General features: G+C 37.8%; 14 protein-coding genes, 1 non-coding gene and 3 pseudogenes across 24 annotated transcripts; 9 read left to right on the forward strand and 9 right to left on the reverse strand.

Moving 5' to 3' along the window:
* Positions 1-15,970: 15,970 nt before the first annotated feature.
* LOC121751150 (probable indole-3-pyruvate monooxygenase YUCCA4) lies at positions 15,971-17,847 on the reverse strand. The gene is made up of 4 exons (XM_042145865.1): positions 17,232-17,847; positions 16,903-17,151; positions 16,676-16,798; positions 15,971-16,286 (listed from the first exon to the last, which is right to left on the reverse strand). The coding sequence occupies exons 1-4, from the start codon at positions 17,841-17,843 to the stop codon at positions 16,032-16,034; spliced, it is 1,239 nt and encodes a 412-aa protein (XP_042001799.1). The 5' UTR covers positions 17,844-17,847; the 3' UTR covers positions 15,971-16,031.
* Positions 17,848-43,137: 25,290 nt separating this feature from the next.
* Positions 43,138-45,326, forward strand: LOC121750399 (probable protein phosphatase 2C 57). Of its 4 annotated transcripts, none has more exons than XM_042144927.1 (4): positions 43,138-43,557; positions 44,015-44,227; positions 44,329-44,540; positions 44,627-45,326. In XM_042144927.1, exons 1-4 carry the CDS (start codon positions 43,378-43,380, stop codon positions 45,189-45,191), a joined length of 1,170 nt encoding a protein of 389 aa, XP_042000861.1. In that variant the 5' UTR covers positions 43,138-43,377; the 3' UTR covers positions 45,192-45,326. The 4 variants fall into 4 exon arrangements, with proteins under 4 accessions (XP_042000861.1, XP_042000862.1, XP_042000863.1 ...); XM_042144928.1 differs by having other exon boundaries at positions 44,018-44,227; XM_042144929.1 differs by having other exon boundaries at positions 43,138-43,533.
* A 121-nt stretch (positions 45,327-45,447) lies between these two features.
* On the reverse strand, positions 45,448-51,843 carry LOC121750398 (pleiotropic drug resistance protein 1-like). Its single transcript, XM_042144926.1, has 21 exons — positions 51,264-51,843; positions 51,056-51,176; positions 50,886-50,974; positions 50,683-50,767; positions 50,434-50,593; positions 50,275-50,351; positions 50,137-50,190; positions 49,959-50,049; positions 49,581-49,882; positions 49,218-49,499; positions 48,822-49,138; positions 48,579-48,739; positions 48,395-48,498; positions 48,172-48,328; positions 47,539-48,092; positions 47,175-47,465; positions 46,884-47,101; positions 46,564-46,791; positions 46,298-46,469; positions 45,963-46,217; positions 45,448-45,836 (listed from the first exon to the last, which is right to left on the reverse strand). Exons 1-21 carry the CDS (start codon positions 51,584-51,586, stop codon positions 45,579-45,581), a joined length of 4,299 nt encoding a protein of 1,432 aa, XP_042000860.1. The 5' UTR covers positions 51,587-51,843; the 3' UTR covers positions 45,448-45,578.
* A 14,518-nt stretch (positions 51,844-66,361) lies between these two features.
* TRNAG-UCC lies at positions 66,362-66,433 on the forward strand. Its single transcript has one exon. It is a non-coding gene; the product is annotated as a tRNA-Gly (tRNA).
* A 60-nt stretch (positions 66,434-66,493) lies between these two features.
* On the reverse strand, positions 66,494-68,423 carry LOC121750476 (annotated as a pseudogene).
* LOC121750475 lies at positions 68,339-70,671 on the reverse strand (annotated as a pseudogene).
* Positions 70,672-70,972: 301 nt separating this feature from the next.
* On the reverse strand, positions 70,973-72,973 carry LOC121751523. 2 transcript variants are annotated; one of them, XM_042146273.1, is made up of 7 exons: positions 72,729-72,973; positions 72,136-72,178; positions 71,947-72,039; positions 71,793-71,855; positions 71,584-71,679; positions 71,429-71,491; positions 70,973-71,221 (listed from the first exon to the last, which is right to left on the reverse strand). In XM_042146273.1, the coding sequence occupies exons 1-7, from the start codon at positions 72,830-72,832 to the stop codon at positions 71,135-71,137; spliced, it is 549 nt and encodes a 182-aa protein (XP_042002207.1). In that variant the 5' UTR covers positions 72,833-72,973; the 3' UTR covers positions 70,973-71,134. The 2 variants fall into 2 exon arrangements, with proteins under 2 accessions (XP_042002207.1, XP_042002206.1); XM_042146272.1 differs by having other exon boundaries at positions 71,429-71,506.
* A 48-nt stretch (positions 72,974-73,021) lies between these two features.
* On the forward strand, positions 73,022-79,436 carry LOC121751520 (carbon catabolite repressor protein 4 homolog 6-like). The gene is made up of 15 exons (XM_042146269.1): positions 73,022-73,244; positions 73,425-73,815; positions 74,328-74,494; positions 74,639-74,704; positions 75,583-75,635; positions 75,979-76,060; positions 76,161-76,210; positions 76,555-76,636; positions 76,887-76,979; positions 77,141-77,173; positions 77,322-77,410; positions 77,506-78,454; positions 78,565-78,650; positions 78,743-78,827; positions 79,062-79,436. The coding sequence occupies exons 1-15, from the start codon at positions 73,158-73,160 to the stop codon at positions 79,125-79,127; spliced, it is 2,379 nt and encodes a 792-aa protein (XP_042002203.1). The 5' UTR covers positions 73,022-73,157; the 3' UTR covers positions 79,128-79,436.
* Positions 79,437-81,187: 1,751 nt separating this feature from the next.
* On the forward strand, positions 81,188-83,705 carry LOC121751521 (3-ketoacyl-CoA synthase 11-like). Of its 2 annotated transcripts, none has more exons than XM_042146271.1 (2): positions 81,188-81,344; positions 81,809-83,705. In XM_042146271.1, the coding sequence occupies exon 2, from the start codon at positions 81,834-81,836 to the stop codon at positions 83,367-83,369; it is 1,536 nt and encodes a 511-aa protein (XP_042002205.1). In that variant the 5' UTR covers positions 81,188-81,344; positions 81,809-81,833; the 3' UTR covers positions 83,370-83,705. The 2 variants fall into 2 exon arrangements, with proteins under 2 accessions (XP_042002205.1, XP_042002204.1); XM_042146270.1 differs by having other exon boundaries at positions 81,193-81,356.
* Positions 83,706-83,820: 115 nt separating this feature from the next.
* LOC121751524 (probable histone H2A variant 3) lies at positions 83,821-85,815 on the reverse strand. The gene is made up of 2 exons (XM_042146274.1): positions 85,546-85,815; positions 83,821-84,314 (listed from the first exon to the last, which is right to left on the reverse strand). Exons 1-2 carry the CDS (start codon positions 85,654-85,656, stop codon positions 84,018-84,020), a joined length of 408 nt encoding a protein of 135 aa, XP_042002208.1. The 5' UTR covers positions 85,657-85,815; the 3' UTR covers positions 83,821-84,017.
* Positions 85,816-91,353: 5,538 nt separating this feature from the next.
* LOC121751231 (EG45-like domain containing protein) lies at positions 91,354-92,864 on the reverse strand. Its single transcript, XM_042145941.1, has 3 exons — positions 92,727-92,864; positions 92,341-92,641; positions 91,354-91,493 (listed from the first exon to the last, which is right to left on the reverse strand). The coding sequence occupies exons 1-3, from the start codon at positions 92,842-92,844 to the stop codon at positions 91,487-91,489; spliced, it is 426 nt and encodes a 141-aa protein (XP_042001875.1). The 5' UTR covers positions 92,845-92,864; the 3' UTR covers positions 91,354-91,486.
* A 10,137-nt stretch (positions 92,865-103,001) lies between these two features.
* LOC121751939 (probable boron transporter 7) lies at positions 103,002-107,354 on the forward strand. Of its 3 annotated transcripts, none has more exons than XM_042146769.1 (14): positions 103,002-103,139; positions 103,813-103,924; positions 104,040-104,122; positions 104,278-104,464; positions 104,563-104,701; positions 104,809-104,974; positions 105,075-105,241; positions 105,316-105,489; positions 105,568-105,663; positions 105,752-105,871; positions 105,948-106,261; positions 106,340-106,631; positions 106,707-106,841; positions 106,917-107,354. In XM_042146769.1, the coding sequence occupies exons 2-14, from the start codon at positions 103,821-103,823 to the stop codon at positions 106,944-106,946; spliced, it is 2,007 nt and encodes a 668-aa protein (XP_042002703.1). In that variant the 5' UTR covers positions 103,002-103,139; positions 103,813-103,820; the 3' UTR covers positions 106,947-107,354. The 3 variants fall into 3 exon arrangements, with proteins under 3 accessions (XP_042002703.1, XP_042002704.1, XP_042002702.1); XM_042146770.1 differs by lacking the exon at positions 103,002-103,139 and adding an exon at positions 103,166-103,523; XM_042146768.1 differs by lacking the exon at positions 103,002-103,139 and having other exon boundaries at positions 103,544-103,924.
* Positions 107,355-107,711: 357 nt separating this feature from the next.
* On the reverse strand, positions 107,712-112,074 carry LOC121751781 (annotated as a pseudogene).
* Positions 112,075-112,711: 637 nt separating this feature from the next.
* On the forward strand, positions 112,712-115,397 carry LOC121751940 (cytochrome b-c1 complex subunit 7). The gene is made up of 4 exons (XM_042146771.1): positions 112,712-112,872; positions 112,966-113,123; positions 114,759-114,806; positions 115,107-115,397. The coding sequence occupies exons 1-4, from the start codon at positions 112,776-112,778 to the stop codon at positions 115,173-115,175; spliced, it is 372 nt and encodes a 123-aa protein (XP_042002705.1). The 5' UTR covers positions 112,712-112,775; the 3' UTR covers positions 115,176-115,397.
* An 8,196-nt stretch (positions 115,398-123,593) lies between these two features.
* Positions 123,594-126,660, forward strand: LOC121753328. Its single transcript, XM_042148587.1, has 3 exons — positions 123,594-123,801; positions 124,746-125,243; positions 125,764-126,660. The coding sequence occupies exons 1-3, from the start codon at positions 123,726-123,728 to the stop codon at positions 126,300-126,302; spliced, it is 1,113 nt and encodes a 370-aa protein (XP_042004521.1). The 5' UTR covers positions 123,594-123,725; the 3' UTR covers positions 126,303-126,660.
* Positions 126,661-127,966: 1,306 nt separating this feature from the next.
* On the forward strand, positions 127,967-130,181 carry LOC121750383 (GTP-binding nuclear protein Ran1B). The gene is made up of 8 exons (XM_042144909.1): positions 127,967-128,105; positions 128,237-128,306; positions 128,828-128,884; positions 128,987-129,104; positions 129,250-129,339; positions 129,428-129,607; positions 129,683-129,760; positions 129,840-130,181. The coding sequence occupies exons 1-8, from the start codon at positions 128,103-128,105 to the stop codon at positions 129,907-129,909; spliced, it is 666 nt and encodes a 221-aa protein (XP_042000843.1). The 5' UTR covers positions 127,967-128,102; the 3' UTR covers positions 129,910-130,181.
* A 1,349-nt stretch (positions 130,182-131,530) lies between these two features.
* On the reverse strand, positions 131,531-134,873 carry LOC121750212. Of its 3 annotated transcripts, none has more exons than XM_042144703.1 (4): positions 134,710-134,873; positions 133,564-134,037; positions 132,524-133,336; positions 131,531-131,983 (listed from the first exon to the last, which is right to left on the reverse strand). In XM_042144703.1, exons 2-4 carry the CDS (start codon positions 134,011-134,013, stop codon positions 131,633-131,635), a joined length of 1,614 nt encoding a protein of 537 aa, XP_042000637.1. In that variant the 5' UTR covers positions 134,014-134,037; positions 134,710-134,873; the 3' UTR covers positions 131,531-131,632. The 3 variants fall into 3 exon arrangements, with proteins under 3 accessions (XP_042000637.1, XP_042000638.1, XP_042000639.1); XM_042144704.1 differs by lacking the exon at positions 134,710-134,873 and adding an exon at positions 134,152-134,649; XM_042144705.1 differs by lacking the exon at positions 131,531-131,983 and adding an exon at positions 131,992-132,201.
* A 3,053-nt stretch (positions 134,874-137,926) lies between these two features.
* Positions 137,927-139,682, forward strand: LOC121750166 (cytochrome P450 71D95-like). Its single transcript, XM_042144647.1, has 2 exons — positions 137,927-138,871; positions 138,936-139,682. Exons 1-2 carry the CDS (start codon positions 137,981-137,983, stop codon positions 139,545-139,547), a joined length of 1,503 nt encoding a protein of 500 aa, XP_042000581.1. The 5' UTR covers positions 137,927-137,980; the 3' UTR covers positions 139,548-139,682.
* The last annotated feature ends 1,278 nt before the right edge of the window (positions 139,683-140,960 follow it).

Here is a 140,960-nt window from a genome sequence, read left to right on the forward strand (position 1 = left end):
ACATACTAACATAATAAAACGATAACCGTGCTCACAGCCTCACATATAGGTATGTCCAAAAACTACACTTCACTTAAAATCATGAATATTTTTAATTGTCATTATTTATCCAGATAAAGTAGCAATATGCATATATGATTTCCTGATTTCATGGGCAGCTACAATACAATATACGTACATGTCATTTAAATTTGTTTAACAGATGTTACTTATCTATCATAACGGGATAAAGGGAGCACCAATCATTCATTATCTTTTTAAATCTATAATTACTTAACATTGATTAATTCATGCATGTATGTCCAACACTTCCTTATTTTGATATGGAATTCAAGCTATTCTTATTTTTAATTCATGTCCGTTGGAATGTTGTAATCTAAAAAACAATTTATTTAGTATTTTGATTTTCTAAGGTCATTTGTAATACAAAATTTAACTTACAGATTAGGTGTTTTTTTTCCTATTGCTTTAGTTTCTTCTTGTATTTGGGCTTTGCCGCTTTCTTTAGGAGAAAAAATATTCTTAATTTCAATATGTTTTTTCTTTTCTAGATATCTAACACCCAATTTTTATAAAATCAAAATGTTGGTCGAATATAGAAATTTTAAACAAAGTCGTTAGAAATTAAGTTAGAATGAAATTTACCCCAATCATTTCAATATTCAATAATGGGAGTACAATTTTTAGTGCACGTGCGAACCTCATATTTTCACACCACATTTCATTTTAAATCCAAACGCAACTTAGAGGAATACAAGTGGTCAAATAAACTTATAAACCTATTTATAGAATTATTCTCCGCTTAAAGAAAATGTCACTCGAAATAGACTTCACTAAGATATGAATAATCCTACAAAAAAAATGTCAGAACATAAATAGTGATTAGCATGTACTCCCTCCGTCTGCCATTAGGAGTCTCATTTCTTGGCGGCACGAGTTTTAAGAAATGTTAAGAAAAGTGAGTGGAAAAAAGGTAGTGGAATAGAGATCCCACTTGTATATATTAGTTTTAAATGAAATGTGAGTGAAATGAGTTAGTGGAAGGTGGGACCTTATTACCATTTATGGTAAAAGTGAACGGGGACTCCTATTTGCGAACGTACTAAAATGGAAAAACGGGACTCCTATTCGCGGACGGAGGGAGTAGTATACTAAATTATATTTGAGTGTCAAACATACTCTCCCATTCTATCTATTTATTTAATAATCGAGCCAATTTAAGTCAGAGAAAATGACTTGGGTTGTTGTATGTTAGAATTTGGGGGTGACTCGTGAAATGCATTACCAACAAAAAATAGGTGTACAGAGTGCGATGCGACTTGCTGTACTTGATTAAAAACCCAAACATTTTATCACAAAAATTAATACTTTCCATATTAATAGAGTTATTTTATTATTTTGGTACGTTCCATAGTAATAGAGTCATTTTCCTTTTTTAGTAAAAGTCAACACATTTTTCAACACCTACTTTACTCTTTCTTACTTTTTTCTCTCACCATCTCTCTACCTTTTTCATATTTCACTTTATTCTCCATTTACTTAACTCACCCAACACAATTTTTCTTAATTTCCGTGCCTAAAAGAAACGTCTCAATTACTATGGAACGAAGTGAGTAAGAATTATGGTTAAATTAATATACAAACACACTTCTCCGATATACATGGAAGAGATAAATATTTCATTGTGGTTTTTATAAAATATTACTTCTTCCGTCCCCAAAGAGTATGAACTTTGGTTCGACACGAGTTTTAATGTATTATTGGTAAAGTAAGAGAGAGATAGATATATAAAGTTTTTTAAGTATTGTTAGTGGAGAATGAGTCACACCTCATTAGAGAGAAGAGAGTTTACAAAATTGAAAGTTCATACTTTTTAGAGGGAGTATGGTTTATGACAATTAATCTTGTAATAATAATTTATCTAAGGATCTACCCAAGTGCAAGGGAAGAGGTTTGCGTCTCTACCAATATCTTATCTTTTTTTACTATTAGTTTTGTCAAAATTGCAGAATACTATATTAAGTTTTTATTAAAAGTTGACGTTATAAGAGATTAAATTGTTATAGGTTGAAGGATTGTGAGGAATTGGAAATTGCTTGAACAAATGAAGAACTAAGATTTTTTTGCTTAAGAGGTGAATTTGAGAGAAAAAAGAAAATGCTAAAATCAATTTTTACATTAATATAATCAACATATATAATCATACGAAAGTACTTCTACTGACATTTTTTTCCTGCGTCCGTCCATGATTGCTAATTGCCTACAACATATGAGGCTCCATTATTATCTCTATCTATCTATCTATTCTAATTCGTCTTAAATAATGTGATGACAGCGCAATATTCCTACTTATTAATTTTGTTTACATGGAAAGCTAAAACATGATCTAATTTGCTTGTGTAGAAACCAGAGCTTGCTCCACTCTTCACTTGCTTTATTTTCACAGCTTTTGTCACTTATCTTTTACCAAGCTAATTATTCACCAACAATTGTATTATGATTAATGTGCATGTATACTTTTTATGCCAAAAAAATGAAGATAGACAGACTGGTATATATGTCCGATAATGCTTGTATTTATGTTATGATATTACAATTAAATTGAAATGAGGCTTGACAGTTGAAATGAAATTGAATTGTATCTTATTATTTGTTTTTGTCTCCAAATCACTAGAAAAAAACGTCTTGATTATGACAAAAGTCCAAAAAAGTAAAACATCCACTAATTACAAATAACCAAGATGAAGAAATAGAATTTCGATGGTAAAATAAATACTAGTATGTCACAATCCAATCATATCATGAATATAACAAAGTAAATTATCAATGAAGTGACATTTCGATGATGCCTTTTTTCTTTGTGGTTTCCCTACCCACCACAATTAACCTCCTTTTCCTTGGTCTTTACCTAAAATAATGTTTTGTTTGGATCGTAGCTGAAATAAGAGACCTTTTTTCAAAAAATAAATTATTGCCCAATTTTAAAAAATTGAGCTTGTTGTTCAACCCATAATCATAATTAGAGAATAAAATCTCGTGCGGATTATAATTTAACAAACTTTGCGTTTCAACATGTTTGGTGGGTCAAAGTAATAATTTTTTTTATTTAGTTACTATAATAAATGCGACGAACTAATCTAATCATTGCTAGGCGATCTCGGCAGGTATTAATAATATAAGCGTGTAAATGAAAATTACTTATAAAAAAACATTCGTTTTTGTTTTCTTTGGTGGATTAAAAGATATGTTAGGATTCATGATACTTGTAATACATATACTATCACTTAATCTCTTAGACGATATTTGCCAGATTTGAATGTATATCAATGAAAGCCTGTTTCATTCTAATTTCATGATTATTTTAAAATTCCGATAAAGTTCAACATAATTATATATCATGATTCTCGATATGATTTAAATCCTTTTTTTTGTTATGTTTTGTTTTGACTTAATTTTTTAAAAGTACTTTTTTAAAGGAATTTTTTAAACAAATATCCAAAAACATACTCAGTTTCACGTTAAAATATGAGCCTTTATTTTCCTTAGTTTTCGGGTTAGCCCAATTAAGGCCTCGACCCAATTATATAGATAAAAGTTCAAAATTCTTATGATAATGTTGAATTTAGCCCAATAAATGCCTCAGTCCAATAATTGCTATTGGATCTTCGGCCCATCACTAGAAATTATGATGTATACATATATGGAACTTGAATTTAATAAAAAAAATGACTTTAGAATGATAAAAGTATCATACACGTAGTATTGAGTACCAATGTAAGTTTTCACAAGAGTTCAAAATTTATTCAAATTTTACATAAACAGACCTTGCAATGTACCGAATTCGATTAAAAGCTAAAAGATTGAAGAAATTCAAGAAACAATAGCCTTTTACGTGAGTTTTTTTCGGCATACTTCCCTTTACATGCACGGGAGGGACTAGAGATGCCCAAGGTTTTCGGTTCCGGTGGTTAATCACAGAACCGTAACTGCCAGTTCCGGTTCCGAACCGGAACCATGACCTTTTTTTTTAAAACCGGAACTGTCATATTTTGAACCGCGGGCCGGTTTCGGTTCCAAATTTTACGAACCAAAACCGTGCCGGAACCGCCGATTCTGGACGGTTCCAAACTGGAACCGTGAAAAACCGCCGGAATACCGTGAAATCTAGCCGGGACCACGAAAAACCGCCGGAAACCGGCGGTTAGGAACCGTAAAAAACCGCCGAGAAACCGGCGATTCGGAACCGGAACCGCCGGTTTTCGAACCGAAACGGAACCGTGAAATAGCCTCACGGTTCGGTTCCGGTTCCACAATTCTCGAAACCGAAACCGCCGGTTTACTAACCGTGGGCATGTCTAGGAGGGGCACTAGTGACACAATGGCATATCCGAGAATATTTATTTCGGGTGTGTCAAATAATTATATAGGGATCAAGAGGGGTGTCGGCGTTGTGTCGCCGTCGAGTGTATACACTATACACCTCATCGCCCATAGCATCTTGCAGTTGAGATCAAATATTTTAAAATTTGAAATTCTCTCAAAATGTGTATTGTGTAGCATAGTAATAAATTAAATTAAATTAAATTAAATTAAAATAAAATAAAATAAGAAAATGAGATATTGTGTGAAAAGGATGTGACAATCCTAGGAGTTGTCTCTCTAGTAAAAGGCAGCAGATGTACTATTAGGTACACATACTCATATAGAAGCACACATCGATCCCTCCTTTGTGAGGCAGTCAATACATTGCAGTTGGTAAAGCTACATTCCACTGCTCTTCTAAAATGTGGACCCAAACTCCTTACAAACTAAAATGGAATTTCAATTTTCCCTTCCCCCCTTCTGCCTTCTTGTGGGCCCTACCCAAAAACACGCGGCATCGTCTCGTTGGATATTGTTATGAAAAATCAGTTATTAATGATCTGAATCACGTAAAAAAAACATTTTCGAATAAAATTTTCAAAGCATAGCATGATGTAGTGCTAATTTTTTTATGTGATCCGCCCTGGCTAGTCCAGGTTCTTGCCTAGCTATGCCTGGACTCGAGGGCAAAAAAACACCGTCATTTCGTAAATATACAAATTAAGTGAAATTTCTTATGTAAGATAAGTATAATTAAGGTCATGTGTGTACAACATAGATGACAAAATCGTATCGACATAAAAAGAAGAAAGAAGAAGAAAAGAAGGTGAGGAACCCTAATCGAAGAATCAAATTTGGGGGCTGAAATGAAAGACAGAAGAAATTGACAGGAAATAGATACAATGAGGATTTGTCGTGTGAGAAATGCATGCATGGCAAAATGGCATGCATGCCACTACCCCACTACTGTTTTCTTGATTAGCATGACTCATTCCACACACACACATGTAGGAAAAACATGTAACTTGTGGGAAATTAGAAAGGTCTCAAAACCTTTCACTTCGAACACACTTAATTCGACAATTAAGTTGATTTTCGGCTTCATTTTTGAAGTCTTTAAACGCTTCAATTGCCTCATCTTTACTTCTTAATAAGTAAAGGTAACAATACCTTGTGCAATCATCTATAAATGTGATGAAGTACTTTTTACCACCTCTAGTTTGCACAAATTTTAAATCACATACGTCTGTATGGATTAACTCTAGAGGTTTTGTGCTTCGCTCTACCGAATGGAACGACAGTTTAGCCATTTTGGCTTCAACACACACTTCACATCTTACTTGTGAGTTAAACTTATCTACTTTTAGTAAATTAAGATTTACTAATCTTTTTATAGCATTTAGATTTACATGTCCCAATCTATTGTGCCATAAGTCAGAGCTTTCAAGCAAATAAGAGGATGTGTCAGTTTCCTTATTGCTTATTCCTTTTCCACGGTGAAGGACCGTAACATTCAGCTCAAAAAGCCCATTCACTAGGTGACCTTCACCTATGAACTTTTCATACTTGGTCAATATAAACATGTAAAGAGATGCAAACTATAGTATTCTTCAAGTCGAGTCGAGGTATCCCTCTCTCCGCAAGACGAAATACGCCCCGGCTAGTGCTCACGGATTGGCGTAATGTCCCCAAAGATGAAACGACTTTCCTCCTATCGAGTTGAAGCACCTCAAACTCGTAGGCTCCGGCGAACTTGAATTGGAGGCGAGAACCGAGCAATGCAATGCTCCTAATGCGAACTAGAATGCTTGAGCTATGAGAGAAGAGAGAATGATTGTAGAATGTGTTGTGGTGTCTTCCATCTCTCAAAACAAGCCTATTTATAGGCTAGGAGTGGCCACACGAGAGGTCTCGGGTTTAAGGCATCTCATAAACACATGGACGTTGAAAAGCCAAAAGACTTAGGAAGTGAAAGGTTTTGAGACCTTTCTAATTTCCCACAAGTTACATGTTTTTCCTACAATCCCCCACATTGGTTAGAGCGCTGCAAGCTCAAACCAACACCAGACACAAATGCATGTATGCAGACTCTTTGCTCAGTTCTCGAGAAACAATACTGTATTTGGAGAGGTAACTTGTGGTTTTGAACCTTCCATAGTCAATACTATCGGACATACCGGCGGGCTAGTGGACGCGATGCCTTGAACTATTCCTCCTTAGTGTATGCCTAGTCAATAGTATCAACACAATATAGTCTCAACTCCATCAGTTCTCACGTTTGTGTCCGTTTCGGCCGTGGAACACCTCTTTGGAATTCATAAGTGACTTACTCTCACGAAGCGGCCTCACTTCTCACTTATATAGGTGATTCTTTCATGAGTATCCTGACATACTGCATCTCCTTGAGATTTCAAGAATCATTAAAAGTCAAAAGACTTAACCTCTTACCACGTGCAGGTTACAACACTCAATGCTTTCTAAAGAATGGGCGAAGATTAAAATCTTCTGAGTGTTACAGCTAGATTTGTATAGCTTCGTTTTCCCATTGAACCAATCCCATGGGATCTCCAATCGTATGGTTGGTTTACCACTATACTCATCTTTTAAGATGTGGTTTTCAGTCCCATTCCTTTTAGCAATTTTTGCATTTGATCACGGTTTAAACCTTTTGTTAACGGATCCGCTAAGTTATCCACTGACCTTACATAGTCAACTGTGATAACACCACTTGTGATCAATTGTCTGACGGTATTATGTCGCCGACGAATATGTCGAGACTTACCATTGTATAAGCCACTGTGTGCTCTACCTATAGCTGCTTGGCTATCACAGTGTATCACTACTGTCGGCACTGGCTTCTTCCAACATGGAATATCTTCTAGGAAGTTTCTAAGCCACTCGGCTTCTTCCGCTGCTTTATCCAAAGCGATAAACTCAGATTCCATGGTGGAACGAGCAATACACGTCTGTTTCGTTGATTTCCACGAGACAGCACCACCCCCCACAGTGAACACATACCCACTTGTAGAAAATGAGTCTTTTGAATCAGAGATCCAATTTGCATCACAGTACCCTTCAAGTACTTGGGGATATCTTGTGTAATGCAATCCAAAGTTAAGAGTATACTTCAAGTATCTCAAAACTCTACACAGAGCTTTCCAATGTTCCTTACTTGGGTTGCTCGTAAATCGGCTCAACTTGTTTACAGGACAAGCAAGATCAGGTCAAGTACAGTTTGTGATAAACATCAAACTTCCTATGACCTTTGCATACTCTTCTTGAGCAACAGAATCACCCATATTCTTGCTCAGATGGACATTGAGCTCCAAAGGAGTCTTTGCTGGCTTACAATCAAACGAGTTGAATTTCTTAAGCATTTTCTCAACATAATGAGATTGCGTTAAGGCAATTCCCTCATTAGTCCTCAATATTTTGATTTCAAGAATCACATCAGCTAGACCCATATCTTTCATATCGAAATTTCTTTTCAACATGTTTTTTGTCTCGTTAATAATGGCACTATTGCTGCCCATTATCAACATATCATCAACATACAGACACACAATAACAAAACCGTTATCTGTGTTCTTAATGTAAACACACTTATCGCACTCATTGATAGTGAATCCATTTGCCAACATCACGTTGTCAAATTTCAAATGCCATTGTAATGGTGCTTGCTTCAACCCATATAATGACTTTACCAGTTTGCATACTTTACGCTCTTGCCCAGGCACAACAAACCCTTCGGGTTGTTCCATATATATTTCTTCTTCCAGATCACCATTCAGAAACGCAGTTTTCACATCCATTTGGTGAATCTCAAGATTGTGCAAAGCAGCAATCGCAAGAAGCAGCCGAATGGAAGTGATTCTCGTAACAGGTGAATAGGTATCAAAAAAGTCATGCCCTTCTTTCTGCTTAAAGCCTTGGACAACTAGGCGAGCTTTGTACTTATCTATAGTACCATCGGGCTTATATTTCCTTTTCAGAATCCACTTGCACCCTAAAGGCTTACAGCCTTCAGGCAAGTCTACTAACACCCAAGTGTTATTTCTCATGATGGATTCAATTTCACTGTTGATAGCTTCTTGCCACCACGCCGCGTCTGGGCCAGACAGAGCTTCCGCCAATGACTTTGGTTCGTCATCCAACATAAAAGTTATGAAGTCAGGACCAAATGTTTTAGCAACTTTAACTCTTTTACCACGTCTTGGTTCAACATCCTCAGGACTTGACCTCGTCCTTTTTGGAGGATTAGAACTAGTGGATTCATCCATCATTCTTTCACTAGAACGATCCTCTTGCCTCTTGCAAGGGTATACATTCTCAAAGAATATAGCATTCCTTGACTCAATCGTTGTTCCTTCAGCCACGCCAGGCACAGCTGACCTATGGACTAGGAAACGATAGGCACTACTATTAAGTGCATGGCCAATAAAGATGCAATCGACTGTTTTAGGGCCTATTGCAACTTGTTTCGGAGGTGACACTTCTACCTTTGCTAAACACCCCCACACTTTGAGGTATGAATATGAAGGTTTCTTCCCTTTCCACAACTCATAAGGAGTTACATCCCTATTTTTTAGTGGAATTTTGTTCAGGATATGATTCGCTGTTAACACAGCCTCCCCCCACATGTTCTGGGGTAATCCTGAATTAATCAACAAAGCATTCATCATCTCTTTTAGTGTTCGATTTTTGCGTTCAGCAACACCATTTGATTGAGGAGAATATGGAGCTGTGAGAGAAGAGAGAATGATTGTAGAATGTGTTGTGGTGTCTTCCATCTCTCAAAACAAGCCTATTTATAGGCTAGGAGTGGCCACACGAGAGGTCTCGGGTTTAAGGCACCTCATAAACACATGGACGTTGAAAAGCCAAAAGACTTAGGAAGTGAAAGGTTTTGAGACCTTTCTAATTTCCCACAAGTTACATGTTTTTCCTACAACACACACACTTTTCCACACAATGTAACGTACATAACCTAGCAAGGTGGGGTTGCGCGGGGTCGGCTGATACTGGAGTTGGCCAATTAATTCGAGAAAACTATGTTAAATTCGGGCTTTCGAGCTATTGTTGATCTGGAGTAATATTCCAATTTAACACAAGTTCGGTTAGTGTGTTTTGTATAAGAGGTATTCAATTTGATTTGAAGTAGTTATGTAAAATAATTGTTTTTCCGGAATATATATAAATAAAATTTGAACTCATTTTTTCTAGTGATTGGCCTAACGACCAAAAAATAAAATTTGAACTCATTTTATGTGAATGAAATATTCAAGTCTCTTTCATGACATCCAGTTTGTGCAATCCTGAATCCTTATATAAATGGTGGGTTTCTCCACAACTTTTTCTGAAGGAAATAGAGAGGCATTAATTCGTTTATTATTGTTGGTTTTATGTTGATATTCATACGTAAGCAGGAATCAACTGACAATTTAGTAAGTGGGGGGGGTTATCAAAAATTCCGAATAATAACTCCTGCAATTAAATTATCCAGTCAACTTCCATATCTTGGAATGATTTTTCTCACAATCAATATTCGAAATCAATACTCTATATAGGCCAAAATTAAGGTCATCCGCATCGCATCTCGATGTTGTCTCTATCTCGTCTCGGCCCGGAGGATGGGCTGGCGAGCGCTAGCGCTAGGCGTGACGCCAACTCGACGGCCCGCGAGTGTGTGTCGTCATGTTGACGCAATAAATATTTTTTTAAAATTCGATTTGAATAAAAAATAAATAATAATTTTAAAAAACGGTAATATTACCGTTCAACGGTAATATTATTTTAATTTTTAATTTTTTTTCTTTTTTTATTCTATAAATACTCCTCTTTATTCTCATTATACACATAAACACACATCTATTCTTCTCAATTCATCTCTCTTTTCTCTCCAATTTTCATCTCACCTCTCCAATTTTCATCTCAAAATGTCCGGCGATGGATACTCTGGCCTCTGCGGCTACTATGACTTGAACACGTTTGGCGACTGGGGGCATGTACAATGTCTTGGGTGCTTCCGGTTCCATCTTGCCCATCTTGCCGGAATTGAGTATATGTCAAGACAAATTGGTATTCCGCCTACAGGTGGCTTGAGTGCACTACCACTGCCTTCGGAGGATGATTCGCCGGCGGAGTAGTTTTTAAGTGTGTAATTTTTAATTTCTAGTATTTTAAATTATGTCTTATTTATTTAATTTTTTAGATTTTAATTATGTATTTTTTTTTAATTTTGTGTTTTTTTAGGATTTTAAATTGTAATTTTATTTTATTTAATGAAGTGTGTTTTTATTAATTGAATTTGTTGGAAATAAAAATAAAAAATGAAATTGAATGAATAGTTAAGGGATGAGATGGTTAAGAGACGGTTAAGAGATGGAGGGGTGTAGGTGATGTCTCTTAGTTAAGAGATGAGGTGAAAATTATAGTGAGACCCATGAATAGTGAAGAGATAAGACGGTTAAGAGACAGATAAAAACAGGGATGCGGATGACCCAAGACACGGTTAAATCAAGAAAACTATCGCTCATGGCACTCATACCCAGATCAATTAATTTCATTCGTCTTGAATTTAATTTAGATTACTCCCATTATAAGGCCGGATTTGACTGACCACATATTTTTAAAATTTTAATAGAAAATATTTTAAAAATTTTAACAGAAAGTGAGTGAGAAAATATTAGTAAAAAGTCAATTCTATTTTCATATATTAATTTTATATTAAAATATAAATATAGTAAAGTTAGTGGAATGTGAAGTCCATTGATAAATATGTTAAAAGGTAAATGAGATGTGTTGGTGGATGGACTAAAATGGCAAAATGTGATACTTATTTATGGACAGAAGGAGTATTTATTTTCATTATGAAATTTAAATAAATAACTAAATGTTTAAAAATTTGTTGAGATTTTGAATAGATGGATGGGATTGTGATAAAAGCCGCTAACAACTAGTTTTATTTAACAACAAAAGTTAAACTAAAACAATCTTGAAAATGATGAAGAAAAATTCGAATTTTGCTATGAGTATCATTAAGACATTACAGTATTGTAAATTCATATTCACCACATGTAAAAAATAATTTGTGAGTAAAATAAAACAGAGTGAAACGTAACTAGCAGTCAACAAATTCTGTGAAGAATTTTATTAATGGACATAGAAATGGAATGAAGGAAAAAGTAGTGTGGAGTAGTAGTAGAGAAAAAAAGATGTCAGTGAAGTGAAAGGCAAAAGGATTTTGACATCAACCTAGATAGACTAGAGGGAAATACAGAACGACGTCAGATCAGGTGCTTTGCTACACATTATGGTCATTCTTTTAGGGACAAAAAGGTGATTCGCTCACCCCAGGCGCCCCCATAACCCGGCCCGACATCGCTATGGAGGGGTTCAAACACGGTACCTCAGTGGCCCATTAGGTGGGAGGAACTTACACTGGTAACCAGCACACAAGGAGCCACCACAGTGGTGAAACTCCCACACTGCGGCTGCCAGCATTCGATCCTGTCTGCTTAGGGACAATCTACCACCCAGGAACCAACTGAGTTAAGCCCGTGCGGGCATTATTTTGATTTATCCCAACGAAGATAACCATTACTAAAAATAAAATATATTTTATTTCTACTTTATTTTCTTCTTATTAGATCATCAGCAGTGGGGCGCACTAAGGCTCATCCTATGGCGTGTCACATCAGCATTTTTATCCTCCTCCTTCTTCACCTGCAGTGGGGCGCCCTATGACGCGCCACATCATCATTTTGTTGTTTTGTTTAATTAATTTAACTGTTTTCAAATAACACGTAACGAGTAAAAAAAAACAACTAAATAACAAGCGGCGAAGTTTTAATAAAAAAAAATTACACCATTCAACTAAAAAAAGAAAAAAACTAAGTCGGGCCAATTCCCAACTTCCTACGCAACTCATCGAGTAATGCACGGAGATACTCGGCTTGTTCGGGGTCGGTGCACTTCTTGAGGGCCTTGTGCGTCTGCAACATCGTCCGCGTGCCATCGTCCGCGGTTTAAGTCGCGCCCGAAGCATAGGCCGCGACTATCGTCCGCGGCCTATGCCACACACCCACAGTGGGGGCGGGCGATGAATGGCGCGGACGATGCGCGCCATCGGGCGTGCCATCGTCCGTCCATTGCGGATGGCCTTACTATTCTCTTTCCACTTAATACACAAAATATAATTGTATAAAATCTCGTGACACTTAAAGAAAGGGTTATCTTCTTTGGGACGGATGGAGTATATAATAAACATTACTCTCTCCATCCCCTAAAAGTGAGTTGAAAAAGTTAGTGATATATGGAACCTACTTTTATATATTTGTTTTAAAATAAAATGTGAGTGAAAAATAAGTTATTGTAATGTGAGGTCCACTGTCAAAAATAGTAAAAGTGAAATATGACAAATTTTTAGGAACGGATGAAAAAAGAAATAAGTGACAAATTTTTAGGACCGGAATGAGTAGTATTTTCCTATTTACAAATTTATATTCGGATTTTTCAATAAATTATTACTAGTAGTATAAAAATAAATAAAAGTATAAATGCGAGAGGTGAAATGAGATGGGTTAAAAAAATAGGAGTAAGGGCAATTAATTGATTAATTAATAACTGGAGTTGAATTTTCTCACTGTTTATTTACAGAAGGGAGAGAGAGAGACAGTAGAAGAAATGGCGGTCAGTAAAAAAAATGTCAGAGAGTGACGCTTGTAATGTATGGCGTGCTGTGGAAGCGTGTCACCTCACTTCACAGTTCACACCATTTCTATTTTCTACTCCCTCCGTCCCATTAAATATGCAACATGTACTTTTCGGCACGGTATTTTATATAGTATTGTTTTGTGAGTTAATGAAGAGAGAGTAAAGTAAGAGAGAAGAAAAAATAGAGAGAGTATTGTTTTCATTTTTAGAAATGTTTCATTTTTAATAAGACAGATCAAAAAGGAAAACGTTCAATTTCTAATGAGACTGAGTGAGTATTTGCTCACATTCAATTCTCCTATCCCCTCTTAATTTGCTCTCACGTCATTCCTTATACACCTTGCATAAATAAAATTAAATGAAAAAACTAGGGTAATTTTGGAGGATGTGAGTTTGACATTTGAGAACTCTTAACAATTATATATGTGCATTAGTCTACCAATTTACCTAAATTCATAGTTATTGTGGCATTTTGTCCTTAATTGAATTCATCAGAGTCAAACGATTATATAATACTCCATCTGTCCCAAAAGAATATGGACTATGAGGTCAACACGGATTATAATGTAAAATTAGTGAAGTAAGAGAGAGGTAGAGAGAAAAAATAAATAATGTATTGTTAGTGAAAAATGAGTCTTACCTCGTTAGAGAGAATAGACTTTTCAAAATTAGAAAGTGTATATTCTAATCATTCGGAGTAAACAAAGAAAGAGTGCGTATTATTGAGGGACGAATGTATTAATGGTTTAGTTGGTGATTAGCTTACTTGGTTTCTGACTATCCCATGTCAGGACCCCATCATTGTCTCTATAATCAGCATGCATCATGCTACACTACTATTTGCATTGCATTACCAAAACAAATTGAGAGAGACCACATTTTTCGTTTTTGTTTTTTTATAATAGATGTACTGACTAAATAAATTAGTAGTACTACTAGTTGTCATGAGACACTTGTTAGGATTTTAAATTCATCTTAACTTGGAACTGAATGTATCAAGATTGGATTAACTAACAATTAGTCAGAACTACAGTACAATTTAATTATAAAACCACAGGATAAACAGGTGTCTGAGGAATTATGTAAATTGATTAGTGTTACTTTATGACTACATACAAAGGGTCAAAGTTAATCAACATGATCCATAACATTCATTTTGCAATTCCCATTATGTAAGTTATTTTTGTAACAGAGTTCAGGTGGTGGAGAAATGATGCAAAAACTGTGAAGTGAAGTAAATTGTGTAACGATAAAAATTTGAGATTTAAACAAAAGGTAAGGTACAATCGGACTTTACTTCAATAAGTAGTTCTACGTGGTTTTGTAATGATATAATTTTGGATACTCCCCCTTTCCAATTAAGTTAAATCAAAAATTTTGGTACAGATATTAAGAAATTGTGTTAAAAAGTAGAAGAGATATAGAAAGAGTAAAACATGTTACAAATAAAATAATAATTAGATATTTTAATTAGTTGAGATATTCTTATTAGTCAACTTTATTAGGATAAAGTGAGTATAATATTGGAGTAATTAATTATATTTGGGAAAAAGGGAAAAATCGAAAAAGTTGAAAAAGTGAAAAAGTTTTTAGGTAGGTGATGTAATCGTGTTGCAATCATTAACTCAGAAAAAGCAAATTTCTTAGATTCTCTTTTTTGCGTGTAAAAGCGTACTTGCTAACTGAAAAAATAAATCAATAAAAAATTTTCTTAATTCCGAAAGTAGCAATCTGTAAATTTTCTCTTATTTTCGATAAGCAATATCTAACTTTGGCAAAGGCTAATGAATTGATCGTCATGATTTTGGTGAATATATATTTTTAACCTTACCCTCTCGTAAGATACAATCGTAGTTTTTAGTAGTATTTTATTTTTATTGTATATTCTATATGTCCCATTAAAAATGAAACGTTTTACTTTTTGGGTTATTCCATTAAAAATGAAACGTTTGTAAAAATGAAAACAAAAACAACACTCTCTCCTACTTTACTCTCTCTTCATTAACTCACAAAAAAACACTAAATAGAATTCCGTGGCGAAAACCAAATATTTCATATTTAATAGGACATATGCAGTATATTTTTAATAATACGCAATTCAACCAGAAAATATGTCTATTTTTGTGATTTTAGTAGGTTACAATAATTAGTCTATTTTCATCTGTAAACACTATCCACAATATATTGTCCTATCTATGTCAATTTATTTATCCTTTCTATCACATAAGGCATAAGCCACTAGTTTCTTCACTTCCATTTATAAGCATATCTTTATACATAATCATGGTAAACGGAGGGAGTATACATGACATATATAAGAATTTAAGCACCAGTGGGTCTGATTCAAATTTTTTTTTGGAAAATGTATTCTTTAAGAAAGTGTAGAATCTAGATTAAAAATTAAATGTCAATAACCCAGCATTTCCTTGTACCACAACTTTTTCTTGAACAATAATGTTGTTATATTTATGGAAAAAATTTGCATGCATATGACTATGGGTCGCACGAATTTCTAATAATCAATATGGTCCCATAATCGTAAAGGCTCGACTTAGTTTTTTATCTTTGTTTTGTCTACATTGGCAATAAATGATGTGCAAAGTTATTTCTTAACCATATGAAGTCGACAATTCATTTTGTCCTTGAAAGTAGTACATATAGTAAGATTGAAATTTTGGATTTCCCCTTGTCCTTTCCCCACCAAGTAATTCTCTTCAATTATTTATTTTCCATTTACATGTTACTAATATAACGAATACATATAATTTTTGCACGAAGAGCTAAAATAAACACATTTTTTCATATCAAACCAAGTACATGAGTAGCTTTTTTTTTTGGAAAAAAGAAGTAAAGAACCATTAAGCATAAACATCGCCATTCTTACAATCCCCCCCAAACAAAACTGAATGATTTACAAGCAAAAAGTTCAAAAAAAACAAAAATAAAAACAAAGCTTAAAAAGTTCCTTCACGATCGAGATTTTCTCTAATTTTACCAAATATATCTAACTTCAATTCTTTTGCTGAATATTTATTGCTATTAATCTTCTTCCATTGATCGGCGATGTCTTTAGCAACTTTAACGGCATCAGATGATGTTCCGGGAAGCCCCCTTCTCGTGAACCCGACCGCATACAATCCGTTCTCCCCCTTCCAACTACAAGGGAAGGGTGTCTTTGGCATTCCATCTTTTGTGAAGAAATCCTCTCCCTACATTATTTCACCAACATAATAAAATTAATAATCACCCATAAATAAATAAAATGGAATCAAGTAGTAGTAGCATTTAATTTTTCTGATATAGTTTCTGGAATACGTGAAAAATTTCGAAATTGAATAGAGATAAAAATAAAAATCAGAATGTGTATATTTAGTGACAGTAACATATCATAAAATGCGAACAAAAAAACTATTTTGTGAACATTGGTAGGAAAGGATGATCCAAACAAATGGAATCAGATTTACTCTTTTCTTAAAGAAAACGTTTTGTAGCCCACTGTATGTGTAAGGCCGAAAGCGATGTGTGATTGCTAATAAATATACCAACAATTATTTGTTTGTTTTTTTTTGTCAAAAAATTTGAAAATTAATCTTAATACCTTTAGCCAAGTCGGCACATTGCTCTTATACCCCGTAGCTAGAATTATAGAGTCAAATTCTCGTTCTTGGCCGTCACAAAATCTTGCTCCAATTTTTGTTATCTCCTTCACTCCTTCCACTACCTAGAGAAATGAGAGACACTCTGATTAAGTAACGAGCAAAAATAGAAATATTATTAAGAGAGAATGAAAAATAGAAGCGGTCTAAAATAGACGAAAATATTTACCTCAATTAGCCCGGATTTGATAAGAGAGAAGGCGCCGACGTCGAGCACAGGCGATTTTCCGGTGGAGTTCTTGAGCTCGAGTGGGCCGGTTTTGGGGCGGCGGAGGCCCAATTTCGCGGTGTTTCCCATGGCGAAATTCGCAACGAGGAGGAGGAACTTGTCCACCACCTTCAACGGCAGCCATTTCAGCAACACCATCGCCATTGAAAACGTCGAAACACCCAACATTTCCCTCGGCAATATATGAACCTAAACAAAAATTAATTAAAAACAACAATTTTTCATAAAAAAATTAATTAAACTAAAAAGTTGGTAGAATAATTACTCACCGAATTTCTGACGACGACGGAGGGAGAAGCGCGGTGGCAGCAGAGATCCAAGCTCACTTCCATCCCGGAATTCCCGCAGCCGACGACGAGCACTTTCTTCTCTGCAAACTCCGAGCCCGACCTGTACTCGCTCGCGTGAATCACGGGCCCTTTAAACCTCCTTAGCCCGTGAATCTCTGGAATCACGGGCTCGGCGTTTTCACCAGTAGCCACAATAAGCCACCGCGACACGTAAATTGAATCCAACGTCTGGACCTTCCAAAGCCCGGTGACCGAATCAAACCGGGCCGAGAGCACTGTCTGCATGAATTTTGGTTGAATAGAGAAATGGCGGGCGTAATCCTCCATGTAGGAGACGAATTGGTGCTTGGAGGGGTATTTGGGGAAATAATTAGGGAAATTGAGGAAGGGGAGCTGGCAGAATTGGCGGGGGAGGTGGAGCTTGAGGCGATCGTAGGTGCGGTGCTGCCATAGAGATGCGATGCAGTCGCAGCGCTCGAGGAGGAGGGAGGGGACGCCGCTTTGGTGGAGGCAGGCGGCGGCGGCGAGGCCAGAGGGCCCGGCCCCTACGATGATCGGGCCGTCTTGGAACACGCACTTGAGTTGCTCCATTTGGTTTAGGAAATGATTTGGTTTTCTGTTGCTCGAGGTTTCTTCTTCTCAGACTTTGCAGAGACAGAGAGCGAGCGTGCTTTGAGGTGTTGTACCTCTCGCTACGGCGATCGGGAATTTATGGATTTTGCTGAGGAATTTGTGTTGTACGGCACGCGCTTTTTCTATTTTGCTGGAGTGGGATACTATTATTTTTTTGCATGCAAATAATATTAATATGATTATTACTATGTGTAATGTGAGGATGAGAATCATGAGATGGATGAAGTAGCTGGAATGGGTACCCTTTATGTAGGAGTATATGTTTCCTTTAAGGGTTTCATCATTTGATCCATATATACAAATATGATGGATAGTGAGATTACGACGTTGGGAAACTAATAAAGACATAATTAAGTACTAATATAGAATATTTATAAATTACTCGTTTATCCAATTTGATACAATGTGTATTTACATTTTAAGGGGATGTTAAGTTTGTAAAGTTACCGTATGATTTTCTAATACAAGTATACTGAGAGTGGAGATATATATATATATATATATGGGCGAAAGTAGTAAATAACTAATCTTAGACATAAAGAGGTTTGGGACTGAAAACATAGTTTAAGCCCAAGTTGGATCGCTACAATCGTAGATGGTTAACTTTTCTTTCATGATTTTTTTATCAAAGTAGAAAAAAAAAAGTGAAATCAAATTAGACTTTTTATGAAGGAAGAAACTAGCTAGAATCAGAAACTTTCAAACTCATACGCAACGGCAGTTTATAGTAAGTCCATGCGAGTGATATATACCATGTTGAGAATATTAATTTGTTGCTTACTTAGTTTTTGCACATGCGAACATCTATTGCTACAAGTCTGAATTTTACTAAAATTATTAAGATCGAAGTAAGCATCGTTAATATGTTCTAATATTGAGAAACGGTGCACGTCACAAGTTTTAATGATATCAGCTCGTCATATTCTTCTTGTGCGGAAAATTAAAATAGAGGAGATGGTAAAATTACATTTTCAGGAGGAGATGGACTAATTCAAATTTCCAACGCCAAATTATCGATTGCAAGCTAAAATTGAAACATTATTTCAATTTTTCATAAAATAAAATATACTAGTACTACCTTGTACTATTATTTTTACTATATATAAAATCACTCTTAGATTGGGAATATAAGCTATACATCAACTCAAACATGGACAAAAATAGGCACGAATAACATTAGTGATCGTTTATATAAAGATTACAATGTCAACAACCTAATCAAGACAATTAATGTTACCTATAGACTTAGATATGATGCAATAGTACTATATATGAATATTTGGTTGACCTGTAATGAAGAGAATATGGAGTAGTATATGTAATAGTGAGTGTGTGGCTAGCTAGGGATAGGTGAATGACGTACAAATGATAAATCGATTTAATAGAATATATTTGAGCTAGGGATCCTACTTCACTACTTGTTACTAGCATTTTTTCCATACCATCTACATCAATCATATCACGATTTTATATTTTTCCCTTCTTTCTATGTGAAAGTCATTAATTAATTGATTTTGCTCTTTTGAATATCTTGTAGCCAATTTTTAATGCCAATTGAATGGTTTGGATTGTTTTCACTCACTTGGAAACCGCAATATTTAAGACCTTCTTTCTTCCAGTATCAAGTGCTTGCTTTTGGATGTGGAACTCTATTGATTTGGAGTACTAATTTCCATGCACATAAACCTAGAAAAAATAAAAATGAATAGGAGTATATTATGGTAGATTATGCAGTATAGAAAATTTAGTACAAAGAGTTTCCACAAATCAAAAGTCGAATATGTTATCCCCCCAAAAGAGCCACAAATATAATTGAATGATGAGAAATCATCATTGGTTTTTGTCGATAATCATGAAATCATTATGTAAAATACTGGTAAAAAGGCAAAATCGAAATATCCTATATTTGAGATGTTTTAACAAAGAGAAATGATGAATTGGAAGAAGTGATAATGGTACGAACGAAAGAGCATAGTCAAGTTTTGCACACCAACCCCCAATTTTGATGTCACGTGACCTCATCCCCTGCCAATCACGTGCAATTTATTATTTTACCTTGACCAATATTAAATGCAATATCTATGTTGTAGATATTGTTACGTTCTTATCCACCAATAGCCTATATTTAAATTTGGTTCTATTTTGAGATTAGCTCGCGACAAACCATTTAATCATAGGGTGGTGTGCATTGCCTCATTTGACAGATAACTAATCAAAAAAATTGATGGGCTAAATTTTTGTGGACGATCTCGAATAAGAAAATAAAGATACGTTTATTGATAAGAATATATATAAAAAGGGGTAAAACTACTATAACAATGTCGAAATTTTAATTCCGTAAATTGATTAATTCTGGAAATTGTTTAATTTGTAAATTTGTGCTTTTTTAATTGTGGGAAGTCCGTCGAGAATTCCGTGGGGAATTTCACCACTGTGCATTGGGAAGTCCGTATGACGTGGTAGTGCAGTGGGAAGTCCAAATGACGTGGCAGAAGGTGTTTTTAAAAATTACGCGGGGAATTTCGGCGGGTGCTCCACGCCACTGCTGATGCTCTTAGTACCTTTGGTATAAAAGAATGGTCTAAAACTGCTCTTAGTACCTTTGGTATAAAAGAAGGGTCTAAAACTGAAAATTGCCATGAACCAAGATGTAACTGAAACTGCAAGTGAAACTAGTGATTGAGTTGACGCACGTTTGCGCACTGTCTCATGCCGACACGTGTCGACCCCCCCCCCCCCCCCCCCCCCTCTTTTGCCTATCATATTACCGTTTTTAGCTATTTCCCCTTTCCTTGCGTGTCTGAAATTGGTGATGAGATTCACCGGCGCCTCTCCGCCGTCGATCTGCTTCATCCAACGGCTGCCCTTTTCTTGGCCATGTTCGATTGCACTTTATATTGTTATGTATTCATCTCTCTGCTACTGTCTTGTAAAGCTGTTCAATTTCAGTTTTTATTTTTTATTTTTGTAACAATTCAGATATTTTAGTTGAAAGCTATTGGGTTGTGAAACAATAATGTTGAATAAAATTTGTTTGGTTGACAACGTCGTCATATTGAAAAGAATAATTAAACTCAAGATAATTATTTTACAATGGAATCTCATTATGCTTATTTTTGGCTGTAGTTTAAGTTTAAAGAGTGGAATGATAAATATGTATATATTCTAGACTTTTGATTACAAACCTACATTCATTGAAGAAGATGTATATAAAATTAAATACATACACGAACTAATATCATAAAAAGGATACTACTAAATTAGTACTAACAAGATGTATATAAAATTAAATTCATACACGAACTAATATCATAAAAAGGATGCTACAAAATTAGTACTAACTTATATAAACAGCGCTTATCTTTTTCAATTTATAGTTTAAAAAAATGATCTGCTCTACAAGAAATGTAATAATCTCATTTTATTTAAAAGTGATGAAACATAGTGAAATCACGTGTTACCAATATATTCAGAGTCATGAATTATGATATACAGTAGTACTATTATTTTATAATGGTTTGAATGAATATTGTATTTTTGTTAAAGAAGGGCACTTAATAGGAGTATATATATTATTTGAAAATATGAAAATTTCAATTATCTCGTGATTCGAATCAAGTGATGCATGAATTCAAAAGGGAGTAGATTTTTGTGTTTGGATAATCGAAAATAAATTTCACGTTAAATTGTTTTCTTGAAAAATCTTCCGTAATTTAGTTAATCATATCATCACATGAATAGTTTCTGTAAAGAATCAATTAATAATTTAATACGGAGTATAACTAATTTATTACTCCATGAGATTAGGGGTATGGAATTTTGTCATCTACTTTTGGTACGGTATGCAGTATGACACTCTCGGTACGATATATCGTACTGATTCACCCTTACCTGAGATGAATCGAGTAAATGTAACTTATATAATCGATAAATCGAATTATTTTGATATAGTTCCAATAAATTCATTATACAGGAATAATAACGGCAATTTAAGTATATTGGCATACTCTATTTTATTTTTAAAATTGCAATATTCAAATAGGTATACTATACAAATTGTGACAGCTCCACGACGGCCTCATCCTCCAATGTAACTGACACGTAAGTCATTAACTCCACGCTAAATATTTATAGAATATTTTTTTTGATCCTGACTGAAATTGACACGTTAGACAAATTTTGAGATTCTTGAAAAATAAATGGAAAATCATATTATTAAAATTCTGAATTCTATCAGTCGAAAACAAGCAAATCTAGAAGAAAACAAATACATGATTGACATAATCAAAGCCACAAATTAAAACTCAGTTTGTAATTAAGGGAATACATCAATTGTTTTTATATTACAATCCAAATCTCACCTTTTGTACTCCATATTTAATGCATTTCAGTAATACTCCTATTATTAGCATTTCAGTAATACTCCTATTTTAACATTAATGCATCCATCCAAATAGTTCAAGATTACACTATGGGCACTTTTGTATTTGGTCAAACAATATTATAATGCATGTTGTAATTGACAGGTCCACCATGGCCCCCCTAATTACTTAAGCTAACACATACGTCTAAGATTATCTAAGTAACTTACATAAAAATGGATATTAGTTAAGATCTATATATGGAAATTAATTTATATCGTTCGTAACTATTTTTATTTAGTTGGAAACATATTTGAATGAAACACCTTTGATATTAAATCACAAATTTGGGCATGTCTCATGTGTTAGATCAAGAAGATAAGACCAACAATTATGGTACTAAAGTTCTGGCCCATTTATATAATGGGCTTCTTGTACACATTAAGACAACGGCCCATTCTAATTCACTAACGTTTCTTGTACTGCATGTACAAAAATGTACTACTACTTCGCTCCGTTGAATTTATTTATTCCAAGATATTTATCTTATTTACAGAGTAACTGAAGCCCAAATCTCTAAATATATTGTTTACACAAAATTTTTATAAGCCACGACTTTTAAAATTAATACTTCCATATCATCGTAATCTAATAAGCAACTTTTATCATGGTAGTGACAAGCCGATCATTGGAATTTAATACGCTCTTGCAACTTTTTTGATATAAGATTTTATTTAGTTTTATTCTTTGAGTTAATGAAAAAAGATCAATAATATAAGAGATTGGAAAAAAGTAGAGATAATGAGATTTTCATTTTAAGAAACATTTTATTTTAAATGAGACAATCAGAAAATGAAAATGTTTCAGTTTTAATAGGAGAGAGAGTACATGATATTGCATGCTATATGATCATTTATATTACAATTAAATAAAAAACGAACTAATTTAATATAAATAATCGGTATATATTCGTTGATATTCATAGTATAAAAATTTACCATTTCCTACGCATGGTTAATCACATACTAAAACAACCCTTGGCGCCTGATTTCACCGCAGCCCTAACCGGCGGAGCCGTCTCAGAGAAGCCAGTGGCCTCCCACCGCCGCCTGGCTGAAGGCCGCGGCAGATTCTCCGGCACGATCGTTTCTAGCGAATTGATCCGCCACGGAAGGCAAGCTCTCCTGTCGCTCCATCTCGGAGCCATCACCGACGATCGCATATCCACCGCCATAGCTCTGTCCTGCTCCCCAACAACCGCGAAATCGCCGCCGTCGAGACCGACTATCGCGCACGTCAAGCCTAGCACGCATCGATTCCTCCACGCAGAGCTGCGTTGATTAGAAATTGGATGAATTGATTTTAATTATATGTGAAGCAGATCGCAATTGTGTAGGGTTACTCACCGTGGAAGCTGCGGCGTCGATGAAATTGGGGAAGACGGTGATGTTGAGGGAGGCGCGGGAAAATTGAGCGAACAGTTTGTTAAACTCATCATTGTTGCTCTGTTTTTTCGCTGATATTTTTGGCTGTAATTTTGTTCTGTTTTATAGAGAGAGTCCGTTTGCGTCAGCGGTAAATGAAGAATTTTGCTTTTTCAGTTTGCTTGCCGTTTAACAATACTGTTCTAAAATAAATTTAATATATTTAATACTAATAATAAAATTAAATAGATACTCCCTTTGTCCCAAAAAAAGTTGAGTCTTATTCCTTTTTAGTCCGTCACAATAAAGTTGAGTCATTTCATTTTTAACAAAAGATAAAACATCTAATCACTCTTACTTTATTCAATCATTTACTTTACTCTCTCTTATCTTTCCTACTTTTTTGCATCTCTCCTATTTATTTAATATAACTTCTTAATCTCCGTACCAAAAGTTTTGTCTCAACTTTCTTTGGACAGGGGAGTATTTCATTTATGATAAATAGATGCATAGAAAGGGCATTGAAATTATTTGGAGTTGTACTTGTGCATGTAAATTGTAAGCTTGTAGTACATGTTTGTCTATTGTGCTTTTACAAATAGAGGCGCAAAAATAGAGTATGATGAAAACAAAAAATGTTATTGTCACGTTGTATTGTTGATCACTTCTAGCTTCCACCATTCAAACTCTTATTGATACAGGCAATGTTAAATATAAATAGGATAATGATAGGCCTTGGATCCTATCGAAACGATTAGAGCACACGAAATTAAGAAAGAAACGATAAAGAAACCTAGTTGCTATCAACTAGGGTTTCGAAACTTGGGTTTCAAGAAAAGATTTTTATTTCTTTGTTCTTGAATGAGTTTTTTGACTCTCTAATGGACTCTTTATATAGAGTCCGGATCCTGCTTGATTCGACTCTATTATTCGGGAAAGAATCAAGAAGAAAACCCGAAAAGATATAATAAAATCTACCTAAAGATATTGTTCAATAAAAATAAAAAATCAAAGACGTAATTAAGGAAAATAACTATTCTAACTAATATAATGAGTAGTCATTATTGCTGGTGGCCATTCTCTGGTGTCGGACTCGTCCAGTTGAGTAGGTTGCGGTTGATCTTTAGGTCCCTATCAACTCCCCCACGGTTGAAATTCACCTTGTCCTCAAGGTGGGAATCAGGGTAACAGGAAGCTTGAACTCTTTCAACCAATTCGAAATGCAAATTTGGAGAATAATTAGCCGTCGTCAACCTGAAGCAGACCAAATGGGAGTTGATCACTCCATTATTTGGCTCATCGAGGGAATAAATTGGAGAGTTAATATGTTGAGTAAGTGAAATAGCCACATATTGTTCCTCCACTGCAGCTGTCTGCCTGGCGACGCCCCAGCCTGCTGTTTCCAGTGAACGAACTCCGACCCATTCCTCTACTCTCCCAAAATCGAGTGATAGATCATTCTCGCCATGGTCTCCTAACTCCCTGGAGGTTGCATGGATTTCTCCACCTAAGTTTGCTACAACATCAATCCAGCTACTCTCTTCTTCTGATCTGAAACCATCTTCCATGATTACATTATTCTCAACCTCCTTCAAATGATCAACAATGGCTGTATGAAGCAAAACTAGAAACACCCTGGCTTTTTTTCTTTTCAAAACATCAGAGGGGTCAAGCCATATGCATAAAAATAGCAATTGCCAAAATGCAAATCGGTGATTTTCGTCAGCAAACAAACCTTCATCTCCATCAGCGACCGAATTATTTCCACTGGTTAAACTTGAACCTTTATCAGCTTCACCAGCTCCATTTTCCCCACCCAAAATCACATCTTGACACCGTTCTGTAAAGTCAGGAACGAAGGAAATAGTAGTCTGTAGGTGCTTGGAATCTCCATTAGTCTCTGATCCGTTTCCTTCTTTGCCATGAGGCAAAATAGTTGCATCACCCTGTCCAAACTCAAAAGTAGGGAGTAGTTGTGATGCCACTAAAGAAGCAAATCCAGTTGATGACTGCAGAGCTAGAATGAAATCGGTAAACCAGAGAGTGTTGTGCGGACCATAGAGCAGAATATATGCCATCTGCTCGAAAACTTCATCACCATCTGCCGCTGAAATCATGGCACACACCTCCTTGATCTTTGTATCGAAAGTAGAAGATATCAAACCAATGTGAATGCCGATTCCCACACCCGAAAACCGTTTTCGAACAGCAATCCAAGCAATCTTAATAAACAGAAGCCTAATAAATTCTTCTCCTTGAGTTCCACTAGTTTCATATAGCCATTTATATCTAGGATCATTCTCTCCTTTGTCAACAAGCTCGAACGCTCTCCCACGAGAGCATATAGTTGAAGCCCGAATATCACAGCCCCAAAATGGTATACAAGTCCCATAAACATCACACTCATTGGAAGTAGCTAACCAAGTAACGTCCCAGCTCATCTGTTCAGCAGTCACCAACTTCACCGCGCAATTCCAAAGTTGGAATTCCACATCCACACCCATTACTAAGACAATGGATGGCTGCTCATATTCAAATGCCATAATTGTAGCAATATTTCTTGCTTTAGATACGTCCTTGCTCCGATCAGCATCTTCACAAGAGGAGTGCACGTGTCGAAGTCTACTTGAGTTCTCACCGACGGAACTATCACCTGGCTCAAAAGCTCCTGGATCAAATACGTGAACTCCATTGTTTGCACCAAATTGAAGGGATGCACGACTCCAATCGGAATCTCCACACAAGGATGCCTCCATCGTCTTGGAATGCATCAAATCCAAGAAGCAACCCTCTACCCCAAGGGCGAGATGCGGATCACTTCCATGGGTGACCACTTCGCTATGAGCATTCACAAAAAGTGAATCTGTTACAACATCATCGGGAGCGCTCGGTGGTATAGTGCGAGCATCACCACATCGATCAAGAAGGCACGCTGCATCTCCGAAATCCGCTCGAATGTGACGTGCCCGAACCTGCAAACTACAATCATTCACTCTGCAGTTTTGGAATTGCAGGTCCTCTTCCACACTCAAACATTCCACTTTCGAATATAAGTGTGAAGTATCAACGCATAGGAAAGAATCAACAACATTTGCTGCATCCATCTCAAAAGTAACATCTGGTTGCTCGACGTCAAATTCAGAATTGACTATGATATCTCCAACTACCTCCTGCATAATTGTTTTCGAATTCTCATAACAACTCATTGTATCAAAACCACTTCCATTAGAAACAATATTGTTGGTCGATTCCATAATTGGAGTCTGATCAACCAAGTGATTATCATCAACAACATGTGAAACATCATCCTCGGTTAATTCCGGAGCAAAGCGGTGGTAGACTGCCAATAGAAAATCGTCCCAACCTTTTTCGACATTATTATCCGTCCAGTATGCCATCCATTCCGACGTCGGGTGATCGAACAAGTATTGAGTAAGGTATAAACGATCATGGAGCGGCATGTACTGATTATTGTAGTAGTGTTGGATTTTATGAATCCAATCCTGAGCATTGTCGCCGTCAAAGCGAGAGGGATCAACGCGAATGCGCGGTAAGGGCTCGTCCTTGAATCCCAGCGGCGGCTGTGTGATCGACGGAGGAGGTGTCCAACACCGCGGAGCCGCTGCGACTGGCTGCTGGTGCGGCGGCCGAGTATGCCACGGCGGATGTGGAGGTGAGCTCTCGTCAAGGCTGTCCGGAGGCTCCTCAGTCCGTGTATGATGTCTGAAATTGGCTAGAAATTCACCGTGAGCAGCTACTAGACGGCGTAAGTCCATAAGTATCTCACAGAGAACGTGTTGTTGTGATTCCATAGTTCGTCAAGAATTTTTCGGGAGATTTTGGGGAAGATTGTGGCGCGAGATTTGAGGGAATTTGAGAGGTGGAATGGGATGGAGGAAGAGTGAACAATGGAAGCACCAATTGATAGGCCTTGGATCCTATTAGAGCACACGAAATTAAGAAAGAAACGATAAAGAAACCTAGTTGCTATCAACTAGGGTTTCGAAACTTGGGTTTCAAGAAAAGATTTTTATTTCTTTGTTCTTGAATGAGTTTTTTGACTCTCTAATGGACTCTTTATATAGAGTCCGGATCCTGCTTGATTCGACTCTATTATTCGGGAAAGAATCAAGAAGAAAACCCGAAAAGATATAATAAAATCTACCTAAAGATATTGTTCAATAAAAATAATAAATCAAAGACGTAATTAAGGAAAATAACTATTCTAACTAATATAATGAGTAGTCATTATTGCTGGTGGCCATTCTCTGGTGTCGGACTCGTCCAGTTGAGTAGGTTGCGGTTGATCTTCGAGGTCCCTATCAGATAACTATACCTGCACCATGTTGTTTTTAAAACTAAAAAAAATTGGTTAATTACAAGTAGTACAAGATTAGGCATGTATCGAGTTTCCAAACAATTGATTAGTTTATGTGTCATTGTATAATCCGAAAGACTTTCCATTGTGTACAAGTAATTCGTAGCGTGCAAAATGCAACAAACTTGATGGACTTTATTTTGACTGCTAATAATCCATTTTGTGCTGATCCTTTATCCCTACGTCCCGTAACAGATTTCCAATTTTTCTTCTTCCCACCCAACAAATTTGGAGGGCAGTTCAACTACCATTCCACTTTTTAATATTCTTGTTTCAGAGATATTCCTTTTCTATTATTCAAACAGACCAAATTCTGTCTTTATAATAATAAATATCTATTATAAGAAGCTTAAATTATTAGTAGTGAATAGTATAATTAATTGTATGGAATTTGACATCCTAGTCAACGAATCCAGTGTAGCTCTATTGCTCTAGTTTAGCAAAAACCAACGATGTTTTACTCCACTATTTATTTTTATAAAAGAGATTCGTATACTAATTTGGTCAAAAATAGGTTGACCGTTAATATTTAATAATTCCATTTAAAAATTGATAAAACATAAACCAAATTGATAAGTTACGAGATGAAGGTACCAAACATTACATTTAGTGCTAGTTTGGGACATTATTCGTAATATAACATGGGAGTTCAAGGGAAACCCTAATCTCTAAATGGTCGGGTGTTTCCTGCTGTGGTTTGGTCGGGTGTTTCCTGCTGTGGTTCGAGTTGGGCCACCTGCTATGTTGGTATATGCACTCGTGACACGGGCCTGCATGGTTAGACAAATTAATAAGAAATTAAAAATTAATACTATAATTATCAAGATCTTGATCAAAGTAATTCAATAAGTTGGCTCAATAGTAACATTATTAAGATTACAAATAAATTTTGTTCAAAACTTAAATCAACGTATACTTTGAAGAAAAGCAGCAATAATAACATTAATAAGATTCCAAATAAATTTTGTCAAAAGCTTAATAACTCAATGGAGTATATACTTTGAAAAAGAAAAGCCAAAATGTAGTATCTATAAAGAGTATTAACTTGATGCAGCAACGAAAGAAACGTCAAAGTAAGACTCGGTTGATCCTTCTGCAATCAACAAACCGTGTTGATATTTAAAGACAATCTGCGTCATCTTGGCGATTCGATACGGATGCAACCACATGCCGTGAAACCGGCCATTGATGAGTACACGGATCGGTAACGTTGGTCTAGGGTCGGTGATGTCGAATACAAGGTGGACTGCCACCCACTGAGATTCGCCCGCGGGCAGAGCTACGAGTGGACAGTACCCGTGTTGAACATCAAAATCGATCAGTTGATCGGTTTTGTTGACCAACCTAGTCTTGAAAAACATTATCAATACAATTATAAAGAAAGGAGAATTGGGTATGAAGAAAGGGAGAATTGAGTTTCTCATATATACTTGTGTTTGGAAAGCAAATATTGTATTGTTGGAGAGAAATTAGGATTTTATGCCGCAAATATAGCTAAACACTAACGAATTTAGTTTACAAAATGATATCTTGCTATACATATCAAATTTCTGGCTTTGTTAGAACATATATATTCAAATTCTGCTTTTAAATTTATTATATTTCAAATTTCTTCTATTTATACAAATTAACATCAAGGGTTGAGTAAATATTTATCATATCCTTCTACAATCTAAATCAGTTAGTGTGTGTATATATATGGGATATCCCTTCCAATGACCAATTATATATCACTACTACCAGATCATGAGCAATGGTGCTCTTGCGAGATTACTCAACACTAATCATAGGTTTCATCCGGCTTTTATCCATATTTTATTTTATTCCTTAATTATGGCAAAACACTCAGCAATGATTCGTTCTATTATCCAATTTAATAAATACAATTAATAAAAATATTCATTAATAAAAAAACTCGAAATGACATAACAAATTCCTAAAAAAATTAGAAATTACATAATTTAAAATTTAAAATTCTAAGAAATTAAAAATAACATAATTCGTGTCCTGACAAATGAAAACTACTCCTGCGGTATGATCATGGAGGGGGTTTCACAACTTATTGTGGTTGATTCATTTGGGTCGTGTCGGTGTTGAGAACCTTGTACAAATACCCGAATAACATGTCATCGATGATGGCTAGCCTTCACCTCATTCGTTCTCCTCTTCAACAACAATTGAGCAACTTGCATTGCGCCTTACAGTTTCAGCCGACCGCTTTTGGTTATAGAATCGGATCTTTAGAAACGGCAATGTAGACCTCGAACAATTTTTCTGTTGAGTTGAAATCTGACAAATCGTCCACGCCCTAGAAGTTGGATTGGGACCAATGTTTTAAAACCCGGACCGGCAAGCGAACCGGCGACGTTACTGGTTCACGGTTCAACCGGTCGAACCACCGGTCTAACCGTTTTACTGTTGCAAATATATATAAAAATATATTAAATTTAGTAAATGATTTACAATTAATAATATATCACAAAACATTAAACCTTATAGATAATTAGTGATGTATAAATATAAATAATATTAAAATTTAGTAAATATATTCAGATATATATATATTTAATATTAGTTAATCTAGATAAAAAATTTAATATTTCATGTATTAAAATAGATAATGTTTATATTAATTTAAGAAAATTTATTTTATAAAATAATATACAATTAAATTCGAATTAAATACTTATTAATTAGTTTAGATAAGATTATTCATTAATGTCAATAGCTAGGGTATATAAATTAAGTATGTAATATAAAAAATTTATTTATTGTAAATAATGAATCTTATATGGTACTAATAATAATATAGGTGGTAAGTAGAGCATCATTAAAATATAAAGATGATAATTATATATATTATAATTAACAATTATATTAAAGAATAATAAAATTAAAATGAATTATTAGTTTTTGTAGATAAAATTAATGGTTAATGCATAAAAATATTTAATGTTCAAATTGTTCAATGAGCACATATGGTGGAGTGGTAGAGGTCTTCTTAATTAGAAGAGAGGTCATGAGTTCAACCTCTACCAACAACAAATTTTAAAAAAATTTAAAAAAAAATAGAAAATCGGTTTCCGGTTTACGGCCCAACCGGTCCGACCGGCCGGTTCCACCGGTTCACGGCGGTTCAATGCAGTGGTGGTTTAAAGGAGTGAACCGGACCGGACTACCTACCGGTTCATGGTCCGACCGGTCGAACCGGCCGGTCCGGTTTTTAAAACATTGGTTGGGACAATGGTTGCATTGAGCCGTGTGTTCGGAAGTCTACTCGAATTTCCCGTTTTGCATGTCCACCGCCAGCCAAGTAAGGTGTATGGCCGGAGTTGCGTGGGGTTCTTGGTCGGACACATTTGCACAATCTCTCGCACATGCTCTTATATTTCAAAATATCATCACAAAAGTTTAGATGGCGGGATGAATATTTAACTATGCTCTCATTTATTTAATACTAGTGCTGTAGTGCATATCGAATAATGTCGATCCCCCTAATTTTAATGTCTTTAAAATATATTGCTTTGAAAATAACAATATTGCTGCTTTGGCCTGACTTGGCTCATTCACCCATCATCGTATTTATTTATTTTGTTTACATAATTGAGTAATTCTGAATTGACTAAAATTCAATAAATTTTTATCGTTAAACGATTTGATTAGATAGTGAATACTACTTCTTTTTAACAATATAGGCATATTAAGATTCGACATTTGTACGCAATCCTCAACCTATTAATTTCTATCAAGATGATCGAATTCTCTACAAATATATAATTAAATTTTTAAAACAAAATTTTCAGAAATATTACTCTCTCCTCAACCCTGTATAAATAAAATCAAAATATACACTCACAAACATGAATCAGACGAAGTTAATAAAATTCCACATAATTTGTTTGTTGCATGCCTTCAAATTCAAATTAAATACTACATTGAATATTATTAAACTTGATTTTGATTTTGTAATGGAAATATCTAGATATTCTAGAATTGTCTAGAAATAAGCTTGAGAAAATATCTAGATAAATAATCTAGATTATAGATATTATGTAAGAAATATCTAGATTTTTATAGATAAAAATCTAGATATTTAGAATATAAAATTATTAGGTAGATTCTAGAATAGGAGTGAGTTGTAACATTTTAAATGAGTTGAGAACTTGAAAGAGAGACAAGAAAGCTCTCCATCTCATCTATCAAGCTCTAGGGGACGACGATTTCGAGAAGATCTCGAGTGCAAGCACCGCCAAAGAAGCGTGGAAGAAACTCCAAATCTCGTGTGTTGGTGCGGAGCGAGTAAAGATACGTCTCCAAACTTTAAGAGGAGAATTTGAGTCTTTACGTATGAAAGAGTCCGAATCAATTTCAGATTAATTTTCAAGAGTCTTGGCGGTATCAAATCAAATAAAAAGAAATTGTGAAAAATTGGAGGATGTTAGAATCATAGAGAAAATATTGCGCTCTCTCATCTCTAATTTTGAGCACATAGTAGTTACAATAGAAGAAACAAAAGATTTGGAGGAAATGAGTATCGATCACTTATTGGGTTCGCTACAAGTATATGAGGAGAAACAAAAGAAGAAACAAGAAATTGTGGAGCAACTTTTAAAGTTGCAAGTAAGCCCAAAGGAGAAAGAAGAAAGTTCGGGCAATGGTGGTGGTCGACAAGGAAGAGGTCGCAGACAAAGACAAGATTGTGGTCGTGGTCGAGGATATGCTCGTGGACGTGGTCGGGGATATTTTGCAAACAATGAAGAAAGAAAGGAGTCCCCAAGTATAGGACGAGGAAGGAGCAACCCACAGTTGAGGTACAATAAATCTTCAATAAAGTGTTATAATTGTCATAGATATGGGTACTATGTTTCCGAGTGCAGAGACACAAAATCAAAAGTTGAGAGAAGGCCAATTACGTGGAGAATACGAATGAAGAAAATGGATGTGTTCTTCTAGCTTATAAAGGAGAAGTTGGAAGAAAATATGATATGTGGTACCTCGACACAGGAGCGAGCAACCATATATGCGGGAACAGGAGCATGTTCGTGGAGCTTGATGAATAAGTAAGTGGCAATGTCTCTTTTGGTGATGAATCTAAAATTCCAGTTAAAGGAAAATGCAAAATTCTAATTCGTCTAAAGAATGGAGCTCATGATTTAATTTCTAACGTATATTACGTGCCCAATATGAGAAATAATATACTGAGTCTTGGACAACTCTTAGAGAAAGGTTATAACATTCATATGAAAGATTATAGTCTTTCATTAAGAGATAGCAAAAATGATTTAATTGCCAAGGTGCCAATGTCCAAGTATAGAATATTTTTATTAAATGTTCAAAATGATGTGGTAAAGTGTCTTCAAGCATGTTATAAATATAAGTCTTGGCTATGGCATCTTCGATTTGGGCACTTGAATTTTGGTAGCTTAAAATTGTTATCAAATAAAGAAATGGTACCAGGCTTACCGCCCATCGAGCACCCCGATCAACTCTGTGAAGGATGCTTAGTTGGGAAGCACTTCAGAAAGCCATTCCCAAAGGAGTCGAGTTCGAGAGCTTACAAGTCATTGGAGTTAATCCATGCAGACGTGTGTGGACCAATCAAGCCAAGCTGCCTCGGTAAAAATAATTATTTCCTACTTTTTATTGATGATTTTCAAGAAAAACGTGGGTATACTTCTTGAAGCAGAAATCTGAAGCATTTGACGCTTTCAAGAAGTTAAAGGCTGTCGTCGAGAAATAAAGTGGTCTAGAAATCAAAGCAATGAGGACCGACCGAGGTGGAGAATTCACATCAAGGGAGTTTCTAGAATTTTGCAAAGAAAGCGGAATTTGACAGCTACTAACAGTCCCGAGATCCCCCCAGCAGAATGGAATGGCTGAACGCAAGAACAGGACCATCGTTGAGATGACTCGAAGCATGTTGAAGACGAAGAATTTACCTAAAAACCTTTGGGCAGAAGCAGTGGCGTGCGCCGTGTACCTGTCTAACAGGTCTCCAACAAAAAGTGTCTGGGGAATGACGCCTCAAGAAGCCTGGAGCGGGAGAAAACCAGTAATCGCCCACTTGAGAGTATTCGAGAGCAAAGCCTATGCACATGTACCAGATCAGAAGATGAGTAAACTCGAAGACAAAAGCAAGCCATTCATCTTCATTGGGTACGACTCTAACACTAAAGGCTATAAGTTATATGATCCAACTTCGCAGAAAACCATGATTAGCATAGACGTAGAGTTCGATGAAGAAGGAGCATGAGATTTCGCCACGGACAATGACTCCACCTTCATACCTCCATTTGGAGATCAAGGAACAATCGAGCAGGTAACAGAGGTGCAACAAGAACAAACAACTCCACCTACATTTTCTACATCAGTTGGAGGCTCGCCACCATCTTTCTTGAATGAAAGAGCCACACAACGCACGCGAAGCTTGGATGAAGTGTATGAGTATACTGAAAGGTTAGAAGATCTCACCTTATTTTGCCTATTTGCTGATTGTGAGCCAGTTAGCTTTAAAGAAGCTACGACAAGTGAAAATTGGCGAGTCGCGATGGATGAAGAGATCAAAGCCATCGAGAAGAATGAAACGTGGGAGCTGGTGACACTACCAAAAGGACACAAGGCCATTGGAGTCAAGTGGGTGTATAAAATCAAGAAGAATTCCAACGGTGAAGTTGAAAGATATAAAGCTAGACTCGTCGCCAAAGGATATAGCCAAAGAGTTGGAATCGACTAAGACGAGGTATTTGCTCCTGTCGCTCAGTTAGAAACTATTAGACTAATACTCTCACTTACAGCCCAAAATAGATGGAAGATATATCAAATGGATGTGAAGTCGGCTTTCTTGAATGGATTTCTTGATAAAGAAGTCTACATCAAGCAGCCTGATGGCTACGTGGTGAATGGCCAAGAAGACAAAGTTTTGAGGTTGAAGAAAGCCCTATACGGGCTAAAGCAAGCACCGAGAGCGTGGAATACCAGGATCGACAAATATCTTAAAGATAACGGCTTCACCAAATTCCCACATGAGTCGCTCTATGTGAAAAGTAAAGGAAATGATATCTTAATAGTGTGCTTGTATGTGGATGATCTCATTTTCACAGGAAACAATCCAAGCATGTTCAAGGAATTCAAGAAGGCCATGACTGAAGAATTCGAGATGACAGACATCGGGCTGATGGCATACTACCTCGGAGTGGAGGTAAAGCAACGAGAAGATGGAATATTCATTATACAAGAACACTATGCAAAGGAGATCCTGAAGAAGTTCAAAATGGAGGATTGCAAACCAATCAATACAACGGTGGAATGCGAGGCCAAGCTATCAAAGAACGATAAAGAGGAAAAGGTGGATCCGACACTATACAAGAGCTTGGTTGGAAGCCTACGGTACTTAACTTGCACAAGGCCGGATATATTGTACGCTACAGGGCTCGTAAGTCGCTACATGGAGAATCCAACCACTACTCACTTCAAGGCAGCTAAGAGAATACTCCGATATCTCAAATGTACGATCGACTATGGCCTATTATATTCAGCTACTAACGATTACAGGCTTGTTGGCTACCGTGATAGTGACTGGGCTGGTGACACTGATGACCGAAAGAGTACAAGTGGATATGTGTTCTATATGGGAGACACTGCCTTCACTTGAATGTCTAAAAAATAGCCCATTGTCACATTATCAACCTGCGAAGCTGAATATGTGGCTGCCAACTTCAGTGTTTGTCATGCAATTTGGCTCATGAGTTTATTATTGGAGCTCAGGTGGCCACAAAAGGAGCCAACAACTATTTGTGTGGATAACAAGTCGGCCATTGCGCTATCCAAAAATCCAGTGTTCCACAACCGAAGCAAACACATCGACACCCGCTACCACTACATCAGAGAATGCGTTGCAAATCAAGAGATTCAAGTCGAGTATGTGAAGTCGCAAGATCAAGTTGCTGATATCTTCACAAAGCCGCTCAAGCATGAAGACTTTATCAAGATAAGGACATTGCTCGGAATGACAAATCAAGTTTAAATGGAGTGTTGGAATATTATTAAACTTGATTTTGTAATGGAAATATCTAAATATTGTAGAATTGTCTAGAAATAAGCTTGAGAAAATATCTAGATATTTTAGGAGAATAATCTAGATTATAGATATTATGTAAGAAATATAGATTTTTATAGATAAAAATCTAGATATTTAGAATATAAAATTATTAGGTAGATTTTAGAATAGGAAGAGGATGCCTATAAATAGAAGTGAGTTGTAAATGAGTTGAGAACTTGAGAGAGTTTGAAAAATAAAGTGTCCTTAGTTTTCCTATATTACCTCTCCTAAACCATTTCCCATATATTCCACCCATTCTCCTCTCAAATATTTCCTCCAAACTAAATTACTCCTCCAACATATATCTTACATATTCCAACACTACAAACTTTCAAAGTGAACCCCAAGTATGAATCAGAAATGACCAAAAACAGTACAAACTTTCAAACAGAACCCACCCCACACATGAATTACAAATGGCCAAAAACTGATGCAGATGAAGTAATAGAATCAACATAATTTGTTTCCCTATCAGTTGAGCAAGTGACAACAGAAGTACAAAACAGCTCACGAGAGTAGCAATGAGAAAAGCGGTGATGGCTATAACACTCCAAACCACATAAATGCTTCTCCAAACAGTTGTAGCTTTTGCATCCACTACATTTATATTTCCTGTGGTTGCTTTATGCTTGATAGCTTGATCCATAATGTTTTTGTATGTAAAAGTCAGTCGCACAATAGCTAGTAGATTCAGTACTCCAGCTAGGGAAGAGAGTGTCATAGGTATCAACTTGTACCTGCACTTGAGGTGCGTTGGGGCATTATAAAATGCGGTGAATATGACTCCATGAAAGACAAAATAGTAATTAACGAGCTGGAAGATCTCCTTCTCGATTTGTCGGGTGTGCTGAATGCGATCCAAATCCAAGAGTTCCTCCGTGGATTGCATCCGACCACTGCGAGGCTCCTCTGTGCGAGTCTCATCTATTTCAGGAGTAGGATGGGTCGACGCCATTGGCAGTATCTTACTAGAAACAGGGAGAGGTTAAAAGCCATCTTGTACAAAAATCCCATATTACTGATCATATATTGTCCAGAAAAATATAATAGCACGAACTAAGATTAAATCACTAATCAAGTTCAATTACCAACCTATCACTGATCACTAGTCAATAACCAACCCAAACAATGATTTCCAAAATGTTTTACAGAGTTAAATCATCAATCAAAAATAACAGTTCAATACAAGCATCCTCTTTTTTCAGCCCAAAAGTTATCGTATATAAATTAAAATTATAATAGCATGATCAATTAACCGATTTCCTAAAATAGCATGAAAATAATAAGAAAACTAATTGACTGATTAACTTGGGGGAAATTTGAATTAACTTTATATGTTGTATCTTTGTCGAAGCTAATTAACTGAAATGCAGAAAAACAAATAAAGGAGGCATTAGATTTGAAGCGATGGATTGCAGAAATTCATTAGATTGAACAATAGACGCATTAGAATGATGAGTCAATCAAAGATCGAAGAAAAGATCAACTTATAAGATACAATCAACTTCCCATCATTGAGCAATATGCGCTCTTTTGTTCACTCTATTTTACCCATTTCCGTATTTAATTAATTATATGAGGATGGAGTAATTATTAAACTTATTATGGAAAACTTTTTTTAGTATTCTGTAAAATATCCAACACAAACACAAGTTGCAGTTTTTGTTATTGATGAGTCAACATTCAACACACAACACAAATGTTAATTTCGTTCAATCACTAATATCAATTAATTGATCTAACAACAAATTAATTCATTAGTTGTAGAATCTAGCTATCTACCAAATATACACATAATAAATCAATTGTATATTTTCTAAATAAAATTATTAGGTTTGAACATGTACAGAATAAAAATTTAAATATAACCCTTGCTCCATCCCTTAAAAATATAGAATACTTTCCTTATAAGTTTGTTCCTTAAAATTATGATTTTTTTTAAAATTTAGAGAATATTTTTGTTGAGTGAGATGGGACTTTCTAATTTATTACTCATGATCTAAATTTGTAAGTGTTTTAATTGATAAATTTAATTGAATTTTACAGTACTATATTTTAATTTGAATAAAAAAATATTGGAAAATAAAAAAATTGCACACTTTTTTATAACTTGTGAAAAATGAGTATGATAATTAATAATTACAGAAATGAGGTTAATGCAATTAACTTAATGGTATTACTTAATAATTAATATGTCTATTATTAATTAGTTTTTTAATAGGTAAGTGGCGTTGGTATCATGATTGTAAAACAAGATACTCCTACATACTAAAAAATTCTTCCATAATATTTTTAATAGTTACTCAATGATAAAAATTACCATGACCGACCGCATATTTAATTTAATAAATACTATGGGTAAAAAAAGTGAACAGAAGAAGTAGAAGTTGTAGGTATTTAAATTCTGCCATCCCATCATTTCTCTCTCTTAACCTCCTCTGCTGCGTTTTATTTGATAATTCCTGCGTTTAAACCACAGCAGGGGCTGCTATGTTTTTTAACACAACAGGTTTTTTTTTGTCAAAATATTTGAAGTGTTTTGCAATTTAATATTGTTATCAGTTAGTTAAAAATTGCTATTTACAAATCAAAATCTTTATTAAAGTTTTTGATGAATCTTCACATTTACTTTTAATACTACCACTGTCACTGCCACTACCACTAGTGCCCATCCCCATATTCCCCTATTAAAATAATTGAGTAAAAATAATCTTAGTATTTTGTAGTAGAGTACAAATTTTGAAATGACTAGAATTTAAAATAAAGGCAAAAATTGGTCCTGAACATATATCTATTTTACGATTTTGGTTCTAAACATTATTTTTTGAATTTTCGCATTCCAAACATTTCAACTCGGATCACAATCAGTCCAAAACTCACTTTTCTATCAAATTTTAACGGTCAACGTTTTTAATTCTGATTTTGGCCATGATTTGGAAATTTATGTTACCCAATAAATTTGTGTTTTATATTTGAGTAATACATGAGTAATCAAGATGACATAATACGTGACACTCCGTGTATGGTACCTTGGGTGTTATAGACTTAGCATATCCACGCTACAGATAATGAATAATTTTGTCTCTAGATTGGTATTCCATTGTTGTTCGCTTCTTAATTACTTCGAAAAAATCCTTAATTACACTCCCATGATGCATATTGCCCATATATGGAAGAAGATTCCTTTGATGCTTTCGATGAACAAAATTGTGCATTATTAGCATAAATAGAACGAAATCCAGTTGAATCTTTACGGGTATTTATTTACTGTAATTACAAAATCTTTATCTTTTGCACTTTGTTTTATATGTAGTCCATGGCGACTTCTTTGAATGAGCACGAGATCCATCACACTGATTCAGTTCATATATTATTGATAACTTCTATTGATAAACCATCGAGAAGAATTGTTTTTGAAAACTTATACTCTTATTGATTAATTACCTATGTATGGACTATGGACAAATTAATAAGGTTTTTCACTTTATCATATATATACACCTACATTACTTATAATGCAAAAAATGCTACTCCAAATGAAGCCAAAGCCTGTTTACTTCATACCAATTAACCCTTTATAATTTTGTTGAAGCAAATCTTATAGAATCGAGTTTCTAGAGGGTCTGTACTATAAATTTTTAAGCATGAGAAGAGACATCTAAATTTAACAATATATAATTACAAATAAAATTTTACCATAAATACTCTTCACAATTTTGAATATAAAAACCATTGTGATTCCCTGAATCTAAATTCGTGGAAAATTTCACAAATGTTACAATAGCGATTTTACTTAATAATACATGCTGGGTGGGTTGGGCTAGTGAGTTAGTGTTTATTGGGCTCATGGGATGTAAGTTGAATTAGTAAATGAAAAATTGGCCCAAAACTCAAGTCTAACAAAATATCAGATGAATTTTATTAATTCCTTTTTTTACCAATGAGAGGAGTTACATCGAGAGGTTTTTCGAAGGTAAACTGTCATTTGTTATTGCATTTTAAAATATAAGTATATGAAAAATGAAGAATAATGTATTATGAAAATAATTATAGTACAGTACTATAGTACCTTAATTTCGAACACACTGGCAGGATGTTAAGAGCACAATTCTCTTAACGAAGAAATCCTGCGATTACACTCGCAACACACCAATCCGGCGCCCCGAACGTTGGGGTTGGCGGCTCAATTCGTGGCTGGCGCGGAGAACTTCCTCCGTCGGCAGTCTTCAAGGTTTGATAAGGAGTATTGCACAAGTAATGTGGGCAAATTATTTCTTCATTCCATGAATAAAAAGATAACAACCTAGCCCTATTTATAATACTAGAATACTAGCTTAGGGAACAAGAAAACAAGATATGAAAATATACTATGAATCAAAAGATGTGGGGAATAAAAAGATAACTAAATATTTGGGGAATCCTAAGATATAGGGGGATCGTAACAACTCCCCCATGGTTAAAATCCACCTTGTCCTCAAGGTGGAAACCACGACACCACGAAGAGTCCCTCCGGGATCAAACGCACAAGACTGCCCTCTCTTTTTCAATATTTTCTTTGTGTTGCTGATTGCGGTCTTCTTCGTAACCAATTTTACAGTCTTGACTCTAATCTCATCCTCAAATAACATTCTCTTCTCTTCCATTTCCTCTTCAAGGTTGTACTTTTGTATCTTAAAAGCAGCCTTGTCCTCCTCAACAAGGCTTAGACTCTCCATCCTCTCGATTTTGCTCTGCTTTTCAGGATGCATACTTATAGTCTTTTCTTTCGACTCCAAACTAGAATCAAGAGCTTCAGGTTTCATCTCTTTCTCGATCACCCTCAGAAAAGTGTTGTTGACCTCATCTTCTCTTTTGGTAATAGAGTCATTCTCTTTCCTTATCTCTTTTTGATTCCACACATTACTAAGTACTATCAACTTCTCTTCCCTCTTCTCTTCATCATCGTGCGAATCAATTTTCCACTCCTTTTTCCTTGAGCTTGAGACACCCGCTTGCGGTTGACGAGGAAAGGCGCATAATGGAGCTTTCACGGACATCGATAGCAAGGGCTGGCAAGGGCTCGGTGCGGCGTAGGGAGGAAGCTCAATAGTCGATGTTGTACTTGGCTGCTGTAGCTGACGATCTGATGGAGTCAGCTGTGGCTGATGTTCTGGCAACGGGGGAGCGCGAATCTTTCCAACACGGCGACCGGACGTTTGGGAGGGCAGATCCCAGCAAGTCTGGTTTTTCACATGCAGAAACGGCTGCTGGTGCGATTCTGACGAAGACCAACCCGAGTTTGGGCTTTGGCGAGCGCAATGCGACTGTCGGAGTGGCTGTTCCTGCTCCGCGAACTGATCCCCAGAGGTGAAGGCGTTGCGCGGAGGCCGGTAGACATTCTGTCGGGCGGAATACCAGCTGGAAATAGAGCGTGCGTGCGGCGGCTCGTAGTAGTCGCTGAGCACTCCAGGTTGTTCCCAGTCTGAACACGAATACGGCTGCGGGCCGTACGTATCTGGGCTGAAATACGATGACGGTCTAGAGGTGTATGGAGGTGTTCTAGGCCGCGACTGACTGTGGGGTGGATAGCGGCGGGTTCGCTGCGAGTACATCGGGTCTGGAGTCTGATGAGGCGGTGGCTCCGGCAGGGGAGACGCACGAAGTTTGCCAAAGCGTCGATTGGCTGTGTCCAACCGGGTCTCCAGTTTGTCAATCGCAGCATGTATGCGATCAAACAACTTGGTTGTATATGAGTCTTCCAAATTTGGCATCTCAAAGTCTCTAATTAGGGTGAATGGATGCGGAGGGTGAGAACCGATGAAAGCACCAGTTGTTAAGAGCACAATTCTCTTAACGAAGAAATCCTGCGATTACACTCGCAACACACCAATCCGGCGCCCCGAACGTTGGGGTCGGCGGCTCAATTCGTGGCTGGCGCGGAGAACTTCCTCCGTCGGCAGTCTTCAAGGTTTGATAAGGAGTATTGCACAAGTAATGTGGGCAAATTATTTCTTCATTCCATGAATAAAAAGATAACAACCTAGCCCTATTTATAATACTAGAATACTAGCTTAGGGAACAAGAAAACAAGATATGAAAATATACTATGAATCAAAAGATGTGGGGAATAAAAAGATAACTAAATATTTGGGGAATCCTAAGATATAGGGGGATCGTAACACAGGATCTAATCCAAAAATAATAGAGCAAACATAAAGAATAAAAACTTGACTTTATTAATTCAGTTATTTATTAGTGGAGATGGGAAATTTAACATTAATGTGAAACTCCCCTTTTCATATCTAAGTCTATTCCATCAACCATGATAGGTGAATTCTGTATCTATATAAATATACATATACTAGAATAAACTTATGTGTGAATTCTGTATCTATATAAATATACATATACTAGAATAAACTTATGTTAACATGTAAGTTACCTAATCAATCTAGTTAATACAAAACAATATTTCTTAAAATTATACGTATTATCTAAGTGTGATATTTATTAAGGGACACGGAGTACTAATTACTAAAAAAATTTATGCCGCCGTATACACCAATTTCCAAATTTTACAACTATTGTTAAATTTGGATATTTGCTCGGAACTTGCTTGAAATGTACTTGGTAAATAACCCTTTTTTTGTAGTGTGACTTTTTACATACATATTTATTTTATTTAAGTTGATATAAGCTAAAAAAATTGTAGTACTATCGAATTCTTTGAAGGATGTGATCAAATATATGTCGCGTCCACGTCATATATATTCTACGCATTTGCATAAATTTACAAATATAGTGTCACTGTCACGCTACACCTAACTACTTATGATAAAAAAAAATCATAAACGTTTATTAAACACGTGAGATATTGTATAAACCAATTACACGGCAAATCGTGGAAATATAAAATCGCCATGCAAAAAAATGGGTACACACGTCGATCTCCTGAATCAACACGACGTCGCACCCGTCATTCCACGCATATCTCTATAAATATAATTTTCGCAGAGGCAGCATTCATCAACGCCAAATTCAACAAATTCAACGTGTTTCTCTCTCCTCTTTCAGATCTCTTCTTTCTACATTCGCTCAAAACCTCTATTTACCCAAACCCTAGCCCCCAAATTGATACCTCTTTTAAGATTCGCCGCGAATTTGCCGCTCCATTGGTTCCGAATTAGATTCTCTTTCACCTCCTAAAAAAGCTTTAAACTTTCAATTGGAGGAGTAATGGTTGAGATTTGTAATGGAAGGCACTAGGGTGATTGTCAACAATGCTGATGATGACAGAGAAAAGTGCAGCTCCGGAGACGGGCGGCCGCCGATTCCGGACTCTCTATGCGGCCGGGGGGCCTACCGACACTGCCTGGACTCAGGCGGCACGCCGCCTTTGAGAACTAAGGTCCTTGTTCGCCACCCCTCTTTGGTAATTGCAGTTGAATTCGTCTGTTCTATTGCTTCTTTTTGTGTTTTAGTTGATGCCAAATGGGGAAATTGTTAGAGGGTTTTTAATTTCTCATCAGTGCGCGTTTCATTAGTTCTGAATCTAATTGATTAGATTGTTTGTGAAGTGTTTTTAGTGCTAGAAAATGCGTTGTGATGTGCAATTATATGTGATGTGTCTGTTTTCTTTACTCAGCTCAATACCCTGCAAACTGTAAAGTTTTAATGGAGTAGGGATTCGTTTTAGTCTTCAATTCGATAGGAAATGCAACTCAGCAATTGTCTTCTTGAACTGGATTTCAAAATCACTTCGATCGGTTTAGTTTTAATCTATCTATCATGTTGGTTTATCCTCTCCTGCAATTCTGTAACAATCGTTTCAGTTTGCATTATCATATTGTTTATTCCACCTGAAAATTGGATCTTGAATGGAACTGTAGCAGGTGAGGAGCAGAGTACCAGATATTTCAGCTGAACCAAGAAGATTTAATGGAGATGATGGTGTTACTGAATATGTCCCCCTTCTCCGATCAGGAGCATGGGCGGATGTTGGCTCTCGCTCGAGCATGGAAGATGCATATGTTTGTGCAGACAACATGATGAATGACTATGGTTTAAATGGTTCTAGTGACATGCCTAGTGCTTTCTATGGGGTAACCATTCTCATCTTCGCCAACTTTGTTTTTATTCCTTGTGGTAAAGAATCTTGTGTAGGGGATATGATTTAATGAGATATTTTTGGTATCTTGGTCAGGTTTTTGATGGACATGGAGGAAAACATGCTGCTGACTTTGTGTGCCATAATTTGCCAAGGTTTATTGTCGAGGATGGGGATTTTCCGCAGGATATTGATAGAGTTCTGTCATCAGCATTTTTACAAACGGATGCTGCTTTTGCAGAAGCTTGCTCCACAGATGAAGATCTTGCTTCAGGCACCACTGCTTTAGCAGCTCTAGTAATTGGGAGGTCGGTATTTTTTTTGAGGATCATTCTTTGTTGCAGCGAAGTGAGAAATGCTATTAATCGAATGTCTACTGCTTGTCTCAATGCAGGTCACTGGTGGTGGCCAATGCCGGAGACTGCAGAGCAGTGCTCTGTCGAAGGGGTAAAGCAATTGAGATGTCAAGAGATCACAAACCTGTTTGCTTGAGGGAAAGGCTTCGTATAGAAGCCTCAGGAGGTCATGTATACGATGGCTATCTCAACGGGCAGCTCAACGTTGCTCGTGCATTGGGTGATTGGCACATGGAAGGACTGAAAGGTGAAGATGGCGGACCACTTACAGCAGTGCCTGAGCTCATGACCACGAAGCTCACTGAAGAAGACGAGTTTCTCATCATAGGGTGTGACGGCCTGTGGGACGTGTTTATGAGCCAAAACGCAGTGGATTTTGCTCGTAGAAGACTCCAGGAGCACAATGACCCATCGATGTGCAGCAAGGATCTTGTGGACGAGGCTTTGAAACGAAAGAGTGGAGATAATTTATCGGTTGTTGTGGTCTGCTTCCATCCTGAGCCACCACCCAATTTGGTAGTCCCTCGCGGAAGAGTGCACCGGAGCATCTCCGCTGAAGGTTTGAAGGAGTTGCAGGGCTTCTTGGATGACTTAGATATTTGAGGTTTAGATAAGATCGTTGTGACATCTTCCTCAATCTTTTTCTTTATTAGTCTTGCTTGTTGTTGAGAGAGGATGTAATTTTCAACTGTAACATATGCGGCTTCTGACATCAGGTTTTTTCCCTTTTCCAGTTTCCTTTTCCTTGTTTTCTATCTCATTATGAACTACTCATTAAGTTACAATTTGTATAGCTAAAATATTGAACTATACTAGGGACCAAAAGTTATGTAGTTTGTCTTTATTTGCAAGAGGAATATGAAAGAAAAGCCAATTGAGGCTTTGGTGAATGTATTGAAGAATTTACCCTGAAAAAAGTAAATGTAGAGAAAGTGGTGCAACATTCATTCTACAATATACAACTATGTTACAACTAACCTCTTCTCTCATTTATCTCTTTTGGAAATTAAAGGCTCTAATTGAGAAGGCAAAAATGAAGCCAAAGAGGACGCTTATTCCGACAATGATAACAGCCACATATCCCACAAAATCATGCTTGAAATCAAAATAAGTCCTGATGAAATCTGCAACCGTTTCATTCGTGTCGAGCATAGTCTCGATGTCTCCGAACTGCGACGCGACCAATCCGTAGAGAGACCACGAGATCGGGCAGACGTAGTAGTACCACCTCCACCATACCGGAATCCTCTGTTGTTTCCGCGTCAGATAAAAAACACATTAGATACTGTGCACATTTCAGTTGTGAGTAAATGCGAAATCATTATTGATTTAGTTTTTTTTTTAAATACTGTAACCGTGTGTTAGTTATCTCACCGTTTTAGGAACAATGAACCCGGAGAAGATGTTCCAAACGGCGTAGAAGGCGGAGGAGACGATGGCAGCGATGTTGTGGTTGGGCGTGACGGCCACCGTCATCATCCCGTAGAGTGTGAAGTAGAGCAAGGTGAAATACATGAAGAAAAGGTACCAGAAGAACTTCATCATCGTCCACTCGAACCCGATCATCGCATACACTATCACGCCATATATCAGTGTCTGCACTAGCAGGTTTGGGAGTTCCACCACAGCCTACACCATAAGGTCGACTGTTGTTAGTTGTTATGAATAAAAGAGAATGAATTGTTTGCACGGACTAGGAAACGAGGTACCTGTCCGAAGGCGTATGGCAAGGCAGAGTACATCCCTGCTGCCCTCTCTCTGTAGAAAACAGTTCTCTCCACAGCAACAACGGGCTGCACGGATGTAGCGTTCTGCACGCCAAGGAATATTACAGCAGCATACATGGATCCCATCGCGTTGAAGATGTCTTGTTGCCTTTTCCTGCACAGATCAAGCACACTCTTTTTGTTATGTTATGCAAGTTTCGAACAAGTAGAAAAGGTGTTTGGTTGTGTTGTGTGGTTTGGTTGCTCGCCTTTTTGAGCCGAGGTCCCAGAATATGGCTCCGAACATGACTGCAATGAAGGTGGTGAAGAGCAGCCTCACGGCTGTGTAGGGAGGATTCCGCCAGTAGGACCAGTGTTGCTTCCATAGGCAGGCCATGCATTGAGTCCAGAATGTCTGAGAGTATTGCTTTGGGAAGTGCAAGTCTCTTGAGCCCGGGGCGAGCTCGCTCAGTTCCTTGATTAGTGATTTGTTTCTCCTGAATCAGACCAGCAGAGGAAGAAGACAAGTGTTTAGCTTTAGACTCTAGCATTTGGTTATATGTAGTAGTGTGTTGTTGATGATTTTTACATGTAGAGCTCAGAATTTCTGTATATTTGAGTGAAATCAACACCAAGAGCTGCTTCTTGTGCTGCTGCAGTGATGTCAAGCATCCACGTAGCTGGATTGTATCCGTCTTTGATGTTGCTGATTCCTTGGATGCCCTCGAAGTATTTGATGAGGTGAGACGAATGTCGGCCTAGAGGGCCTACGTAGATCTCTTCCCCGCCTCGTTTGAGCAACAGCAGCTGTGGAGAGTTATATGCAGTTGAGTTGTTTTTCTGTAGGTGAAGGGGGTGGGTATTATAAGGTACTACATACCTCATCAAAGGCGTCGAAGATGTCTATGCTCGGCTGATGGATGGTGCATACGACTGTCCTGCCCGTGTCCACCGTGTTCCTGACTGTCCTCATCACGATCGCAGCTGCTCTTGCATCGAGCCCTGATGTTGGCTCATCCATGAATATGATGGAGGGGTTGGCCACGAGCTCCACTGCAATTGTGAGCCTTTTCCTCTGCTCGGTTGAGAGGCCGTTGACACCGGGCAGCCCTACAAGAGAGTCCCTCAAGGGTCTGAGCTCCACTAGCTCCATCACCTCATCAATGAACATCTGCGCACACACTCATTGGTTTAAATTGTTTCCCTTTTTGGGTGAGTTAGTTCAAGAAAACGCGGTAGGCCACCTTCCGTGTTGCAGCGTCGACATCGGGAGGCAGACGGAGCCAGGCTGAGAACTGGAGGGACTCATAGACAGTGACATGAGGTGAGTGGATGTCTGTCTGCTCACAGTATCCTGCTATGCGTGCGAAGGTCTCCTGCTTCTTTGGGTATCCGGATATCTTGATGGTCCCTTCAATGTAGCCCCCAGTTTTCCTGCCAGCCAGCACATCCATCAGCGTCGTCTTTCCTGCCCCGCTCACGCCCATCAGCGCTGTCAAAACTCCCGGCCTGAAGGCACCACTCACGCCCTTGAGAAGCTCTAGGCGCTCGTCTTCAATGCCGTGGACTCTCATCTCCGGTGGCATGTCTACCGCGTACCTGATGTCATCAAATGTGATTGAGAGGGGTTGGAAGGGTAGAATCATTCCCCTCTTCCTATTTGGATTGATGTCTCCTAATGAAACAGTCTGGTTTTCTCTTGCTGCATTTTGATTTTGTGTAGGATGTTGGCCACTTTTGATTGCATTCCTCTCTGCTAATGTCTCCTCTGATAATACAGCTTGTGGTTTTCCAAATGCTGCATCAAATTAAACACACAACTTATATATACTTCTCTTCACTTATTAGAGTAAACAAGGCCAAGAACGAGAGCTCACGGTTGAGGTAAGTGAGAGCCGCGATGCAGAGCAAATTGAAGAGGAAGACGTATCCGATGAGAGCGCCTACGCCTATCCAGTACCAACGCGCTTCTGTGAAAATCCCACGTGATCTCAAAACCGACACCCCAACAGATTCTGTCGAGCCAGGGGGAATCTGCAGGCGTTCGATGTTAGATAGTTCGTTCGTTGTAATACTAGTTCAAGAAACATATATACTTACATGGCTCCAACTCTTTCCAAGAAACTCATTCACAGCCATGGCATTCTGTCCATACATCAAAGGTGAAATCCAGTAACCCCAAATCCACCATTTCTTGATATTTTCTGATTAAAAAAAAAGCAACGCCTCTCTAATGTTACCAAACTATGCATAGATAGGTCATAGGATAATTGTCAATGCCTACCTCGCGATAGAATGAATCCACCTAAGACGAGAACTGTGAGCAACGCGCATGATCCAAATGTGTTGGCGACTATGATATTTCTTCCCAGCGCTCCCATCAAACGAAACAGTGCAGAAGCCATCTGATTCACACATATCAGCAGAAGCATTTGCTTGAAGAATCTGCACACAAAAATAAAAATCAAATATTAGCACTCAATGCATACTATTTATGTATACATATGTATGTGTTATTGGTTATTACCTTCCCACATCAGAATCATATCCGCTTGTGTAGTAAGTCAAAACGACCCATATAGCAACCTCAACGAGTGTGATTGGGATCTTGAGCACCCATGATGGCAGAGAATACGCCCACGGAGGGAAGAACAGAAGGTCCCGTTGCTTGTAGAACACGGGGAGCTTCATTATACTCATTGCCAGCTCTGAGAATCCATTGAACATGTTCATCAAAAGAGCATAAAACAGAGCTCCCATGTATATCCCACCATCTGTTACCGTCTTCTTAGGCATCTCCGTCTTATAAAATAGTGTCATCGAAATGCTAGCCATGATAATAATCTACAATGCCACACAATGCACCAAAATGTTAGATAAATCAGAGCTAGCTGTGACTGAGCCATGATAACAGTCTACTTACTTGTATCAGCTTGAATATGTAGACGAAAGAATTACGCTTCATGAGCAACCACTCTCTGCCAACACAGGCTTTGAGAAGCACCTTCTTGCTGACTCCATATCTGTCACTGGTGAGAGCAGTGGGGTGGCTCTCTGCCTTGTTCAAAGGGACAGCAAGGTCATCGCCAAGCTTTCTCCCGACGTGAAAGGACTGAAATGCTTCAGAGAATTCAGTCACAGACATGTAGCTGTGAGGCTCGTCTCTGCGCATCCAGTACTGCACTTGATCCTTCTTCGATGTCACCTAAATTTTTATGCAGAAAAACAAGCCTCAGTTGGCAGATTCTCGAAGAAAAAAAAGGTCGTAGATGAATGTTATGCATACTTCTTGAAGGAAATCTGCAACTCCTTTCCTCTCAGGGCATCTGAATCCCATGTACTCGAAGAATTCTAGCACGTGCTCACGTGGGCCGTGATACACAACCTGACCATCTGATAGAAGGATTATGTCATCAAATAAGTCGAACGTCTCTGGTGCTGGCTGCAGCAGTGAGATCACACCGGTCCCTTGTAGAATGTGGATGGTTTGCCTGATCGAGTTCACAATCTGGAACGTAGTTGAGCTGTCCAAACCAGTCGATATCTCGTCCATGAATAGAGCTCTAGCTGGTCCAACCAGCATTTCCCCTAAGATCCAATTTGCATCAAGATTAAAACTCGGCCTCAAATTGCTCAATTCTCTTCTCTTTTTTTTTAGGTTTACCTGTTGTTAGTCTCTTTCTCTGCCCTCCTGAAATCCCTCGAACCATTTCGTCGCCAACCAAAGTGTCAGCACAGACCTCAAGCCCCAAAATCTGTCATTCAATAAATCAAGTTACTGTCACAGCTGCATCTTTGGTATAACTATGTATGTAGTAAATTTTACAATATATTTTTCTTACCTTGATTATGTAATCTGTCACCACACTTTCTTCCTGCCCTGCAATAGAACTTGCCTGTACAATGAAAATCCAAACTTTTTTTTTTTGTATCATTTGATTCTTGATAGCAACAAAATTTGTAATAAGTTTGTTTCATACCTTCATGAATACATCAAGATCAGGATCTGGCTTGATGTTTGCTTCCTTCTCTCTTCTTGACAGCTCAGCCAGCATATCTGAGGGTTTTCAGACAAACAAAGATTTCAATAAACTAATTCTTGTAGATTTTGTATGTGATGTGAGACGAAAAATGCAGACCGAGACGCGCTCCAACTCCTTGGCATCTCGCGGAGAAAGCCAGTGTTTCTCTAACTGTCATCTCTCCTATATGCAAATCATGCTGGCTGATGTATGCTGATGTCCTTTGTGGCACAAATTCGTTCATCTCGTGCCCGTTGTATGTCACTACTCCAGACACCTTTCAGACAAGAAAAAGGGACAAACACAATCAAACAAAATGTTCCTCATCACTAAAACTTGTAAATTTGACTTGTTTTGTTGGCCTACTTTTAACTCCGGATCAAGCTTTCCGGCCAAAGCCAGCAGCAACGACGTTTTCCCAGAGCTCGGTGGCCCTAACAGTAGCGTCAGTCTGCGAAACAAGAGCGGTAGACTTAATCAAAACACAAGCTGCAGTTTCAAGTCTCAACCAAGAAAAAGGAGGAATCACTGAAAATTGAAACTTGGCCTTAAAATCATCAGTTCTTCACCTTCCAGGTTTGATGATTCCACTAACATCATGAAGAATAGGCAACGGCTTCTTTCTACTCGGAAGAAGACGACAACTACTCAAGAATCCCTACACAAATCAAGCAAAATAATTTAGAAAAATACAAAAAACTTTATTTTAGACCAATATTAGTATGTCTGAATCAATCACCTCCAGGATATTAGCAATGAAGTTGAACACTGTAGGCAGAGCTCTCCCACCTACATAGGCATCTGCATCAATGCTTAAATGCTCGTATCGAACTTCAATAGTTGGAAGATCAAGACCAACCCTGAACCAATCAATCCAAACAAAGTTGAATAAAGAATCCAAAAATGAATCTTGCATCCATTATATATCAACATATACATTTGAATACCTCTGAATTCTTTCTTTTAGTTTAAGCAAGAACCTCTCATTCCCTTCCTCTGCAATCTGCAGCAGCCTCTCCACAAGATTCTTCCTCTCCACTAATCCAAGATTCTTTATATCAACCTCCCTCGATTTCCCTTCATCTTCTGTAAGTATCCCCCTCCTTATACGAAGATTCGTTGGAAGCTTCTCAAGAGCAGCCCATTTTAAGGCCTCTTCATCATCAGCTTCCACAGAAGACTTTGAAAAAACTTCCATCCCTGTGTTCCTCCATATGTTTGAGCTGCTTAAACGCGCGCTGCTAGCTCTAAATATGTCCCCGCCCTCCATCACCGCTGCATGAAGCAAACAGCCACCGCGAAAATTGAAGGAATCAGAGGCTGCAGCTGACAGCTTCCATGCAAAGAGATGAGACTAAGACAGTTTTTTTTCTACTATATTTGTGTTTTTTGGCTCATTTTTATAGTTATGAAACATGAAAGATTGGTTTTTGGAGGGATCTTGATTAATGATTTTTTTAAGAATTAATGCAGAATCATATATGAGTCAACAAGAGATTATAGTATTGAAGTTGGTGATGCAAGGTTTGATGTCATGAAAAAAAATGAAGTGGGAAAATAGATTGAATGTATTTACATGTTAATATATTGGGGGGACAAGTGATACAGATCAACAGGAGAACTCATCCCAAAAGACTAGCCTGTTAGGGGAGAGAGCCATGTTAGGAGAGAGCCCATTTAGTCTATATACCCTACATGATGTGGGAATTGAGTCCGTAACATTCGACCCTTCTTTAAGGGCCAACGTCCTCGTTGGTCACGGCCACGTTGGTCACTGCTGGTTCTTTGTCAGGCCACCACTCCGAGCCGTTTGGGCTTTCAATGAAAGCATCAATTGATACAGACCAAACAGGAGAACTCACCCCAAAAGACTAGCCTGTTAGGAGAGAGAGCTCATTTAGTCTATATACTCCACATCAGTTGTTCTCACAATCGATGTGAGAATTGAGTCCGTAACAACAAGTTTGTTATCTCCTTTTTAATCATGCATATTAATATGTATCACTGTTTTCTTTATGCGTTCCATTTCACCTAACATTTTTTGTTGGTTTCCCTTTTTTCCATGCTAGCTAGGATTAATTTGATAAGATACTCTTCCACTCTATCAACCTTCATCATTGAATTTTGAAAAGTAGATTTTTTTTACCCATGCTTGTGATAATTCAATAGAAATTAAGTTGCTGATAATAAATGTTTTTTTTTGGAGTTCTTTTTTTTACAATGATTTTGTGACAATGCAGCAAATCGAATAAGTAGGGATATGTCCAGAAAACCAATCTCAGTTATGTGCATGATTATCAAGGCCAACTGTGCCTATCTACTATAAATAATATTTTGTCACATGGAAAAGCATATTTTATGCACTATTTTATGACTTCTGGTAGCTTTGTCTGCCAGAAAATTGCATTCTTGATTGAGTCTGCCTTTTTTATTTGGACAGGTTTATTTTATTAGTACTATTAGTTTTAATTTCATGATTATGTTATATTAGTCCTATTGTAAGTTCACTTTTATGTAACTTCAATAATAATTCAACCATTTAATAAAAATAAATAAAATTAGAAACTGTCTCTTTTCACCAACTCAATCAAAATCCCTCTTGTCATTCTTAGTGGAGGGAGAATCTTTTCTCCGAGAGATGAAGTTTGTGCTCTACAACTAGAAAACAACATCTAACATAAAAATAAAAATAAATAAACACTAATGTTCCATATCAATAATTTACTTTCGACGTGCTACCCCTTTCTTTTACTCTTCTCCATTTAAATAAAATATTTAGGTCAAACTATAATTTGATAAATCGTGAATGAGGGGTCTTGTCAGAGACTCAATGGCCAAGGCTCCCTCAGTTAAAAACATTTAATGGTGGAATTGTATCTATATGTTTGTAAATTGATTATGTGTTATATTCTACAAAAATAGCCTTTAATATATTTTATTTTCTTATTATTTGATGGATCTAATTTTATTTTTTTATTAAAAAATAATGAAACCTCATCACCGAGTATAAAAATTCTGAGAACATTTCTTGGTAACGTAATAGGAGAATAAGAGCATCTCCAATGACGGACGTTCGGTCGGACATCCGTGATGGGGTGCGTACTAAACAAGCCCAACAGCAATGACGGCCCATCAGCCTAAAGCCCAAGAAAGAGTATCAGTTCGGCATGACTAAAGAGTACCAGTCCGGCATGACTAAAGAGTTCAGTTCGGCACAACCAAAGAGTTCGGCCCCAGCCTACAGCTCGGTAAAAGCCAACCAATCAAGCTCTGCTCTCAGGTCAGCATCAAGCTCTACTCTCAGATCGGCAACCAAAGCAGTTCGGTCTCAGTAAGAGTTCGGCCTCAGCCTACAGCTCGGTAAAAGCCAACCAATCAAGCTCTGCTCTCAGGTCGGCATCAAGCTCTACTCTCAGATCGGCAACCAAAGCAGTTCGGTCTCAGTATTCGACCGAACAAGGAGTTAGTGGACCCATACAGGATTTCCACAACTTCCAACACACCCACTACCATGTGGTGTCAGCTCAGGCCACGATCGTAGGCCATGACCTACGCTACATGCAGGACCTCCATGACCTCCACGACATCCACAACCATCATTAGTGGTGATGCAAGCCACGATCTTAGTTCAATGTATAAATAGAACTTAGATCAGATAGAAAAAGGTTAAGCTCTCTAGAGATAAACCATCAAATAGCAAGTCTGTATTGTAAGCTGTAGAAAACAGATCAAGCAATACAACTCTGCCCTCTTTTCTTCCCGTGGACGTAGATTTACCTCAGTAAATCGAACCACGTAAATCTCTGTGTCGTGATCTGTATTCTCTACCAGCATTTACTAACATCAGAAATTCGCGGATCCATCACTGGCGCCGTCTGTGGGAAACAGAGAACCAAATTTGTGATAAAGCGAATTTTTGACCCTTTTTCCACCCCAAAAAAATGCATACCAGATCACACACTACCCGTAATACCGTTCGTGAAAACCATGAGGAAGCTAGTCCAGCCCGCAGGTCCGGAAAACAGCCTCGGGAGACATCTACTTCCAGTTTTCACGATGAAGGAACAAGCCGCTCAAAAGGTCCACACACCGAGTCTTCCCAGCAGCCTGATTTGAGTGAGGCTGTCAAGCTGTTCTTGGCTGAGAAGCAGGATGAGTTCTTAGCCTTCCTGCAAAAGAGCCAACAGCCGAAGACGAAAACGGTGGGTTCTCCTTCCTCATCCAGACATGAAAGTCACTACCGCAGTAGTGCCGTGTCTTCCAGGAAGAAGAATCCTCAACCCCGACATGTTCCTGTTCCTCCTCGGTACCGGAATCACAGGAGATCTCCATCTCCTCCATACCGAAGAGATGTCGGGTTCGCCATGTACGGAGCATTGAAGACTCCGTTCTCGGACGACATCACCCGAACTCCCCTACCACAGAACTACCGAACTCCGTCGATGACTTACGACGGGCTCGTGGACCCTCACGATTTCTTGGGGCGCTATCAATATAACATGGCGAACCAGGGTCTCAACGAGGTCCACATGTGCAAGCTGTTTCCCGAACTGCTCATCGGGAACGCGAGAAGGTGGTTCGATAGCCTCCCCCAGGGCAGCATCAGATCTTACCGAGATCTAATGGATGCCTTCCACAGGAGGTTCTTTCAGAAAGCGGAAGCCCGAATCACTTCGGCTCAGCTGCTTTCTATACGTCAAGGTCGCGACGAAAAGATCAGCGACTTTATGACGAGGTTCCACAAGGAATGTCTACAAGTAGATTATCTCAACGATCTACTCGTCATTTCGGCGTTCCAAAATGGAATCCTGCCCGGAGCTCTCTACAGAAAGCTCGTGGAATGCAGTCCGCAAACAGCTCAAGAGATGTGGGACATTGCGGACAAGTTTTCTCGTGCCGATGAGGCAGACCGTCGAAAACGGTCTTTAGACAGCTCATCTAGAGAAGACAAAAAGAAGCCCGATCATAGCGATCAGAGGCTTCCTCGCCGAACACCTTCCCCACCAAAGGAGGGATAGCGGTCATCCGAGGTGATCGAAAAAGAGCAAGTGTGTTCACAGATTGCGCTTAAAAGTGCCGAGCAATCAGTTCGGCACCATCAAGTATAGCAATCACAGCAGCCGGAGTCAGAGGCAGGCGAAATGACCGAAGTCACACCGGACTCGATGGTGTACGGCACTGAAGCCGTGATTCCGGTTGAGATCGGCGTACCCAGTCCCCGAACTCAATTTCTCAGCAGAACTGAATGAGGACGGACTGAGAGCCGAGCTAGATCTTGCCGAAGAAAGAAGAGAATTGGCATGCATAAAAGCAGCCAAGTACAAGGAGCAAGTAGCCCGGTATTACAACCAAAGGGTGAAGAAGCTGCAATTTCAAGTGGGAGATCTCGTCTTGAGAAACAACGAAGTAAGCCGAGCAGAAAAGCTGGGCGAACTCGAACCCACATGGGAAGGTCCATATCGGGTGTCAGAAGTCCTCGGCAAAGGGTCTTACAAATTGACTCACGTGTCAGGAGCACAAGTACCCCGAACATGGTACGTTTCCAACCTCAAAAAGTTCCATTTGTAAGAGACAGTCCGGTCAGTCAGTCTTGAGTCCTGTTCGGTCAATGTGCTTTCTTTGGTTTGCTTGGTCTTTGTTTGTCTCTGTGCGTTTTGTCTGTGTGTTTTGTCTGTCTCTGTGCGTGTCGTCTCTTACAAATGTTACTGAGGTATCTTGTTCTTCGAAGGCTGATCCCCTTCTTAGAACATATACGAGCCAACGATTGTGAGTCAAAGCTTCTAAAGAGGATACAAGACCACAATTCAGCTTAACAAGCAGTCCGTCTGAAACGAACTGCAATAAGCCAACGATTGTGAGTCCAAGCTTCTCAGGAAGATACAAGACCACAATTCGGCTTAAGAAATAAGCACTTCGTCTGAAACGAACTGCAATAAGGGAAAGTCCGATCCACGCGATAAACCTCGCCGAATTAGGACGACCAAGTTCGGTCAAAGAAGTTTACCTCATAAGACCGAGGACGACCATGTCTAGTCAAAGAGGTTTACTGCATAAGACCACTTCGGTTAACTGGGAAAGTCCGATCCACGCGATAAAACTCGCCGAATTAGGACAAGGGAAAGTTCGATCCCGGCGACAAAAATCGCCAAATTAGAACACAAACCAAGTCCGGTCAAAGATGTTTATTTCATCAGACCAAAGACGAGTCCGGTCAAAGATGTTTATTTCATCAGACCAAAGACGAGTCCGGTCAAAGATGTTTATTTCATCAGACCAAAGACGAGTCCGGTCAAAGATGTTTATTTCATCAGACCAAAGACGAGTCCGGTCAAAGATGTTTGTTTCATCAGACCAAAGACGAGTCCGGTCAAAGATGTTTATTTCATCAGACCAAAGACGAGTCCGGTCAAAGATGTTTATTTCATCAGACCAAGGACCAAGTCCGGTCAAAGAAGTTTACTTCATAAGACCAAGGACCAAGTCCGGTCAAAGAAGTTTACTTCATAAGACCGAGGACGAGTACGATGAAATTTTTTCGCTAAGCTGTAAATACAGTGTTAGAAGCGAAAACAAAATTTCATTTTTCAAATCTTGTTCGGCATACAACTCCGCTACCCTACAAAATGGCGTTACGCTATTACAAAGGACTATTCTACTGTCCAGGGTTGCTGAAGTTAAGCCACCTATCTGCAAAATCCTCTGGAAGCCGAGTTCGGTTGTTCCGAGCAGATGAAGAATAAGCAGGTCGACGAGATGCTATCCTCGACCCAACACCTCTTCCGCGAGCCCCAGAAGCTCTGACCCCTCGGCGATGAAGAGTCTCTGCAATAAGCATCTGCTGATCTTGCTCGCTCATAGTCACAACTCCTCGGCGAATTTCAGTCCGTCCCTGTCTTGACGATTCCGGTTGCTCCTGAGCCCGTTCTCGTCTTGACGTTTCCGGCTGTTCCGGAGTTCGTTGTTGACTTGGAGTAGGATTTTGAACAAGGGAACCAGAGGCTTGATCTGGAGTGCGAGCATCTGTTGGCGGGAAATGCCTAAGGAATCTCTCGATTGCGGGACGCCGGGAAAGAATGATGTCGTACCGAGAAGCCCAGCGCCGTAATGATTTCACAACTTGTTGGCAAGCCGAGCTCTCCAGCGCATTGTTCCTCCGGAGTACATGATATTCCTCCCACAGTTCGTCAACTCGACTCTGAACATCTGATATGGTCATTCCCCCGCGCACACGGATGTAATCCTCGTACGCAGTCCTCTCAGCAATGGTCGTATTCAGCTCGGCCTCCAGATCATTCTTATCGGACTCTAAGTCCTTATTATCGGCCTCCAGCTTCACTAAACGAGCCAGAAGCTCGTCATTCTTCGTCTGATCGGCTATAGCTCTTTTCTCAGCTTCGTCTAAAGCCGAAGAGTACAGCCGTTTCCAGTGAAGTATCTCCATCTCCTTGAGTACAAAGCAGCTATGTCAGTTCGGCAGCTGTACCGAGCAGATAGTAAAATACAACAGGAATAAAGGCGAGTACGAAAAGCTATACGAAGACAAGTGTAGAGAATTTTTCATTCACAAGGAAATTTTTTTTTACACGAGGGCTTCAAGGCCATTTTACAAGGAAGAAACTAGACTAAGAGAAGGGAGACGAAATCATACTCCGCCAGCTTCGTCTCCGGCTCCTCGGCCTGGTTCAGCTTCTTTCTCCTGAGCTACCTCAGCCTCGGCCTCGCATCCTGCCGGCCTCGCCTCCGCCTCCTGATCGGCTTCCTTCTTCGGATGCCCGGCCCGCTCGACTTCGGCCTCCCGCTCCAGCGGCTCGGCCTCACCCTCTCCGTTGTAAGTCGAAGCGGGTGAAACGGGTCCCACGGAGGCAAAGATAGCCTCCAGGTTCTCGTCCCGATCAGCTCGACAACTCCGGACTCGGTCTGCAGAAAGCAGGACCGAGGATGAAGCGAGCTCCTCAAGGAGCGGCAGATTCTGAAGCCGAGCTGCTATCTCTCGGCTGTACAGAGGCAGCACGACGTCGGCCCCCTGCTCGCCCTTATCGGTAATTAGCCTTACCAGGCTACCGACAAAGGCCGAGAACTGGCTGCTCAAAAAGAGTTTCTCCGTGTAAACACGGAGAGCCTCCCCCTGGGAAGCCACGGCGGCAGCCTCCTTCTGGGCTTCCCGGTGCTTCGTCTGCTCTTGCAGGATGATGAGCTGGTTTTTGGCTGACCGGGCTTCATCCTGAGCCGAGATCCTAGCAGCTCGGGCCCTCTCAAATTTGGCCTCAGCCTGTTCGGCCACACTACGAGCAAGATGCAACTTCTTCTGCATCTCCTCGTAGTCGTGGGATGCTTTGGAGAGCTCCACGGAGACGAGCTTGGCTCTCTGAAGATGAACAAGGAAAAAACTCAACAGAATGGCCATAAAAAAATGTGGAAAAGAAGCCAAGTCAGAAAGCTTACCTCCACAAAATTCGTCGGCCATTGAAAAGGCTCAGGGACGTGTTCCGGGATGTCTGCAACCACCTCGGAGATGACCAGGTCTTTCCCCGGCACTCTTGGGGACTCATGAAACTTCCCCTTCCCTTTAGCCGAACACGGCTCCGGCTCTTTCGGATCCGAAGAAGAGGTTTTTTGCCTCTTCGGATTCTTCTCGGCTTCAGACGCCGAGCGAGGGGCTCTCTGCCTCTCCGGCTCCACAAGCTCGGAGGACTTTCGGATAGCCTTATTCAGCATGAACACTGCCAAAAAGCAAGAAAGCAAAGTCAGATTTTCTTCGTTAAAGCAGTAGAGCATAAAGATAAAGAGAAATCCTCACCCTCGGCCTCTTCGTCCGAAGACGAGATGTCGAACACGACGTCGCCCTTGACGAGCTCAGACTCCGTGTATTGTTTCCTAACTATGGGAATCTTGTTGAGCTCGCCATCGAGCTCGTCCAACGGTTCAGGCCGAGGATGACGGATAACGGACTTCGGCCCTCTCCAGGGAAAACTAGGAGCCGCGGTCCTATCATAGTAGAAGAAGCGGTTTTGCCACTTCGGCCACTTCGTTTTACAAAAGGCCCTAAAGGGCTGTACAGGGATCAAGTAAAACCAAGACCCCTTCCTCTTAAATTGAAAGAATTTAAGGATCGCCTTCAAAGACAAATCCCTTCCTAACCTACGGAGTTCGGCAGCGAAGGCCGACAAGTGCCTCCAAGAGTTCGGAGTCACCTGGCCTAAAGGAAGCTGAAAAAAATCTAGTAAATCTATAAAGGCAGAAGGGAGGGGGAAACGAAGCCCGCATTCTAAGCAGGCCTCGTACACGGTGGCGTAACCCTCCGGCGGGGAGTCAGCCCTATGATCACCGTCAGGTACCACCGCCTTCCCCCCAGGAAAAAAGTATTTTTCGGGTAGGGATATCACAGTATCCTTACTCAAAATACTATGGAAATACTCTACGGTCTTCTCCCCGGACTCTTTCCGGCCAGAAGACCCCTTACCGCCTCTCCTAACGCTACCCGACTCCGAAGAAGAAGAAGAAGAAGACATTTTTCTTACTTTTTGAAGGTGAAGAAAGTCTGAAGAAATTCTTGAAAGCGGAGAGAGAATTTTCGCAAAAAAGAGAGAGTGCAGAAGAAGCAGTCGCAAAAGTGCTTCAATGATGAAGAAAGGAGGTATTTATCAGATTCGGCGAAGATTTCAAAATCGTCGCACCGTTTCGAATCCCACCTTTTCAGGATTCAACGGCCAGATTTTACTGTCGCATTTAATGCAAGGCACGTCCCCTGACATCAGCCTCCCCCTTGCCTTTATCCAGAATGCCGAAGTGACTCACTTCGCCGAAGTGATTCACTTCGCCCTTCGGGGGGGTAGTGATGGGGTGCGTACTAAACAAGCCCAACAGCAATGACGGCCCATCAGCCTAAAGCCCAAGAAAGAGTATCAGTTCGGCATGACTAAAGAGTACCAGTCCGGCATGACTAAAGAGTTCAGTTCGGCACAACCAAAGAGTTCGGCCCCAGCCTACAGCTCGGTAAAAGCCAACCAATCAAGCTCTGCTCTCAGGTCAGCATCAAGCTCTACTCTCAGATCGGCAACCAAAGCAGTTCGGTCTCAGTAAGAGTTCGGCCTCAGCCTACAGCTCGGTAAAAGCCAACCAATCAAGCTCTGCTCTCAGGTCGGCATCAAGCTCTACTCTCAGATCGGCAACCAAAGCAGTTCGGTCTCAGTATTCGACCGAACAAGGAGTTAGTGGACCCATACAGGATTTCCACAACTTCCAACACACCCACTACCACGTGGTGTCAGCTCAGGCCACGATCGTAGGCCATGACCTACGCTACATGCAGGACCTCCATGACCTCCACGACATCCACAACCATCATTAGTGGTGATGCAAGCCACGATCTTAGTTCAATGTATAAATAGAACTTAGATCAGATAGAAAAAGGTTAAGCTCTCTAGAGATAAACCATCAAATAGCAAGTCTGTATTGTAAGCTGTAGAAAACAGATCAAGCAATACAACTCTGCCCTCTTTTCTTCCCGTGGACGTAGATTTACCTCAGTAAATCGAACCACGTAAATCTCTGTGTCGTGATCTGTATTCTCTACCAGCATTTACTAACATCAGAAATTCGCGGATCCATCAATCCGCGACGGGCGATCGGGACGTCCGCCATTGTAACGAAGCAACTCGGATACGGACGTCCCGTAAGGACGTCGGATGTCCTCGGACGTCCGGGCGACGGGCGGGCGGACGTCCGCCATTGTGGCTTGGGTCGGACGTCCGGTATTAATTTTTTTTAAAACTCTATATATACGGCTCGTTGAACTTCATTTCACTCGCACCACTTGTGTTAACAAGTTTCTCTCTCTACATCTCTATTTTCAAGTAAACGTGTTGAAATTTTATTTCCGTAAACGTAAATTGCTTTATTTATGAATTTGTGATTTTTTTATTGCGGGAATTCCTAGTGGGAAGGGCGATGAGAAGGGCGGATTGTGCAGGGGAAGTCCTAGTGATGTGGCAGGAGGTGTTTTTGGGAAGTCCTAGTGGATGTCCGAGTGGGACATCCGTGCATTGGAGATGCTCTAATATATGGTGATCTAATTTCCCTTCTAGAAGGAATGATGGTGCACAGTCCTTGTCTAGTATCGCGTCATTTATTAGAAAAATCTTGAAATTAAAGTATCCCTGCAACTTGAGGAAAAGAAAAATATGGGTTTAAGACTTTAATCAATAATTTCCCTAATTGGAATCGAATACAATGAAAATTCATTTTCGAGACAATTGCGTAGTAATTGGGTTACTTGGAATTGTCTCCATTGATATTATGCAACTCTTAGACTTCTGAAATTATATATGTATGTTTAAAAAAAATTTGCGTGAAATCATTAGTTATGAAATTAATCAACTTTTAAATTTAAATGATAATTTGAAAATACTTTGTGTATACGGTTATTATCAAATCATTGATATGTTTGTGAAATAATGTTCAAAATAAATAAAATGTGGTCTTCCAACAATTTCAAAAATGTCAAGATCATAACATTTTTTAAATTGAAGTTATAACTCGATAATAATTCTAAAAAATGAATTAGAATCACGCGGAGAAAAATCATGCACAAGTGTTGTCAGAAAAATCATGCACAAGTGTTGTCATAAAATTATTATGACTAATAATTAAATCCGAAACACGATTAACCATAATTAATGATACCCAACACCCAATATGGTACTAAATCCCATTGAATCCTAAGAAGATTTGTCGGTTCAAAGTCAACTAAATTATCATTAAATATTAAGCTCTGTAATTACACGCCTCCTTATTAATGTGTGTCCATGTGCGTTTATACACAGCCTGTTCTGAAATTTTACCCAAATAGTATTAATTTTTATACAATTTTAATAAAATAAAATATAGAAGAGTGTTATTTGGTTATAATATGGCAAAAATATTAAGAGCAATCAGTAGTTCATTATTAGCACTGGGATTCGCATAATTTTCTGGAAATACAGACGGTCTAAATTCTTGATTCGAAGGTATTGGTTTCAATAAATTTATAATTCTCTTTTTCTTTAGTTTATTTTATTTTGATGTTGTAGTATTGTAGATGACAATAATGTAGGAATTTTATTTATTACTACTAGTTTTTTGTTCAAGGACAATTGATAATTCACCGTCGCCTTTTTTTGGATTAGATATAGCATAGAGAAGAATATAAATTTGTGCATAATGAATTAATTAAGCTAGTATCATCATATAATAGTAATATTATAAGTGTCATTGACGTGTATTAGTTAGCTCTATGCCATGTGTGTAAAAAATCATGGATTAAATATGCCCGGTCAATGGATTTTGACCAAATAATAAATGTGACGAGACATTTAATTTTGTGAAATTAAATGACATAGCGTCGATCTACATTTTACGTAGGTAAATGTAGTATATTCACTTTCTCAAATCCGATTTCCGGTGAGTGAGAAATAGTGGATTAAAGTTGGGCATAATTAGCTTTTAATTAAAGCTTGGAGATGGAGCTTAGGGAATAATTAACTAGTGTTAATTATCCCACATTGGAGGATTAACACATCTTTAATGTGTATAAATTAAGTGACTTTATGTTACTTAATAATTATAGTGGACCAAGATGGGTGAAAGAGCCCACACGCGCGCACACGCGCGCGCCGCCGCCGCCGCCCGAGCCCGAGCCCGTGCACGTGCTCGCGGGCCGCGGGCCTCGGGCCCGAGCCCGATCTTGATCTTGGACTTGGACTTGGACTTGGACTTGGATCTTGGCAATTGGTCTTTGGGCTTGGTGCTTGGCCCAAACTATTCTTTTTGGACCACCGCCGAGTCAGCAATCCAAGTGGCTTGACACGTCGTCAAGCGAGGCACAGTCACGGTTGCCACGTGAGAAATCCACACGCTCCACACACGGGTGGCACATTACAGCCACACGCCTGTAACCGACGTCGGTTACGTTTTTGCCATGATGAGCCTTCAATGGCTGGTTGACCCTGCATGGTGGTTGGCCTATAAATAGGCTAGCCATACCACTGCATTAGGACACACACCTACAAGCATTCTCTGCATAAGCTCTCTCCCTCTCCCTGCATTGTCTTTCTGTCGGAGCTCTGCCCTCTCCTCCATCCCGTTCGCCGGAGCTCTGCTGATTGCGGTGCTGCATCAGAAGAGACGTAGCCGTTTTACCTTTGGGGACGACACGCCAAACCGAGAGCACTACCGGGGCGTATCTCGTCTTGCGGGAAGAGGCCTCCTCGACTCGGCTGTCATAGCATACTGGTTTAGTTGTTTCATTTTCGTTGTAACTTCAGTTCTTTTTGTATTCCTTCTTTTGGGTTGTATTACGCCCGGTTTTGTTATCTTGTAATCCCAGAAACCAACAATGTGTATATTCCTCAATTTGCTATTAAAAATAAAAATAAAATTAAAATAAAGAAAACACGTAGTACTACTTACTACATTGGATCAAATTCAAATTAATTTAATTCAGCTTGGCATAAACTAGTATTCCTTCATTCTATGATATATGTTGTTTCATCCAATTTTACGGCAACTTGCATTGAAACATGGTTATCCAAGTAATGTACGAATAATATTAAAGATAAAAATAAGAGCTATCATTGATTAGTCATTGCATAACTCTTATATACTACTACTAATTATCTCATATTCGTCATGTGTTGTTAAAATAATTAATTAAATGTTTGTTGATATTAAACTAATTTTAATAGTAGTAATTAAGGCATCTAATATTACCACTTGAACAAGAACTTACCTGCCCCCAACACCACTATAAGTGAATAACATATGTGATATAACGGATTAACAATCCTTTGTTTTAGTTTTGTCAATCGAGGTTTTGGTGTGTAACCATAGGATTCTATAATCATGTGTTTTAATCTCAGCCGTGGGTTGTTTCCCACGAACTAATTTAATTAGGGTACACTCCAAATAGGGTGAATTTGTCCTCATTTATTTGCTAATCTATTTTATTTTAACTTTGGGGTGGGAATAGTTGGATAAGTTATACTCTCTTTGTCTAATAAAACTTGAAAATGACACTAGTTTTAATTTGAAAGTGACACAAGTTTATAATCATTAATCAACAACATATTTATATTTGGGCTATTATTTCTTTATTGGGCTAATCTATTTTATTTTAGTTTTGGTTGGGAGTTGTAGGATAAACTTTGAAAATAACACAAGTTTAATAAACTTGAAAATAGCCCGAGTTTTAATTTTAAATTAAGTGGCACGGATGTATAATCATTAACAAACAACATATTTATATTTGGGCTATTATTTCTTTATTGAGCTAATCTATTTTATTTTAGTTTTGGTTGGGTTTAATAAACTTTGGAGGAACCAGGCCCATTGGGCCGGAACACTGTGCAACGCGTGTGGCATCAGGTACAAGTTGGAAAGATGTTTATTTTCGGGAATCATAAGATAAGTCATATCTACTTTTTTTATTCAATTGTCATATTTATAAGCTTGTTGGTTTTATATTATGTATAAATCTGAATATGAACCCACCTAACAAATTGTCGAATTATTATAGCTCAAATATACTTGATATGACGAATACTTTGTCAACATGTTATTGGAGCACATATTCGACTTAAAATTAATACCAAAATGGATCATAATAAGTGCCAAAATAGGAGTATTGTTGTAAGTCAGAGGGATGTAATATTTATAGTTTTGTTTGGGGTGATTAAGTTGCACAAGATTCGCACTATGTATTAAATATACTAATTATTTTCTACTATAAAAAATAATTTAGCCGTTTTAACATGTTAATAACATAAAAGATTGTCTTTTTTATATGCGCTTTTTTCCATCTATCGCAACATCACAATTGACACGTGCAAGGTTCTTCACAAATTGAACTCACGTTCCATGACTAAAAAAGTTACTTATTGATATTTGAACTCACACTTTATCACAAAAACTCACACTTTATCACAAAAAAAAAGTTGGTTGTTAACAATTTGAACTCACACTCCATCACCAAAAAGTCGGTTGTTGACCATTTGAACCCACACCCCATCACCAGAACAGTTGGTTGTTGATAATTTGAACATACACTCCATCACCAAAAAAGTCGGTTGTAGACAATTTGAACCCACAATCCATCACCAAAAAAGTCGGTTGTTGATACTTTGAATCTAAACCCCATCACAAAAAGGTCAGTTGTTGACAATTTGAATCCACACTCCATCACCAAAAAAGTCGTTCACAATTTGAACTCACACTCTATCACCAAAAAAGTCGGTTGTTCACTCCATCACCAAAAAACATGAATCCAAATTCATGTTTATCGAAATACTTATTTCTTGATCTATCTGATGTCATTGAAGGATAATGAGGTCTAGAATAGAATAAAAGCAATCAGATTTATCAAGCAGGGTTATCAGCAATCAAATCTATCCCAATGAAGATAATTTATACTCTCTTCGTCTAATAAAACAAATCTATCCCAATGAAGATAATTTATACTCTCTTCGTCTAATAAAACTTGAAAATTGCACGAGTTTTAATTTGAAAATGGCACGTGTTTTAATTTGGCTATTAAGTATTTCTTTATTGGGCGAATCTATTTTATTTTAGTTTTGGGCTCCCTCCATCTAATAAAACTTGAAAATGGCACGTGTTTTAATTTGAAAATGGCACGGATTTTTAATCATTGATCGGCAATATATTTATACTTGACATGCACAAGTGTTGTCGTAAAACCTGACATGTAAACCAATAGTCAATGGTATTAGTCGGTTCAAATAGGCTAAATTGTCATTAGATGTTAAGCAAATGAAAATTGATTATGGCTGGCTAAGTAGTTTAGCGTGTGAACACAAAACAAACGATCTTAATTAGCGTATGAACACAAAAAAAAAGTATATCTAATTTTTTAAAAATGATTCAATATTCAATTTAAGCATAAAAATGACTGGGAACATATGTTACAATTTTATCAATTGCACGATAAAATTCAAACACAAAGTCCTAAAATTCCACCTAGCAATATTATATATAAATTCCCTTATAACATCAAGCGTTTGTAGTCCAACGGTTAGGATAATTGCCTTCCAAGCAATAGACCCGGGTTCGACTCCCGGCAAACGCATTCATTACATTTTTTTTATGAGTTGCCCTAATTAAAATCAGGGCACCATTAACCAAACACAAATCTATTAGTGATTATTACTAATTGCAAGTATGATTGTAATGGCTTCACATGTAGAAACAAAGAAAATGAAGTAAAATCATTCATATTTAACAAATATACTTGAAATCCAACTCCTATATTGTAATCATCACTCTTTTTGGCATTCCCATAACAACAATAGGAACAACCCCTTGAAGCTCAACCCACGCATCTTCCAGAAGCTTCCTGGCCTCATCATCCGGCAGCGTCACCGCCGCCACCCTCCCCCCCGGCTCCACCGCCGGCATGATAATCACCTGCCCCGCCCCACATGATCATCTCCACCGTCCAATCTCACCTCACTCTCTCTATCCAGCCACTCGATCACCTCCATCACCCCATCTCCGTCCATTAATCCCGCTTCCCGAATCGCCGCCGCAGCTCCCGCCACGCCCTCGCTCAAGCCCGCCCCCGCCACCTTGTTGAACACCATGCAGCTGCCGAAGAACCGCTCTCCAATCCCAAAACGCTCCTCGCGTCGAAACATATCGAGAGCGAGAGCTCCGGCCCGGCACCTCTGACCTTGCGGATGCGGGTCCACAGCAGCGCTGTGAGGGCGTCGAAGGGGGAGGCGTGGGGCCCGGCTGCGGCGACGCAGCGCGCTACGGATTCTTGGGTGAAGTGGAGTGTGATGGTGGCGGTACTGGGGGGTTGTGTGGAGGTTGGTGGTGGAGTGCCTGATTTGTAGTGATCGATGGAGGTGGGAGTGTTGGCTGCTGCTTGTTGTGGTCGCGTGGGAAGAGGGCGGAACACGGGGGCGGGGGCAGTTTGGCTGCCTAGCGTCATGGCCTTGATCAGCGTTGTGGCGGAGGTCGGGTCGGAGAGCATGTGGCTGCAGCTCAGCCCGATTGCGACACCGCCACATTCAAATTCGGTTATCTACATACGGCCACGGAGCTAGGATTTTATTCATGAAGGAGAAAATGATAAATCGGAAAAAAGTACTACTACAAAATATTGCCTAAATAAAGGGTTAGTTGCTCGTGGAGTCACAAATTTTGGTTTGTCTCGCAATTTTCAAGATTTGATTAACAAATCACAAGACTTTCAAATATTTGTAATTGTCCCATGACGATTTTTTTTCAAGCAATGCGATGGTGTCATTTGAGTGACGGACAAATGTAAATTTCAATGATATGGATAAATAGTGGAACATATGTATTGATGTTACCAAGTGGACCACGTCATTTTGACCCTTAGAATCCACAAAAATATAAAATGAAATAATATTTCCCAAATTTAGTCATACGAGTAACTCAATAAAAAATTTTAAAAAAAAAATTCAAAAAATGCTAACTAAATATTCCTTCCGTTAAGTTGTGTTTTAAATAGTATAATCCCAACTAATTTTAAGTGGTCCAATTAATTTTTTTTTTTATGGGAATTTATGTGGAGTTGCAGTTGAGAACCTGGACATAAAAGGTAGACCAGAAATATGGTTTGTGGTAGATTTCCTCCCAGTGGACTAGCATGATCCCCTTCTCTCTATCAACATTCTGCAGCCATTCTTGGACAGTTCCATTCACCTTGGCCTCCACCATTCTAACACCGGCATCGTTGCATTTGACTGTCCAGTGGCCCTCCGGTGTCCTCACCAGCCGGCCAATGACTGGTGGGTACGCAGAGAGCGCCTCTTGGTGAGTTCTCCTGGCCTTCGCCTCGTGGGGAGGTTGTAGTACAGGACTATGCGGACATGGTTTCCTTCCATGACTCGATCAAGAACCGATAGAGGGCTGAATTTTCCTGCCTCCACTGCCTTGGTGCTGATCACAGTTCTTTTGCAGACGAAGGTAACTTCACCCATTTTTGTTGTTTGTGTGTGTGTGGTGAATGGTGGTTTGTTTATATCATGTGTGGAGGGAAAGAAAACTCCCCATGATTTCTGGGAAATGGATTTCTCATGACTCATGTCAGTTCCAACTGATTTCAGTTCTTTTTGTTACAAAGAATGGAGGGAATGTGATTGAAATAAGGCATGTTGCTCAGGTGAAGCACTTTGCTTTCTTCTTCACTGGCTGTGAGATGATCAAAGAGGTCGCAGAACAGAACTTGCTCGGAAGCCACCAGCAGCCTAATAGACTGATATTCTTCTAGGGCCGGCCGAGGTGAGATTCTCCACGCCCCATTTCTCGAGGCTCCTCCCAGCATGAGGACTGATTGGGTGAGCTGCATCTCAGCGTCGTATATGGCTTGGTTTCTCTCATCACTTTCACCAGCTCTGGAATCCAGACATTCTCTGCTGCTTCATACATATCCTCACCGAGTTTCCCTGCAGTTGATCATCGGATTTTACAGCCAACTGCAGCATTATAGTACTCCACTCCATTCATCAGATTTATGGATTTAGAGAGTGTTTACCTTAAATTGTGGCTCTGCTTGATTGTTGGTTGGTTTGCTCGTAGAGAATAGCATGACCCTCTGAACCTATGTCGAAATAGTTGCAATTGCCAAGATCAGGATATGCCTTCTTGAGTTGGATTATGGTCTCATTGTTTGAAAAATCAAGGAGACCTCTCCAGTGGCGAAGCTAGAAAATTTACGATGGGTGGCCCAAATTAATGTTAATACCTTTAGGATTTTTTCGATGTTCATGGCGTCGGAAGCTCGAATATTTGATATTTTCAATATTTACGTAAGTAGAATGGATGGAAAATAATTTTTTATAATGTTTAAATGAACGAAAATATAAATTATAATAAATAAAATATAATAATTATATTTTTAAATTTCTTTTTATTATGAGTATAATGATGGAAGAAAGCAATTACGAAATGACAAAGAATTAAAATGAACATAATTAGTGGTGTAAAAGAGAATTATGTTCCAAAAAAAGAAAGCAAAGAAAATAAAATATAGTACACATTATACTGCAAAAATAGAAAGAAGAAAAAAAATGTATAAATACAGACTTAGAGGTAAAAAAAGAAGAAACACATTATACTGCAAAAATAGAAAGAAGAAAAAAAAAGTGTATAAATACAGAGTAGAGGAAAAAAAGAAGAAACCGGACCAGAGGGATTCAATCCCTGGACGTTTACAAGCGAGACACAGATTTCTACCAACTGCGCCACCATCCTCTCATGTAATGTAAAATTTATATATACAATATATGCATAATAGAAAAATTGAAAATTGATGGGGGTGGCTTCACCACTGCACCTCTCCATGCACAGTAGCCAGAATATCTGTCATATGAAGTGTATCATTTTGCATATTTTATAGGGAGAATCATGACAGACAGAAACAGTCAAGTTTGTTGACAAACCTCAGTTTAAGGTCTGGAAGAAAAGCTTCACGTATTGACGAGAGGCAGCCATCGGCTGCAACAAGTAAATCGCCCACTATCTCCACTGTTTCATTAGTTTGGAGTACTTTAGCTTGAACTTTGACATTAGTTTTATCATCAGAAATGCAGAAGGACAAGAACAAATGTCCCCAAAGAACGATCTCACTTTGCAAGGAGCTGTAGAGAAGGCTATGCAGATCAGCCCAATGCACTGCTCTAAAATTGAAATGCTCATCTTTTGATAGTGTCCATGTAATTTTCTTGTTACCATCTGTTGTTTGTTCCTGTAAAAAATTATCCCTAGGTTTCAACGTTTATTTTTATTCAAACGAAGCATATCACAGACAGCAAACACTTTAGGAATTCATAAATCTTGAACAGAAAAAGACAGACACAGGTTTTTAGAGTTTATATTCCTCTACTTCTAGAAAATATAGCATTATCAAAGATCTTATATCAATTTTAACACAGTTTGTGCATGCTTGAGGAGAAATATGTCACCTACATGCTCAATAGTCATAGGCAAACTGAGTTGCTGGAGATGTTGGGGCTGTTGGATCCATTTCTCTATGAGCTTCAGGGACACTGTGTCGAGTCCTACTCCAGCACCAGTAGCAGAACGATTTGGAGGAGAGCTTGTTTTCTCCAGCACCACCACATCCCACCCCGCTGCAGTCAAGGTGGGGGCACAAGATATCTCAGCTATACTGCCTCCCACAATCACTGCCTTTGCCTTCCTCCTCGCTTCCTTCATCTCCATCGACCTCTGTGTGTGTGTGTGTGTGTTGATCCTTCTAGGAACCTTGAAAGCTATCAGGTACCAGATAAAATGCTGTCCAATTCAATAATTGTATTCCTTGTCATATTTGAATTATTTATTTATCCTCTATGATTATTTCATTGGACTTTCTGTTATATCTTCTAGTTTAGGTGATGGTGACATTCTATATCTAAATTTGCTTCATATCAATTGGCACAAAAAAACATTTCTAAAAAAATAGAAATTTAAGCAATTTAAACATATTATATCAAGTCATAATCCTCAATATTAATCTAAGGGAAGAAACTCTGCCTCATTAAAGAGAAACCATCAAGCTACCATAAGATCACCTGCAACCTCAATTATCTCTACAGATTTAAAGCTTTATTTTTCAAATTCAAACTAGATAGGATTGGCGGCAAAATTATATGTCAATAACCACAAACATCTTTACAAACAGATCAGCTTTCGAATTATGAATCTTATTGCTATGTATATAAGTACACATATACATGTTTCGATAGAAACTGTGAATAATATACATGTGGTCAGCTCATCCATCTTCAGAGGTGTCTTAATATGCTACACCACCGGAAAAGCTATCTCCATCGTGAAGTACAGACTCCGTCAGCCAATAACCGTCCCAGGAACCACCGACTTTCTGAAAACAGGAGAATTTATCAATGATGCTTAACACAAATGTTCCTTGATTTGTTCACCTATCTATTCTAAAAGTTGAAGATGTCAAATTTGAAAACGAAATGTAGAATTACTTGATTACAGTACCTTGATATATTATTTCTTCGCTAAAAAGGAATTTGTGAATTATACTATGATTGATGATCACACAGAAAGAATGGTAGCAAACCTGAATCATAGTAAATTGGAATACTTCTTCTTCTTCAGGCCGAGCTCCTCGTATCCATACTCTCTGCTTAAAGCAATACTGTTCCACGTGTACCGGTCACTAGAGGAAAACAAGTGCATACTAGGATTCAAAGTGGATACCTGGAACTGACTAACCTCATCGACGTTTAAACTGCTCAAGATCTTTCTTTCCCGGTGGCCTAGTAGAGCTCTGTAGCTTGAATGGTGAAATATTCGCCTAAATCTTTCAAACTGTGACACAAAGAGCTAATAGTCAGAGACAACAATAGCTGAACTTCTAACAAATAGTCAGTCTTGCTTTCGGTTGTACGAGAAACAATACAAAAGCATCAGATTTTACTGACCTGACCCAAGTCAAAGAAGGGCCCGAAATAGGTAGATCTTTCGAAGGGATCAAATCCTGCAAACTGTTATCTCATGTCATCCGATGATATCGCTGAGCTGAAAGCATCGAAATAAAATTAACAAATGAACACACAATGGCAGATTTCAAATTACCCTATACATGACTTCAATGCCATAATCGGGGCGAGGTTGGTCATTGAACATCAACGCATCGAGTTGGTGTCTAACAGCCTCATCTGCACTAAACTACAGCAATTAAAAGGACAAGAAGTTCATCAGCACACTGCAAGATAAATACTTTTGTGTACATTAATCAATTAAGTTTGCAAATTTGAAATCTACACTCAATCTCGGACCGAAAGGTCTTTTCCTACGAGACTCAAGCCTGAAAAACAGACATCAGAACACTTATTAGCAGCTGTGAATCAGAGAAAAACTACTGGAATGATCACAATAAAGTTGTAGGACAAATGAAAATACAATAATACTCTTGTTGTAGAGCTTGCTAAGATCACAATAAAACTCGATTTTGAATCAGTAAAACATAGATGAAGCAATTACAGAAGGTACGAATTTGATATGCTTCAATTTTCTGAATGATCACGAAGCCTGTAATTGAATGTTTGTTGGAGTTATCATGTCTAAATTCTAAAGTAGATGTAGCTGGACACTTTTCCTCAATTCAGCTATGAAACAGTCGATCTTCATGCATATACAGAAAATTAATCGCTAAGAAACAACAACTGAAATTATTGATGATACAGATTATGCAATTTGGCTTCTCAACAGCAATCGGCTACTACAACGTGTAATAAATCAACAATTTCAGTAAAAGAAATTGAGAAAAAGGAGAAATTATACATTCAAAATCAGTAGTTAACAAACAGCAACTTGCTTCTAATACCATAAATCAGTAGATAAATATATAGAAATACCAATCGGCGGAAAAGAAATCCGGTACGTCAGCGGCGCAGGCTCGAAAGCGTAAACTAAGAGGTTTGGAGGCGTTAAAAGACGGCAGAGATGAGCAGAACGACATCGTTTTCTCCGACCCCCAAAATGAACGATCTCGATCAGACGAAATATGGCGGGGAAGAACCAGAAAAAGTAGTGGTCTTGTTTGTAGTTGGTTGCCAATTTTGTAAAGATTGTGAATTTATAGTTCGTTATTGATCTTTTCTATGAGCACAAAAATATCCGCTTTTATATATTCTCTTGTATTTCTATTTTCAAGCTTAGGTTTTAATAGTGTAAAAAATTAATTGTTTTATAGTTACCGTCGTCACGACTCAAAATTGTTGAGAGAATTTTCGCGTTTGTCAGTTATGAAGCTGTATGATTTTAAGCAATAGTTGACCCACTCAATGAACCGCCGCCCTTTTCCCTTCCGTTCCCTCGCCGCCGCCACCACTGCAGATTCCGCCGCCGCCGCTATGTCCTATCGCCCTCACGTAAGCAATCGCATAGCTCAATTCTTTCCGAGCAATTTATTTTTCGCCTATTTGATTGAATCATTCATTAAGCAATTGGAATTTTTTCGGTTCAAAATACCGACAACGTATCCTGATATCCAATTTCAGTAATGTAATGATAATTCTTCAAGTAGAGTTAAACCTACTGCTGTTTTACAGTTCAGAGGTGGCCGTTCTCAATTCGGGAGAGGCTACTGCGATAGGCCGGCGGGTCCCGGAGACCGACCGGAATTTGTGTCCGGCGATTCCCACTTCAGTGCGGTTCGAAATGCCAACCACGGCTACCGGCCTAGCTATAATGCTGTCCCTCCGCCTCAGCTGCTGTATAGGCCTGGACCGTGGTTTCAGCAGCCCGGCCCACCAATCGCGCAGGCGCATCAGAACCTGGGGCCTCGCCCTTTTAAACACCCATCGCAGGGACGGCCAGCTTATGGTAACTATCAGCAGTTTAGGCCACAGCAAATGCGGCAGCAGTTCAGGCCTAGGGCCACGAAGCCTCCGGATTATAGAGCGTGGGAGTACAGCAAACTGAAGCTACCTCCTCATTGCGGTAATTCTTCGTGTTAGGTTTCTTTTTAATGAAATAGTAATGTTTAGTTGAACAAGTTGAATTAGTACTAGCTTTTTTGTACCTATCAACCTTCTTGTATGTGCACTAATTTCTAGTCATATATCAAAAGGTAAGGGTTTTTATGCAGTTTTTATGCTTGTATATAAAAAAGTAAAGAGTTTTTCAATGTGGAAAAGTATGAGGATGCGCAGTCTTACATCTTCATTCCCTTTATCTTCTTAAAAGAATGAATTTTGTTCTAACTGATAGTTCGGGATAGATTTAAGAAGTCCTGCCATGGTTTTGATAAACAGTTCATTTTTTAGAAAGATGGGAATTGGCTTGTACTCATGTGGTTGAGAACTTGAGATATTTTATTTTGATATGATGCTCTGCATCCTTCTTGTGTTTCTATAGACTATAACTAGTCGTATATCATGCTGCTATTTATTTTCCACCTTATGCTGCAACATGTTTCAGTTTACCCCGAGTCTCTTGCTATCTTGGTGCAGAGCGATTCACTGTTCTCTCTTACAATATACTGGCTGACTACTTGGCCGCCGATCACCGGCACAAACTTTACTTTCATGTTCCTGGCTATATCATGGACTGGAATTGGCGCATGAAAAATATCATTTTTGAGCTTGGATTATGGTCAGCTGACATTTTGTGTTTTCAGGTTATCATCCTAATGCTTTTTTGTAGATCATGTCTTGCAAATTTTTGATGGCTGAGTCTGGCTGACATTTTCCTCTTTAGTAGCTTTGGAAAATACTTGCTAATCATCTCTTAACTTGATTCACATATTCATTTGAAAATCCAGGAGGTTGATAGATTCCAAGACATAGAAGTAGAACTGAATCAACGTGGATACAATGGCATTTGGAAGGTCACTTGAATTTTTATTTTATTTTTTTGCATCAATATTTACTTGGAAAATTGTTATTTGCATTAATATTATTGTATAACTATGGGTCGTCCCTGATGCGTTGTGTGTTAATTATTGGATACTTGAAGTTGATTGATAGAATCGTGTTGTTGTCCTTCTAGGTAAGCTATTAGAATTAGATTAGTCCCTAGATTTCTGGTTGACTAAAACCTAGATTTCTGGTAGGCTAAAACTAAGAAAATTACAATCGACAAATTTAGTGAATAATGATTTGTTGGTTTTTGGTGACTACGTTGAAAGTTTGAAACTCATTTTTACTTCAAATGGATCTAAGGAGAGTACTAGCTTTTTATTATGGTGGTACCTTATGGCCAACAACAACATAGATAAGGAGGTGCATTTCTGAATTGCTAAACCCATGCTTCTATACAAAAGTTCTTATTTTCTACAAGTGTGTGCATGTATTTCATTGTCTACTTTCTTATTTGGAGTAAGCGCTTATGTCGGAGATAGCAGTGAACAAGAAATCTTATCAAGATGACTTGCTGGAATTTATCTTTGTTATGGTACATTTTTACTTGTATATAACTGGTTGTTTAATAACCACAAGGAACTTGATATCTACAATGACCAAAAATAGTTTCTATTACTGGAGGATATTGTGTTTACATTCGTTGAATCATAGATATTACTCAATTAGGTTGTTTATCATATTAATTTCCAATTTTGTATTTAAATCTTGTTCAGAATTTCTTTTGGAGGCTATGATAGTTTGTACCTTTGACTCCAGAGTTCTAAACTAACACTTCTCGTAGAGAATGTTAATAGAGTGATATATCCGAACCATACTAGATAATCACTTTTTTATTTACTTGTAGATGCGAACTGGTAATCCTGTTGATGGTTGTGCTATATTTTGGCGTGCTTCAAGGTATGAACTCCCAGTTTATTGTTCATTTGAAATTGAAGTATCAGGAAGCACTTAATTTGGTCCTTAATATATAATTTTGTTAGCTTCTCAATTATATCCAGGTTTTAGCATATGCTGACATCTTTTCTCGGTTCAGTTTACATTGTTGAAACTATTACTTAATGAGCTGTGCAACTTTTCTTTCCAAAAACTGCTAATTTTAGTAGTACTTTGTATCTTATGTTAATTTACTACCTTGGCACTTATATGTATGTCATTGTCACTTATTCCTGAAAGACCTAAGCATGTTCAAGATGAAATATACCTTGCAATGGAATTAATCAAGTGTATTACTTTGTTTTAGATTCAAGATGATTTTTGAAGAATCTTTTGAATACAGAAGGTTTGGCCTTCGGGACAATGTTGCTCAAATATGTGTGTTTGAGGTACACAGTTTCAGTTTACTTCTGAGCACACGTCAACTGAGAGTGAGACTATAGTTATGTATTCCTTTCATTTAGCATCATCTTTTTTCTTGTTGAACAGTCTCTGAGTGGGTCGGGTATCAGTAGTGGGGCGTCTACCCTGCCAACAAGGCAAGTTGTATTAATCACTATGTTTTTTTGTTCTTTTTTCTTTCTTTTTTTGCAACATTGGTACCTCATGACATGTTCTGTATCCGAAGTAGTATTTATTATTTGTGAATCAAGTCAGGTGTTGCTTCCAGTATCACGAAAACTGATATGTTACCTGTTGTGTGAACTGGATGCAACACCCATTGGCTTGAACCAACAACAAGTGAGATATAAGAAGACAGAGAAGAATTGAGTGGATTTCATGGAAGATGAACAGTATATTAGGTGTTCTGATTGTTGGTGCTTTTGTTATTCTTACAACAATATTTCTTATGCTAAAGCTGGCCAAGATCTTTCTATTGCAGTTCAGCAAGCTCTAACAGAGTTGTTGTTTGCAACATTCATGTGCTTTTCAATCCTAACAGGGGAGATATTAAGCTTGGACAGGTACAATTGCTTCTTTATGTGGTTCTGATTTGACTTTGGCATCTGATATGAACTAACTGCGCAGCTCTCTGGTCCACCCGTTGGTTAACTTACCTTTGTCACTTCACTTGATAATGAATTAATGATGCATGCTTAACTTGTATTTCTTCTATAATTATCAACCTTATTCTAACCCATCATATGTCACAAACTGTTTGAGCCATCTTGAAAGGCCTGCTACATATATCATGGATTTGATTTTTGTTGTCAGATCAGGGTCCTCCTTGAAAGGGCAAATGCTGTTTCTAAGCTTTGGAATGATGCTCCCATAGTTATTTGTGGAGACTTTAACTGCACTCCCAAGGTTTTTGCTTGTTCATACATTGGAATATCATGTTATCTTAATATTTCTTTTACTTAATGCATCTTATTTAATTTTGGATCTAAACTAACCAAACCCTCTATTGGTCTATCACTCAATTTGAATGACCTTTACAACACCTTATTGGCTTATTGTTCCTCCAGAGTCCCATGTACAACTTTATCAAAGATAAAGAGGTATTGACTTTAAATTTCGTTGTACTTTTTGCTCCTAATCTTGTTTGTTTACTTTCTTTAGATCAATACTAGGTAGGACAGCTTTACTCCCAACCCAAGGATCATATTGCAGCCCTAATTTTGATGCCTTTTCAATATCTTACTGCAGCTAGATCTGTCAAAAGTGGCTCGTGACAAGGTCTCTGGACAAGTCTCTGCTGAAATAAATCGACCAGCACCTGCTTATCCTGATTTTCGGTAGATGTTTGTGTGCTGGTTAGGTGATTTTCCTTATGTGGCCGTGAAATCTCATTGGCGATCATTTAAATTGGTCTGTCTGTTTTGTGATCCAGGGCAGAACGTGCTGCTACTTTTATCCAAGCTCCAGCAGTCGACTCTAAAAGAGTAGAACAACAAGATTTGCCTTTAAATGCTCAGGAGTTTCCACGTACTAACCTTTCCAGTAGTCCCCCTTCTGCAAGAAGCCACTTTCAGCCTGGATCTCCGATTGTGGCTGAGACTGATTCATGCTCTACTGTAGAAGACAGAAGACAACAAATTAATGACTTGCCTAACCATGATGCTGTAGAAATTTGTGCCATCGAGGGCATGTCAAGTCCATCTATCCCTCATAATATTTTGAATCAAAGTGTTAGTAAAGTTGAAGGTGGCATCGAGTCTCCTATTTTGTGCGATAAGGGAACAGATGAAATTTCTATGTTGGAGTCTTCTAGTAAAGATATCCACTCTCAGGCAACTAAAGGAGGAGAATACGTAGCAGATTTGTTATCTGAGACCCCAGATAACCATATTCAACATCAGGGCTTGTCTGGAAATCATTCAGATGATCTTTCTATCACTTTGAACATTAACTCAGATTCATCTGACAATGAGGGCCCTTCGAACAACTCTGGTGGGCACAATTCGTCCGAGCATGAAGCTGTTGCAATATCTGCTTCAGCTTCAACGGGGGAGGACAAGACATGCAGAGTATCTTTTGCCCTCAAATCTACAAGTTCTGATAACATACTGGATCAGAAATTTGAGACCTTGTCACTTGATGAAGTAGTTAATGATTCTACACAGAAAGTCTTTGAAGATTCTGAGTCATTCTTATGCGAATTGCATTCTAAAGATGGTAGTTCCCCCAGCCAAAAGCAGGAGAATGTCTTTGGTACCGAAAACTTCCGATTCAGTCCATCTGATTGGACTCCAGCAGAAATAGAACTGGCAACTGGCAGTGCAGACTGTAAGGTCATGGAGCACCCTTTGAAGTTGACAAGTGCATATACAGAAGTTGAGGTATCTTTATTATAGCTATTGTTTGATTTTTTGTGTTTAGGATGCGTAATGTGTGCGAAAGTTGTTGATCTTCAATCATGTATGTTGGGTACAACGTTTTGCTCCTGCAGAGTTGTTCGGAATTAAGAGATTCCAGTGGTGAGCCATATGTCACCAGCTATCACAAACTTTTCTCAGGCACAGTTGATTATATATGGTGAGTCATGAGCCGCTGCGCATCTTTTGATATTCATCTGTTGGAAACTGTTTCGTGTGCTGATATAGTTTATTATCATCCGATGATGCCAGGCATTCTCAAGGTCTAGAAACTGTAAAGGTGCTTGCTCCAATTCCCAAGCATGTTATGCATCAATCTCGGGGATTTCCCACAAAGGTATAATTTCTAAAACAATCCGTGCAGGCTGTTATATGAGCAATCGTCTGCATAACTAATGAAACATTGCTATATGTGAACATGAATGAATTCTACTATTCTCACAGAAATTTTCTAGCCTGATAGAAGTTCGATAATTTTATGGTCGAAAAGCATCCTTACATCTTAAGACATGGCATGTGCATACACTGATCTTTCCATTAATGTTCAACTTGTAATGGTTTGTGTTTCCAGAAATGGGGAAGTGATCACATTGCATTGGTTTCGGAATTCGTCTTCACTAAAGATATCTCCTCATAGTCTCCCGCGTCAAATATAACATATGCACATTAGTTTCAACTCCCTAGCAAGGTAAGGCGTCCTCCCAGCATTAGCTTTTGCATCATCGGTTCGCCTCTTCTCTCGATTTTATTTGATCTTTACTAATAACTGGAGAGTTGGTTCTTGGATGACTTCTTCCAAGATTTGAGCTTGAACCTATTTTGCATGTTGAATATTTATATTTTGCAAAATTTAGTTGAAGTCAAGATAGGAATGAGTAGGAAGCGAGGCACCACATGTGATCACGTTGTAAGAATAATTTCAAAATATTGATATGGATTTTGTATATGTGAGTGACCACCAATGTTTGAGAACACAAAACGTTGTCGTTTTGCGGAGCTTTGTTGCGTCACGCTTTTAGCTCAGAAAGAAATCACACAGCTGTGCTTTGTCCGTCTGTCTGTCTGTCTGTACTGTTCCACCTTTCAACTATTGCCAAAAATGTGGGGTCTATTATTGCTATTAATTAAATTTGAATTTTTTGAGTTTTATATTTGAATGATTGAATTCTTTAATTTATTTATTATGCAGTAATAATCTTGGTCAAACTGTGGAAATTAAAATTAGCTCAACAATCAACATGATTTTGACATTCTCCATTTTGTCCTAGAAAATAGAAAGGAAATGGCGTGTATAATTTTAGTTGTAGAATATTGCCAAAATGCACTTTCCATTTCTAATACTAGTCGTAATCTATTTTCTAACAACTCAATCCAGCCATAGATGCCAAAATGAAGTTTTTTTTTTTCTATTTATCCTAGTTTCTTCTGACAGTTCAAATTACTATTGAGTTCTGTGTTTAGGATTTTCTTTTTCATATTTTTTACTTATCAAAGTTTCTTCTGACATTTATTTTTCTATCAAATTAAACAAATCCGTCATGAATCAGCAACTACTTATTTGTTTGTAAAATTAACAATCTTGAATTTAATCATCACGGTTATCCCTCCCAAGTCCCAATAACTGCCAATAGTGAAATAATTTCATAATTCATATAGAGGAGTACAAATAATTTTTAAAATTAATTTTAAGTAACTATTTGGTCAATTCCCGCACGCATTTCATCATTTGTCATGACATATTACAATTGAAATTTGAAATTTGAAATTTTGAATAGACAGCAGAAGGTTGACCAAGTCGACTCTTTAGCCGCCCTTGACATTTCCATTAATATTAACGGATATTTTTATTAATTTTATTACTTTCTTAATTGTGAATTGTTCCATTTCTTGTCCCCTTTTAATTGATTTCCTCGTTGAACAGCTATATGATTAAATTGATTCACAGTGTAATAATTATTGCATACATATTACAGCTGAATAAATAAAGGAAATTCCTATAAAATCGTAGTACTAATTACAAATCGATGTATAAATCACTACTAACCAGTAACCACCCACTACCTCATATTCCTCATCCAATCCACTCATTTATTCTCTATTCTTTATTATTTTATTCTAGAATCACATTCCAGTATTCTTCCTCTGATTAAACATGCATAGAAAAATTAATGTGTATCAAGAATTATTGTTAGTAGTAATTTGTTTGTATGCCCTCTAAATCAACACTATTAAAAAGATAAATAATTAGGAAATAACCGAAAATTTTCAGATAGGGACGAAATTGAAAAACAATACTTTCTATATCCATAATAATTGTTATTTTTTTTCATTTTGATATATTATAAAAATCTCTCTAATATGATTGACCTCATTTTCAACTAATAATATTCTAAATATACTCTATACTACTATATTTCTACTTTACCAATTTTGCTTTAAATTTGTGATATCATTTTAAGAAGTATAGTAGAACTACAATTTATGAATGTATTTGGCTGAGATAGTTTTATTTAACTTATCAATTAAAATTTTGACTAAACTACAAAAAAAACAGTAACCTAATAATAGTGTATAATCAAACCAATTGAAATTAAATACTAACAATAAAAAGAAGAATATTTAACACTAAATATTTGATTGTAACGAGATGGTTTCCAGAAGAAATTAAAAATGTTAAATGTATCTACACAATACAACTCATATATTCACAACACAACAACATGCATTCAAATCAACGGCATTTGGTAATATAATTGACTCAAGCTTCTTCTTCCTCTCTCTCAAAAACTCCATCCCTCTCTCTCTCTCTACGCTCATACGATCGGTTTCTTCCGGAGATTTGCAAGAGAAAAGGGTGAGCTTTTTGGTATGATGCCCTATCTTTCAGCCTTCTCTTGCTATAACCTGAATCCTGTTTTCAGTTTTTTACCATTTTTTCTGAATTTATTCTGCACGAGCGTTGATGGTAAAGTCAAATTCTGATGTCGATATGTGAATCTTCTGCATCACTACCTCCGTTTCTTATTTCGTGACGACGTGCTCTTGATTTTGTATTTATTTTCTCAGTTTTTAGCTGCATTACTATTTTGTTTGTAGAGACGGAGCAGAAAGGTAATAACTGTCTAGGGATTTTGGTTTTTTATGAACAAGTGTTTGAGTAAATCTGGAATTATCAGAGAAATATGCTGTTTAGATCCAATTTTTTAGGATTAGGACTTTTCATACGCTGAAATCTTACGATGCGTGGTTTTGGAATTAAATTCTTAAATTTTAAGTGTTTCAATTTCCTGACCCCAAATTAACCTTGTATGTTTCCAGAGAGTTGGAGATTAGATAGTGAAAAATGAGTGAAATGAAGGCTAGCACGCCTTTGATTCCGGCCTCGTCTTCGAATAAGCTCCCTGATTTCAAAAAATCTGTGAAATTGAAGTATGTGAAGCTTGGATATCATTACCTCATCACTCATGGAATGTACCTATGTTTGTCTCCTCTGTTGGTGATCGTTGCGGCTCAGCTGTCGACATTTTCTCTCCAGGACCTTTATGTGCTTTGGGACCACCTCCGGTTCAATCTCATATCAGTTATTGTTTGCTCCACCCTCTTGGTCTTCTTGACGACTGTGTATTTTGTCACGCGTCCTCGCCCTGTATATCTTGTGAATTTCTCGTGTTATAAGCCGGATGAGGATAGAAAGTGCACCAGGCAGATTTTCATGGAGAGGTCCAAGTTGACTGGCAATTTCACTGATCAGAATCTTGAGTTCCAGAGGAAGATTCTTGAGAGGTCGGGCCTTGGTGAGGATACTTACCTCCCCGAGGCTGTCTTGAGGGTTCCACCGAATCCTTGTATGGCAGAAGCGAGGAAAGAAGCCGAGATGGTGATGTTTGGTGCAATTGATGAGTTGCTTGCGAAGACCTCTCTGAAGCCAAAGGATATTGGGATTTTGATTGTGAATTGCAGCCTTTTCAATCCCACTCCCTCCCTGTCTGCAATGGTCATCAACCATTATAAGCTGAGGGGGAACATTATTAGTTATAATCTAGGCGGGATGGGTTGTAGTGCTGGTTTGATATCAATAGATCTTGCGAAAGACCTGCTGCAGGTGCACCCCAACACTTATGCTCTGGTTATCAGCATGGAGAACATCACGCTCAACTGGTATTTCGGAAATGAGAGATCCATGCTCGTTTCCAACTGCCTCTTCCGTATGGGAGGAGCTGCCATTTTGCTTTCAAACAAAAGATCTGACTACAGGAGATCCAAGTACCGGTTAGTGCATACAGTCAGAACTCACAAAGGTTCTGATGACAAATGTTTCTCCTGCGTCACGCAGATGGAGGATCCTAATGGGAAGGTAGGAGTTTCTCTGTCGAAGGATTTGATGGCTGTGGCTGGTGATGCCTTAAAGACCAATATCACAACGTTGGGCCCTCTTGTGCTACCCATGTCCGAACAGTTGCTTTTCTTCGCCACATTGGTGGGGAGAAAGTTGCTGAAGATGAAGCTGAAGCCCTACATCCCGGATTTCAAACTGGCCTTTGAACACTTCTGCATCCATGCTGGTGGAAGGGCTGTGCTCGATGAACTGGAAAAGAATCTTCAGCTGTCTGAATGGCACATGGAGCCTTCAAGAATGACTCTATACAGGTTTGGAAACACTTCCAGCAGCTCCCTCTGGTATGAACTGGCGTATTCGGAAGCCAAGGGAAGGATCAAGAGGGGAGACAGGACGTGGCAGATCGCCTTTGGATCTGGTTTCAAATGTAACAGTGCTGTGTGGAAAGCTCTCAGGACTATAAATCCAGCAAAGGAGAAGAGCCCGTGGATAGATGAAATCGACAAATTCCCCGTAGAGGTTCCGAGGGTCGCAGCTATATGATTCTTATTCCTTGTTCTTCAACTTGCAGCGAGCTACTACCCGAATTGCAGATTTGCAGTTACCTTGTTTTCTTCTCTCAATTTCTTATGCAAATGCAAGTTTGGCATGAATTTATTGTTGGTAGGTGCTAAGAATTGGAAGGCTTGTTTGTATTTTATCTCCCATTAGAATTGATCTGAGCTAGCATTTTTTGGCATTCTTGGAGACAGGAGGGGTGATGTATTTAGACGATTGGAGCCACCTTAACAGGATACTAGGCTTCTCATTTTGAGGAAACTGCTGTCGGAATATGTATTAATTTTATCTCTTGATAATGAGTTTCTAATTTTTATTCAACTTGTTTAAGATCTGAAAAATGCTTCTTGCCATCATTCTACAAACTTTGCAAGTTCTTCATTGAATGTATTCATTCTGCAAGTAACACAATTACAAAGATTCAGAGACAAGTAACTGCAATCAATGTAACACACTTAACATAAATTTAAGGCTTGTCATGTTGCATGCTCTTTTATGGAAAACACATTTGCAACAGAAGTCTGTGCCAAAACATCTCTTGAATTCTTGAACAGAACCAACCAACTACTAGAAGTTCTAAACATGTAGACAGCCTAATCCTAGAACCTTAAACAGCCCCTGCTAATTGTTGTCTCATTCCTTGGAAGATTTGTTGATGAGCGACTTGTGTATATGGGGGATCACACCACCACCAGCAATGGTTCCTTTTATGAGGGTATCGAGCTCCTCATCACCACGAATAGCCAGCTGGAGATGTCGGGGTGTGATACGCTTCACTTTCAGATCCTTACTAGCATTCCCAGCCAACTCCAACACTTCAGCAGTTAGGTACTCTAATATGGCTGCAGAGTAGACAGCAGCAGTGGCACCTACTCTTCCATGAGCAGTGGCTCGCTCCTTTAGGAGCCTATGGATACGACCAACAGGGAACTGCAAAGAAAAAAGGTTGGGGACATTAGTTATAATAAGTACTACAAGAAGATGATATAATTCTTTTTGAAGAAATCTGAGAGATAAAGTTGCATGAATTACTGCAAAGAATCTAGACCTATCAACAGATTTTAATACAAGGTGACCAAAAAAGAAGCTTGATCTTTTACCACTTAGATGAAATCAAAAGTTATGATTTTGAAATATATGGTTAGCTTGCAAGACAAAAATTACAAAACTGCACCTTGATTTTGAGGGATGTGAGATCTACAAACAAAGTTCAAATAACATAAAAAGCACGAATACAATGCCATGGGTTATATCTATGCCATGTCAGCTACTTCATACTTGCCATAAGAAAGCATCCATTCCATATTTGTCCATTCATTCAGATTGTCTCATGTACAAGGCTAGTAACTTGAAGTATTGATATTTTGATCTATACTAAAAAGAGATTTTGCAATTACATTGAGCAAATTAACTTGAATTAGTTGAGCAAAAAGGTCATAGTGAAGCGCAATGCAGGTGAAACATGTTTAAGAAACATCTACCCAAGCAATCAAGATTCAAGACAGCTGAAACAGCTCATTGACATAAGTCATCACTAAACTGATGACTCAACTGGTACTATATATCAGCACAATTCTAGATTAAACATTTTGAGAAACAATCAAATGTGCAATCTCACTCCGATTTACTACTCCCAATATCCATACTTTCAACTATGAGAAGCACAATACTGCACATCTATCTAAGCAGAAAATCTGTGTGTACTCTCCAAGCTGCATCTCATCACTTAATTTAAATCACATGAAAAAGCTTTTTGCAAATCTATCACAACTATTCCACACCCCACTTCTATTTGAAAATTATGAAAGGCCCAACCGATTTACACGGGTTTCATCTCTTCAACTTCAGCTTTCTTCATAGTATATAGTATGACCCAGTAGACCAAACCACTCTTATCTACAATTCCAAGCCCATTCCGCCCAGAAAATTAATCAATATGTAAGCTCACGCCAGAAATCACTAGTAATCACTCGACAACTTGCACATCTAACAAGACCAAGACCAAGACCAAGACCGTGGACCGCACTCCGCACAGCTCACAATTAAATAACATGGATAAAAGGATTAAAATAATATATTCACAAAGTCAAACAATTGACACAAAATTCACGCGAATTGAACTAAAACGATGCGAGAATTCGGCAAATAGAAAGGAAAAAACCTGAAGGCCGGCGCGAGAAGAGCGAGAGATAGGTTTCTTCTTGTCCTTATCTTTGTCTTTGGAAGCAGGAGTTTTCCCCGTCAACAACCCCTTAGCTCCTTTCCCCGACATTCTCTAATTCACGTAGATCTGTGAATCGCACAGAAAATTCAGTTGAGAATCGGAGCTGTCGCTCTCTACAGAAGATTATCGCGACTCGACTCGTCACGACGACGATTTCTCTCTCTACGAAAGAACTGTTTGGGTTGGGTGTCGGCGATTTTCGATATATTTTAAGTGGGTTGGGGCCCGGATTCGTATTTATGTCCATATTCGCCAATCGGGTCGGTCAAGTCGGATTCGTGAATACGGCCCAATTTTAATGTACTCATATTTTGAAATTTTATTTAAATATTTCAAAATGTGAACCCCAATTATGTGACTGATTTGAACCTACTAGCCCAATATTAATAATTATTGATTTATTTGAGGCTTTGAGTCGAGTTCGATTGATTTCAGTATCTCTCTTACTTGGATATTTTATACTAGCTCAGTTGACAACCAATAATCGTATAATATTATTTTGGGTTATTTTTATAAAAATTTGTCATCCTTATTTTGGATAAATTTCTTTTTGTAATGAGATACAAATCATATTTTCCACTAATAATATCTTAATTTTTTTTTTCTCACAATCACTCTTCTAATTTATCAATTTTGCATTAAACTGTGTGTCTTTCACTACTAAGATCATCGATAGAGGAATGGAGTATTTATTCTGTGACTAGAAAAAAAGCAGACCCTTAATTATGTTTAGTTAGGTGCGAAGGGTTTGTGATTAGATTCCTTAGTGTACTTAATTAACAATAAATATCAAGTCCTAATTAATTTTCAAAATGAAAACTGGTCATTGTTAATAAGAAAACCCAAATAGAAAAACAGTCCATTACTAATCAAATAATGGGAGTAGATAATTGTTTTTTAAATAATTTTGTTCTACTAAATGTGTTACGTACGTCGAGTCTAGAAGGCATAGACATCCACGACTAAAAAATATCGTAATTTGAAATTATGTTCATGAAAGCAACATTTTATGTACTTCAACAAATTGGAATTTGGATTGAGTTTATATTATTATATACTACTAGTACATACCCCTTTATACATAGTTTTATCACATAATCAATTTGATTTTATGTTGATATATAGATTACTTTAAATAGTTATACAAACTATAGCTTGCATGGGTGATGCTGCATGCAGCGTCAAATTTGTTCCATTCATATGCTTTTTCTTTGTTTGAACTTTTATTGTTACATATCTTAATATATGTATAAAAAGTCAATCTAAATAGAATGTGTAATCGTGAATCCATGAAGTATTATTTTGCATATCAAGCAAGGGTAGTTGTGTAAATGTTTAAAATGTCAAAATATCAAATACTTATCAATCTTGTAGAGAATAAACTCATTAATGTCTGGAGCAAGTAGTTGACATCCGACTATTAAGTACCAGATTTGAAATAATAGATATTCAAATTTAAATTAAATATATATTCATATAATAGAGCAATTTGTCGCCGCTCCTTGTTATAAAATAAATTCGCTATTAAATGAGCATTCTAGAGATCTTTTGACTTCTGAAAATGATATACTCCCTTTCTTTTTTAATGAATAAATACCTTACTTTCATTAGTTCGATAAAAAAAATATAAAAAATATAAAAAGTACTTAAATACAAAAATCAGTGAGATATAAATTATACTCTATAGAAATTCTATAATAAAATGTAAAACTATTTAATAGTGAGCATCCCAAAATAGCAATATAAATATTTTATGGTAGATGGAAGTAGTACTTTGCATTTTAATTTCCTTGGAGTTGGTTGCATTAACCATCAATATATGTTTTTCAAATATTGAAATTTTATTGCAATAGATATTCCCTTTTTATTTATATATGTCACTTGTATGAATGCAAAATATACTACCTCCGTTCCACATTAAGAATTCACATTTAACTTGGCACAAATTTTAAGAAAATATAAAGAAAAGTGTGTTGAAAAAGTTAGTGGAGTAAGAGGTCTCATTTTATATTATTAGTTTTATACTTCTTCCGTCCCCAAAGAGTATACACTTTGGGTTCGGCACAGGTTTTAATGCATTAGTGGTAAAGTAAGAAAGAGATAGATAGAGAAAATTTTTTAAGTATTGTTAGTAGAGAATAAGTCTCACCTCATTAGAGAGAAAAGAGTTTCCAAAATTGAAAGTGCATACTCTTTGGGGACGGATGAAAAAAGAAATAGTGCATACTCTTTGGAGACCGAGGGGAGTAATAAAATGTGTGTGGAATGAGTTAGTGGAATGCAGGATCTACTTACCAGTTACAGTAAAAGTGAAAATGGACTCTTATTGCGGGACAGACTAAAATAGCAAAAATGGACTCTTATCGTGGGACGGAGGTAGGACTATAATTTATTTGTTCCAGCGAATAGTTCGGCCCTTGGATTCAAAAGAAATAGTTGACAAAGTAATATGAAAACACATATTCCACATTTCGGCGTGACTTTTCATTTTAATCTTATGATTTTTAATTTAATGACTTTGAGTAGTTCTGTCTATAACTTTAAATTTATACTTTCCCGATTTTAATCAATCTGCATGCACGTCTTCTTTTTTTAATGTCTCTAATAAAGTGATATAAAACAATAAATAATATTATCTCTACTATATTTTCGTCACTAAAAATAATTAACATTGCATAAAACCGCATGAATAAGAAATTTATATAATATAGCATGTTTTACAAATTAAAATTGGTAAAAATACAAATCAAGATTCAAATATATGGAGTACTACATATGAGTAGTGATCTAGGGAAATCACTACTTAAATGCATAACTAGAGAACACGAATTTAGTTCACTATATGGGTGATTTAGTTCACTATAAGAGTGATTTAGTTCACTACAGGAAGGAATGAACCAAAACGTCTTTACAGTGAACTAAATCATTCACGAAGTAAATACTTCACTATAATGGTATTTTGGTCACTCCTTTCTATAGTGAAACTAAATCACTCCTATAGTGAACTAAATCACTCATATAATAAACTAGATCATTTTGATCTAATTATTAAGATTTGTTTTTTTAATTATACACTTAATATTAGTGATATTTTGATATTTCCCTTCTACATATAGTTACTAGGAGGAAATAATGAGTTAACCAAAGAAAAGTTATGGTGATTGTTGTAATCATTGGAGAGAGTGGGCTCGAAATTTTACCTTATCTGATATATCTCATTGACTTAGGCATTCCAATCAACGTGCTATGTTTTCATACTCTCAACTTGAGTTGGTTGGAAATTTAATTGAGTTGTTTGTAGTTGTTAATTATTGGGGAGATTTTAATGTCATTAAGTATGACTATAATTATTTAACCATTTGTGTTTTTTTTACTTATAGCGAGTATTATTATAGAGGAAGTCTCAGCACTTATTGTGACACTTTGAAATATCATAATAGGTACTATAACAGAAATAAAAAGTTCCCCGTTTGCACCAAATAAAATAATTTAGCACATTAGAACTGACTTAGAGAGATTATATTTACCAAGATATCAAATTTGCTACGCAACTTTAATTTGACACCTAATTTGGTGTGATATATGGGTTGTTAATTAGTTATATCAAAATCAAACATAATCTATATGTTAATTAAATCATAACAATAGGTAAGCTCGTGGACGGTGAAAGAACACATAAATAGCCAGTCAATGATCGATGTTTGATTAAAGAAAATTCAAAGTTACATGTGCTTGTCGCGTGCGGTGGTGGTTATATAAGTATTTAGGAGAAGTGTAATCCAAAACAATACTACTAATTACTTCATTAATCATTATTATGCCACTTTATTGAGTATGGTGTCTAGATATTTATACGACCGTACAAATTTGTTGAATTTATTAAAAGTAGATTGTATACTAATTAATTAACACACTGAAATGACAGTGACAACGCTCTCATCATTCCACGGGAATAATCTACACACTATATATGGCCAAGATATTACACTGTTACATAAGATTTTACTATTAATGGGAATAATTGTTCTAATAACTTTTGTCAAAATCTTATTTTGCATACTAAATTTAAAATATGTTTATAAATTATAGAACTATTGTTTGGTTTGGATTTTTGCAATCAATTTAGATTTTGACAGCTTGTTGGCTGTTAGTATTATTGAACATCAACCAAACGATATTATCTTTGATGGCAAAACGACATTATATTGTACTCAAATTAACTAATTTCATTTGTTGTACTTTCTTCCATTCCATTTCTTGTATCTCATATGTATCTAATCTCTCATCTAATTTTTCTCATACAAACAATAATTCAATAGATGAAATTATTTAATTTAATATAATACTGTAGAAATCATGGTATTAAATATGCCCGGTCAATGGATTTTGACCAAATAATAAATGTGACGAGACATTTAATTTTGTGAAATTAAATGACATAGCGTCGATCTACATTTTACGTAGATAAATGTAGTATATTCACTTTCTCAAATCCAATTTCCGGTGAGTGAGAAATAGTGGATTAAAGTTGGGCATAATTAGCTTTTAATTAAAGCTTAGAGTTGGAGCTTAGGGAATAATTAACTAATGTTAATTATCCCACATAGGAGAAGTAACACATCTTTAATGTGTATAAATTAAGTGACTTTATGTTACTTAATAATTATAGTGGACCAAGATGGGTGAAAGAGCCCACACGCGCGCGCCGCCGCCGCCGCCGCCCCCCCGAGCTCGTGCCCATGCTCGCGGTCGCAATCCAAGTGGCTTAGTGGCTTGACACGTTGTCAAGCGTGGCACAGTCAGAGCTGCCACGTGAAAAAAGCACACGCTCCGCACGCGAAAGGCACACTCCTGCCACACGCTCGTAACCGTCCGCTGACGGTTACGAATCTGCCAATGGCTGTTGACCCACAGCAGTGGACTGAGCCTATAAATAGGCTAGCCACTCCATGCATCTGCACTACAACATTCACAAGCATCTGCATCATAAGCTCTCTCCCTCTCTGCATTGTCTTTCTGTCGAAGCTCTGCCCTCTCCTCCATCCCGTTCGCCAGAGCTCTGCTGATAGCGGTGCTGCTTCACCAGAGACGTAGCCGTTTTACCTTTGGGGACGACACGCCAAACCGAGAGCACTACCGGGGCGTATCTCGTTGCGGGAAGAGGCCTCCTCGACTCGGCTAACAACTGTTTCACTGTTAATCTGTTTCGAATTTCAGTTGTAATTTCATTTAGTTCAGTTTCCATTCTGTATTCCTTCTTTTGGGTTTTATTACGCCCGCTTTTTATCTCTTGTAATCCCCAGAAACTAACAAATACGACGTCGTTTTGCATTGCTACCTCTAATTCGGCAATATTTTAGTTGGCATTCTATAATGACATGTAGGTAATGACATGAAGTCAAATCAATGTTAAAATCTTGATTGATTACAAAACTAGAAAAATTGACAGTTCGTTAATTTACGAACATAGATTTTAAATAGTAATTAAAAACTACATAATTATAACGAAAGTGTGGGAACCATTATTAATATTCTTGCATCATTTTCCGATTAAAAATTAAAAGTCAGGCAATAGTTATTTCTTTCTCATTAGCATTATTTAAAGAATTTATCTCGGAACTGGTCTGCTTTTTAGCTAAGACTACTATACTTGCAAGATAAGAACATTTACGCATGTCCACACTAAGAAAATTCATAGCCATTTGAAAATTATATTCAACAAAACTGTAAAGAAAGATAAAGACAGCTAAAAGTACTCATACTATTTCAAATTAATTTTCAACGTAAATGATTTTTTAAAATTGCATCTAATTACACAAAGTTTCCTACAATATTACTGTCACCTTCCTCGGCAACGGTCGTATCCAAATCGAGCTCTTCAAAGCCTGCGCATTTAAAATTAAAGTTCTATTTAATATACTACTCCTAGTAGTATAAAGTAACAAGTAAATCAATAAAAATAAGTAAATATGGGATTTATATACTACAATTCACTCTATATAGGTGATGTTCGGGTTCCAAGATAAAATAATATCAAGATACAATCTAGGATTGAGTTGTGAGATTATTTTAGTCATAGGGGGTTAGCTATGACTAATTATCTCATGACTATCCATCTAGGATTGAGTTGAGGGTTGAATCTTATGAACCAAACACACTACAAATTTAATCCCGGATACAATCTTGCAAACCGAACACCCCATATTAGATAAGATTGTAATTGGTGGGAGACATACATGATAATGATTCGACACCAAGTGTTATAAAGAAGAGCTAGGTTGTTATTTTCTCCAATAATCGTTTGTTACACGTTTTCTATAAGACCAGTTCAACCATAGTAAACAAGAAAAGTCCATTTCAAGAATCTCACTATCTGTGTGCTTCTATGTCTGTGAGCATTAATATGGAGTAGTACATATTTTTAGATATTTAAACCAAAGTTGTTAAAGTATTTGGATAATGCAATTTAGAGAGAAGAAATCGTAAAGATATGAGCTTATTTTGTCAAACACACACCTTATGCTTATAAGCTACTACTACTAGTACGTAGTACTAAACATCTTTTAAGCCAAAAACCCTGTAAAATTAAACACAATATAAAATTACTATAGATGAATTTTACCTCCAAAATGTATTTAGTTTTTGGTCATGTAAAATGAATTAGGACGAACTAAAATGAAATACTACAACTCAAGAAATTTGGGACTTAGAGAATAGAGAATAGGTACTTACTGTTGATACTCGACGTTCAAGTAATCAACGGTAGGATTAGCTATCGCAGCGAAAGCAGTATCGGACAAGACAATGCTGGAGCCATATCGCGAGGGCGGAGAAGTTGCGGTCTGGGCCCGATCGACGATTTTGATCTGGATGATCTTGCCCGGGACGCACGATTCCGGAACCGGCGCACTAATACAACGCACCAAATACTGGCGCCCGCACGCCGCCCCATTGTCCCATATGCCCTCCCCCGCCGCCGCGAACAGGTTGCTCGTCGGAAACTCCGAGTAATCGTTGCCGTAACACGCCGTCGCTATGCACACACACAATCAATCAATTAATTAATCAATTACAAATCGTGACCGTTGATTTGGGATCTATAGCGAGTTGAAACTTACGGGTGTAGGGAGGGGAATAGCTGCCGGCGGTGCCAATGTCGGCCCGCGATAATCGAAGATGCGGGCCGAGAAGGAAGAAGAGGAGACATGTCACGAAGCGGAGTTCGGGCTTCAACATGCTGATGAAACTAGCCTCAAATAAATCTATCTAGAACTACATCTAATCAATGTGTGATTATAATAATTTATATGTGTATTATTTGGTCAGCGCTGTGACGTGGCATTAGGTGTGACCGTATGTCACTTCTAATGCATTTAATATTTATAATTGCTCAAATTATTAAAAGACGGATTAATTGGAATATACTCCTCCCTCAAGAATTTACACTCTTTTCTTTTTAGTTTGTCTCATATGAATATGCACTTTCTAATTTTGGAAAGTCTTTTCTCTATAATGAGATGAGACTCATTATCTACTAACAATACTTTATTTACTTTTTTTTCTGTACATCTCTCTTCCTTTACCAATTTTACATTAAAACATGTGTCGATCCCAAAATGCATATTCTTTGAGGATGGAGGGAGTATTAAATTTACGAATCTGAATCATTTTTTGATAGCAAGTTAAGCGGCAGTTGACTATGCAGCAGTATTAACTTGGTTGATTTAGTTTTTTGGTTGGATAAATTGACAACAAACTCATTTATTTTTTAGTAAAATTTTGTTCCATTTCACAATTTTCAAAATTGATATATTAAAAAGTTACACTCCTCTACTATAATATTCTCTCTTACTTTACTTTCTCTTCACTTTAACTACTTATTATCATTTTGCAAAACACGTGTGAAAATGAAACGTCTTGTGATGAATCCGCGAATTTCTGGTGTTAGTAAATGCTGGTAGAGAATAAAGATCACGACACAGAGAATTTACGTGGTTCGATTTACTGAGGTAAATCTACGTCCACGGGAAGAAAAGAGGGCAGAGTTGTATTGCTTGATCTGTTTTCTACAGCTTACAATACAGACTTGCTATTTTATATTTGATCTCTAGAAAGCGAGAGAGTCTAACCCTATCTATCTGATCTAGGTTCTATTTATACAAAGGACCAAGATCGTGGCATGCAGCACCATTTACTAGGTAGTGGATGTCGTGGAGATCGTGGCGATCTTGCATGGGTCCACTATCCTGCATGAGTTAACGACTGCTTGACACCACTAAATAGATCGTGGGTGTAGTGGAGGTGGAAATCCTGCATGAGTCCACTATCTCCTAGTTCGGTCGAATACTGAGACCGAACTGCTGAATTATTGCCGAGCAGCTTTTGCCGATCTGAGAGTAGAGCTTGATGCCGACCTGAGAGCAGAGTTTGATTGGTTGGCTTTTACCGAGCTGTAGGCTGGGGCCGAACTCTTTGGTTGTGCCGAACTGAACTCTTTAGTCATGCCGGACTGATACTCTTTAGTCATGCCGAACTGATACTCTTTCTTGGGCTTTAGGCTGATGGGCTTTACTGCTGTTGGGCTTGTTTAGTACGTACTCCATCACTACCCCCCCCGGAAAGCGAAGTGAATTACTTCGGCATTCTGGATAAAGGTACGGGGTAAGTTGATGTTTGTCCTCGGTCTTATGAAGTGAACTCTTCTTTGACCGGACTCGTCTTTGGTCTGATGAAATAAACATCTTTGATCGGACTCGTCTTTGGTCTGATGAAATAAACATCTTTGACCGGACTCGTCTTTGGTCTGATGAAATAAACATCTTTGACCGGACTCGTCTTTGGTCTGATGAAATAAACATCTTTGACCGGACTCGTCTTTGGTCTGATGAAATAAACATCTTTGACCGGACTCGTCTTTGGTCTGATGAAATAAACATCTTTGACCGGACTCGTCTTTGGTCTGATGAAATAAACATCTTTGACCGGACTAAGCTTGTGTCCTAATTTGGCGAGTTTTATCGCTCGGATCGGACTTTCCGTTGTCCTAATTTGGGGATCGGACTTTCCCTTGTCCTAATTCGGCGAGTTTTATCGCGTGGATCGGACTTTCCCTTGTCCTAATTCAGGCAAGTTTTATCGCGAGAATCGGACTTTCGTTGCAGTTCGTTTCAGACGAAGTGCTTGATTTTTAAGCCGAATTGTGGTCTTGTATCCTCTTTAGAAGCTTGGACTTCACAATCGTTGGCTTATTACAGTTCGTTTCAGACGAACTGCTTGTTTAAGCTGAATTGTGGTCTTGTATCCTCTTTAGAAGCTTTGACTCACAATCGTTGGCTTGTTGCAGCTCGTTTCAGACGAACCGCTTGTTTAAGCTGAATTGTGGTCTTGTATCTTCTGTAGAAGCTTTGACTCACAATCGTTGGCTTGTATATGTTCTAAGAAGGGGATCAGCCTTCGAAGAACAAGATACCTCAGTAACATTTGTAAGAGACGACACGCACAGAGACAGACAAAACACACAGACAAAACGCACAGAGACAAATAAAGACCAAGTAAACCAAATAAAGCACATTGACTGAACAGGACTCAAGACTGACTGACCGGACTGTCTCTTACAAATGGAACTTTTTGAGGTTGGAAATGTGCCATGTTCGGGGTACCTGTTCTCCTGACATGTGAGCCAATTTGTAAGACCCTTTGCCGAGGACTTCTGACACCCGATACGGACCTTCCCATGTGGGTTCGAGCTTGCCCAGCTTTTCTGCTCGGCTTACTTCGTTGTTTCTCAAGACGAGATCTCCCACTTGAAATTGCAGCTTCTTCACCCTTTGGTTGTAATACCGGGCTACTTGCTCCTTGTACTTGGCTGCTTTTATGCATGCCAATTCTCTTCTTTCTTCGGCAAGATCTAGCTCGGCTCTCAGTCCGTCGTCATTCATTTCTGAGGAGAAATTTAGAGTTCGGGGACTGGGTACGCCGATCTCCACCGGAATTACGGCTTCAGTGCCGTACACCAGACTGTACGGAGTTTCACCGTTGGAGGTTGTGGGTGTAGTTCGGTAGGACCATAGGACTTGAGGGAGATTTTCTACCCATTGTCCTTTGGCTTGTTCTAACCGAGCTTTTAACCCTTTCACCAGGATACGATTTGTTACCTCCGTTTGTCCGTTTGCTTGTGGATGAGAGACCGAAGTGAACCGCTGTTGAATATTCAGCTCTTGGCACCAATTCTTGAACGTCTTGTCGGTGAACTGAGTCCCGTTATCCGAGATGAGGATGTGGGGTATGCCAAATCGGCACACTATGTTCTTCCAGACGAAATCCAATGCCTTCGAGCTCGTTATCGTAGCTAATGGTTCAGCTTCCACCCACTTCGTAAAGTAGTCCACGGCAACGATTAGGAATTTCATTTGCCGAGGAGCTTGAGGAAGTGGTCCCACTATGTCTATGCCCCATTGCATAAAAGGCCAAGGGCTTTGCATAGTGGATAGATCGGTCTGCGGCATCCTTGGGATATTTGTATGGATTTGGCACTTCGGGCATGTCTTGACGAGCTGCACTGCCTCTTGTACCAAGGTTGGCCAATAATATCCCCATCTCAGAACTTTTTTAGCTAAAGCTCTGGCTCCGATGTGGCTACCGCACGATCCTTCATGAACTTCTCTGAGGATGTAGTCCGTCTCTTCTGGTCCTACGCACCGCAATAACGGCTGGAGGTAAGACGTTCTAAAGAGGACTCCTTCATGAAGTTCGTACCGAAGTGCTCGGCACGTGATCTTTCGAGCTTCTCTCTTATCCTCGGGCAATTGTCCTTGATCCAGATACTGCAAGATCGGCGTCATCCAGTTCGGCGAGCTGGATACTGAATGTACCTCGGCTTCATCAATGCTTCGATGCATTAATTCTTCCGCCTTTGAGCTCGGATCTGAGGCCAACTTACTTAAGGTATCTGCTCGGCTATTTTCCGCTCTGGGAATGCGGATTATCCGAAAATAAGAGAAACTTCGGCTGATGCTTTGCGCTTTGTCCAAATACTTCTTCATTCTCTCGTCACGAGCTTCACTTGTACCCAACATGTGATTTACTATGACTTGTGAATCACAATGGACTTTGAGAGATTTGACGAGCAGACTTTGCGCTAACTGGAGTCCGGCCAGGAGGGCTTCGTACTCGGCTTCATTATTAGTAGTGGGGAATAGGAACCGAAGTGAGTAGGTTACCTCGTGTCCGTCAGGAGCGACAAGTAAAATACCAGCTCCACTTCCCATCTTGTTTGAAGCTCCATCTGCTCTATGATTTCAGAGACGATTTGGTCTTCCCGGCAGGGAGAGCGTCAATAGTTAGGATTACTCCATCATATTGCGGCTCGTTATCGTCTTCGGGATCCTGTTGCCTTTTCGGATCCTGAGGAGCGCAGTTCGCACCTCCCTGCTTTTTGTTCTTTTTCGGCTGCTTGCTTTGGTATTTTTTTAACGTCCCTGTTTTTACAAGGGCATCAATGCCTGCAGCCAAATGTCGGCACTCCTCGGTATCGTGACCGTAGTCTTGATGGAAGGAGCAATATTGATCCTGAGGTCGGCGCGCGGCCGATTTCGTCATCCACCTTGGCTTTTCGAACATATCGGAATGCAGTTCGAAAATTTCCGCTCTTGACTTGTTCAATGGTACGAACTGAGCGGGCGGCTTCTCAGGATTGAGACGTGGCCCCAATCGGTCTTGCACCGGAGTCCTTTGAATCCTTTCAAAAGGAGTTCGGCGAGGATGTCCCTGATCGCCAAAAGGAGTTCGGCGAGGATGTCCCTGATCGCTATGATCGGGCTCCCTCCTGTCTCCTCGGGATGAGCTGTCTAAAGACCGTTTGCGACGGTCTGCCTCATCGGCACGGGAGAACTGGTCCGCAATGTCCCACATCTCTTGAGCTGTTTGCGGACTGCATTCCACGAGCTTTCTGTAGAGAGCTCCGGGCAGGATTCCATTTTGGAATGCCGAAATGACAAGTAGATCGTTGAGATCATCTACTTGTAGGCATTCCTTGTGGAATCTCGTCATGAAGTCGCTGATCTTTTCGTCGCGACCTTGACGTATAGAAAGCAGCTGAGCCGAAGTGATCCGGGCTTCCGCTTTCTGAAAGAACCTCCTGTGGAAAGCATCCATTAGATCTCGGTAGGATCTAATGCTGCCTTGAGGAAGGCTGTCGAACCACCTTCTGGCGTTCCCGATGAGCAGCTCGGGGAACAGTTTGCACATATGGACCTCATTGAGACCCTGGTTCGCCATATTATATTGATAGCGTCCCAAGAAGTCATGAGGATCCACTAGCCCGTCATAAGTCATTGACGGTGTCCGGTAGTTCCGCGGCAAAGGAGTTCGGGTGATATCGTCCGAGAACGGAGTCTTTAATGCTCCGTACATGGCGAACCCGATATTTCTTCGGTACGGAGGAGATGGAGTTCTCCTGTGGTTCCGGTACCGAGGAGGAACAGGAACATGTCGGGGTTGAGGATTCTTTCTCCTGGAAGACACGTCACTACTGCGGTAGTGACTTTCATGTCTGGATGAGGAGGGAGAATCCGCCGTTGTCTTCTCCGGCTGTTGGCTCTTCTGCAGGAAGGTTAAGAACTCCTCCTGCTTCTCGGCCAAGAACAGCTTGACAGCTTCATTTAAATCGGGCTGCTGGGAAGACTCGGTGCGATGACTCCTGGAGTGGCTTGTTCCTTCTTCGTGAGAACCGGAGGTAGATGTCTCCCGAGGCCGTTTTTCAGACCTGCGAGCTGGACTAGCTTCCTCACGGTTATCACGAACGGTATTACGGGTAGTATGTGATCTGGTATGCATTTTTTTGGGGTGGAAAAAGGGTCAAAAATTCGCTTTATCACAAATTTGGTTCTCTGTTTCCCACAGACGGCGCCAGTGATGAATCCGCGAATTTCTGGTGTTAGTAAATGCTGGTAGAGAATAAAGATCACGACACAGAGAATTTACGTGGTTCGATTTACTGAGGTAAATCTACGTCCACGGGAAGAAAAGAGGGCAGAGTTGTATTGCTTGATCTGTTTTCTACAGCTTACAATACAGACTTGCTATTTTATATTTGATCTCTAGAAAGCGAGAGAGTCTAACCCTATCTATCTGATCTAGGTTCTATTTATACAAAGGACCAAGATCGTGGCATGCAGCACCATTTACTAGGTAGTGGATGTCGTGGAGATCGTGGCGATCTTGCATGGGTCCACTATCCTGCATGAGTTAACGACTGCTTGACACCACTAAATAGATCGTGGGTGTAGTGGAGGTGGAAATCCTGCATGAGTCCACTATCTCCTAGTTCGGTCGAATACTGAGACCGAACTGCTGAATTATTGCCGAGCAGCTTTTGCCGATCTGAGAGTAGAGCTTGATGCCGACCTGAGAGCAGAGTTTGATTGGTTGGCTTTTACCGAGCTGTAGGCTGGGGCCGAACTCTTTGGTTGTGCCGAACTGAACTCTTTAGTCATGCCGGACTGATACTCTTTAGTCATGCCGAACTGATACTCTTTCTTGGGCTTTAGGCTGATGGGCTTTACTGCTGTTGGGCTTGTTTAGTACGTACTCCATCATCTTGCTTAGACTGAGACTGAGGTAGTAGTAATATTTAGTTTTTCGGATGCAATATCATATACAATTTCACTTAAATTAAACTTGATAACATTATTTATACGAGACAACACAATATAACCAAAAATTGTTTTCTTAAAATTTGCCTATTCATTTTATTCGCAATCTCATTTTAGATTCATTAGTCATTACAACTGTTTTTAATGTTTACCATGACATATTTTTTAGTGTATATCTATTAACACAACTTTTATAAAAAAAATTATTTATAATAACTTAAATAAATTTATAAAAAGTAATTGACTTTTATAAATTATATGTAGAATTTTCAGCGTCGATTTAGTTTATGGTCTATTTTAAATGGCATGGCATAATTAATTAATAGATGCAAACCATATGTCAACCAATGCTGAATAAGGGCCTCTAGCTAAGATATAATATGATACTAATAAATATATATCAGTCGAATAGAATCCTACCATCCACCTAATTAACTTGAAGAAATAGTTATGGACTATGTCTATCGAACTAATTTTTATTAATACTATCGGTTAATTGATCTTAAGTTGAATATGCTACAATTAAGATAATTTATTGTTAATAAATTAACAGGTACTACTATAGAGTAATTAATACTGGTTTTACAACGATATGTGGAGTATGTAAATCAACTATAGTCTATAAAGATCTGGCATTTTAATACAGATAAAATTAAAAAAGTATTCGTAAGCAGATCTTGTTAGTATAATAACCTGTAAATAAAACCAAACAAAATTGAGAAAAAAACAAATAAAATAATTAACGACCGACTTGGGCCTGACAATATTGGAACTATCAAATTGGCTGTCAAATTTTGACGCGCTTAGTGGAATTAGGATATCGTAATTTAGTGCAATGTATGGTGGGTTATGGACAAGAATTTTAGGTTAAGTTTGGCCTATTGTTAGTTTTTTCCTGAGTTTAATTTCTAGAGATTGTGATATTAATTATATTATCTGTAGAATAAAATTTCATGTGCTAATTATATTTTGTCTAAACTAAATTTAATTAGATTTCTTAACATAATAAAATGTCTCATTGTACCATTTTAGTACATCCACAAATAAAAAGCTAATTCACATACTCCCCAGTCTCTAAAGAATATGCACTTTGGGTTCGGCACGAATTTTAATGCAAAATTGGTAAAGTGAGATAGAAGTAGAGAGAAAAAGTAAATAAAGATTATTAGTGAGAATGAGTCTCACCTCAGTGGAGAGAAAAGAGTTTCCAAAATTAGAAAATGTATATTTTTTGGGACGGACTAAAAAGGAAAGAGTGTATATTCTTATGGAACAGAGAGAAAGTATTTTTTATAAAATTTAAATATAAATATAGCGCAATATTTTTTCTATCTATTTTTTTCACATTTTAAAAAATTACACGAAATCAGAACAAAACTAAAAATCGAGGACAAATGGAGTATTTCATAAGGTCCTGTTTGACGCGTTGCATTTTCTTTCCTCAATTAATGGAGTAGTTCGTGGCTCTGTATATGTGACATGCATAATAATTTACTAATCCATACTTCTAGAATAATAGTAGTATGAAGGAGTAGGACGCTATTAAATACCCTTGTACAAATATGGGCAACATTATAACTTCAATTCTCTCAAATTTAATTATAATGTAATGATATGTTACATACCTTATTTTAAATAAATAAAAAAAACTGTGAAGCATTCACTCCGTTGTATATCTAGAGTCAGGGCTTCAAGATTAGATTGAGTCATTGAGAGTACTTTTTTGAAAAGGAAATTTAATCAAATTAATGTTAGAGTATCCTTGAAAGTTGGATTGTTTTGTGCAACTGCAAAAGTGGATCCATCAACTTTCTTACTAATAAGGGGCATTAGTAACGGGCGCAGGGGGCACCACACCGCCCGTAGCCTAGCAGCACGGTGTGGCTTCGTTGGGCAGGGGAATGGCTCCGGTGCTTCCTGGATGTCGCCGCCCATTGCAGGTGCGACGTCACCTCTAGAATGCGAACTTTCAAAAAAATTTCAAATTCTATGAATAATTAAATACAATAATATTTCAAATTCATTTAATTTGCTCTCTCCCACAAAACTATCCATCTACACAAATGGATTTGATCCCAAACAACAACAATCTCATTGCTTCTTGATATACTTGTTGAGACGAACCACTAAATAAAATGAAGATACAAGATATATTAAAGTTGAGATAAGATAAACCCTAAAATAATTGTTGAGACACTATATTTTTCTCAAAAAATTGTGAGAGAACTAATGCAGCTATTAGAGACAAATTTAATTCATACAAAATCAACAAAATAAACATTGATTAGCTTACGGTAATTTTATTAGTATATCATATCACTGAATCCCTTCATATAATTAACTTAGAACTGACTATGGGTTATGATCTTCATCCTTGTCCTTTAATCTATATCACTATTATAGATCCTTTGTTAAGAAAATTGAGTATTATAGGTACTAGCACTTTTAACATGTTTCTATTAGCATAAAATTATAGATTAAGGCCCAACACATAAAAATATTGGATCCCCACTAAATATAAAAGCCTATATATGGCCCATATATTCGAATGGGCTACTTGTATATTTCGCCAAAAGCAATCATTTTATTTACTTGAATTATAATTCAATTTACATCAAAATTTTCTGGATGTGATCGCCAAATTAATATTTGCGTGCATACGAATTTAAAACATACTATCTTGTTTTTTTATTTAATTATTGAAGTGATAAAATCTACGTGCGTGTCAGCAGTGTGTGTAAAATATACGGAGTAGTAATACTATATCACTTCACTGAGAATGCCAAACTAGGAAACCTTAGTTTTGAAAGATTTTTATTTCATAACTTATGTCTAGGACTTGAAGTTAGTGAGCACATGTATCATGATTTAATGAAGTGAAAAAACTGAGATCCTATATTCCTATTGAAAATATAATATAGAACTACTACATTTCAATATTATGAAAGATACTACATCCCTAAATTTTGAAATGGGTCCAAGATCTATTTGATTCAAACTTCAGAGCACATGTTTCTTTAATAAAATAAAATTCAAATTGAAAATGAGACGAAAGACACACACACACACACACACACACACACATTGATAAAGACAAATGAAAGCGGTGGCGACACCAACCGAGTGAGGCGGAGCTGTCGTTAATACGGCCAAAACACCAAACGCGGTTTCCTAACTGAAAATAGTTACTACTCCACTTTCGTAGTAATTAGCACTTGCGGGACCCACACGAATTGGCTGGTTTGAAATATCGGTATTTTCCTTTTTTTGTTTGTTTCGCATTTTGTATAGGAATTACAAGAAAATAAAATAAAATATTTGTCGGCAGAAAATAATCATTTTAGATCATTCTGGACCCATTTTAATTTAAGTTGGTGGAAGTAAAATTGTGTTGATTAAAAATAGATAAAAAAAAAGTTTGGTGGTTCAGTTACCTGAGTCACTTTCAAGATTGTCCAAGGTTGTGTTTACAAGTTAAATTGAATTTGTATTTTTTTTATATAAATAAATGCTTGCTAACCGGCAGCACCATTTTTTACAAAGGGTAATTTCGATTTGTTTAGAGGTGGATGAAATGATTGGACACAATTAAACCGTGGTAATAGAGAAGGGTCTTGTATTAGATTTTTTGAGTACGTAGATTTCTGTTTATAAATCATCTCCCTAGTATTGCTTCCAGTAATGGATCAAATGGAATATAAAATTTACCGAGTAAATTGACAGCTAATATATTACTACTATCAAAACAGCAGATACAGTGGGGCCCACTACCATCACTATGGTAGGAATAAACACACAACATTCGCTGCTCGATATCCATAAATCTCTCTCTCACATGAACTGAGCTGGAAATAGGAAGCTGAAAGAGATATAGAAGAGGTAGGCGTTTTTCTTGACCAAACGGCGCCGGAAGATAACATTTTTATCAGTGTTCTCATCTTTTATTCGACTAAGTTGCCCACCCTCATTTTTATTTCTTGAATCAGATCAGTCCATTGTGTGCAATTTGCGTGTTTTTGTAATTTTGAGAATGTGTGGCCTTTATGTGTTATCACTCCGTGTAGTTAGTTGGTAGCGTTATTGTCTTTGATGGAGATTGAATGGTTTATAGGAGAGAGCGAGATTCAATTATTTTTGCAACTGATTTCACCTACACACACGAAATTGCCACAAACACCGAATCACACACCGTGTATATAAGCAACAATCTTGTGATAAATTTGATGTCTTGTGTAGTTTATCACGTGCACTAGCGGAAAAAAGGTAATCCCGCTACGAATCATCTTGAACATTTTCTTCATCGTAAAGAATGCAGTTTTGATGATCTGTGTTATCTGGGAAATGGGTTACTTCTATTTCTATGATGGTGCAAATGGGAATGATAAAGATGGATTTTTTGAGATTGTATTTGCACTTTTTTGGATTCTAATACTGACTCCTTTGTAAGAAACCCATTGATTCATGCACCAATGCTGTTATGGTGATAATTATTTGTGTTGCATTCATACATTTCTGGAAATTTTGCTAACCTTCATGTTTTTCTTGATTATAGGAAGCACCATGGATGGCCTCAAGACTCCTTTCAGGGGAGTCAAGAAGGATTTCAAAGGCCGGTTAGCATGCTACAAGGAGGACTGGCTGGATTCATGTGGCTCGGGTGCAAGGTCTGTCTTTTTCATTGCCTTGCTATTGAGTGATGGAGAGGGAGGGTTTATATTGTGTGGTGTTCTGTTTCAACAAAGTTCTGAATTTGATCTCTATTGTCATTCACCATTGCAGGATTCTTGCTCCAACAGCCTACATTTTCTTCGCTTCTGTTCTCCCCGTGATAGCCTTCGGAGAGCAGCTAAGTCGAGAAACAGGTCAGTTTGAACTTTATAGGGCAGTAGATGTATCTTTTGATTTGCTTGAACAATGATTTGTGTAGAAATGAATAGTTAGCCCCATAGAGTGAGATTCTCCCACTTACTAATAGCAAGTTTCCAACTTACTGATAAGTACTCTGCTTTCGAAACAGATGGAAGCTTGAGCACCCCGGAAACTCTTGCTTCTACAGCTATCTGTGGAGTCATTCATTCAATTTTCGGTGGCCAGCCATTATTGATCTTAGGGGTTGCAGAACCAACCATCATTATGTACTCCTACCTTTATAGTTTTGCTAAAAAAACCGTGGGAACGGAGCTGTATCTAGCCTGGGCCGCGTGGTACATAACATAACCAGCATCAGTATTTTCTTTCCGTTTAATCTTTTCCATGCAAGATAGCATGCCGAGTAACCTTTTGCATCTGATTTTCTTGTCAGGGTCTGCGTCTGGACTTCTTTGATGCTGTTTCTTCTTGCTATATTCAATGCTTGCACCATCATCAAGCGATTTACAAGAGTAGCAGGGGAACTTTTCGGCATGTTAATTACGGTTCTTTTCCTTCAAGAGGCCATCAAGGTAAACTTATATTTGCCCCTTTCCCTTGTAGCATCTACTAGCTGCTCCACAGTAAAAATGCTAGGGTAATTGCATTTTTGTAACTCGTATTGGTTGAATGCTAACAGGGTGTGGTGAGTGAATTCAGCATTCCAGCAGGTGAAAATGCCTCCGAAGAGAAATTCCAATTCCAGTGGCTTTACACTAATGGATTACTCGGTGTCATATTTTCTATTGGCGTCCTTATCACTGCCCTCAAGAGCACGCAAGCTAGGTCCTGGCGTTATGGCTCAGGTACAGTGAGTTTATTTATTGAAATGGCATACTTATATCATTGTCGTAGCATTAATTAACTATGTTGTGTTGATTCATATCCTCTGGCCTATTTGGACAGGCATGTTTAGGAGCCTTATTGCAGACTACGGAGTTTGCTTGGCAGTTATAGTATGGACTGCATTGTCCTATAGTATACCACGCAAGATCCCTTCAGGAGTCCCAAGGCGACTTTTCTGTCCCGATCCTTGGGATCCTGAATCCTTGTATCACTGGACAGTGATTAAGGTATTGCTTCTTTTTCATACAATTATTTGATATTGTATAGCACGCACTTAATGTCTCGTTAAATGGAATATCAGGACATGGGGAAGGTACCGGCAATGTACATTTTTGCTGCGATAATACCAGCCTTGATGATCGCGGGTTTATACTTTTTCGATCACAGTGTAGCTTCACAGTTGGCACAACAAAAGGAATTCAATCTGAAAAAGCCATCTGCTTACCATTATGATATCATGTTGCTCGGAGTTATGGTATGTAACATTTATGCTAATTTTGGCTAGATTTTCAAGTTTTCTGCTCTGCTGAGAGTTGTATCGTTGTTATTTCAGACTTTGATCTGTGGATTGCTCGGACTGCCTCCTTCGAATGGTGTTCTTCCGCAGTCACCTATGCACACACGGAGTCTTGCAGTCCTTAAGAAGCAGGTAGGAGTCACGACAAAGGAGAAATTCTCACATCATATGAGAACAAAGAAAAAGAACTGTTTAATAATCAAGTGCTGATGATCTGCAGTTGATACGGAAGAAAATGGTGAAGTCTGCAAAGGAGGGCATGAAACTGCAAGCGAGCAACTCGGAGATATATGGGCGAATGCATGCTGTGTTTGTTGAAATGGAGGGTGGCGCTCATTCAGTACGTGCTCATTTTTGTCTCGTTCCATTTCTACAGCTGCTGTTTAGTTAGTATCTAATCTCGTGTTTTGCTGCAGCATGCTGCGGACAATGACCTAGCAAGCCTGAAGGAAGCTGTCATGAGCCATGATGATACGGACTCAGATAGCGCATTCGACCCTGAAAAGTGCATTGATCTCTACTTGCCTGTCCGAGTAAACGAGCAGCGGGTCAGCAATTTGTTGCAGTCCTTACTTGTTGGCCTTGCCATATGTGCTACTCCCGTGCTCAAGTTGATACCTACCTCGGTCTTGTGGGGATACTTCGCCTACATGGCCATTGACAGTCTCCCCGGCAACCAGTTCTGGGAGAGGATTCTGCTGCTGTTTGTTCCACCAGGCCGTCGCTTCAAGTAAGCCTCGTATATCACACTCTACAAATATTAGGCTGCATCGTTCTTTTAACTTACTCATCATTGTTCCTCGTGCAGAGTCATCGAAGATTTCCATGCCTCGTATGTGGAGGGGGTCCCGTTCAAATACATCTTCATGTTCACAATATTTCAGCTCGCCTACCTCCTGTTGTGCTTCGGAATCACATGGATACCGATAGCTGGGATCTTGTTCCCGTTGCCTTTCTTCCTCTTGATAAGCATACGAGAGCACATTCTTCCCAAGGTGTTCCCGTCTCACTATCTTCGCGAACTAGACGCAGCTGAGTACGAAGAAATCATTGGACGCTCATTCAAGAACCGGAGTCTATCCATCAGTCTATCCCTCAAGGTAGTTTTTCTTCATCTTCTCCTCTTGGCGCCTCTCGAAAAACTGAGTCTTGAGTTTATATGGAAAAAAAAACAGGAGAGGGACATGTCCGACATCGACACTGATGGAAGCTCCCCTGATGTATCGTCTGCTGAAATATTGGATCAGATGACGACGCGCAGAGGTGAACTAAAGCACCGGTCGGTCAGCTTCAACGACAGGCAGCTTCAGGTTCGTTTTGTTTCTTTCTGTTTTTCCACGTGTTGATTAGACGAAAACTGTCCTTAACTAGGCTGTGTTGTGCAGACTGTGCCAGAAGGTTCGGGTGGGCTGTAAACGCGAGATCATCAATGCTGCTTATCGTCTGCATATACGCGTGGAGGGAATGGGAGAAACGGCATTGTAGGAAGAAGTGATAGGCTCTTCTTTTCTCTGCAGATATCATGAGGTGCAGAGGACCTCCATTTTATGTGGCATTTGGAAATGGCTGAGTGAAAAAGAAAGGCTGATGAAGAAATGAAGCGAAGGGGTTGGAAGAGGAAGTGTTTATAGAGAAGCTACTATATATATGGTGCAGCTAGATGAAGAACTATACACCTACAACACTAATGAATTTGTAGTACTAGTATATTTGAGTTAGGAACGTAAGTGTATGGTTTAATGGAATTGATTCAAATTCTTTCTTAATTCACTAATACGTGTGTACAATAATTAAATTTAATTGAAGTTATTTTTGTATTTAAATTTTCGTTTCAATTGAATAATATTTATTACCTTGATTATTAAATTAGTAAACTATAGTAAAAACGGTATTGTACGAAAAATAAAAATAAATTTAAAGAAGTGATAATATAAAAATTGAAAATGTATAAAATAAATTAATTTAAATGAAAAATAAAAGTTGATACTTCCTCTGTCCCACCATAACTAAACACTTACTTTTTGCGCTCATTTTGAAAATTCCTCTTACTTTATATTCTGTCCACTTTAATTATTGTGGGACGGAGGAAGTATAAAACATACTAACATCACTAAGAAATTTTAAAAAAAGAACTAAAACAAAGAAAACAGAGGAAAAAAAGGAAAACAAAAAATCGAATATGAAAAAACAAAGAAAACAAGAAAAAGAATCACAACCACAAATAGGCAGATCATACAAAATTATTTTTCAATGTCGTTGGCCATTGCAAATTACTTGGAACGAACTCTACATGAGAGAAGTGGTAATGGCATGATCCATCAACCTTGGGATCCCTCTTCCTACACTTATAAGTTACATACAAACACAAAATCAGTTCAAAACTTGACAACAACATTTCTTGCTCTAAAGTTCGCTTGTCGCCGTTTCCTCTCCACCAGCCAGCACAAGATGATCACCATCTCGTACCGCAGCCAAATCTTCAACCAAATAACCATCTTTTGTCGCTACTTTCGTGGCGCGAAAATCAAACTTCTGGCACCCGACCTCAACCAGCTCTGCAATGGATCCAGGCAGAAGCACCAGCTTCCCCGACGTGTCACCCTTCTCCAGACAACTAAGGGTCACTCTAGCGCACCTCTGCGGCATCCCAAGATTGGATGAACCTGCAGCAGTTTAATGATTTTAAGGTTCTTGATATGATGAACTCTAAGTAAATGTTCTAGGCCGAATTTCATGATACTTACATCCAGTTTGTGTCTGCCCTGCAAGGGAGCTGCTCAGATGTGTCTGCCCTCTCCTCGTCTTGACATCACCGCTGTATGGCCTTCGCTCTCTAGTACCTACCCTCGTCTGAGCAGGCAGCTGAGGTGGATCACTCTTGTGCTCCGCATAATGCGAATTTGCTTGCAGCAAAGCTTTGATCTCGTCATTGTGGAGATAATTAGCCAAGGCTCGTGGCGTGCAGCCATCCGCGTCTGGCTTCTCTGTATCAGCCCCATTTTCTACCAAGAACTTGCAAATTTCAACATATTGACGAGCTACTGCCAGGTGTAGAGCTGTGTTTCCATGGCTGTCGGGCTGCGATATGTCCCCACCAAAGTTCAGTAATGCTTGAAGCATATATGCTTTGTTCTGCTCGGCTCCAGAGCAAGCAGAGTAGCCTATATCTTTATAAGGCAACGTTGCCTCATTGTCAGACAGAGCCTTTATAACGTCATCATGTTTTCCCAACATTGCATCCCATAATGGAACATTTCCTTCAGAATCTGCATGGGAATGATGAGTAATACTCGGACCAGCTATAAATGATTTTGCAGGTCTTAGTAAACCTAGTAGAAGTACCTTTGCTGTTGGGGTTTGCCCCAAAATCAAGGAGGAGAAGAACATATTCTAGAAAGCCTTTTGCTGCTGCAAGATTCGGCACTTGCACAACACGCATACGTTCATAAACTATTGAGCTAGTAACTTGTAACCAAGACTCAAAGAATGCAGATTATCCATTACCAAAGCTCTGCGACCGTTGTTGTCCAACTCACCTGGATCCATACCTTTTCTAAGAATCTGATTCAACAACAGAGCATCGCCCCTATCTGCAGCAAAGCATAAGCTCAGAGGCATGTCTAATCTTCCTTTAGCCAGAATTTGCTCTGTGTGTGTCAAGATTTCTTGCATCGCTGGATCTTCGTGCCCTTTCAGATGCTGCAACAAAAAACCCAACACAATTGCATAGAACCAAATTTATTGGGAGTGCCTACTGCTCATATAGCCAAGGTATTATTACTTGGGTAAAACAATAGCTAATCTCACCAAGATTGTCTGTGTCAAAATAATGAATGCTGCTTATTTACCTCAAGGAGATTGTTCATAATTATTGTTGCATCTCCAACGTTATTCTGGAGAACGTTCATCAATGCAGTACGATCGAGCCGCAGCAGCTGGCTCAATCTCTTTGTTCGAACAGTAAAAACTTGTGGTCTGTAGCAAAGAAGACCTACTTCGCCACAAACATCCCGTCTTCATAACCCCGACAACCTAGAACCATTTGCCACAGACATACTTTAGGACCATTTGCATTTACTAATCGTCGGTTACGATAGTAAAGCAGAAAATCTTCATCAATAATGTTTGGCCTTTTACCCTTTCCGATGCATTTATGTGTGAAATAAAATCCTGGCATCAAGAAAAAATGTGGGGTTACTGCTTGGAACAATAGATAAAAATATGGAAAACCAGAGATAGAGAGAGAGCTTACGGCTGCCCCATTAACCAGAATATACATATCTGTAGGTGTTTCATTTTGTAAAATTATGTCTTCTCCGTCCGGGAAAAACTCAGGTTTCATTATCGAGACCTACAATGCAAAAGGTAACGTGAATTGTGCATAGACCGTGAGAAAGGTAATGTGAATAACACAAAAACACAAAACTACAGATGTTTTCACATAGCATTATCTGATAGATAACATAGTAACAAGACCTATTGTTTTAGGTTAACCAATGCAAAAGGTAATGTGGATTGTGCAGCAAAGCTTTGCATCTATAATAGCTATTTCTCATCTTTATCACCGCCTTAGTTGTGATTTCTTTACCACATTTGAGATACCATAGACAAAAACTGAAGTGTTCTGATAGAATAAAAGAAATTGAACAATCTAGAGATGCAAGATTACTACACATTCATTTCTGGAGAACTAGATTTGCCTTGCGTAATTATTGAATTATGTCAATAATACATTTTAAAAAGTAAGAGAGCTAATATAAAAATATATAATCACTTTTATCAAGACGGAGGGAATATATTATAAGAAAGATACTAAAATAGAAATACACCAACTAAAACAAGTAAAATAATACTAGTATAATATTAGAGTTGCAAGCAAATTACTTAAATTATACTCCAATATATAGATACGGCAATGTTGGTCCTTACCAGCTGAAAGAGCAGGTCATTGGACACTCCATCGAACAAATACACTGTATCAACAAGGGAGTAGAAGAGAAATTGTGAGATTTTTGAACGAATCGCCTTTGGAAGGGAATCAACTGTCTCTTGCTGCTGAACCCCCTCAGCGTCAATTCTGTACTTGAGGCTCAAGTGCGCTAGCATCATATCTTGCATGTGCTCCGGAATATTGTTCCTTTTCCCAAAGCTCAAAGCAGCATTGATAGTTTCTCTCTGCAGAATGTCAGCTATCAGCTGCCTAAGAATGATATCTCTGAAAGTGTAGGTTTCATCTAACACATGCATTTTATATTCAAGAAAAACACAGATGACCATATATACACTTACAAATTTCCTAGTTTTGTTGGTGGATTCAACAATCAAGTTGGTGAAGTTTCCTATGATGTAACTTGTAAATCCAAGGATGTATAATACGAAGATGATGGAATATATCATTTCCCCTCTTGTCACGGCATGGTAATCTCCATAGCCTAGTGTTGCGACAGTGACTGTGGACAAGTACATAGATATAACATACTTGTGAAACAAAGAGAACTTTTGAAAATCCTGCTCTATAGCTCCAATCCATGTGCCCAGTGGGTCCTTATTCTTGGTAGCCAGAGAATAGAAGCCACAGGCAGCGACATGAATTGAAAAAAGAGTGCCCTACACAATCCAATCACAGCTTTAGTTTGATCGTAAATCCATTATCACTCTGCACCTAGCTACTGTCTCAACATACTCACACAGGTAAGCTTTACAGTTCGAACCACCGTGTAGTTGATGTTCGTGTCCTTCTCCATTCTGCACTTGTACTTACAAAGCTTCATTTATACATACAAGATTGAATCTGTCTAATTGTACGTGAATACATAAACCGTCCCCAAATTTTGATATTTAACCAACTCTATTTTGCATTGTAAAATCAAAGATATGTTTGGAAAACTCCGGATTGTTGCTATCTAATGGAATCCATAGTGTTGAGAACCAAAATTTGGGGATAGTGTATGTATTGAGAGACATGTGATGTACCTCTCAAACGTTGAACTGACTCTCCTGATACGCCAGAGGCGGAGCATATTGAAGTAGCCATAGGCATTGACATTGTGAAAAATTTTCTGTATCAACTCAAGGCATGGAGGAGATGACATCGAAGATCAGCCCCCTTTTCGCATACTTGAGCGCGATCTTCTTACGGTCGATGACCAGATTGTAAGTCGATTTGTCGAGATAAGCGACGAAGAACGAGAGCACAATGTCAACCAAGAAGAAGCTATTGACGACGTTGTCCGTGATGTTGAGCGGCCACGTCGGCCCCGTGAGGAAACCGAACTCGAGCGGCGACACCCACGCCGTGTAGATTACTAATACCACCCGAAGCAACTCCCACGATCTGCGGAAAATTAGGGCAAAATTGATGTGAATCAAAATCAACATGCAATCGGCGATGACGAGCACGCACCTGTAGCGGTGATCGAAAGGAGATACGACGTAGTCGCCGACATCTTGCGAGGGGGGGTAGAATGTCAACGGGATAGCTCTGCTCGCTCTCCTCCCCTTTCGACGTGGACCGTTGGACTTCGACGTCCACTGGTTTGATAGTCATTGATCCTTATTCTACTTGCGTTACACTCAATCAGCTTTTCATCTATTAGAAATGGCCACTCACCCCCGATCAGCTTTTCATCTATTAGAAATGGGCCACTCACCCCCTTAAAAGGCCTCATAAGGGGAGGGTTATCCACACTTATATAGATTAGATGGGATCTTCACCAAGTCGATGTGGGATAGAATTTAGAGAATTTAACGTCATCCACCCTTGCCTGGATTTCATGTCATCTTCATCTTCATCTTCATCTTCATCTTCCACTACTCCATTCTGTTCTTTCTTTTTCCGTTATGAATTTCCAGATTTCGGATTATCGTTTGTTTCAGTCTTCCTATTTTTACTGCGGCGTGATCCGGTATATAGGGGGGATCGGACTGTAAAAAATTTTTCTGGTCAGTCCGTCCACACTAGTAAAATAAAATTGAGTGAATACTTATTTTTTTTTCAGAACTGATTTTTGATTTTGTAGTACTCCAGTATTTAATAGAAAGGGAATAAAACATGGGTTTCTATTATATTGGGCTTTCAACAATATTGTTTGCTATATTATTTTGAGGTAACCCGCTTTTAGCCCAACGGAAGCCCTACAACCGCACACCCCGTTTCGCTGACCAGATAATATAGAGAAGGTTAAAAGCGAGGAGAATACATTCATCCAGAGAGTTTTAGAGCGAGAAAACAAAAGAGAAAATCAATGGCGTCGGCTCTATCCAAATGGCTGGTCGATCCGAAAAGAAACCCGCTCGCCGCGATGCACATGAAAGCGGTGTCCACTCGCCTTCGCAGATTCGGTAATTATTTGATGAAAATCGTGCGTTTTTGGTTTTGAAAGTGTATAGGATTTCGAGTTTTAGCCGTGTATAATGCTTGTTTTGTGAAATCAGGTCTTCGGTATGACGATTTATTCGACCCGATGTACGAGCTGGATGTGAAGGAGGCGCTGAATCGTCTCCCAAGAGAGATCGTGGATGCCAGGAACCAGCGGCTGAAGCGCGCAATGGACCTTTCTATGAAGCACGACTACCTTCCTGAAGATCTACAGGTACTCATTTGCGATGATTTTGAATACAAATGTTTGGATTCTGCATTTCGAGCTATTCGATTTTGCAGGTTACGATAAGCTAGCTGAATATATATTCTATGCGTGTGTGTTTAGGGGGCTTTTGAACTACGTATGTGATTTAATGTTAATTCTTCACTTTTATCTTTCTAGTGAATCATAATGACTTGGTATGTATAGAAATGGATATGATGTGTATGCATATGTGATTTAATGTTGTTATTTCACTTCTATCTTTTTAGTGACTCGGTATGCATACAAATGGAGAGTATATGTATGCAATGGAATGGATATACTATATTTTTCTTTAAAAAAACTTCTCTGGGTACAATTATAAATTTCTTTGATGTCTTTTTTTTGTATTTGTAATCCATACTGCTATGAGTATAATCTATTGTTACACATTCCCGTGGAAATTGATCTTACACTCCCTAAGCTTCATGTATTAGTACAGTAATTGATATTACTAATGTAAATTTTGCCATTAATTGAAAGCGAGTTTTAGTACAAATTGCTTTTCTCTTGCCCATGTGAAAAGAAATTTAAGAAACATAGAAGAGTTTTGCATATTAAATTACTTTTTATAGTAGTATTGTTTTACTGTTCAGCTAATATGATTGAGAGCAATGAGAGGTTATAACAATGTGGCCAGACCAACTAATGTTTCAAACTAACCTAGCCAAATTCTCTGATTATCCATGTTGGATAATATGCCATACATCATAAATCTTGTCCTTCCCCTCTTGGTTAGTGATTCCAAGAGGTTGTCAATCTACACATGCTAACCTATTGTACTAGACTGAGTATCATACCTCATATTTGTTGCTAACTCTCCGTTTTATCTAAAATTTTGTGCAAAGCATGTGAAGTAGATGTCCATTTATTGGAAAATTTTGTTCTTATTGAGTTACTATTAAGCGACATGGAGCAGATACTTATCAAATCGTGATTGTTGATCAAATGCAATTTTTGTTAGCTCCTTGGTTCATATGTTGGCTGGGCTGTAAGTCTGTAACTAATTTTAAATTGCTTTGTTTTGATTTGTTGCAGTTGATTGACAATGCTGTGCTTTATTGACATTGTTATTACTTGCTGTTTTTCTTGCTTCGGATTTGAACTTATCTCTCTGATGCTTGTCAAATGTCTCTTGTACCAATGTTGTGAGTTCATAACTTTTTATGATGAAATCCAGCTAAATTTTCATTTTAAATGCATATGCTTTCTTATGAATGTCTCTGCAATTTCATTCTCCTATATGTGACTGTTCTGGATATGTTGTAGCCATATGCAAGAGTAGAGAGCATAACATTTCAGTTGCATAGTGTGCATGAGATCTGGTTCATTCATGGGTGTTAATTGGTTTATAACTGGTTGGAAATAAGGGAGAAACACTTTCTTTTCCCCCACAATTGAGAGGTTTTGGAGAATTCTGCTTGAATTGGGAACCATAGTACAATTCAAGCTAAAAGTTCCCTTTAGTGAAGCTTCTATGTATGGTTCCCAATGCGGCACCTCAAAACCCGTAAACCATTAACCAAACACCTCCATTATGGTTACCTTCTTATTTATTAGTAGCAGTCAGTTGCATCATTATAAACAAGTTGTTTTCTTTCACAGGCTATGCAGACACCATTTCGGAGCTACCTACAGGATATGCTCGCTCTTGTAAGTTCATAACTTCTATATCTGTAGAAATAAGCACCGTAGTTTTTAGCCGTCTGCAAAAACGGTTTTGAAGTGTTTTATGCGGTCTCTTCTCTTAAGCAATGGAGGGAAAGTTATTGAAAGGTGGAATGTGCTCTTGCTTGCATTTAAGCAAGCAGGATAACAACTTTTTGCCATGAGTAGCCATGATGTGTGCTGCTGGTTAAGTAGTTTCAAATATAATATATGAATTTTATGCATTCTCCTCCCTTTTATGTCTAGTTTCCTTTTAAACTCATAGGTATGGTAAATTAATGGCAGGTCAAGAGAGAGCAAGCTGAACGCGAAGCACTCGGAGCTTTACCCCTTTATCAGCGCACCCTCCCCTGAGCGGATATTTCTTGCTTCTCAGTGGCCTTGAACTGAATTACGTATAATTGAACTAGTAAAAGTGATCCTGGTCTTCTCCCTCTTTGAGGACAGTAATGTCTGTTGACCTTCTAATAAGAGATTCATTTTTTTGCTACTGGTTTATCAACATATAGTGGGAATATATATGTACTGCTGGTTGTGTTTGTTTCTTAATAATTGTTATATGGGATTGCTGTCAAATGTGTTTGATTCTTGTTTTATTCTTAAAATGTGACGATTTCATCTTTGGATTGTCTATGAAATTTCGGTGATTTTAATTATATTTCTGATGAGTTTATTTCCATTTGAAAAGATACAGATTATGGGTTATAAGGACTTTTTAAATTTTTACAACACATCTATGTGATTTATTATCCCTGTTTGGTGCTTCATGGTTTTTAACAAAAGTTATATACTACTCCTTTTGTTTTATAGTGTTTTCCATTCTTTTGGGCATGGAGATTAAAAAAGGGATGTTTTGGTGTTTTTAAGTAGATTTGTTAATAAAGTAAATAAAATGATGGGACAGTTTATTTTAAATTTCTTTTTTTAATTTATTTAATTAAATTATCATACTACATAATATATTGTGAGACATTCTAAAATAACAGTGCGTACCAATTTCTATTCTTTATTAAAGAGAGTTATTGAAAAGGTCCATGAGAAAGCTATAAATGATGTCCAATAAAATTAAATGGAAAATAGACATATTATTGTAACTTAGACAAGGTTAGATTAGTAAATTGAAGTGCAGCAATTGGCTGGAGAATGAGATGATATCAGAGCATCAGCACTGGCAGACGTCACCGCGGAATTCCCATCGGCGTGCGGGAATTCCGTGGCGGACGTCCGCCACTGTGCGTGGCATGCACGGATACGAAATTCCGTCGAGCAGTTTCGCGGCGTTCCTCGGAATTCCGCAGGGAATTTCGTGCGGACGTCCGCCATTGCGTTGACTCCCACGGACGTCCGCGCGCAATTCCCGTTTATTGAATTAAATGTTTTTTATTGTGGGAAGTCCGTCGGGAATTCCGCCACTGTGCAGTGGGAAGTCCGTATGACGTGGCAGGAAGTGTTTTTGGGAATTCCGCCGGGAGCTCCGCGCCACTGCTGATGCTCTCATGAGAGTAAAAAAGTGTAAAAGAAGCGTAATATATGAAGTCAAATTTTGGTAGGATAAAAAAGGTAAAATTTGTTAAAATTTGACAAAAAATTATAAAAGTATATTGATTAATTATATATTGAACGCTAGCTATAACGTGGCCCATAAGACCATTAATCTTGATTTTTTAATTTATGGACATTCCATGTGATGCTGAGCATGCTTTAATTTATGGACCGTCTCTTGTAACTATGGATCAGCTTCTACTTTGTCGCCTTAGTTTTATCACATGTCTATTTAAATATAGCATTATCTTGTTAATTTTGTGACATTACCATTGGTGATGACTGATGACACTTAGTGAATCTTCAGAATTACGTTTCTAATTGTAATTATCCTATGCAGAATGAGCATGTAGAACTAGAGATGTTTGATTCATATCGAATCAGCGATTTCATTTTTGGAACCGAAATTGCCGACTGATTTGGAATCGATATACCGATTATATTAGCTTGGTTGTGGTTTAGCATTGAAAAAAAATTGTGGGAAAGGCATTTAGAAGCCAGAACATGAAAAAAATAATGATCTTGAATCACAGTCGCTATTTCTTTGGTAAAACAAAATCGATTACAATTTTAACTTTTTGGAACTGAAATTGACGATTGTTGACCCGAAGGTACCACTAAATCTCTAGGACAGCAATCACAACAAGATCTAGTCTCCCACATTCTTGATTTTAGGACGGAAACGTCATAATTGTGTCCATTGAAAAATCCAAAAGTTTCATGAATGTATTCTTAGAACAAACTGCAATAAGGAATTACTCCATATTTTGTCATGTATCTAAACAAAAGAAGTCAGCTGTAGATTTACAATTTTCCAAAGCATGGGGTCATTACTGTCTCCAAATTATTGGTTGTTGGGATGTCACCTCAAAATATCATTAATTATATATATGGCTGTAATTTTGCTTGTGAATTGTGATCACTAATAAAATTTCAACTTTATGATGTCAAAACTAGGTGAAACCTCCTTTGGTATAAATTTTAAGACTTTATGATGTCAAAACTAGGTGAAACCTCCTTTGGTATAAATTTTAAGGATGGTGTTATAAGTGTTGATTGTATGGGCTGTTTAGTTGGTGGGCTATTATTTGTTGGGCCTAGAATTAATTTGGCCTAGGCAAGTTGGGCTGTTTGTTTGCCCTAGCCCATTCCCGGATTGATATACCCTCACTCCCTCCTCCACCGCCTCACTTCATTCTTCACTCTCTCTTTTCTCTCACTTCTCTCTCTCACGAGTCTTTTGAGTTTCCTTAGGTTTTCTTCTTTGAAGTTTCTCTGGTTGTTTCACTGTGGTTTGTCACTGATATTTGTGTGATTAAACAGTTGTGTGGGTGTGAGATAAGCAACTACTTTGGTTGCTTGGGTTCCAGAGGAGTTAGGGTTTCTTGTTGAGAGGTTTCTGTGGTTGTGAGTTTCGAGAGTGGATAGATCCGGTGTAGTGGAGTGGTTTGGGGTTGTAATCCGTGGTGTGTGAAGTGTAGATCCGGTGTAATCCTTGTTGAGAGGTTTCTGTGGTTGTGAATTTCACGGTTGGATCCAACGTTGCTCCCTTGGATCGTTGTTTTGGTGAATAGATCTATACTATTAGCGGGTGACTGAGCCATAGCTTGTAGATCTATGCGATTCTTTTGTTATCTCTTTTATTACTGCGTATTTTGTGTAGATCTGAAAGGATCTTTCATCTTATACTAACTAGGGTTTCTAGTGTGCAGGGTTCTCGGTGGATCTTGAGGATTCTGGTCCAAGAAGTGTAGTGTTTAAGTTCATTAGCTTGCTTTAATTGTAATAGCTATTGTTCTTGTAAAAATCAGTCGCATGGTTAGAGGTTGACTGAGCTCTCCAATGAAGAACAAAGAGGTCTTGGTAATTAGTGAATCCGATCTTAGTCTGATCCCTATAATAAATTCATACCACTTTTCATAATTTCATTTATATGGTTACAAACTGTTGTATTCCCAATTTACCGTTAAAAAAAATACGATGTGGTCACATGTGCATGAACAAATAAAGATAACTTAGATCTTTAGTATATCAACTATCAATTTCATGCAAATTAAATAGGATAGTAGTATAATATAAGATGAGATGAATATATTATTATTTGAAATAAACAATATATATAATAAATGACCCTCCTCACTTTAATTGATTAAAATACATCTTATTATAATGTCTATCTATTTATAGTAAGAAAAGGCAAACACGTTCTTATAATGAATGTATTACGTGATTATAAAATCATTATCGTGAACTGCAGTCGGTGGAATTTAAACGGTTAATAAACCAAATTGAAATAAATGGTTTTGAGAACTTGGGAGAATCGTAGTCCAATAAATAAAAGAAAGCGTAAATTGGCATTGATAGGAAGTCAATCTTTTATGAGTAGGGGTGGGTAGGTACGGTATACCTTACCGAAATCACCATACCGTATACCTTACCGTAAATTCGGTATGCGAAAAAATCATACCTTTATCTTACCAAAATTTTTGGTATACCGAAGTCACCATACCGTATACCTTACCGTAAATTTGGTATGCGAAAAAATCATACCTTTATCTTACCAAAATTTTCGGTATACCGAACTTCGGTATACCTTATTTTCGGTATGGAGAATTTTCATACCGATATCGTACCTCATTTTCGGTATGCCGTACCAAAGTTCGGTATACCATATTTTTGTGGTATACCTTACTTTACTTTCAATATCAATGATAATTGAATATTTGAGTTTTTAGAATACTATTTATATTTCATAGTAATTTAAATAATATATGGGGTATTAAATACTAGTATATTTTATTCATATTATATTATATTTCACAATAAATTTTATAATTTAAAAATATATAAAATACTTTATATATTATTATATTCATATTTTACGGTATATACCTTAAATTACGGTATATACCGAATTTCGGTATGTCGCGGTATACCGCGGTATATAAAAATTCATACCTTTACCTTACCGAATTATTTCAGTAAGGTATCATACCGTACCAAAAATCACGGTATACCGAAAATTCGGTATTTTCGGTATTTTTTCTGTACGATAAGACCGGTATTTCGGCATTTCGGTATTTTTCCCAGCCCTATTTATGAGTGGAGTTTTCTCCTCTTTTGGTCATAAAATATTATTTCGATCAAATATTTTTTCATAATGAAAAAATTCAAGAAAGTTATCTTTGACCTAAGAAATTCAGAAAGGGGTGAAAAGCATGGAAAGAATAAAAAAACTACTCCTAGAAGATTAAATAATTGTAATGAACCATTATCTTAAGGTCATGATGCATGAGACAAAGCTGCACAATTTTTTTGCCTGCAAACTGTTGCACTTGCGTATATGACAAATTGCAGTAATTTGGTCGCCGTAAGAAGCCCATACAAGGTTGCAATTTGATAATTTAAATATATCAAAAAAATCAGCTTCTGTTAGATAAAAATTAGATCCATAAACCATGTTTATTTAAGGTCATATTTAAGTGGCTAAGCTATACTACATCATAAGACTATTCTTAGTGAGAAGCCTTCGGTTTAAGTATTTGTATTCGGGTATCTTCAACCTTGTTTAGTGATAATATCCATGTTTGTATGTAGTGTAGTGTCTTAGCTAATAATGTTATATATATTAATCTTCGTGTTAGGTACGATCGATATGACACTACATGCAATAAATAATAATAATAATAATAATAATGTAACATATATATTACGAAATGGATAGGAAAATGAAAGTGAAATGGGGTTGTGATCAATTGAGATTTTTAAGTCTAATTGAGAATTGAGATGCATTAGCAGCCACTCATTTTATTAAATGAGTGGTCCAGAATTTGCCATAGGAAAAATATTTTTAGATTAATTAATTATGAAAGGGCATAATGGTAATTTCATGGTACATTTTATTCAATAAATACTTTTTTAATTTTTTTAATTTTTATTTTTTTGTCATCTACATATACAATTTATGCCAACTACAAACATATAATGTAAACTACATATACAATCCATGTCAACTACACACATACAATGTCCAAAAAAAAAAAAAATGTCAACTACACTCATATAATGTCAATTACATATACAATTCATGTCAACTATACACATATAATGTCAACTATAAGTTGTTGACATTTGATGTGCATGTTATTGACGATAATACTCTCGAGTTGACATAATCTACTTGCAGTTGACATTTCGAAAATATTGTGAATGAGTGGCTGAAAATACATCTCAATTCTCAATTAAGCTAAAAAATCTCAATCTAATAGTATCCCGTGAAATGGGTGTATAATTGAAGAAAGAGTAATTAAAGATATCCACGTGAGAAGTAAATCAAATGGGTGTTGAGGGGCAAGGAATGTGAAGAAACTGATGATTTTGCCTCATATTTGCATCTTCCCAATCAATGCTTCCATTTCTAAGTGCAATCGTCGGCTACTCTGTCCCTTTCCCAATCACCATGATATCTCTACTCGATTTTACATACTCCCTCCGTCCACAAAAAATAACACATTGTGAATGACACGGGCTTTAATGTGGAATTGGTAAAATAAGAGAGAAAGGTAAAAAGTAAGAGAGAAGTAGTGTCAGTGGAATGTGGGGTCCATATTATTAGTAAGAGAGAATGAAAAAAAGTAAGAGATAAGTTGTTAAAAACTTTCATTTTTTAAATGTGCTCTATTTTTCGTCGACAACAAAAAATGGCAAATGTACTCTATTTTTCGTGGACGGAGGGAGTATTATGTTTGTACGATTTTTACAAGGCGGAAGATGATATCTTCGTGCCGAAATAAATATCTCTATTAACAAGAAATGAAATGAGTAATTTATGGTCTAAGCCCAACAAATAAATGTCTCATTTTCTCCTTCCCATATTAGCAATCGCTGACACTAGCCATTCGAAATTTCAGACGATGAGGTCTATTCTACTTTTGTCACGCTAATTACTACTACCCTATGACTTAACTAGTTTTTGTTCATTAACTAGAGATTTAAAACAACAACACTTATAAATTATAATTATGATATGATCAACGTTAACAAAAAAACTTAAAAGAAACTACTATCATTGTGAAAAAAAGCCGAATTAATAAGCGACACGCGAATGAGTTAAATAGATGCTTTGGGTCACAATTTATTCAATAGAGAGACACGAACATGTGCAAATTTATGAATTATGCCTAAAATGAGGATATAATTTGTTCTGCAATATTATGAAATGTATTTCGATTTATGAGTTGGTAATAGCATTGTGATGTGTGCATTTCATGTGCACCACCAAACTGGACCACCACGAGAGAGATGGCGAGATAGGAAAGCCATATTATCGATATAATAATACAAATCCTCAAGAAAAATATAGTACTAATAATATAAAAAGAGCTTGTATTGATATTCCAATATAGATAATGTTTAAAATGTTTAGAGTAGTAATTTGTTGAAATGATGAAATCGATAAAGCTTTTGAGGAATATCGGCTGTCAGGATGGTAAAAGACATGAGTTAATGGTTTTTGGTATGTTCAGTCACAATCCACTTTCAATTATGATGCCAATTTGTCAGTTCCACTTCCATACTCATTTTATCAACTCTTTCCTCAAAAATAAATAAAGAATATGTACTACTACTATATTTCATTTCTCCAAAAATTTGTGTATGACAACCTATTCACCACAATATATCAGTACTAACTCTCTTAAAATAGTGACCATTACTAGGAGAAATCTACCACGATTTTGGAAAAAACAAAATATACAATTATTTATATTCTTATTAGATACTACTAAATAGAAGTAATATGTTTTGTAGTGATTAACAAAAGAGAAAGAGGGCAGGATTATTAACGGCCCACATCTTAATTCAAAGGATAAGGCCCACATAAATTGCGAGTTGTAACCTGTCGAAGAAAGCCCAATTAACAACATTTTCGATAGGTAGGTTTACTATATCCACGTGGGGCCCATTCGCTTGCAGTGGGTCCCGCAAGTCTCGTGGCATGTCCGTTTACTGTTTTATTAGATCTCTCTCTCTCTCTCTCGACCAAACTAATTAAGCTTAGTTTTGTTGCCTTTTTAACTCTCAATCTCTCCCCTGTTTTATCTATCCGAGGGGTCGCTATCGGGCTGCATGCATGTAATAATTCCACAACAGAGGAAATATTAATCAACTTTTTGTGAATTCCATTTATATTTAAGCTAATTTGTCGAAAAGATCATTATATTTAGTTCATTTTTACACATTGCATCAATAAATGATATAATTTTTAAAAAATGGCAAAGTTGAAATATGATTGGTTACGTTTGAATGTTATGAGATTGATTAAACTTTGATGATTTTTTTTGACAACTTACCCTTTTTATTTATGTAAATTTGGAAGGTTACGTTGTTTTTATATGAGAGCTGATAATCGTATGGAATGATTTAAAGAGAGCTAAAACTGAAAATATTCGATCACAAAAAGGTACTTAAATTTCTTGGCATTTTGTTTCGACTTTCGACTCCTATATAACTTAATACTACAACAGTCTAAAAATAAATAAAATAGGTTCATCCTCATCAACCTTATTTCGAGAGCAATTTGAGGTAAGTTTCTAACTAAATTCAATCAAGCACATGGATTCACTATCGGACAATTTCATCAGTTTGTTGTATGCGTAGCCACAAATTTTCAGGTTCTAAATTTGGAAATCCTAAATTAAAATCAAAATACTTCAAGTACTACTACTTTAGCTTCTTAATTCTTCTTATTCTTCATGCAAGATTTAAAAAGAAAGAAAACTCATTTGGAAACAAGAAGAAAACTAGCATTGAGTATGTACGAGATTATAAATTACTACTCCATAGTACAGGAATAAATTTATTTCATATATTAGCATACAGCAAGAAACTGAAATTGAATTTTGTGTCATATTTCCTTTCCATAAATAGAACACAAAATTCAATATGAAACTCAGCTCTAAAAATGGCCGCCCAATCACTAAATGAGGCCATGTGATAGCACAGACTCATCTTGCTACGCTCCAAAAATCCCTATCACTATTTACTAATTAGAATTTCATAATATTCTATTAAACATTAAAATATTAACATATTGTTGTTGTATAATTATTTGGATTGATTTTATCATACCGAACAACCATATTGGATTTTATTTTTTTTGGTAATAAAAATAATTAATAATGAGTAGATGAATAGTAAAGACCGCGACATAAGATTTGGGCAACAACGACACAACGTTATTAAAACAAAAGTTGAGGCTAGTTTGGAGTGGTGGCATGCATAAAAGGGGTGTCTCTGAATTCAACTTGAAATCAGGCAGCAAATTCCTTCTCTCTTGGAGTGAGCACAGTACTGAATCAAGAAATGGGGAGCACTGCTCTATCGGTGATGTTGTTCTTAGTTGCTGCTGCTTGCCACCATGCTTTTGCCTTCAGAGATGGTAACCTCATAACTCAACTCTGTTGTGTGTGTGTGTGTGTGTTCTTTCTATTTTTGGCTAATTCTTCTTTTCCCTCTTCTAAAAATTTGAACTTGGTAAATGGGAACTGCTTGGATTCATGAATTATGGAGTAGTAAAAAGTGGATTTCTAGATTTGTAGACATTGTTCGTGTTTGCTTGTATCTGTGTGTGTGGAAATTGAGAGTATAACTACACCATAATGATATGTAAATGCTAGAATTCCATTACTTACTCAGGAAATTTAATGATATATGTTAAATGCAGCCAAATTATTCATGTTTCGTATACCAACATTTATAAGGTTTTCTAACCAAGAAACCAAAATTTCATTTATACACTTTTTCACATTTGGGGAAAATAAATAGTTTTGATCGTTTCTGATATTCACACCAAGGGTTCAAGAACTAAATCATCAGGTTTTTGGATTTTCGGAAACTGTATAGTATAATCCTGTGATTTAGCAGTATAATATGTGAATCCATGTGCTCTTTATTGATTACTTAGTGTGACAAACTTTCTGTGATGATGCAACACTGTAAAGTTTATTATTATACCATAAAGTCAAGAATCAAATATTTCTGCCAATTTGCCTTTTCCCATTTCATATTTTTTTGTCTAGGATGATTATTCTATGAGTATGAAAATCCTATTTCTAGTCACATGGGATTGCACATGGAGAGAGAGTTTTGAGGCTAAAATCTACAGCTGGTCCTTGCTACTTGATGTATGTAGGTGTCTGTCCCCATTAGCATGTTACTCTACGTTCTAATTTCATATCAAGAAACCAAAAGTGATGGGATGTTGATATGTTGCTAGTTCTTTTTTCTGTTTTATTTTTCTTGTCTTGTAGTATCATAAATTTTATGAAGCTAAGTAGTTGCTTGGTAAATCTGAGATCAATCACTATGTGCAAAAATATGCAGGGCTGTTGGACAATGGCAACTTTGAAATGGCCCCATCTGCCTCTAGCCTCAATGGCTCCATTGTGCTCAAGCCCCACGCAATACCGAGATGGCAGATCTCCGGCTTCGTTGAGTACATCAAGGCAGGGCAGAAGCAGGGTGACATGCTGCTGGTGGTCCCGGAGGGGTATGCTGCAGTGAGGCTGGGGAACGAGGCCTCGATCAAGCAAGTGATCAATGTCACAAAGGGGATGTACTACTCGCTAACGTTTAGCGCTGCCCGAACCTGTGCTCAGGAGGAGAGGGTGAACGTGTCTGTGGCGCCCGACTTTGGTGTCCTGCCAATCCAGACATTGTACAGCAGCAATGGCTGGGACTCGTATGCGTGGGCGTTCAAGACAAATTACACGGTGGCTGAGATCCTCATCCACAACCCGGGGGTTGAGGAGGACCCGGCCTGTGGACCTCTCATTGATTCAATAGCTATTCGAGCTTTATACCCTCCGAGGCCAACAAACCGTAAGTTCACTCACTCCACCAATGCCAATGCCAATCATGTTATCTGTAAATGATCTTATTCAACAAGCTTAGACAAAACTGTCTTTTTCTCCCTCTCTCCTCTGCATCTGGACTACTCTGTTGTCATCATTCGGCGTCGCCAAAAATGTTTTTTGTCCTACTTGTTTAGCCAAAGGAGACAGGATATGGGGTTTGCTCATTTTTGACTACTCAAATGGCTTTACTCCCCAACTCTATCTTGTTCCAAGATTCCATTTTTATGTGTATATTCATAAGGTCTCCTTTGTTTTATTATTGCTGCATTTCAAGATTCCATTTTTAAGTGTATATTCATAAGGCTTCCTTTGTTTTTATCATTGCAACTTTGATGAAATCATGCTGCATTTTTCAAGATTGCATTTTTAAGTGTATATTCATAAGTCTTCTTTGTTTTACTCTTGCAACTTTGATGAAATCATGCTGCACTTTTAGAGATAAGATCATGTCATAAGCCTAACAAAATAACAATGGATGTTTGCAGAGAACCTGCTTAAAAATGGTGACTTTGAAGAAGGTGCCTACATATTCCCCAACACAAGCTGGGGAGTCCTAATCCCGCCAAACATAGAGGACGAAAACTCCCCCCTCCCGGCCTGGATGGTCGAGTCCCTCAAGGCCGTGAAGTACATTGACTCGGCTCACTTCTCCGTCCCACAAGGCCAGAGGGCTATAGAGCTCGTGGGGGGCAAGGAGAGCGCCATCGCGCAAGTGGCCAGGACCACCGTTGGCAAGACCTACCAGCTGACCTTCGCGGTTGGGGATGCCAGCAACGCCTGCGAGGGGTCCATGATTGTTGAGGCGTTCGCTGGGAGGGACACGCTCAAGGTCCCCTACGAGTCCAAGGGGAAGGGAGGATACAAGCGCGCTGTGATGAGTTTCGTTGCAACCACTGCTCGCACCCGGATCATGTTCCTCAGCACCTACTACCACATGAGGACCGACGACTACGCCTCCCTCTGCGGCCCTGTGGTGGACGACGTGAAGCTGCTCAGCGTCCGCAAGCCAAGGCGGCTCGCCTGAGGCCCCAGGGAGGGGTGATGGAGCAAGTGCTGGGATATACTGAGGGTAGTATTTCTTGTTGCTACAATGGCTGGCTGCTGATTTTTTTTCTCTCTCTTTTTTAATTTTGATTTGGTGCTACTTTTATCAATACTCAGCCTCAGCCAGATTCTATGTTTTTAAGGTGTAACAGTATATATAGAGGAGTGTGATTTGATTTTCAGGTGTAATATCAAGCCCAATAAATGGGAAAGGATATATGGTGGGAAGAGAGTGATGTGGTTTTATCATTTTGCCATGGATATATATCTGTTTGTCTTAATAAGAATCAAATGATGAGCCAATACAATACATATATAATGTTCTTTGATGTTTAAAATTTGCCTGTGCAACTTCTGATCCAACCTTTTTCTTTGAATAAGTTGGAATAAACTGTTTCACAACTACTATTATTCACAACTAAATTCACGAGTTCAGAGATTAGTGGTTGTAAATTAAAGTCAGTTTTTGAAAATTCACAATGAAAATAAGTTTAGTTGATAGTACAGTGGACTATTTTAATCTTTTAATTTTAGTGTCTAAATAAATCTAGTATTTTTTTTTGTAAACAAAGTGGCAAGTCCAAAGATAACAAAACTAATAAGTTAAGATATAGACTACATAATTGATCATACAAAATTCGTCACTTAACCTAGCACATTTGATAACTTAAAACAAAACACATTTTACAATTTACCTAAGTCATGAAGATGACCAAAGTAAATTAGACACATTATAAATTTATATTGAGGACCATTGAGGTCATCGATGATAATAGTTTAAAATTTGATTCTTTATCGGCAAGATGATAAGGCTAGATCAACGAGATTGAACAAAGATCTCTTATTCAAATCCGCCAATATTTATTCGATTGAATAAAGTTTCTGACAGTATTTGTCAATTTTAAAGTTTGCGCGGAAAATCCAATTTCTTAAAAATTTCATGATATTATAGGCCAATATTCTAAAAAAAATTTATGAAAAAAATAAATGGAGGAAATACTACTAATAAATTTTAAAATGAAATGACCCAATTATACTATCAAAAATGAATATGATGGTAATAGAGTTTGCCTTCCGTCTCAAGATGATGTCACACTTCTTATGACATGAGATTAAAGGAGATTGTTTTTTTATATTAATGGAGAAAAAAATATTTGTATATATTAACGTGAAAGAAAATTCTTAAAAAACCAACTAAAAAGTAAAGTACTCCCTTTTTCTCCTCTCTAATAATTTACTCACTTCTTTTCTATATCTCATACTAAATCCACTTTTTTTTATCATCTCTATTTTTTATTAATTTTTTGTTAAAACTCATGTCGTCTATAAATAAGATTATTTTTTTTGGACGGGTGGAGTATGACATATACTAAGGCAGAGAATATTAATATGAAAATGAAATTGAAAATTTTAATCTTATGTACTAACCGGATCAAAGCCCAAACTCAAACTTATTTTAAAACATAGTAGAAGCCTACATTCAAGGCCCATACGGGAGGCCCAAATATATTCTAGAACATTCACCTTCCTTACAATTCAACACCGACACACGTGTCGCACACGTGATGCAGCTCATCTTTTGATCCGACGGCTGAGATTATCGCGTCACGTTAAAGCACTCATTTCGGCACAATTTCAAAAAAGTCCTCCGCAAAACCTACGCTACATTTTTAGGGCACCAGAATATATATACAAACGCAGCGCGCATTTATCTCAACAATCTCTCTCTCTACCCCCGATTCCATTTTCTGTCTACACTTACAAGGACTGCAGAGATCAAATGGTAAGCAGTCGCTACTCAGCTTGTTTCGATTCTGAGCTCGATTTAGTGTTCTGTTGAATTTAGCGTTTCTGCTAAATTACTGCGATTCGGCTATGTTGTGATTTTTGTTTACCGATTTTTGTGATTTTTAGGCGCTGCCGAATCAGCAGACTGTGGATTACCCAAGCTTCAAGCTTGTAATTGTCGGCGATGGTGGTACAGGTATTGGATTCGACTTAAATCTCGAATTTGAGGTTTTTCTTTATTTGTTTACCTTTACATCTGGATTCGATTATATTGTTTGAAACGTTGATAGTGTTTTTGGAGAACCTGAGTCCTTTTTCTATGTGTCGTGAGATTAATTAGCACTGGTTTTCTTTTTAGACATTTGATGTTATTTCTGCTGTATTGTTTTATTGCTATTTTATGCATATATAGTGTATGGTAAATTTATGTTTTCTTATTCGTTTTGATTTAGGTCTTAGGATGATAGCCAGGCAATGACGCCTGGGTTTAGTCTAGGGTTTATGCGATTTTTTTTATATGGAACTGATCTTATTGATTTGCCTTTCAAAAATTTTATGTTATTCGAAATTAAGTTTTGTAGTAGGAAGATAAATTCTATTAATGTCTGATGCTTCAAATATTAGCTTTTATGTGTCGCATGTCCTAGTTCAATAAGTAGAAGAAAGATCATAAAGAATCAGTCTAATCTATGGTGTATCTCTGTAACTCTATGACAGGGAAAACTACATTTGTCAAGAGGCATCTGACTGGTGAATTTGAGAAGAAATATGAGCGTAAGCCTTAAACTTTGTAAATCGTCTCAGTACATTTCATTTTCTTTTTTCCTCTTTGCTTTTCCTTCTGTTTTAATTGACAAAGAGAACTTCGTTGAACAGCTACAATTGGTGTGGAAGTTCATCCTCTTGATTTTTTCACCAACTGTGGAAAGATCAGATTTTATTGCTGGGACACTGCTGGTCAGGAGAAGTTTGGTGGTCTTAGGGATGGATACTAGTAAGTAAATCTTATAATCATTCACTACCCAATGAGTCTAATTGTATTATCCCTGTGCATTCTTTTTTTGAATACTTGGAGTTGGTCCTCATTTTCCCTCAACTAAATATGGTTAGTTACTGATAACAATTTTAAACTGCTGCAGCATCCACGGACAGTGTGCCATAATCATGTTTGATGTAACTGCTCGGTTAACCTACAAGAATGTCCCAACATGGCATCGTGATCTTTGCCGGTATGCTTTGCTTACTTAACTGTTGTCCTGATAGTATATCAATTTCATTGTCTGCATCATATCTGAACGATTAATGCTGTACTTTCAGTGTCTGTGAGAACATCCCAATTGTGCTTTGCGGAAACAAGGTTGATGTCAAGAACAGGCAAGTGAAGGCCAAGCAGGTTACCTTCCACAGGAAGAAGAACTTGCAGTACTATGAAATATCTGCCAAGAGCAATTACAACTTTGAGAAGCCCTTCCTTTATCTTGCTAGGAAGCTTGCTGGGTAATTACCTATAAATTTTAAATCTTTCTGCTAATCCTATTTGGGTAAATTGCTAACATCTTCCTTTGGTTATAGTGATCCTAACTTGCACTTTGTTGAGTCACCTGCTCTTGCCCCACCGGAAGTCCAGATCGACTTGGCTGCACAGAAACAGTAAATTTCTGCTCCCTCTCTTCCACTTACGCTTGATGCCTGGTGATAATGATGTATTAAACCTTAACTTGTTTTACAGGCATGAGGCTGAGCTTGATGCGGCGGCCAACCAGCCCCTTCCCGATGATGATGATGATGCATTTGATTAAGTGTTCATCTTCAGATGGTGTCTCGAGTTTTCTTGCTGATTTTGTCTGGGGAGTGTTAAGGATTAAATGATATGATCCTGGTTGGTTGTGGGAAGATAGTATATCTTCTAATACAATTTGATTTGCATGTAGTTCACATTTTCAGTTGAGCTCTTTGGTTGTTTAATGTTGCTTTTTAATCTCTGAATTCTCTTGAGAGACCCGGTTTTGATACTTTTTTATCTTGGATGTTCAAACTGGTCGGTTACTACAATTTTTTTTACTTTGGTATATCTTCTTGGCATCAGCTGTTTTAAGCAATTATCTTATAAAATTCTCTTTTAGTTTTTAGTTAGTGGTAGCTTTTGGTTCTTGATAGGATTTGCAATAATATTTCGTAAGGTAATAGGAGTGTTATTTTGTTTCTATTGATTTTTCAAGCACTAAAATTATCTAATCAGGTTAGTGTATGTTAATGAGTAAAATGGTTGGCGATTAATTATTTCTAGTTTATTTTATTTTAGAAGTATTCATTCCAATTAAATTAATTGTTTATAAACTTTTTATTTAAGTTTAACTTATTGAAAGATTAGTACTGTGCTTCACGAATAATGCTGTTTTGATACTTTGAATGGTATGGTGGGGAGTTGAATGCGAGTTTATAAATGATTAACATAAATATAAATATTTAGGTGGTATTTAATTGTCATTTAGAATAAAATAATTATAATTTTTAACTGATTCTCAATGAATATAAACAAAAGTATAATACCAAATTCACTAAAGTATACTCCCTCTGTCCGCGAATAGGAGTTCCGTTCTTTTCGGCATGGGTTTTAATAAATGTTAAGAAAGTGAGTGGAAGAAAGTTAGTGTAATATGAGTCTCACTTGTATATACTCCATCCGTCCCCAAAGAATATACACTTAAGGTTCGTTATGAATTTTAATGCAAAATTGGGAAAGTAAGAGAGATGTAGAGAGAAAATGTAATTAAAGTATTGTTAGTGGATAATGGGTCCCGCCTCATTAGAGCGAAAAGAGTTTCCAAAATTGGAAGTGCATATTCTTGTGGGACAGACTAAAAAGGAGTGCATATTATTATGGGACGGAGGAAGTATTAGTTTTAAATGATATATGAGTTGAATGAGTTAGTGGAATGTGAGGCATCTTTACCATTTATAGTATTTATAAACCGGAACTCTTATTCACAAGCGGAGGGAGTAGTAACTAATTTAATACAATTATTTATGATAATAACCCAAGACCTAGGAATTCCACTTAAATGATAGTATATCACAACCGCTAGGTATCTTAAATTATTAAACCATAAACTATTGATTTTGGAACACAATTGATACCAATTCCACAAATTAGCGATCAAAATAGTATCATTTTAACAACTAAAAAAATAAATTAATAGCGTGAGAGTTGAAATGGTACTACTATTTGTTCATCATTGAGCAACTCTAGTTTTATTATATTTAATTACTATTTATGTGAACAAGGGCATCTTTGCAACACCCACGTGTAGTACACTTGCTGATAATTTTAAGAAGATTACTTAACTGGAATATTCTTATTTACTTGCTATATTCATGCAATATTCTTTCTTATCTACTTGGTATTAAGGGAAATATTCATTTTCTGGAAAAACAGATAATCTCCAGTTCTGGAATTGAGTACTTTCCGTTATAACTTACACCCAAATGTAAAATTAATCAGGTTCAAAATATAAAACAAGTTCAAAACTTGCCTGATATACATTTCAGGTATCCAAATGCATATCTGATGCTAGGAAAAGGAAAAGTATATGAAACAAAGACAAGACAATAAGCTACCAAATTCAACATGGAACATGAAAGTGAACCTCGTACCTCGGATTCTGCCAAAAAAGTAATCCACAGGACCACAGCAGAGTAAGTACAGTTATGAATTAGTATGACAAAATAATAATGTAGACTAACTGCTGAGATTGGGCACCAGGGCCGGAGGAACAACAGTTTGAAAGTAGACGACGATTGCATCGTCTTGCAAACCATCGTATCAGCTTTAAGCCATGGAAGCAAATCAAGCATGATGCCTCCAACTTGGCCCTGGGGATTCGAAGATTGATCAATAACCCATCTTCAAACACAAATTATGCTTTGCCAAATGTGCAGGAGCACTATTCAGTTTATAGCACAAATTCCCAACTTTGATAAAAACAAGCATATGCCATCGGAAAGCACAAAGGAAGTAGCAAGTAGTTACAGTTCCTTCATATCCTCATTTTCAGTAGACAAACTGAACAAGATTGGTTCATCAGATATATCTGTATAATCAAACGGATTGTTTGATATATGTATTTTTCAATTACCATAAAACAAAAAACAGCTAATGAATTAAAAATAAATGGGACAATAATGTTATATTTATAAGAAGCATCTAAAGTAGTGGACAAAGGAAAGAATTTGATACGCGTTTCTTACTAACAATCTACACAGTTTATAAACAAAGTCAAATGTGTTACCAAAAAATTAACTTACAGTTGCTGATATAAGAGATCTTCTTATATTGTTGAAACATAAGTGCAAATTCTAGATGCAATATAATGTCGTGATTAAAAAACACAGCTATCATCATCTGACACTTACAGTAGTGTTAGCAGATATTAGGTGCTTCAGCTCCTTCAAATGTTCGTCATTTGAAATATGGAGCATGATCCGGAGATTTGTCAACATTGTTTCCTGTTCCCAACTTAAGGGACCAGATGCATACAAAGCTTCCAGAGTTCTCCGATAAGCTTGCAACTCTAATCTACGTATACTGGTTCCTACTTCCTCTCGGGGAGGAAGAGAATTACTTTTCCTCTCAAATTCTGAAGCATGACCAGAGTCAGCATCACTATCAACAGCGTCTGTTTCTCGATATATATGGTGTATATAAGGAATATCAATGTCGTTTGGACTTCGATCAGTATCACCACTACAACTACCAACAGAGCAGGCATCGTCACTGTTTGAACTATTCAATTGCATTTGTCGGATTCCAGGAACGTCATTTATGTTCACCCTCGCCTTTTGATTGGATGCACTTGGTATAATTTTGAGGGAAGCATGGATGTTTTTTTCACCCAAAATCTTTCTTGGGTAAGAAACAGAACCTGACTTTCGATTTGGAGCAGCAGCTGCAGCAGCCAGTCTTTGTTTCCTCCCGTCTTTCTCAATTGCTTGTAACTTATGGGAAGGCCCGTAGTGCAATTCATTGGTAGAAGATCCACAAGGGGACAACCTCTTTAGCAACCTTGAATCATGATGGGATTCCATAAATCGAGTTTCATCCAAAACACTGATGCAATTCTTCTGAGAAGCCCTTGCTTTAGGTAGAGTGATCTTGAAGTTCACATTCTTATGACAAATCGAAGTTGATGGCTTGCTAGCTGTAATATCCCCAACTCCTTGAGAACTCTGCAATTAATAGAAACAAGGAAGATCAGAGGTAGAAAACTTGGAACCAACTGAATATATTGTATAATTGAATATATCCCCAATATCAGTGTCTTTAAATCTCATGTAATTTAATGATCTGCTACTTGCTCTAGGAAAAGGGGGAGGGTTAAAAAAGGTACTAGCATGCAAACAACAATAAAGGTGAGACGTAAATGACACCACAGCTACAGAAAAATAGAAACTACCTTTTCACACATAATCCACTTGCCATCTTGCCATGTCTGCTTCATCCTAATGTTTGATCCATCAACAGTAGATTCGATGGAGCATCCAAGCAGCCTTACTTTATACCGTTTCTGGACTGCAGTTGCTCGGATGGAAATCTTCCTACTTTTAGTTTCTCTTTTGCCTTGCACTACATTCAAGATAGCAGCAGCCTTCCAGGCATATTCGTGAAATATCTCCACAACGTCTCCAGCTACGTGATCCTCTACCCCTTGCACCAAAGGCTGGCATGGTCTCACACACGTCTTTGAAACTGTCTCCACTTTGTGTTCACTTGACATACCCGGATAAGAATCATACTTCACAAGATACGCATATCCAAAGCCAGATAGAATCTCAGCAACATGCCATGAAACTGGAATCTCTTTCTCGTTCAAAACCTCCACCTTTTCCCCTTTCTTGAATTTCATTATCAGCACACCAAATAGCAAAGCCTGTGATAACAACAAAACGGAAGAATACAATTAACAGCATATAAAATTGGAGAATCAAAATGCAAAACTGACAGCATAATTTAGATGTCAAGTAAAACTGGACTTTGATCTTACTATGTTCAAGACTCATGTATCCAGAATTATTAATATAGCATTCTGCTAGCAGATATTCAATCACATCAAAAGCAGATATTCAATTCATTGCCAGATTTAATTTCAAATGTAGTTTTTCAACATCTATTAACAATGACAAGTCAAACATCAAAATTTTCAGAAGAAATCATTGAAAAGCTCACGATTTTTCGTTTCTGCTTAAAATCAAGCTGATCGGAAAGGATTGGCCAGTAAAATGAATTTTTTTTGTGATCTTGATTTCCAGAACAAAAGTAGTAAATAAATAACAACTTTCAACATTTTGTTAAAAAAACTACACAAGAATTCAATACTTAAAACTGAACTTATTGCAGAAAAGTTGGAAACAAACAGAAACTTGTTAGACTTGCCACAATATGAACAAAAAAGAACAATCCAACAAAATAATCAACAAAATAGATCCAAAACGTAATAAAGAGTCAAAATTTGTTAAAACCCCCAAAAGTTACAACTCCATATTGATCAATTTAACATTTTAAAGCAAACAACATGAAACCCTAAAAATGGAAAATCACTGACCTTTTTCCTCAAAATTAAAGCCGAATCTCGAGATGAGAAGTTGTGATCAGGTGAAATTGATATCTGAATTTCTCTCTTCTTTTAAAACAAAACTTTGATTTTTTCACTAGGGTTTCTTCCCTCCTCTATGTATATTGATTTTCTCTCGTTTGCTTGATGAAAAAATAATTTGAGCTAAAAAAAATTAATTTATTCAATTTTTGAAACATATCAGTATTTTAATTCAGGAAAAACTATTATTTAAAAACTAATCCAAACCATTTGAGAAAAGGTCAGGTGCGTAATGCACGCCCTTTTGTTGTACGAAATCACCTAATTTGTGTGATAGAAATAATATTGTGAGTCACGCGCCAAATTCAGCCGTGTAATACACGTTCTTTTATTATGAGTCGAACATAATTAAATAATTAACATCATCGAATTTGGATGATTGACAAAATATGTTGAATTAAGAGATTTGATATATGAAATTTTGGACGATTGACAATATAAGTTGGATTAAGTAATTCGATTCCACATACAATTATATTAATATGCAACAACTTCCGCGAAAATAGATCTACACATTTTATATTTGATAGACTTAACTATATCTTGCATTGACGAATGCAAAATACTCCTACAATATTTGGAATTTTATCGGACGAAAATTATTTGCAGAAAATGAAAGTAATGAATGGAGGAGAGATAATAAATTATTTATTTCAATAAGAGATATAATTTCATTAAAGATATATTCCCACTTGTATCCACCAAGATTAAGATTTGATTAAGCAAACTACGGTGGATATGGATACGGAAAATGATAATTATTATATACTCACAAATAAGAGCATGTAATTTAGAGATCTCAAGTTTCTTATTCTATATTTGCACGTTGAAATTGTCAATTTTGTCCATGGAAGTTGTAGCTGTCCTATTAAATATTGAATAGAAAACATCAAAATCACGCAAACTTTATTATGTAACAAACGTAATGTTATATTTTTACACATTAATCATGGTACTATTATAGCGATAGGTCGATAGCTTAGTCATACTTTTCTCCTAAAAAATAAAATATGTTATGGTTATCTTTCATTGGGCTCGTCTCATTAATGATTTTTATCGCGAAAGGCCTGTCTAATTTCAGTCATTTGTTTGATTCAATATTAAATTTATATACGTAATCTTAATTAAATGGGAATATTGGTGATCATAAAACTCAAAAGTGGGAAAATATTATTGTCCACGATCTATGTAAATTTGTGGACAAAAATTCTAGAATAACTAACCTACAGAAGACAAATTCAAAGGAGGTGCTTCGTGGTCTAACAAAAGGTTCCATCACAATTGATAAATTTGGGAAGGACAATATATAAGTTTGTTTGGATGGACATAAATTCAAAGGATAGATGGAGGGTGGGTCGCGTTGGTCAGCCGACCCATCTTCGACCGACGAGTATCAAAAAATTATAGTGTTATATTCGAGCCATTGTCGCCTCCACGCCAGCAACTTTGTGGCTCCGCTCCGCGCATGTCCTTTTGAAGTATCGAAATTGTTTAATAAATAGATTCACTATTATCTAAACTCATCTATCTTGGAGCCATATGATAAATAAAAAAAGATCTAAGATATGTATTGTTATCATGTTTTATTTATTTATCTTTCCTACTAAATCGTCACTAAATTTATAAGAGTGAAAATGTGAACAAGGAAGTTGATTTAAGATAGAGCAACCGTTGAGTAACAAAAAGCAAACAAACCATATAAATGTTTTGCATCTTCAACAACACTAATCCTTTCAGCTAATGAATAGATATTACTCCCTCCTTCTATCAATGCAAGACCAATTTTGATCGGGCGCGGGTTTAAAAAAATATATAGTAGAAAGTGAGTGAAAAATGAGTCCTGCATTTATATATTAGTTTTATATTGAAATGTGAGTGAAATAAAGTTAGGAGAATGTAAGGTCAAATACCAAAAATAGTAAAAAAGTAAATGAGACTATTATTAGTGGGTGGACAAAAATGACAAAATGGGACACTTATTGGAGGAAATGTTGAGAACATTAATACTCCCTCCGTCCGCCATTAGGAGTCCCATTTATGGGCGGCACGGTCTTTAAGAAATGTTAAGAAAAGTTAGTGGAATAGAAGTCTCACTTGTATATATTAGTTTTTAAATGAATGTGAGTGGAATGAGTTAGTGGAAGGTGAGACCCTATTACCATTTATGGTAAAAGTGAACCGAGACTCCTATTCGCGGAGTATATCAGTAGGTCTACTTGAAACAATCTTATCCTGTATACTTGAGCAAAATTTCAAGAAAATCATTCAAAAGGAGGAACATAAACCTAATTTCATATAGAGATAATATAGCCAAACCTCCCAAAACATTCAAAAGGAGGAACATAAACCAAATTTCGAATGGAATTATATATCGACACGATAAGTTTCTGACGCATTTAGTAAAATACAATATGATTTCGTTTAGTTAATTGGATAGTATTACAACGCACACTACGCAGTTTCATTGAAGATGACTTGATGTATAATTAGTGGTTGGAATTCTACACTTAAGCCAAATGTGTAGCTTACTTTGACTAATTACTTCTTAATTTCAAAGTCTTTTTAGTATCCTTTTGTTATATATAAGAAAAAAAGAACTCATTGTTTTATTTTTTATTTTATTGAATCATTGCATATAGCTGATTTCAAAAGATGAGAGTTTGAAATTGATATAGCCGCCTAAGCAGCTTCCGAATAATCACGAAAGTCTTGGCTTGTGGGAAGGGTTTAGCCTTTGTGAATTGACTTTCTAATTAAAGTATAGTCACACAAGCGGTCAATTGCGATAATATACGTGGACCTTCCTACTACTGACAGAAATAAGATGCCCCTCTGCCTCAGGTTTTAATTTCTGATTGTACACATTAAAATAACATCATCTTTGTGTATAATTAACTAGACATAAATATAAGATTATGTTAACTATCTAACTCATGACGAAAAATATCCATTATCAAGAATTCCTTGAGGACTATATAGTGTCCAATTGTTTTGTAGTGAGGAAATGGCTAAGCATGAACCATAATCTTGAAACGTAGGGATCCAATTTCAACCCCTAGCTAGTTTTATGTGAGGGAGAGGAACAATCACATCATCATTCATCAAAATGCTAACTATAAATACAGGTATTGCTTTGCTACTATCAATCAAACAAACAATACAATTATTCAGGGAATTCAATCCCACCTATCATAAACCCACTCTCTCTCTCTCTCTCTCCATGGAATTTCAGTCAACCTTTAGTTTGACTACCGCCGCCCTCTTCCTCCTGACACCTGTCGTTTTCTTACTCATAATCAAGTCACGTAGACAAAAACCACACCACCACCAGCTCCCGCCGAGCCCGCCGCGGCTGCCTCTGATCGGCCACGTCCACCATCTCATCGGCAAACTACCCCACCACGCCCTCACCGCCCTCTCCCAAAAATACGGCCCCGTCCTCCACCTTCGCCTCGGCCAAGTCCCCGCCGTCATCATCTCCTCCCCGGCGGCTGCGCGCGAGGTCCTCAAATCGCAGGACCCCGCCTGCGCCGACCGCCCCGACAGCATCGGCACCAACATCATGTGGTACGACCAGGCCGACCTCGCCTTCAGCCCCTACGGCGAGCACTGGCGCCAGATGCGCAGGATATGCGTCCTCGAGCTCCTCAGCGCCCGCAACGTCCGCTCCTTCGGCCTCCTCCGCCGCCACGAGGTCGACCGCCTCGTCGACACCCTCCGCCTCTCCGCAGGCCGGCTCTTCGACCTCACGACGGCGGTGTTCGCCGTCACCAGCGCCACCACGTGCCGGGCGGCGTTCGGGAAGGTGGTGAGGGGCCGCGAGGCGCTGATTAAGATGATGAGAGAGGCGGTGACGATGACCGGAGGGTTAGAGCTTGCGGATTTGTTTCCGTCGTCGAAGCTGCTGAATGTTCTCTGCTGGAATAGGTATAGGCTGCTGAGGATGCGGCGGCGGCTTGACCGGATTCTGGATGTGATCGTGAAGGAGCACCGCTTGAAGAAGAGCGGCGAGTTCGGCGGTGAGGATATAGTCGATGTTTTGATCAGGATGCAGGAAAACAGAGAGCTTCAGATTCCAATCACGAATCACAACATCAAAGCTATCATTTTCGTAAGGCCATTACTTTTTTTAATCAGTTATACCGTTAATATATTTCTGACAAATATATATGCAGGATATGTTTTCTGCTGGAACTGAGACAACGTCAACGACTATTGACTGGGCGATGGCGGAGTTGATGAGGAACCCTGCTGTGATGGAGAAGGCGCAGGCGGAGATCAGAGCGGCCGTGAAGGGAAAAACGAGCGTCCAAGAGGGCGACTCGGAGGCGCTGAGATACCTAAAACTGGTGATCAAAGAGACTCTGAGGTTGCACCCGCCGATTCCGTTGCTTCCGAGAGCGTGCAGAGAAGAATGCAAAGTTGATGGATATTCAATCCCGGTCAAAGCTAAAGTGGTGATCAACGCATGGGCCATGGCCCGGGATCCAAAATACTGGGACCGGCCCGAGATATTCTGGCCCGAGCGGTTTGAGGGGAGTTCGGCAGACTTCGCGGGCAGTGAATTGCAGTATATTCCTTTTGGGGCAGGGCGAAGGGCCTGCCCGGGGATAGGGTTCGGGCTGGCGACGGTGGAGCTGACGCTGGTGCAGCTTCTCTATCACTTTAACTGGAAGATGCCGGTGGGAACGAGCGTGGATATGGCGGAGGGCGATGGGGTCGCCGTCGGTCGGAAAAACGGTCTCTTTGTGGTCCCCACGCCCTATGATAATTCGATTGCTATATGATAGTTTTGTGACTGAGTTTTCGTTCGACTTGTTGCTAAATTTACTCTGTTTTTACAGTTTGATATATGTATTCAAGGAGCATGATGTAAGCGATAATATAAGATTAATAAAATAATTACGCCCTCTGTTTTTTCATAGTTGAGTCATTTCCCTATACAGTAACTTTTTTCTCTTTCTTACTTTACTCTCTCTTACTTTATTCTCTCTACTTTATTCACTTTCTACTTTTTTCCCTCTCTTACTTTTTTATCTTTTTATTTAACACATTCAAAATCTCTTTCTTAAACTCCGTACTGAAAAGTTTTGCTTCAACTATGAAGAAACGGAAGGAGTACTAAATAGTAGTATTTAGTATGAATGATTAGATTTGTGATAAACAGCTTGATTAATTACTCAATTAGATAATCATCCTTTCAATTATTTCTATAATATAGGGTAGATTAATTAATGTAAAAACGGAAAACATTGTAAAGTTACTGTATTTATAGTAAAATACTTATATTCCATTAAAATAAAACTGAATGAAAATTTGAAAATGAAAAGTATTACCCCATTAAATTAAAATTATAGAAATTAATCCTTATAAAATGATTAGCTTAGAAAAACAATTAACCACTACGTACGTTGAATTACTCAATACTCTTAAAAATAAGGCAATTTTAGTATTAGTTGTTGAGGACGAGTGTATAATGATTGATTAATTATAGTCCAGAATAAAAAAAATTTATTTAATTCAGTGATAAAGAGCCAGCAAAAAGTTTGTATACATTTCGAAGTGGATAAGGAATAATAAAAATAAAATACTCCACTAAATATAATATTCTACAAATCTCTGTTCATTTTAAAATCACAAAAGGACAAGGCAGTTAAAATTTGAAGGCACAAGCATGAACTATATAGTCCATAATACCAAATACCAACACATGCTATACTCAGAGTATCCTTATCACTGCTCTTGCCAAAAATCACAGATATGGGCTCGGATCCACTTTTATTATTTTTTTACTTACTGCTCTAAGGCAATAGTACAACACCCACATGCATACTCTTCCGCCAGGACATGCTCAAGGGTCTCACCATTTTATTATTCAATTTAAATAAAAACATTTTCACAATATTAAAATACATTAAAAATACCTGAAATACTATTACAAATTACAAAAAAATTAAAAATTACATAATTAAAATCATAAAAATTAAAAATTACATAATTACAATCCTAAAAATTAAAAATTACATAATTAAATTCATAAAATTAAAAAAACGCACTACTCGTGGCCGAATTTCGCCCAAATGTATTTGATTAGGTCTTCTTGTAGCTCAGTGTGGGTTCGGGTATCGCGCATTGTGTTTCTTGTTTCGATCCTCTCGCCCACCGTCGTATGCACACCTCGGCGTGGGGGAGACCTCGCG

Source organism: Salvia splendens, chromosome 10, assembly GCF_004379255.2.
Source record: "Salvia splendens isolate huo1 chromosome 10, SspV2, whole genome shotgun sequence".
Lineage (NCBI taxonomy): Eukaryota > Viridiplantae > Streptophyta > Magnoliopsida > Lamiales > Lamiaceae > Salvia > Salvia splendens.

Bases quoted from the DNA above. Each gene is read 5' to 3' on its own strand.
- LOC121751521 (XM_042146271.1), top strand. From the start codon at position 81,834: ATGAGTGAAATGAAGGCTAGCACGCCTTTGATTCCGGCCTCGTCTTCG.
- LOC121750399 (XM_042144927.1), top strand. From the start codon at position 43,378: ATGGAAGGCACTAGGGTGATTGTCAACAATGCTGATGATGACAGAGAA. The intron at 43,558-44,014 runs GTAATTGCAGTT...ATGGAACTGTAG, and splicing joins TTGTTCGCCACCCCTCTTTG to CAGGTGAGGAGCAGAGTACC. The intron at 44,541-44,626 runs GTCGGTATTTTT...GTCTCAATGCAG, and splicing joins GCAGCTCTAGTAATTGGGAG to GTCACTGGTGGTGGCCAATG.
- LOC121751150 (XM_042145865.1), bottom strand. From the start codon at position 17,843: ATGGAGCAACTCAAGTGCGTGTTCCAAGACGGCCCGATCATCGTAGGG. The intron at 17,152-17,231 runs GTGAGTAATTAT...ATTTTTGTTTAG, and splicing joins CCGTCGTCGTCAGAAATTCG to GTTCATATATTGCCGAGGGA. The intron at 16,287-16,675 runs GTATTAAGATTA...GAAATAATGTAG, and splicing joins ATGTGCCGACTTGGCTAAAG to GGAGAGGATTTCTTCACAAA.
- LOC121751524 (XM_042146274.1), bottom strand. From the start codon at position 85,656: ATGTCGGGGAAAGGAGCTAAGGGGTTGTTGACGGGGAAAACTCCTGCT. The intron at 84,315-85,545 runs GTTTTTTCCTTT...TTTTCTTTGCAG, and splicing joins CTTCTCGCGCCGGCCTTCAG to TTCCCTGTTGGTCGTATCCA.
- LOC121750212 (XM_042144703.1), bottom strand. From the start codon at position 134,013: ATGAAATTCAAGAAAGGGGAAAAGGTGGAGGTTTTGAACGAGAAAGAG. The intron at 133,337-133,563 runs GTAGTTTCTATT...TATTAATTGCAG, and splicing joins AGTGGATTATGTGTGAAAAG to AGTTCTCAAGGAGTTGGGGA. The intron at 131,984-132,523 runs GTAAGTGTCAGA...TCGAATCCCCAG, and splicing joins TAATATCTGCTAACACTACT to GGCCAAGTTGGAGGCATCAT.
- LOC121751523 (XM_042146272.1), bottom strand. From the start codon at position 72,832: ATGTCGTTCTGCTCATCTCTGCCGTCTTTTAACGCCTCCAAACCTCTT. The intron at 71,507-71,583 runs GTTAGTCAGTTC...CACGTGGAACAG, and splicing joins GCAGTTTAAACGTCGATGAG to TATTGCTTTAAGCAGAGAGT. The intron at 71,222-71,428 runs GTTTGCTACCAT...TCCTGTTTTCAG, and splicing joins TCCAATTTACTATGATTCAG to AAAGTCGGTGGTTCCTGGGA.
- LOC121751231 (XM_042145941.1), bottom strand. From the start codon at position 92,844: ATGTTGAAGCCCGAACTCCGCTTCGTGACATGTCTCCTCTTCTTCCTT. The intron at 92,642-92,726 runs GTAAGTTTCAAC...GTGTGTGCATAG, and splicing joins CTATTCCCCTCCCTACACCC to CGACGGCGTGTTACGGCAAC.
- LOC121750383 (XM_042144909.1), top strand. The intron at 128,885-128,986 runs GTAAGCCTTAAA...TTCGTTGAACAG, and splicing joins ATTTGAGAAGAAATATGAGC to CTACAATTGGTGTGGAAGTT. The intron at 129,340-129,427 runs GTATGCTTTGCT...CTGTACTTTCAG, and splicing joins TGGCATCGTGATCTTTGCCG to TGTCTGTGAGAACATCCCAA.
- LOC121753328 (XM_042148587.1), top strand. From the start codon at position 123,726: ATGGGGAGCACTGCTCTATCGGTGATGTTGTTCTTAGTTGCTGCTGCT. The intron at 123,802-124,745 runs GTAACCTCATAA...AAAAATATGCAG, and splicing joins TGCTTTTGCCTTCAGAGATG to GGCTGTTGGACAATGGCAAC. The intron at 125,244-125,763 runs GTAAGTTCACTC...GGATGTTTGCAG, and splicing joins CCCTCCGAGGCCAACAAACC to AGAACCTGCTTAAAAATGGT.
- LOC121751940 (XM_042146771.1), top strand. From the start codon at position 112,776: ATGGCGTCGGCTCTATCCAAATGGCTGGTCGATCCGAAAAGAAACCCG. The intron at 112,873-112,965 runs GTAATTATTTGA...TTGTGAAATCAG, and splicing joins CACTCGCCTTCGCAGATTCG to GTCTTCGGTATGACGATTTA. The intron at 113,124-114,758 runs GTACTCATTTGC...TTTCTTTCACAG, and splicing joins ACCTTCCTGAAGATCTACAG to GCTATGCAGACACCATTTCG.
- LOC121750166 (XM_042144647.1), top strand. From the start codon at position 137,981: ATGGAATTTCAGTCAACCTTTAGTTTGACTACCGCCGCCCTCTTCCTC. The intron at 138,872-138,935 runs GTAAGGCCATTA...ATATATATGCAG, and splicing joins ACATCAAAGCTATCATTTTC to GATATGTTTTCTGCTGGAAC.
- LOC121751520 (XM_042146269.1), top strand. From the start codon at position 73,158: ATGAACCGCCGCCCTTTTCCCTTCCGTTCCCTCGCCGCCGCCACCACT. The intron at 76,637-76,886 runs GTACAATTGCTT...TTTTGTTGTCAG, and splicing joins GAGATATTAAGCTTGGACAG to ATCAGGGTCCTCCTTGAAAG. The intron at 78,828-79,061 runs GTATAATTTCTA...TTGTGTTTCCAG, and splicing joins CTCGGGGATTTCCCACAAAG to AAATGGGGAAGTGATCACAT.
- LOC121751939 (XM_042146768.1), top strand. From the start codon at position 103,722: ATGCACCAATGCTGTTATGGTGATAATTATTTGTGTTGCATTCATACA. The intron at 103,925-104,039 runs GTCTGTCTTTTT...TCACCATTGCAG, and splicing joins TCATGTGGCTCGGGTGCAAG to GATTCTTGCTCCAACAGCCT. The intron at 106,842-106,916 runs GTTCGTTTTGTT...TGTGTTGTGCAG, and splicing joins TCAACGACAGGCAGCTTCAG to ACTGTGCCAGAAGGTTCGGG.
- LOC121750398 (XM_042144926.1), bottom strand. From the start codon at position 51,586: ATGGAGGGCGGGGACATATTTAGAGCTAGCAGCGCGCGTTTAAGCAGC. The intron at 50,594-50,682 runs GTAGGCCAACAA...CTTGTCTGAAAG, and splicing joins AGCTTGATCCGGAGTTAAAA to GTGTCTGGAGTAGTGACATA. The intron at 47,102-47,174 runs GTATGTAGTACC...AACTCTCCACAG, and splicing joins TCTTCGACGCCTTTGATGAG to CTGCTGTTGCTCAAACGAGG.